Raw genomic sequence first — 144,179 nt, 5'->3', positions numbered from 1 at the left:
GCAACCAGATTCCATGCTGTGTATGGTACCTGTAGAATTTGGAAATAGATGCAGGAGAAGATGGTACACCTTATGGGATCTGGGAAAGTAAGGCTACCCTTAAACTTATTGAGGTATTGGAGGGTCATAACTTTCAAGAAAAGAGGAAGATGGAGAGAAATTTGGGGAAAAATACACTACTATATGGTGGCTATCCTCCTAATTAGAGTTTTAAAAAAACCCTGAAAGTGCTGTAAGTACACAGCAGGTCCATCAGCATCTCAAAAAAGAAAAGAACCTTTCGTTAGCTACCTACCCACAATGCCAGCGTCTTTTCTCTTTTCAGATGGACTTGCTGTGTATTGCCACCATTTTTTGCTTTTATTTCAGATTTCCAGCAGTTCTTTTCTTTTCATCTCTCTGACCTCATGTGGTCGGAGCTCTCCTCGTCCTTTCTGAGGTTTAGAAACTGCAACATGATGTTTCTATGTTCAGCCTTGGTTCCAGTGAAAGTAACGTGCACTTGGGACTGCTGAGAATCAAGGTTGAGCACAAAAATGTCATGTTTCAGTCTCACAACTTAACAAATAGCAAGAAGATGACAGCCCTTGTTAAGAGGGCTAAGGTTAAAGAAAAGTCATAGAATTTTGTTTATGGGTATTTTACCATGAGTACACCAGGATGCTAAGTTACCAATCTCAGCCCTGCTGTCATGGGCATACACCAAGTAGAGGCCAAAAAAACTTCCCCAAACAAAGAGAGAAAATGCATCACTCTCAAGCCCATCCCAATCGCCAATGATGGGCAGAATTGACGGAGACTTGGGATCTAATCACCCACCTTCTCAATTGGGGTTGGTCAACATCATCAGGAGGGAACCGTGGGGAGGACATTTAACACTGCAGTTATACAGCCACATTTTCAATAGTTTTAGGTGCAATGCAAAAGTGGCATAGTAACTCAGAAGATTACCAAATGCACTAAAGCCCTGACATGTGAGACACCACCCCACACCTCCCCCCCTCCAGTTTTAAGTTTGCACAAACCTAAAATATACTCTAAAGGGAATGCTGTCTCACCTTCAAAAGCAAATGAGTACACTAGCTGACTTAATATCCATACCCCCCCCCCTCCATCCTCCACCACTGGCATACTGTAGTTGCAGAACATACTATCTACAAGAAGAGCTGCAGCGACTCACCATGTTTGGTTCAATACCTCCCAGCTCCGCAAACACCAAGAAGGACAAGAGCAGCAAGATCATGAGAACACCATCACCTGCAAGTTCCCCTCCAAGTCACACACCATCCATAATTGGACATTTATCATCATTTTTCTTCATCGCTGGATCAAAATCCTGGAATTCCCTACCTAACACCTTAATGGGAGTAGCATCAGCAGTTTAAAGAGAAAACCCTCCACCACCTTCTCAGGTCAACCAGGGATGTGTAATAAAAATGTAGCTTTGCCAGAGTTGCCCACATCCTAAGGGCAATTTTTTTTTAAATTAAAATGATATACGCAGTATTTGTCAAAAATCAGTAGCAGCACCAGTAACTGATAACTGCTGATATTTCTTTATATTTGCTTGTCGGGTTTAGATAAGGCCAATGCAGTCTGGTCTGACTGGGATCGGTTGTTCTTTCCTAATTGTTTCTAACATTCACATACGTAAGGATCTGACTGTATCATGCTTTGACTCATCTTGTCTTTTTCCTGTTATTCCTATTGACAAAAGGCAGACCTGGCATGTGTCAGCAAGTCCAGCCTTCAACTGCACTGCAAATGTATCCGCCCTTTAGAGTTCAGCAGACTGATTTTTGCTTGTGTACAGAATGCATTAATCAAACAATATTATCTTGGGTTAACTTTACAGCAGTTACTGTGTGCCGTCAGAAACTTTATAGTTTCCTAGGTCAGCAAATAACACACTCCTTAAGGAGAAATGCTTAGCCTATGATTCCTAGATGAGTGGGAGAAGCTGAGACATATGTTTCACCTCAGAGTACTGAGTCACATTTTGGCATTCTGCTAACATGCTGTAGAATTATGTTTACTGACAAGTACATGTGACTAATACAAAATGGCTCTCTTCTGGTTAATAGCTACCCAGCCTCTGTTGTCATCCCATTTCAGCTGAAAGAAAGGGGTGTGAACTGTAGGTTCCTCTGCTGCTTCTGGAACATTTGTTGGTAGGATGTGCACATCCCTGAGATAAGACAGATGCTGCTGTTGATTTTGCCCAGTGGGATACCACAAATAATGTCATGGAATGTTCAAACACATCTACTGATTACTGCAATCATTTTTTTTCCGGACTCAGTCACTAGGGCAAGAGTTGCTACTGTACTGGTGCTAGCCTTTGAATAGGGCAGACTGCCAGCTGAGTTGGATCACTGGAGGTCATGACCTGTTTTCCAACTACAGGATACTGATACATAAGGGCTGAAAAATACAGGAACCTACATGATTAACTCATTATTACTGTTAAGATTTAAAGCAAACACATATTAATGATAGATAGTACTGGTAATGTGATGAAATACTTGATGCTTTTTTAATGTATTTTTTTTTAATTTTCACTCCTGCCCGCTTATTGCAATCTCCCCATTTCAACAACAACTTGCCTTTAACATAAAAAAAATCCTAAGACGCTTCATAGAGGCGTAAGGAAATAATGAATGCCAAGCCATAGAAAGAGATGTTAGGATGGGTGATCAAAAGCTTGGTCAAAGAGGTGGGTTTTCAAGAGGGTCTTAAAGGCGAAGAGGGTGGTGGAGGGGCAGACGGGTTTGGAAGGGAATTCCAAAGTGTGGAACCTAGTCAGTCGAAGGCACACCCACCAATGGTGGGGCGAGGGGTGCACCAGAGATCAGACTCCATGTTGACTACTATTTACTAAGTTATTATTATTATTTACTAGGTAATTATAGGGCTGAAGGAGGTCACTGAACTAGGGAGGAGTAAAGCCACAAAGGGATCTAAACACAAGGATAAGAATTTTAAATTAGAGCTCAGGGTCGAGTACGATGCCGAGGGTCAGTTTGAGACAATGGTCAGGGAGGTGGATGGAATCAGTGGCGAGGGTACAGGGATTGTGATGGGGGGCAGAAAAGAATTGGTTCAGTCTTACAAATATTTAGCTGGAGGAAATTGCAGCTGGATGTCGGACAACACAGAGGCAGTGTAGGGCTCGAGAGAATGGTAGAGGTACATCTCCCACCAAAAAAATGGGCTGCAAACCATCATTGATGCCCCTTTTCCCTAGGGTAATGATATTTGCATAATATATCAGTACGTTCTTTCTAGTTGCTGGAGTTCAATTGGTGACCATATACACATTATAAATAAACAATTGGATTGATTCTAAGACTCTAGGACAGGTTTGCTACTAGACAGGAGCACTGCATCCAAAGTTTGCTGCTCCTGTCCAACTCCAGGATTGCCTGTGTGGGCCATTTAAATGGCCCAGGGCAGCCTTGGCATAGGCTGTCCCAGGCAGGGCCTGGCACCAGCAATAGGGGCAGGAATATCAGGGTGACCATGGTGATTAAGACCTTCCTGCTTCCAAAGGTGATCAGCAGCCAGAAGGTCCAAGGCAATCTGAAGATCTTGAAGGGTGAACAAAATACACTACAGATGCAGACCAAGCTCTGGCCCCTCCCTGCCTCCACCGCCCCCCACCCCGCCCAGGAATGTGCTGGCAATCCTGGGGCTACGTTAAAGGTACGGAGACCCAGATCACCAGGTCTCCACCCCTTTATCTTGACCTTTGCCCTGGGGAAGAGTGAGGAAAATTATCTCTATTCTACTGAAGTTGTGTGTTTTGTGAAGTAGAAATAAAGAATTCACTGGGTAGAAAAGAAGCTATTGTGAATAGGACACCTCATTACAACCAACTTTTGCTCCGTCAAAAAACGGGTGCAACATTTTTTAAAAATGGCATACACATTCTTAATGAATACTTCCTTCCACGTATTCACAATGGAAAACATGAGCAACATGCCCTCCCCAAACCGAGATAGGTAAAGTTAATGAACTCAGTATAATGAGATGGAAATCCTAGACAGGCTAAAAAGGTTCAAAACCAATAAATCTCCAGGGATAAATATCATTTATCCCTGAATGGTGATAAAGACTGGGGAGCTGATTTGTAAAGCATTGATAATCAATATAAGGGAGTCACTGCATAGTTGAGATGTGCCAGTAAATCAGAAAAGGAAAATGTGGAGCTCATATTCAAAAAGGGTGAAAAACAGACACATTCAACAATAGACCTATTCGTGTCCGTCCCTTGTTGCTCTTACAATCCGTCAGCTTCATGGTCACTTGTACAGCTGTGGAGAGTCTGCGTCAGAGGGCGTACTCCTCTTCAAGTTCTGCTCAGCTGGACACAGATGCTGAACTCCAGGGGCCATCGTTGAGAATGAGAATGATTGAGGTACAGCTGCACCTCCACAATACCAGAGAGGATGGAGAAGTCGAAATCCAACATTAGTGGATTGATGTTGCAGATAAGTGCGAGAATGTCTGCAATGGAGGGAGTGGCCACCTTCATGGAGCTTCAAGCCCAGCTCTCAAATGAGTCTATGCAGGCCATGGCCACGGCTGTGCATACTTTGGAAGCCAGCACGTCTGTCGCCTTCAACAGGATGACAGATAACTTATCCGTGGCCTTACAACATGGCACATATGTTCACCAAGCAGCCTTGGCAAGCCTACTCCATCACATCATTCCTTACACCTACTTAAGTTTCAGCAACAACCATCCTTCACTTTCTAAGCACTTCCTCACCTCCCCATTTATCCACCCACCACTGCCAACTCACTCTAATCCTGATGCAATGTGATGCATCTGTCTGATAGTCACCCTCACCCAATGCACTGCATCCATCTAGTAAATACATGACCTTCAGTCACTCACAGTTCTGTTCTTTCGCCCCTTGCAGGAGAAGAGGGTGCAAAATGCAAGGGAGAGGGCGAGGACTGGAGGTGGCCATCCAAAATAGTCCAGCTGACAGATGCAGAGGAGGAGGCCATGGTGATAAGTGGGACAGCTGCATTCCTATCCGTCACAGGTGGGTTCAAAGATTCAGACTGGGAACCCGCAGATGCCTGGTAACAGAACTTAAACATCTTTCACATACATGACTTTATTTCATCAATGACTGAACTGTGAGAATCCTGGGTATGGTGATTGGCAAGATTGTTACTTTGCCATGACTAGTTCATATCGCTTTCTGTTTCCAGGGCCTTCACACGTAGAAGAAGAATGTGTCGAGATGGATGACATCAATTCCTCAGAGGACACAAACTGGAGATGTCACCGGTGGTACTCTGGAAGGACCCAGAGGCAAAGAAATTGAGGGCAGTGGTTATTTTTACTGCGATGGCCACCAGGTCCAGCAGGGAGCAGCTCTTCTTGAAGGAGGCTGCAGATGTCTGCGACCACCTGCCGATTCAATCTGAGCCTGCATAGGCCCTGCTCCTCAGAGAGGTCCAGGAAGCTCAGCCTCTGCCTGTATACCCTCTCACGTGGGTAGTGCCTCCTGTGACCTCGGCCTCTCAGATGCTCCCCTCTCTGCTGTTCTCCAGGTCTTTGTTGCGCACCGCTCTCTTGTGCACCTGCAGATCCCAACACAGCTCGACGTAGCTGTCGTGGATGGTCATTTTCCTCCTCCTCAGTTGTCCTCTGAAATACATCCATTGCGCCCCCCACCCCGATCTTGTCAGTTTGAAAAGTTCCAAAGTTTTGCTAAAGATGTCTCAACAAGGAACTCTCAGTCTGAACACAAGAACTCTCAGCCAGTTGTAATGTATCTGTCAGCCTGTTTAAGGCGGCAGAATGTTGCTCACCCTGAATCTGAACAGCCGTTGTCAGGGCCTGAATGGACTCATTGTTGAGCCGTGCTTGAAGCTCGATGGAGGCTAGCCTTTCCTCCATCGCAGACATTCCCGCACCTACCCGCGATACTATCTCAGAGATGCCTTCACGTCCCTGTGACATTATCTCAGAGATACCCTCCTGTACCTGTGCCACCATTCCACTCATGCAGGAGTTGGACTCCTCCATCCTCTGCGCGATTGTGGAGATTGCATGTGGCAACTGTTCCAGTACCTCGGCAATGTGCTGCTGGCCCTCAATGACTCTTCTTTTCATGGCTGGCCCCCAGGGTTCAGCATCTGGGTCCAGCTGAGCAGAGCCTGGAGAAAAGTGCTCCCACTGACGGGGACTCTCCACGGCTGCCCCTGCCACCAGGGTCTGCTCGTGCTCACATGTGCATGGTGACTCACCATGTGCAACCCCAACTAACTGAGGACGAGAACCCACCGAGGTGTGTGTATCTGCACTGGAGGATGGCTGGCTCAGGTGTGACGATGCACCCTCAGAGGTCGGCAGGTCCTCTGAGGAATCGCCCTCTGCAGTCACGGTGCTCGCAGATGGCCCTGCAAGGGAACAGGAAGCAATATTAAGCATGTGGACAGATGTTGAGGTGCTGCAGATGCCAAGTGATGCTAAGATCATTCGCTATCATGAGTGCTGAGTGTTAGATTTCTATCATCAGCCGCTTGTGCACTCCCAGTCTCGGCGTCCGTCACGGACAGGCACTCCAGCGTCCGGCTTATTTCGAGTGCCTGCTGCTCCGCGTCTGTTAAGAACACCTGGCATGGTGAGCCCCCTCTGGTCCTTGCCCTCTCCCGGGCATTCTGGCATCTCTTCTCCTATCAAGGCAAAACACAGAGGCGTGATTGAGTGATGGTTGCATGGTGACCCGCTGCATGCATTGGTGTGGGTGGGGGTGAGCGTGAGGGAGATGCATGGGAGGGTGCGTATGAGACATAGCCATGAGATTGTATGAGGATTGGATTGCGTGGTAGTGTTCGAATGGGAACTGGGGCGGTGAGTACGTGCAGGCAAGGTGAGGATGATGGTTGAGTGGATGTGAGGAGTGATGTGAAAGCGTTGAGATAGCAGTGCAGAAGGAATTGTGTGGTGGTGGAGGTGATGTGGAGACGGAGTGTGGGAGAATGCGTAAGTATACTCACTTTGGCTGACCTGGTTAGGTCATTAAATCGCTTCCTCTACTGGACCCAGGTTTGGCACACATTGCCGCTGCTGCTGACCTTCTCGGCCACCTCCAGCCAGGCCTTCTTGGTGGCGGAGGGAGGCCACCTCCTCCCATCCGATGGAAAATAGTTTCCCTCCTCCTCACCCCATCGAGCAGCACCTCGAGTGAGGAGTCAGAGAACCTTGGAGCAGCCTTGCTTCTGGCCTGCTCCATGATCCAAAATTGGTTCTTTGCTGCAGGAGGAGCATTGGAGGACTGCCCCTTTAAATAGGGCTCCTCCTGCTGACAGCCTGTGATGCGGGTGCGCAATGCGCAGGTCTAGAACGGGAAACCCGGAAGCACACTTCAATTAGGCTGCGATGGCGTGCGGAGCACCCCAAATTCACTGGGCATGTTACCCACGTGCCCAGTCGACCCCCTGCTGCCAACCCGCCTCCCTCCTAATATCGGGCCCATGCTATCTGATGCATTAAGTGGTATCATAATGAGTTAATTACAACAACTGCTGTTGACCCTCCCAGATGTTTATTACTTGGTTCTGATTAATCACATATACAGCACTGAACACATATAAATACATGATACACACCAAAAGCAGTGAATTATAAATAAAGCTTTGAATTTCAGGTCATGTTAACTGTGAGCACGACAGGCATGATTGAATTAGGTCAGTCATGTCATTAGTGATTCATCGTCCATAATTTCTTTTTCATAATATTCTACTATTTTAAGTGGTTCCTTTTAATGTATAATAATGCTCTTCACTACTAGGAAGGAAGAAATGGCTCACATTGATACTATTAGTGTTACTACCCCTCAGAGACCAATGATATTGAGGAATGAGGATCAGTTTATAGGTCCCACTGTTCACATCAGGAGCTCCATTAGCTAGAAAGCAAAGGAGAAGAGGAAACCAAGATAATGAAACAACATGATGAATGAAGTGACAGATCTGATGAAAGATAGTTGCACAGACGAGAGAAACAAACTGAGAGAAAAAGAAGAACAGTCTGGCAGATTTTAACAATCCACTGACGGGGATGTTTGAGTGTATACATTAACATTTAATGATAAAACAAGATTCTGTGATTAAGGCTCCCATTGGAAAGCAGCACTCGCATCTTGGGAAATCACAGGCATGTAGCCCATGGGTTAAATGTCCATTACACCACTAGGCAAACCAATATCATAAAGTTTTGCTTTATGCCTTTGTTACCTCTAGACTTGACTATGCCAATGCTCTCCTGGCCGGCTTCCTATTTTCCAACCTCCATAAACTTGAGCTCATTGAAAACTCTGCTATCTGTATCCTAACTTGCACCAAGTCCCGTTCACCCATCACCCCTGTGTTCGCTGAGCATAAGAACATAAGAAATAGGAACAGGAGTAGGCCATCCGGCCCCTCGAGCCTGCTCTGCCATTCAACAAGATCATGGCTGATCTTCTACCTCAACCTGCACCATCCCCATATCCCTTGATGCCTTTACTATCTAGAAATCTATCCATCTCTGTTTCGAATGTACTCAATGACTGAGCCTTCACAGTCCTCTGGGGTAGAGAATTCCAAAGATTCACCACCTTCTGAGCAAAGAAATTTCTCCTCATCTCAGTCCTAAATGGTCTACCCCTTATTCTGTGACTGTGACCCATGGTTCTAGACTCCTCAGCCAGGGGAAACATCTTCCTTCCATCTACCTTGTCGAGCCCTGTAAGAATTTTGTATGTTTCAATGAGATCACCTCTCATTCTTATAAACTCTAGAGAATACAGGCCTAGTCTACTCAATCTCTCCTCATGCGACAATCCCACCATCCCAGGAATTAATCTGGTGAAGCTTCGTTGCACTCCCAAAGTATATCCTTTCTTAGGTAAGGAGACCAAAATTGTACAAAATACTCCAGGTGCAGTCTCACCAAGACCCTATATAATTGCAGTAAGACTTCTTTACTCCTGTACTCAAATCCTCTTGTAATAAAGCCAACATACCATTTGCCTTTCTAATTGCTTGCTGCACCTGCATGTTAGCTTTCAGTGACACATTTGCAAGGGCACTCAAGTCCCTTTGAACATCAATATTTGCAATATCTTACCATTTAAAAAATACACTGCATTTCTGTTTTTCCTTTGCTGACTTACATTGGCTCCCAGTCCGGGAACGTCTCAATTTTAAAATTCTCATCCTTGTTTTCAAATCCCTCCATCCCTCTGATCCTCCAATTTTTGCCTCTTGTGCATCCCCAATTTTGATCGCTCCACCATTGGTGGCCGTATCTTCAGCTCTGGAATTCCCTCCCTAAACTTCACCACCTCTCTACCTCTCTCTCCTCCTTTAAGATGCTCCTTAAAACCTACCTTTTTGACCAAGCTTTTGGTCACCTGTCCTAATATCTTCTTATGTGGCTCAGTGTCAAATTTTGCTTGATAATGCTCCTGTGAAGCACCTTGCGTTAAAGGCGTTATATAAATGCATATTGTTGTTGTTGCACACATTTCATGACAGTCTGACACTTTGGGGGTTTCTTCTGCGATCCTGCCCAGAATCGGGCAGTTTAAATATCAGGAAAATGGGGTGATAAGGCCGACCATCACCTCACCACCCAGACTGGAATTTCCCACCCAACTCCTTCCCCATCTGCTGCAAGTAAATGACAGCGGGGGAGGGAGAGGGGCGGTTGGCTGGTGAATTTTCCTTCTTTCTGCTCGTGTAAGCATGGCTTTCCAGAACCACTATGGGGAAGGTTGTGGTGGGCCCCAGCAAATGGCAGTAACCGCCCTCAGGTGCCCTATGGAGGGAGAGGGCCTTGTAGGGATCACCTCTGTCTTCATTTACCTCTAACATTTACCAGTTGAAAGCCCAGGTCTCAGCTAATTTCTGATCTTCTGGCCCTTTAAGGTCATTCATTTGCTGGATCTTAAGTTGCTTCCGGAGTACATCCCATTCGTCTACTCGTTCAAAACTCTGCACTCCTGTCCCACCATTAGTGACTATGCCACCAGCTGCCTAGGCCCAATGCTGTGGAATTCCCTCAGTAAATCCCTCTGCCTCTTCATCTCACTCTCCTCGTTCGAGACCCACCTTAACGGATACCTCTTTTACCAACCTTTGGTCATCCGTCCTAATATCTCCTTCTTTGGCTTGGCTTCCATTTTTTCCTCACGTCTCTGTGAAGTGCATGGGATGTTTTTTCTATGTTAAAGGCTCTATGGTGTTAATTGTATCCATGTGATTTATATCAATTAGTGTTAATTGTATTCAGGTGGTGCGTATCAATTGGGGACTCTCTTGTGTCCATTTATAAGAGAGCTTATCCAGGGTGTGGGTTTGTGTTGAGCTCTGTGAATAAAGGCTTGGAAGCAACTGAAGACCAGGCTCTAGTATTCTATCCTTCACCACCTGGCAATCCAGTTTATAACATGTGGGAGTGCTTGTTTTTGTTGTTGTTGTTTTTCCTGGTTCCTCCTTGACGTCCATGAGCTATTTGTCTTCTGCATTTCGCTGTCCCATTGTCCTGTGCACAGTTACTCTGTTCCACATTAATAGGTTAGAGTTCAGGGTTCATGGGCTCTGGGGTAACAATGAGAGTGAGCATCCCCGCTACAACATCGGCAGGATTCTCCTTCTTTACACTGGCGGGCTCTCTTTTGACAGCGATAATCCAGCCGGGAGCCCACAGTGCATACTTAACCAGCCCTGACCCATGAAAATAGCTTGGGGCCAGGGGGGATACGGAAGGACCAGCGGAAGAATCACCCCTTACTTTCTGTAACACTTCATACTGTCACGATTTTTCTTTCACTCTGTGGCGATCATGCTATTTCTTTTCTTCAATTTTCCCAGCCACAGTCAGTATTGATTCAGGCCTCTTATCCTCCAAACTAAGTGACACTGTGGCGGTTCTATATTGCTAAATGTATCTATATTGAGCACTGATTGGCTGGAGGGGATCACATGACCATTTTGAATCAGGCTACCCACAATGTTTTTTTTCTTCGGCTTGCTTCCACGTTGAAATTTGACACCTGGTGTTGCTGGCTTATCTCTCCCCTACCTGCCTGCTCTGATTGTGGCTGTGTCAGACCATGGCTCCCCCACACCCAGTTAATTTTCAGGGCCCGCCCTATTTCAAACCTCAAGCCACAACCTAACTACTCCCTTTAGGGTTGCCAACTCTGGTTGGAGGCATTCTTGGAGGTTTATTTATGTGACATCGCATCACGTGACATCTGCAAATGTTAATACGTTTACCTTATAAGGTTAGTTCCCATGCCGTTGAGTATCTTTGCTCGTGGTTTCACGCCAGCAGCTGTTGTACAAGAAGTTCAGAGAAACAGGAAACCACTCACGAGCAGAAGAAGTCAAGAAACCGAGGGCGAAGAAGTGGGGAAGCCGAAGATGGGAGCGGGCTTTGCAGGGGGTAAACTAGAGGTGGGAGGAACTTTGATTTCACCAGTAACTAATAGTAACTCACTGAAATTGCACTGATAACTAATAGTAATATTGGTAACACTCAGATTCCCCTCATAACCAACAGTATTACAATAACTCACCAATAGTCTATATGTAACTGATAGTAATAGGTGTAACACCCCGATATCCTACCTGTAACTAGTAGTAATCCTATAACCCGATGATATTCACCCTGAAACTATAGCCAGAATCCTCCTGCAGTGCACAAGGTGCGGTCAGGCTCCCCAGTCGATGCAACTTTTAACAGGCCCCGTCTCTCTCCACATCGCCTTGGACTCTGGTTGGGACTCAGGTTCTATGTGAAGGTGACAACTCTGAACGAGAAACCTCAGTCAGAGCTGATCTGTACTTGGACTTCACAGGTCAAAACCGGCCAGTTCAGGCCAGCCTGAATCAAACCGAGACATTGCACAAAGGGCAGCGGGCTCGGGGTTTAAGGCACTTCTCACAGGGCACAACAACCTAAACTCAACTCAGCACCAATATTTCTAAACCACTCTATGGGCTCGGACTCAATAAAGGAGAGTTTTCATAGAATGATAGAAATGACAGCACATTTCCCCCTGATCCTTTTATATTCTTCCTTTTCAAATACCTATTTCATTCCCTTTTAAATGTTGTTCATTGGGGTGAAGCATCCCTTGGTCTAATAGCCCTGAGTGCAAAAGCCTTCCTCTTCCCATCCCCCTTGGTTCATCCAGTGAGAATCCTTGGTCTCTACCCCCACCCACAATACTGGGAAAATGTCTGGAAATTTTAGAACCTGGAGCGCATAAGGAGGAGGGAGTTTGGGGACATGGGAAGTTGGGTAAGAAGGATAGGAGTTATGCGGTGAGAGGCTAGGATTGAGAATGATGGGGGTAATATGTAGCAGTGACCTTCGGGTGAGGAAGGTACACAGGGAAGGCAATGACTTAAAATGGTTGATTTATCCCAACCCCGAAGTGTGTTGTGTCTGTCAAAGCCTCTCTGTGCCCAATCTTTATGTCCCAGGCCACTAGTATGGTTCAACTACACTCCTAGCGCATGGCCCTTCAGAGACCTGCAGCTGTGCTCTTGCCCGCTGGTTTCTGGGCCTTCTGACTGCTGTTGGGTGAAAGAAAACAAATGGTTGACCTAATGAGGTGCTCCTCTTCAGTTGCTTCCAGCCCCCATGGGAGATTTGCAAGTTTATCACTAAAAATTTTACAAAGTACTCACTTCATGTCCATCGAGTCATTGGGCTCGATTTTCAGACGTCTGAGACGGCGGGTTCGTGGTGGGGGGGCTCCGAAAATCGGGGATTCCCGGGGCGAGTCCAGAGCCCGGCTCCAACCCACCCACTTCCGGGTTCCCCAGTGACGCGCTTAGATGCGCGAGTAGCCCTCGCATGTGGGACTCCCGCTGGCAATATCCCACTTAAACCAATTAATTAGATAGTTCAGGTCCTTTGCAGACCTGATTTGTAAGATATTTCAGGAGGGGTGGGATTTTCAACTCAACTGAGCGTGTTTCCCGTACTGGGGGAAACACTCCCAATTGAAATGGATGTGTTGCAGCCACCAGCCTGTGGCAGCTGCAAAGTTCCATTTGACAGGTGGGGGGGAAGACCCTCACTCATTGCAGGAGGCCATTCTGTCACTCTGGACAAAGTTTGGCCTCCACCACCCTCCTCTTAACAATAAAATTCACAAACTTGCAACCTCAACCCCGGTGTGCAGACACATTTACCTACCTTGCGGACCCCCTCAAACGTACATCTTCCAGATGGGGGCCGCCATAGCTGCAGTCATGACCTCCTCGGAGGACGAACAGCATCACCAGCCTCGCCGGCCACGCAGTCCACCTCTGACACGTGGAGCTCTGGACCTCTCTAAGCAGCAGTGCGCACGGAGGCTCAGAGTCACTCGACATGTAGTCGTGGACATCTGCAGCCTCCTTCATGCCGAGCTGCTCCCGGCTGGCCCGAGCAGCATCTACTTACCTGTCGCTGTCAAAGTCACCACTGCCCTCAACAACTTCTCCTCCGCATCCTTCCAGGGTGTCACCGGGGATATCGTCGACATCTCTCAGTCGTCTGCACAAAAGAGCCCTGCAAATACACCTACATCCACTCTGCAGTGATACAATGGGTGGCATCAGGTGTGAGTCTTCATGGTGATCCTCAGGAAAGGGCATTATTGCACAAAACAGACAAGATCTGCAAAGACGTGGCAGTAGTGGTGACAATATAATATGTAATGTGAGTTGATCGGAAATCAAATATAAGTAAAAACCATGACAAACCCTCAAACACCCTTGTGCATCCCCTTCATGCTCACGACACATTTGCCTTATGCTTCCTACTACACACATGTGATGCATGCCCTGTGGCTGCAGCACAGGTAGTGGCAGGTTGGGTGAGGCTGATCATGAAAGAGATGCATGAGACGGTGAGTATGAGATAGAGCCATGAGATTGTATGAGGATTGGGTTGAGTGGTAGCGGTGGGATGAGTACTGGCGAGGTGAGTAAGTGCAGGTACGATGAGGATGAGCTTTGAGTGGGTGTGAGGAGTGATGTGATAGAGTAGTGTTGGCAGTGCAGAAGGAGATGTGGGGTGGGGGCGGTGATGTGGCAGACGGAGTGTAGGGGAACGAGTGAGTGTACTCACTTCGGCTGACCTACTTAGGTCATTGAAACGCCTCCAGCACTGTATGCAGGTGCGTGATATGTTGGTGGTGCAGGTGACCTCCTCTGCCACCTCGACCCTTCGTGGTGGCAGAGGCAGGCCACTTCCACCCGTCCGCCGGGGAGAAGATCTTTGTGCTCCTCCTCCTCACCTCATCCAGTAGGACCTGGAGTGAGGCATCATTAAACCTGGGAGCAGCCTTTCCCCTGGGCTGTTCCATGCTGTAATTTTGGCTCCTTTCTGCAGCATCAGTCCGTGGAGGACTGCCCCTTTAAATAGGGCTCCTCCAGCTGAGAGCCTATGATGTGGCTGCGCAGCTTTCCAGTGCGAAACCCGGAAGCCAAGGTAAGTGGCTTCAATTAGGCTGCGATCGCGTGCAGAACACCCCGAATTCACTGGGCGCGTTACCCACGCACCCAGTCGACCCCCCGCTGCCAACCCGCCTCCCTCCTAAAATCGAGCCCACTATTTTGCATTACACAATAAAAACCTCATAACTCTGTACCTATTAGGACTCAGGACAATCTACCAATAAAAGGCACACACTTAACCACTCAACTCTCAAAATAGTTTTTTGAAAAGTTTTTTTGTCCACCATTTTTGCCCTCAGCATGCCAATTACAAAAAATAAAATCATTAAGAAAATTCACATAGTTCACTAACATGGTTCAGGTTACCTTTAAAGTTGTCTATAGTGCCTTTGAGTGCCTTCATTAACATTTTTACTTGGAGGCCACAACTGCTCTCGAAAGCTGAACTTGAAGTTCATATTTTTCTCAGGACGAACACTCCTAAGCTGAAGAGAGTTTACCAACTACACCTGTAATTCCCAGGATGCCGCTGTGTGAGCATGTGCACTGTGCAAAATTTCCCAGCATACATTAGTCTGATTCTTCCAGTGTGCAACTGGAGACATGTGTTGAAGCAGGATTTCTGCATTTCTTTATTTTTCTAAGTGCTTTGAAAATAAGTTAGGAAGTTGATTTTTAATTATTTAATTTTTAATTATGTTTATGATTGCCCATTATGTTTATGATTGTTCATTATTTTTCACACTGCAAATGTCAAAGCATGCCTTTCCTCAATTTGTACCAGGATTCGAAAACTAACTGGAAATAATTTAAAAGCTTTATTGAGTAAAAGTTTCACATCCAACTAGTATCAAACTGACTTTTTTTTAGCTTTGGAGAGAAAAGCCTGGAATTTCCTGTTATTTCCTGCCCAACCGGAACTGAGGCAGTGTGAGAATAGTATCTGCCTGATCTGTACTGCACTGTCCCCGTACATATTTCCAGGTCAACATTATTTGAACAACATGGGTATCTTGAGACATGAAAAAGGACTGTGGTTGGGACCACACCCATTGATGGTGAGAAATCATGCACTAATGCAGGATTTAAAGTTTTACAGCGGCTTAAAGGGGCAGGCATTGTAGGTTGGCCAATTTGGAACACAGCAAGCTTGCTCAAAAAAAAACAATGTTTGTAAGAAGTACATGAGGCCAGAGAGTGCCCTGTTTCTTGGATGGGGTCATAGAAATCCTCCTGGCAGAAGTGAGGTGATGAGAAGGGCACTTTTATGCAGTGAGCTCTGCAGGACCCCAAGAACAGTAGTCCAGTGAGAATCTAAGATGCAGTCCATCACTGTGGATGCTATGAGAGACACCCTGTGCACCTGGAAGCATTAATGCAGTGTAGTGAGGATATACGAGCACTTACAATTACCTTCCCCTCACATTGTGTTAAAGTATCTTAGTATGCATTTCAATTATGCTGCAGGGTGTCTTTTGCACCCTCAGCCTTCACCTGAAAGTTTTCCTTTATTCATATCCTTACATGCACTCAGTCCAAAATAATCCTGCTGTCTAATGCAACTAACTGTTGCATGTGCATGTCACCACATCCACTGTAAGCTCAGATACATGCACTTCAGGGGATTTAGACAGTGAGTGGGGAGTGCACTGTGTGATGCACACAGTATTCGTGAACAAGAGCAACAGGTGGTGGGAAAGGAGGAGAAGGAAACTGCTGCATGCAGCTTGCATCTCACTTTGGGTGATGCGCCTGAAGATCTGGACCTCATAGAAACTCCTTTTAAAGGATGGATATTTTTTCAGCATCAGGTGTTGATGCAGTCATTGGGGATCATTTTTTTTATTATTCGTTCATGGGATGTGGGCGTCGCTGGCGAGGCCGGCATTTATTGCCCATCCCTAATTGCCCGTGAGCCGCCTTCTTGAACCGCTGCAGTCCGTGTGGTGAAGGTTCTCCCACAGTGCTGTTAGGAAGGGAGTTCCAGGATTTTGACTCAGCGACGATGAAGGAACGGCGATATATTTCCAAGTCGGGATGGTGTGTGACTTGGAGGGGAACGTGTAGGTGGTGTTGTTCCCATATACCTGCTGCTCTTGTCCTTCTAGGTGGTAGAGGTCGCGGGATTGGGAGGTGCTGTTGAAGAAGCCTTGGCGAGTTGCTGCAGTGCATCCTGTGGATGGTGCACACTGCAGCCACAGTGCGCCGGTGGTGAAGGGAGTGAATGTTTAGGGTGGTGGATGGGGTGCCAATCATGCGGACTGCTTTGTCCTAGATGGTGTTGAGCTTCTTGAGTGTTGTTGGAGCTGCACTCATCCAAGCAAGTGGAGAGTATTCCATCACACTCCTGACTTGTGCCTTGTAGATGGTGGAAAGGCTTTGGGGAGTCAGGAGGTGAGTCACTCGCCGCAGAATACCCAGCCTCTGACCTGCTCTTGTAGCCACAGTATTTATATGACTGGTCCAGTTAAGTTTCTGGTCAATGGTGACCCCCAGGATGTTGATGGTGGGGGATTCGGCGATGGTAATGCCGTTGAATGTTAAGGGGAGGTGGTTAGACTCTCTCTTGTTGGAGATGGTCATTGCCTGGCACATGTCTGGCGCGAATGTTACTTGCCAATTATCAGCCCAAGCCTGGATGTTGTCCAGGTCTTGCTGCATGCGGGCTCGGACTGCTTTATTATTTGAGGGGTTGCAAATGAAACTGAACACTGTGCAATTATCAGCGAACATCCCCATTTCTGACCTTATGATCGAGGGAAGGTCATTGATGAAGCAGCTGAAGATGGTTGAGCCTAGGACACTGCCCTGAGGAACTCCTGCAGCAATGCCCTGGGGCTGAGATGATTGGCCTCCAACAACCACTACCATCTTCCTTTGTGCTAGGTATGACTCCAGCCACTGGAGAGTTTTCCCGCTGATCCCCATTGACTTCAATTTTACTAGGGCTCCTTGGTGCCACACTCTGTCAAATGCGGCCTTGATGTCAAGGACAGTCACTCTCATCTCACTTCTGGAATTCAGCTCTTTTGTCCATGTTTGGACCAAGGCTGGAATGATGTCTGGAGCCGAGTGGTCCTGGCGGAACCCAAACTGAGCATCGGTGAGCAGGTTATTGGTGAGTAAGTGCCGCTTGATAGCACTGTCGGCGACACCTTCCATCACTTTGCTGATGATTGAGAGTAGACTGATGGGGCGGTAATTGGCCGGATTGGATTTGTCCTGCTTTTTGTGGACAGGACATACCTGGGCAAATTTACACATTGTTGGGTCGATGCCAGTGTTGTAGCTGTACTGGAACAGCTTGGCTAGAGGCGCAGGTAGTTCTGGGGCACAAGTCTTCAGCACTGCAGCCGGGATATTGACGGGGCCCATAGTCTTTGTTGTATCCAGTGCACTCAGCCGTTTCTTGATATCACGTGGAATGAATCAAATTGGCTGAAGACTGGCTTCTGTGATGGTGGGGATATCAGGAGGAGGCCGAGATGGATCATCCACTCGGCACTTCTGGCTGAAGATGGTTGCAAACGCTTCAGCCTTGTCTTTTGCACACACGTGCTGGACTCCGCCATTATTGAGGATGGGGATGTTTACAGAGCCTCCTCCTCCCGTTCGTTGTTTAATTGTCCACCACCATTCACGACTGGATGTGGCAGGACTGCAGAGCTTTGATCTGATCCATTGGTTGTGGAATCACTTAGCTCTGTCTATAGCATGTTGCTTCCGCTGTTTAGCATGCATGTAGTCCTGAGTTGTAGCTTCACCAGGTTGGCACCTCATTTTTAGGTACGCCTGGTGCTGCTCCTCATTGAACCGGGATTGATCCCCTGGCTTGTTGGTAATGGTAGAGTGAGGAATATGCCACACCATGAGGTTACAGATTGTGCTGGAATACAATTCTGCTGCTGCTAATGGCCCACCGCGCCTCATGGATGCCCAGCTTTGAGCTGCTAGATCTGTTCTGAATCTATCCCATTTAGCACAGTGGTAGTGCCATACAACACGTTGGATGGTGTCCTCAGTGCGAAGACGGGACTTCGTCTCCACGAGGACCGTGCGGTGGTCACTCCTACCATTACTGTCATGGACAGATGCATTTGCGACAGGTAGTTTGGTGAGGACGAGGTCAAGTAAGTTTTTCCCTCGTGTTGGTTTGCTCACCACCTTCCGCAGGCCCAGTCTGGCAGCTATGTCCTTCAGGACTCGGCCAGCTCGGTCAGTAGTGGTGCTACCGAGCCAGTCTTGATGATGGACATTGAAGTCCCCCACCCAGAGTACATTCTGTGTCCTTGCTACCCTCAGTGCTTCCTCCAAGTGGTGTTCGACATGGAGGAGGACTGATTCATCAGCTGAGGGAGGGCGGTAGGTGGTAATCAGCAGGAGGTTTCCTTGCCCATGTTTGACCTGATGCCATGAGATTTCATGGGGTCCGGAGTCAATGTTGAGGACTCCCAGAGCCACTCCCTCCTGACTGTATATCACTGTACCGCCACCTCTGGTCGGTCTGTCTGCCGGTGGGACAGGACATACCCAGGGATGGTGATGGAAGAGTCTGGGATGTTGGCTGAAAGGTGTGATTCTGTGAGTATGGCTATGTCAGGCTGTTGCTTGACTAGTGTGTGGGACAGCTCTCCCAATTTTGGCACAAGTCCTCAGATGTTAGTGAGGAGGACTTTGCAGGGTCAACTGGGCTTGGTTTGCCTTTGTTGTGTCCGGTGACTAGTGGTCCGATGCCGGGTGGTCCGTCCGGTTTTATTCTTATTATGACTTTTTTTTGCGAGATTTTACAATTGAGTGGCTTGCTAGGCCATTTCAGAGGGCAATTAAGAATCAACCACATTGCTGTGGGTCTGGAATCACATATAGGCCAGACCAGGTAAGGACAGCAGGTTTCCTTCCCTAAAGGATATGCCAAGCAGTGTGCTGCAGATTGCAGGTATGGTGGAGGAATCCATTAGTCACAAGTGTGAGACCTTCCATAATGGTTCTGCAACACTGCAGTCCACCAGGGAGATTTGGCAACTCCAGAGATATCTGTTGCACAGCCTCAATGCCACTGGCCGAGATCAGCCACCCTGAGACTTGCCTTTCTAGATCAAATATTGTTGGATGAAGACAACATGACAGTTGCCCAGTAAGTGAGCATTGGTAGGCTGTACATACAGAAGGTATAATCCTTTCCCATTCATGTAGGTCGTGGCATTGTGTAAGGGAGCCCATAGGACACAGAACTACATGGATGGAATCTATAATCTGCTGATGAAACATGCTCAGAAATTGTTGCCACTCTGCAAACTTGGATGTCCTTAAATGTTAACAGGCAACTCACAAATATTCCATTTTTGCTCCCTAATGAAACATGCTTGCAAATCTTGCCAGTCTAAAATTACACCACCTTCTCCGGCTGCGTTTGGTTATCTTGGAGGAGAGAAATTAAATTACTTGCTCCAGAAAACAGAGCATTGGTCACTTGCTTTAACATCCAGAGACAACTATTTGGCTTACCTTGTTGAAGTCCCCAGTGTTAATTTTGCATTACTGAGCGTAACACTTGAGATTAACAGCTTCAACCGCCAGTGTTGTTGAATCGGTGTCTCATAATAATTTTCATAAAACCTCTGACTCACTGTGAGCAACACCATGGATTTCACCATCACAGTCCAGGTATCACATTTTGTATAAAACAGAATAATCTTTAAAATGATGTTCATGGAAAGAGAAAGAAACCCAGTTATTTCCTCCTGTTTTTTCTGACCTTGAGATAACCTTGGGAGGTATAAAAATACTGAAGACTCATTCAGCTGTGAATCTAGAGAAAGTCTGACAATAATAATTAACCTCTAATTGACCTCAGGACCTTTTTAGGCCAAGGGCTCCGCGGCAAGTACCTGAGCGCTGGCCTTAAAGGGACAAAGCAAGTCAGCAACTAAACAATACAATAGTGCTCCAGACCCAGAGTACTCATGGGCAACACAACTGGAAATTAGCTATTAAATAATTAAAGTCCATAGAATCATAGAATCATAGAAGTTTACAACATGGAAACAGGCCCTTCGGCCCAACATGTCTATGTCGCCCAGTTTATACCACTAAGCTAGTCCCAATTGCCTGCACTTGGCCCATATCCCTCTATACCCATCTTACCCATGTAACTGTCCAAATACTTTTTAAAAGACAAAATTGTACCCGCCTCTACTACTGCCTCTGGCAGCTCGTTCCAGACACTCACCACCCTTTGAGTGAAAAAATTGCCCCTCTGGACCCTTTTGTATCTCTCCCCTCTCACCTTAAATCTATGCCCCCTCGTTATAGACTCCCCTACCTTTGGGAAAAGATTTTGACTATCTACCTTATCTATGCCCCTCATTATTTTATAGACTTCTATAAGATCACCCCTAAACCTCCTACTCTCCAGGGAAAAAAGTCTCAGTCTATCCAACCTCTCCCTATAAGTCAAACCATCAAGTCCCGGTAGCATCCATGTACTGGAGAAAACGAAATAGTAGGAAGTTTAAAATGACAGACACCAGGCAGCATGGCAACAGATATTAGAATACCAATGTGCTGTGCCACACAATCACTAATTGTAGGTGCAATCTTCTACTTTTCTAACTTACCAGTCTTATCCATATTTCCATCGGAGGATGAAGGGGGGAAATCAATTGCAAAGCCCTTGGCCTTGCTTACATCCCACCTAGGAACAGATCAGAGAGGCTTTGCCAGAGGTCTGGGAGTAGGTCACCCACCCGCCCTTTCGACTGCAGCAAGAAGGAGGAACCAGGGGAAAATAGAATGGGTGTACTCATATTAAAAGAAAAGAGGCACCAAAGGGTTGATTGTGGTATTCCATTCCACGATACCAACCGAATTTTCAGAAGAAATGTAACATGACTCTTTCCGCAACCACGAAAAGAATTTAGTCATGCAAGATCACAGAGATAAATACAGATGAGGAGGCCATCTGGTTCTTTAAGCCTATCCGTCCATAGAGATGTCCATTGTTATTCTGCCTCGTGACATGCCATGAGGTTCTTCTCTGTACTTCTTCCAGGACTTGCACATTTCCCCTCTGCCTTGGTTAGCCGAACTAAACCCAGTTTTCAAGTGATGGCCTGACTAGAGCACAGTGCAGTTTCAGCCTGATAGCCTCAGATTTATATTCTACTTTTTTTTTCAATATAACTCAACATTTTATTTACTTTGCTGATTATTGCTTTGCCATCACCCCTTTGCTCGCTGACCTGCACTGGGTCCTGGTCCAGCAACGCCTCAATTTTAAAGCTTTTTTCCTTGTGTTCAAATCCCTTGTGCCTCCATATCTCTGTAACTTCTTCCAGCCCTACAACCCTCTGAGATCTCTGCATTCCTCCAACTCTGGTCTCTTGTGCATCCCCCACTTCCTTCGCCCCACCATTGGCGACCGTGCCTTCAGCCATCTAGGCTCTAAGCTCTGGATATTCCCTCCATAAACCTCTCCGCCTCTCTCTCGTCTTTTAAGACGCTCCTTAAAACCTACCTCTTTGACCACCTGTCCTAATGTCTCCTTCCTTGGCTCGTGTCAATTTTTGTCTGATTACACTCCTGTAAAGCACCTTGGGACGTTTTACAACATTAAAGGTGCTATGTAAATGCAAGTTGTTGTTGCAATGAATGGATATGGTCATTGTAGAGTTTACTATTATTCCTAGATCTTTCAGACTCTCTGCTAACTAGTTCAAAACCATTCATTGAGTGAAAATGTTCTCCATTTTTCTTCCAATGTGAAACACCTTGCAGTTATCTGTATTGAAATTCATCCATCATAATTTGCCCATTTGCAAATCTAGTCTACATCCTTCTGTAACTGCAAGGCTGTTTCATCAAACTCTATTGCCTCCCCTGCTCCCAATTTGATATCATCAAATATGCCCAACCTAACATCTTTTATGTAAATCAGAAACAGCAAAAGCCCCAGGACTGATATCTGGGGCACTCAACTCAATCTATCTCCCCAGCCCAACACACTCCCCTAGCTAGTATCCACTGTTTCTTCTCTTCCAGCTGATTCCTTTCTCACCTCTATGTTTCACCTTGGTGCCCACTGCCCTAGCTTGTGTAGCAACCTATCATTTGGAACTTTATCAAAGTTTTTCTGGAATTCTAGGAATACTATATCATGCGGCTTTTCAATGTCCAGTTGGGACAGGATGGATGGACAGTAGTTTGTTTCTGTTTTATTTTTGTATATTTGTTTGTCACTTTCTCAGAAACATCGAGGAGATTGGACAGGTAAGATGTGCCCTTTCTGAGATTGTATTGTCTGCCACTTACGAGGTTAGGGAGAACTTTAAAAATATAGTGCAGAGTATATAGAAATTGAAATATAAAATTATTTCTTCATTCTGCCCAAGTATTCTGACAAACATGAATGAACAATGAACTCTAACCTCACCACCATATCTGATAAAGCAGCCTGGTGGATTTCTATGTCATGAATAGAGAGAGAGAGAAAGAAAACTAGCAGATTTCAGAATGTAAATATTTTTTAAAAATCATTTGGGTAATCACATTAATCATTTATAACATACACCCAATAATAAATGTGCAATTACAAATGTACAGTGCTATTACGCTTCATGTTTGACAGGCACTGTTCAACTCGGAGCAAAAGCCCATGCAAGTTAATATTCAATTCAAATATCTCAACAATAGTAGCATTAAGGAAAAGTTTCTTATTCAAGAGTTGGAATCTGCAGATACTTAAAAATGGTTCTTTATTTTATCACATGTGAGACAACATGAGACTACAGATTAATTGAGGGTGTGATTGCCAATGTTAAACAACATTTTCAACCAGCCTGACACATCCGCTGTCAACCAGAGAACAATCTATTGCCAAGATAACCCTTTCTTAGTTTTTGTTCAAATGAAAAACACAACTCCACCATTGCTGTTCCAAACTCTTGGCTGCTCTTGGTAATATATTTACATATTCAATTCCATTTGTACAGTGAATTAAGTGGGGGTAATTGTTAAATCCCACTTAATAAACAATTTACCGCACAAACTAAAGTATCATGTTTAAAAGATATATATAAAATCCTATAAAGGTACTTGAAGGTACTTAGCGACAAGTAGAGAATGCCTTTGCTTGACTCCTTCACATGCATGGGAGCTGGTTCTATAGTACAGGAGGTAATCATCTCCAAGTATTGCTGCAAAATTAAAGGTTGTTTTTTAACAAGGATCTATTTTTTGAATTGTCTGATTTCACTGTAATACTCCCTAGGGCTCTGTTCGATTGCATACAGCAGGATAAGTTCAACAATTATAGTATCCTTATAGCCCTCTGAACCCAGTTGAAATGGTACGTGTGAGTTTATCTCTGCAGAACAGTGACTGTAAATTGAAATCTCTATCTTAAACGTTTGCATTTATATCAAGTTACAGGGGTGGAGAAAAAAAAATATTCTGTGATTCTCTGCTTATAGTTCAGTAGCAAAAATAAAGACTTGCCTTTATATAGTGCCTTTCACAACCTCAGGACATCCCAAAGCACTTTACAGCCAATGAAGTACTTTTGAAGTGTAGTCACTGTTGTAATGTAGGAGACGCGGCAGCCAATCAGCACATAGCAAGGTTCCACAAACAGCAATGAGATAAATGATTAGATAACTTGTTTTTTTAGCGATGTTGGTTGAGGGATAAATACTGGCCAGAACACCGGGTGAACTGCCCTACACTTCTTCGAATAGTGCCATGGGATCTTTTACATCAACCTGAGAGAGCAGACGGAGCCTCGGTTTAACGTCTCATCCAAAAAGACAGCATCTCCAACAGTGCAGAACTCCTTCAGTACTGCACTGAAGTGTAGTCACTGTTGTAATGTAGGAGACGCGGCAGCCAATCTGCACATAGCAAGGTCCCACATACAGCAATGAGATAAACAATCAGATAACCTACAGTGTCTGCCTGGCTTACGTGTTCAAGTCTCTGGAGTGGGGCTTGAACCCACTACTTTCTGGCTCGGAGGCAACAGTGCTGCCTCAGCTGACACCTAGTAAAGGGCAGAGAAGATGCACGGCTCTGAGCAGTCAGGAACTAATATGTAAATAGTCATAGTACCCACAGCTGAATAATTAGTGTCACTTGTCATTGATCATTTTTTTCTGCATGGAAAGGATTTTGTGATCAAATTATGTTTAAGTTTTGTGTTTTAAAACAAAATGAATCCCACAGACTAAAAAACATCACAGGCTGCAGGCATTCAAAATGTGTATTAAATCCAGGCAAGCCAGTTTGTGGAATGCCACAGTTCACAGTCCATTCCAAACTGATTCAGTGAGGGCCCATCTTCTCATTCCAGGCTCATTGGCCAGGATGACTGCCATTTATTTTGGGAATGGCAGGACATGTTCTCTTTAGACTCACATTAAAATGGGTAGAAGTAGCCAATTTTATTGACAGGCCTACTGGCAAATCACTGACCAGGGAAGAAGTCAGCATCACAACCTTCTCCCTGGCTGGGAACACAGAAAAAAGGGACTAAGGGATACATGGACAATCATGTTTTAAACAGGAGATTGCGAGGAATAGGCTTGATGTCCAGAGCTGGAAGCTGAAATGCAGGAGGTCAGTTTTTGCAGTTAGGAGTTACCTAGAAAGAAAAGTAATGCCAAAAACAAGTAAGTCAGCCCATAAAAGGTTTTTTTTTTCCATGGGCATGATTTTAGCCTAGAAAAACGGGTGGGTTGGGGGCAGGGGGGGGCAGTAACAATTGCAAAAATCTAAAACCCGCCTCCAACCTGCCCATCCAGGATTCCCGGGCCTTCTCCTTCATGCCACGCGAGAGGAGGCGAGAAGGCCCGAAACTGCAGGTAAGTGCCATTATAGCACAGCTTGTGAGCCCGGAGGAGCAGGAGTGCTTCCCCCAGGCCTAACAAGCCTACCTGCAGCGACCTCCCCACCACGATCTCAAACTCTCCCACTACAATCTCCGACCCCACCCACTTCTCCATCCCCCCACGATCTCCGACCCCCCCCCCCAACGATCTCCGACCTCACTACGATCTCCGACCCCCCCCAGATGACTGACCCCCCCCCCCATAACTGAAACCACCCCCCCCCCACGCTAACAGCCCCCCGATGACTGACCGCACTCCAGTGGCCCCCGATCCCCCCTGATGAGTGACCCTCCGACCCCCTCCAATGACTGACTCCCCGGTGACCCCCAACCCCCCCCACTCCAGTGGCCCCCAACCCTTCCGATGACTGACCACCCCAATAATTGACCCCCCCAATGACCCCTGACCACACCCCCCCCCCGGGACCCCTGACCCCCCCCCCCCATATCTAACACTTACCTGATCACTTCCTCTTCCTGGTTCTTCTCCCGTCCGACTGAGAGCCAACCTGTCAATCAGGCTGGCCTGTTGGGCAGGAAACTGGCAAAAAGAAAAAATGGCAAACTTATGCCAAAATCGTACTTCCAGGTTTCCAGGCAGGAATTCCAACCCCCGCCCCCGGGCTAAAACCATGCCCTATGTTTTTGAGGAGAGAAATTATATTGAGTTAAGTAAGTGGAATATTTTTTGACTGTTTCTCTGTTTGTTCATCTGTCTATAAAACAAAGCAGTTTAACGATTTGTATCTAGCGTCACCTCACCAAGTGTGTCAGTCCACCTTTGAAAAGATTGGAGAAAAATACATGAGGGCACGTGTGAACGACATGGCTCCAATTCAGATCACGAGCGGGTGCTACTGTTACACCCACTGTTATTCTGTTGTATAATTACATATTAGGCAGCACAAGCACACTGCTGGATGGGAAGCTGCTCAGAACGCTTACGGAAGTGACCAGCACTACTGTATCTGAGAGAATGTCTAAAGCAGACCAAAACCTTATAACACACTGGTGTGGAGATATAACCAACATCAGGACACATATGCAGTGTAACACTAGATGTAATCCAATATTAAACTCCTATCTATCACCCCACCCCATTTAATTTTATTCCGTGGGTTTGCAATATTTTCTCTACCCACAGAATGAAATTAATTACAATAGGAAAACAATTTAGTTAGCTATGATTTAATGCTGTACATACTGCACTGACTTTAAAGATACTCGAAGAATAAGGACACTGAGCTATTGACTTTATGCTAGCTACATTTTTTCAGTTATGTATTACTTGTAATTTATGGGCCTTTTGGTTACACATAAAATCTACAAAAGATTTCTCAGATAGATCAAATCATTAACTGTAATACCACCATTCTCCCCTTCAGGTTAGGTACAAATATTTTAAATGTTCATTATAAACTAACAAATTTTAATTCACAATGATCCAATGGATCCAGTGGATCCAGCTAATGCAGTTTTCACAGCTAGTGACCCAATCACACAACGCATACTCATAGAATCATAGAAAGATTACACCACGGAAGGAGGCCATTCGGCCCATCGAGTCCACGCCGGCTCTATGCAAGAGCAATCCAGCGAGTCCCACTCCCCTGCCCTTTCCCCGTAGCCCTGCAAACTTTTTACTTTCAAGTACTTATCCAGTTCCCTTTGAAGACCATGATTGAATCTGCCCCCACCACTCCCTCTGGCAGTGCATTCCAGATCATAAACACTTGCTGTAACTCGTTCAAAAAATTTTTCCTCATGTCACCTTTGGTTCTTTTGCCAATCACCTTAAATCTATGCCCTCTGGCCCATGATTCTTCTGCCAATGGGAACAGTTCCTCTCTATCTACTCTGTCTAGATCCTTCATGATTTTGAAAACCTCTATCAAATCTCCTCTCAACCGTCTCTGTTCCAATGGGAACAACCCCAGCTTCTCCATTCGATCCACATAACTGAAGTCCCTCATCCCTGGAATAATTCTAGTAAATCTCTTCTGCATTCTCTCTAAGGCCTTCACATCTTTCCTAAAGTGCGGTGCCCAGAAATGGACACAATACTCCAGTTGTGGCAGAACCAGTGTTTTACAAAGGTTCATCATGACGTCCTTGCTTTTGTACTCTATGCCTCTATTTATAAAGCCTAGGATCCCGTATGCTTTTTTAACCGCTTTCCCAACCTGCCCTGCCACCTTCAACGATTTGTGTACATATATCCCTAGACTTCTCTGTTCCTGTACCCCTTATAGAATTGTGCCCTTTAGTTTATATTGCCTCTCCTCATTCTCCCTACCGAAATGTATCACCTCACATTTTTTTGGGTTAATTTTCATCTGCCACGTGTCCGCCCATGCCACCAACCTGTCTATATCCTCTTGAAGTGTATCACTATCCTCCTCACTGTTCAATACACTTCCAAGTTTTGTGTCATCTGCAAGTTTGGAAATTGGGCCCTGTACCCCAACTCCAAGTCATTGATATATATCAAGAAAAGTAGTGGTCCTAGTACCAACCCCTGGGGAACACCACTACTCTCTGCTTCCTGTTATTTAGCCAATTTTGTATCCATGCTGCTACTGCCCTTTTTGTTCCATGGTCTTCAATCTTGATGACAAGCCTATTATGCGGCACTTTATGAAACGCCTTTTGTAAGTCCATATTCACCAGATCAACTGCATTGCCCTCATCTACCCTTTATATTACCTCATCAAAAAACTCTTTCAAGTTAGTTGAACACATTTTGCCTTTAAGAAATCCATGCTGGCTTTCCCTAATCAATCCACTTTTGTCCCAGTGACTGTTAATTCTGTCCCGATTATCATTTCTAAAAGTTTCCCCACCACCGAGGTTAAACTGACTGTAGTTGCTGAGTTTATCCTCACACCCTTTTTTGAACAAGGGTGTAACATTTGCAATTCTCCAGTCCTCTGGCACCACCCCCCGTATCTAAGGATGTTTGGAAGATTATGGCCAGTACCTCCGCAATTTCTACCCTTCTTTCCCTCAGCAACCTAGGATGCATCCCATCCGGACTGGGTGACTTACCTACTTTAAGTACAGCTCGTCTTTCTAGTACCTCCTTTTTATCAACTTTTAGCCCATCCAGTATCTCAACTACACCTTCCTTTACTGACACTTCTTCCTTGGTAAAGACAGATGCAAAGTACTTTTTTAGTACCTTGGCCATGCCCTCTGCCTCCACAAGTAGATCTCCTTTTTGGTCCATAATTGGTCCCACCCCTCCTCTTACTACCCGTTCACTGTTTACATGCCTATAGAAGATTTTGGATTCCCTTTTATGATGGCCGCCAGTTTATTCTCATACTCTCTCTTTGCCCCTCATATTTCCTTTTTCACTTCCCCTCTGAACTTTCTATATTCAGCCTGGTTCTCACTTGTATTATCAACCTGACATCTGTTGTACGCCCCTTTTTTCTGCTTCATCTTACTCTCTATCCCTTTTGTCATCCAGGGAGTTCAGGCTTTGGTTGCCCTACGTTTCTCCCTTGTGGGAATGTACCCAGACTGTACCCAAACCATCTCCTCCTTAAAGGCTGCCCATTGTTCAATTACAGTGTACAGATACAATTAATATATCAAAGTTGCAAATATATAATACATTACTAGTTGTGAGAAAAATATCATTTGATATTTCACCTCTGCCTTCTTTTATAAATATATCAGTTATCTTATTTATACAAAGTCCTAAGATTTGCCAGCATTTTCCTGCTGGTTAACACCATTCTTTGTACAAATTGAAATAAAATAGTTTGTAGTTGTGGAGTTAAGGGGCGCAGTTGCTGTTTTTTTTAACCACGTACTTAATGTGATGCAGTTCAACTCAAGGCACAAAAGTGTCATTGTGATAGAACTGACATTTGGCTGTTTCAACCCTTCTCCCTCCCAGTGATAAAGACAATACCCCTTTAATTATGTTCTTATGTATTCAGGAGTCAAAATAGTAGCTGCCACAGTGCTATCATATGTTGAGATATTTGCTGTTGATAGGGTGTGACAGTAAGATTATAACCTCACAAATATGAAATTGTATTCCCACAGCATTGGTTTTTAGTACTTCAGTCCGTAGATGCAAGGTATTTTGCTGCTTTTCATCCAGAACCAAGGTCCATCAGAATTTCATTCAAACTGCAACAAGTAGGCATTTGAATACAGAGCAACACTGTATTAATAATTGCGAAAGAAGTCTACTCCCCCAAGTTTAAGGTTCTTTGTCAGGATGTCAAAGTCATCGAACCCGTTACCTCCCTTAATCTTCCCTTGCTCCCACAATCCACAACTTTCAAAAAACAAGCTTGCATTGCATAGCTTCTTGATTTACTTGGTCTTCTCTATATTCTTCTCAATGTTGATGTTTTCTTGCACTATGGACCTTGGCTCTTCAAGTAGTTTATTTCAATTTTTAAAAAGTTATAATTCCTTTCTTGAAGGCATTGACTTTTGCTATGGTCCAGTTCCATGAGCATTCATGCTGTACGTCACTCAAATACCTATTCTTCATATGTGATCCAAGAGGGTGTCAGCCGTGACTCTGGTACCACTCTTGCCTCTGAGTCAGAACATGTTACACCCTCGTTCAAAAAAGGGTGTATGGAGATACCCAGCAACTACAGGCCAGTCAGTTTATCCTCAGTGGTGGGGAAACTTTAAGAAACGATAATCCGGGACAGAATTAACAGTCAGTTGGACGAGGGAGGAATGATTAGGGAAAGCCGGCACAGATTTGTTAAAGACAAATCATGTTTAACTAACCTGATAGAGTTTTTTGATGAGGTAACAGAGAGGGTTGATGAGTGCAATGCAGTTGATGTGGTGTATATGGACTTTCAAAAGGTGTTTAATAAAGTGCCGCACGGTAGGCTTATCATCAATATTGTGGCTCATTGAATAAAGGGGGCAGCAGCAACATGGATACAGAATTGGCCAAGGGACAGGAAACAGAGAGTAGTGGTGAACGATTGTTTTTCGGACTGGAGGGAGGTGTACAGTGGTGTTTCCCAGGGGTCAGTGCTGCGACCACTGCTTTTCTTGATATATATTAATGACTTGGAATTGGGTGTACAGGGTACAATTTCCAAATCTGCAGATGACACAAAACTTGGAAAGGTAGTAGTAAACAACGAGGAGGATAGTGATAGACTTCAAGAGGATATAGACAGGCTGGTGGCATGGGCAGACAGAAGCAGATGAAATGTAACGCAGAAAAATGCGAAGCGATATATCTCAGTAGAAAGAACATGCAGAGGCAATATAAACTAGAGGGCACAATTCTAAAAGGGGTACAGGAACAGAGAAATCTGGGGGTTTATGTGCACAAATCGTTGACGGTGGCAGGGCAGGTTGAGAAAGCGGTTAAAAAAGCATACGGGATCCTGGGCTTTATAAATAGAGGCATAGAGTACAAAAGTATGGAAGTCATGATGAACTTTTATAAAACACTGGTTCCGCCACAACTGGAGTATTGTGTTCAGTTCTGTGCACCGCACTTCAGGAAAGATGTGAAGGCCTTAGAGAGGGTGCAGAAGAGATTTACTAGAATGACTGCAGGGATGAGGAACTTTAGTTATGTGGATAGACTGGAGAAGCTGGGGCTGTTCTCCTTGGAACAGAGAAGGTTGAGAGGAGATTTGATAGCCGTATTCAAAATCATGAAGGGTCTAGACAGAGTAGATAGAGAGAAACTGTTCCTATTGGTGGAAGGGTCAAGAACCAGAGGACATAAATTTAAGGTGATTGGCAAAAGAACCAAAGGTGACATGAGGAAAAACCTTTTTACACAGCGAGTGGTTAGGATCTGGAATGCACTGCCTGAGGGGGAGGTGGAGGCAGATTCAATCATGGCCTTCAAAAGGGAACTGGATAAGTACTTGAAATTACAAAATTTGCAGGGCTACGGGGAAGGGCGGGAGAGTGGGACTAGCTGGATTGCTCTTGCATAGAGCTGGCGTGGACTCGATGGGCCGAATGGCCTCCTTCCATGCTGTAACCTTTCTATGATTCTATCATGGGTTCGAACCCCATCCAGAGATTTGAGCACATAATCTAAGCTGACACTTTAGTGCAGTACGGAGTGTTGCACCGTTGCAGATGCTGTCTTTCAGATGAAACGTCAAACTGAGGCCCCATCTACCCTCCCAGGTGAACATAATATCTCATGGCAATATCTGAAGAAGAGCAGAGGAATTCTCCCCAGTGTCCTGGTCAACCTTTCACCCTTAGCCAACATCACCAAACACATTATCTGGTCACTTATCTCAATGCTGTTTCTGAGACCTTGCTGTGCTCAATTTGGCTGTGGTGTTTCTCTATGGTACAACAGTGACTACACTTCAAACATACTTAATCGGTTGTGAAGCACTTTGGAACGTCATGAGGATATGAAATGCATTGTGTAAATGCAAGTTCTCTCTTTAGTAGAGAGTGAATTTCAGAAAGCAACTCAACAATGGAAGGCATTAAAACCAAGTGTTCTCATCTAATGTCCGAGCATGTGAACTTTCCAGTAGGGCTCACTATATAGCAATCATAAAAAGAGTGGAATTGCATTTCCCCCTCCCTAACCTCGTGGGAGGAGGTGGGCGCTTTGAGGAAAATAGCAGCATCCAAAATGCTTCCTTCCTGAGATCAGCTCAGTACAGATAGGGGGTTAAAAATGTTAAAGTTACCCAAGGAAGTTTGTTAAAGAGGAAGTTTGCAGAATGCAACAGACTACCCTGATTCTGAACACTTTATTTTTCATTTAAAGCCCCATCTTACCTGCTTATGGTCAAATTAATAGAATTTATACCTCAGGGCATTGAACATTTGCTTTATGATAATGCATTATCTTGTTAGCCTGATTGTACTTTTTTCTACTGGCATCTGAGTTGCGCAATGGCATTATCAACCTATAATTCAAGCTATAAACCAAATCTCTCAATTGTGCATTCAACCGTCACCTTCAGAGTGCTGCAGCCAGCGATGGCTGGCTAAGAATAAAGGACTCGTATGATGATTCATGGTATCTTTCATTCAAATGCAAGTTCTTTCATGCATCAGAGATGTAGTTGGGAGTCTTTTAGTTGTGATCACCACATGTGAAACTGGTGATATCCAAGATATAGTAGACTCATGACTAAGGTCAGAGCATGTAGAGTCAGGGGTCAAGTAGCAGAATGGATAGCAAGCTGGCTGAAGAACAGAAATCTGAGAGTAGGGGTCAAGGGTAGCTACTCAGACTGCAAAAAGTGGCAAGTGGTGTTCCACAAGGATCACTGCTGGAACCACTGTTGTTCATAATTTACATAAACAATTTGGACTGAGGAATTAGAAATACAATTTCAAAATTTGCAGACGACACCAAATTGAGGGGTATAGTTAATACTGAGGAAGACTGCGCCCAAATACAAGAGGACATTAATAAATTTGCAGAATAGGTGTGTAATTGGCAAATGAATTTCAATATAGATAAGTGTGAGGTGTTACATTTTGGTAGGAAGAATAAGGAGGCCACATACTGCTTGGATAATAAGAGTCTAAATAAGGTCGGGGAGCAAAGAGATCTAGGGATACAGATACATAAATCACTAAAAGTAATGATGCCATAAGGCCATAAAAAAGCAAACAAAGCACTAGGGTTCATTTCTAGGGGGATAGAATTGAAAAGCTGAGCAGTCATGTTAAACTTGTATGGAACCTTGGTTAAACCACACTTGGAGTACTGTGCGCAGTTCTGGTCTCCATATTATAAAAAGAATATAGAGGCACTGGAGAAGATGCAAAAAGATTTACAAGGATGATACCAGAATTGAGAGGTTATACCTATCAGGAAATGCCAAACAGGCTGGAGCTCTTTTCTCTAGAAAAGAGAAGGCTAAGGGGTGACCTGATAGAGGTCTTTAAGATAATGAAAGGGTTTGATAGAGTAGACATAGAGAAGATGTTTTCACTTGTGGGGGAGACCAGAACTAGGAGCCATAAATATAAGATAGTCACTAATAAATTGAATAGGGAATTCAGAAAAAAACTTCTTTACCCAGAGAGTGGTTAGAATGTGAAACTCACTACCACAATGAGCAGTTGAGGCGAATAGCATAGATGCATTTCAGGAGAAGCTAGATAAACACATGAGGGAGAAAGGAATAGAAGTATATACTGAGAGGGTTAGATGAAGTGGGGGGAGGAGGCTCGTGAGGAGCATAAACACCGGCATGGATCTGTTGGGCCGAATGGCCTGTTTCTATACTGTACATTCTATGTAATTCTATGCACCACCTTCCTACACTAATAGGAAAGCAACCAGACCCTTCATTAGTCAAATGAATGATTCTTGACTGCCATTCAGCCCTTTTCCCATCTCCAATATTTGTATAACTATGCTTCTTCCACCCAAACCCATGACCACTACCTCCTAGAAGGAGGAGGGCAGCAGATACATGGGAACACCATCACTTCCAAGTTCTGCACACCATCCCAACTTGGAACTATATCGCAGTTCCTTCATCATTGCTGGATCAAAATCCAGGAATTCCCTACCTAATAGCGTTGTGAGAGTACCTTCACCATACAGATTGCAACGCTTCAAGAAGGCTGACCACCACCTTCTCAAAGGATAGGCAATAAATGCCAGCCTTACCAGAGACGCCCATATCCCGAGAATGAATTTTAAAAAAAGGAAAGTATTCAGAGAAAATGAAAAAAGAAACATTTCTTAATGCCTTTAGGACTTTTCTCCTTCGCAGCAGTGTCCGGAAGGGTGATCTTCAAGTGTCTGGAGACTTCAGGACAATCTTGGAGGGATGTCAACCCCAGATGTAAACCAAAAAAAAGTCAAATAAAGACCTAACATTTTGTCTTAAGCACCACATTCCACCACCCACCCACTCATTGACTCCCTCCCTCCCTCCCTCCATCCAAGGCTCAACAACCACACTCCTGCCAATGACATTACCCTTAACTCAGCGCGCCATGCCTAGGCAGTGACGTGATCAGCCTGGAATGCGTTTCCGGTGCAGCGGGCGGGGTAGGGCGGCTTAGCCGCTCGGCTGAACTCGGAAATATTCGGTAACGCTCGAGGGGGAAGAGAAAGACTGACTGACTCTGACTGACTGACTGAGAGAAGGGAGCCGCCGCGGCCGCTGGACGGAGCGACGTCCCGGAGACAAACCCGAGGAGCGCTGGGACCAAAGGGGGAAACAAAACGCCGTTTGAAGCCAGAGCGTTAAAAGCGGCGAGGAGTTGGGGGTTGGCGGGGGGGGAGGAGGAGGAGAGAGCGGGATACGTTGGGTGGATAACCGGCCGCCGCCGCCCCTCGGAGGAGACCCGCCGGGCGCTTCAGGGCCAGAGGAAATCTCAGCGGCTGTAAATATCGTTAGTCAAATAGACTTTGTTTAAAGGTAAGCGGGCCCGGGGTATTAACCTGCTCGGTGTCTCACTGCTCTTTACCGTCTCTTGTCTGCCCGAGTCTGGGGGGTGGGTGGGGGGGAGAGGGAGAGAGAGAGACATCCACAAAGTCGTCAACAGGAAGATTTTTTTTCTCTCTCCGTCTCTTGCCGCAGAAAGGGCAGGAATGTGATACATGTCCTATTTTTGGGTGGGGGAGATGCAACTAGTTTAAATATATATCTTTTAACACATGTACAGAGAGGGGGGGGGAGGGGATGGGCGCTAACGCTCCAAGTCTTGTCGAGTGCAGTCTGCTGCCTGTAAATGTTAAGAGACAACTGTTTTTTTTCGTGGACATTTTTAGTATCAGAATTTGGGCATTTCTTGTCAGCTGGATTCAGGCTTTATTTCTCTCTTTCCGCCCCCCCCCCCCCCCCCGCAAAACAAAACTTTCATTCCAATTTAAAAGAGGTTCTGTATCTCTCTTCTTTACCTTTAAATGTAACCTTGAATTTTCTTAGTGACAGTTAAACACCCAAAGAATTTGTTCTAAAGGAAGCTACATAGCTTTCTCTTAATGCCCTCAAGGCGTGTATGCCTTGCCTTTTGTTTAAAAGGTCATAGAAAGATGACTGCCGTTCGCTACTTTTTTTATTACAACCAGTCATCTCAGCTTTAGCCCAAAAAAAGTGGGTAAGAAAAGGATGTCGTTTTTGACAGTTTTAGGGACATTTACGTGTATTAAAAAAATTAACTAAGATTGTGACTACCCTATGCTGTAGGTATGTTTGATCTGATTTAACAGAAATGATTTAATGACCATGTCAGGCTTTGTACTAAATTGCAAATGATGGCCTGTGACCTGTTCTGTTTGTATTTCACATTCGCCTATGCACAAATAAGGAAGTAGGTTTCGGCAGACCTAAAGAGATTCTGAAGCATATTAGCCATTCTATTTGTTAATGTACCAATTTGAATTGAGGGAAAGGAAGACGCATTTTAGTTCAGTTTTCAAGCTTTGCTTTTATTTCAGTGAAGGGAAGTATAAAAGTATTTTCCAGAGTGTATCATAAGACTAATAAAGTTCAACATTAAGACTAATATAGCTATTCTGCTTTACTTGTGACTTTCTACCTACTAACCTAAGTTTAGATCTTTGACTGTTATAACTTGTAAACTCAAGAAAAAAATGGCACCAGGTTTTTAAAACTTTGTTTTACAATTATTCTGCAGATACAGTATGTTATCATTTATATTATCACTTGCGTATCATGTATCTCAATACTGTAATGTGAATTGATGAACGACAGTTGATATACTGAAGCTAGGTTCAATCCCTGATCTCTGCTTCATTAGTTGATCTTAACTGGAGTGGCTGTAAGGATACCATCACTGGCCTCACTGGCCCTGCGCTAGAAATGGGAAAGTCAGCCAGAGTTGCCACTAGCCAGTGATTCACGACTGGAAAGCATTTGCAAATGTATCGGATGATGAGATAGTCGGGCCTGGATATGATACCTTCTTTTTAATTAGCCTACTGCAACTCACCACCTCAATTTATATATGAACAATGACTGTTACCGCAAGGTGGTAGATAGTTCCTGTGAAACTGTCGTTCCATCATGAGTCAGTATTTTTCAGGAGAGGAGAAAATTGAGGAATAAAATCAGATTCATTGTGTAAATTTTGATTGTCTTCAAGGTGAAAGTATGATGTTGTCTTGGTTGGTGAATAATGTGGTACTTTATATTGCTCCATTGTACTCGTATACACTATAACAATGTACAGAATTAAAATTCAATGACTCCCACTCCATTTAAAACATTTAGATCAGAATATTAGCTGTATGCTCCAGTCATCTTGCTATGGCTGTTGACAATGTTTGCCATCAGTCAGATTTTTTTAGGGGTGTGTTTTGTAACATTTGCATGCTTTGATACTGTACTGTAATGTGCCATGTAAACATTCTCTTAAAGACATTTGTGCAATAACTAAGGAAAACTGGTTTAAGCCAAAGTAAATAGAACAAAGCCCAATGTAAAATTGAAAAAGGACAAAGTTAATGTAATGTTTAAAATATCAAAAATTGCATTCTGTTGTCTTTGCCAAGCAATATCGCTCGACTGGGTTTTCAGGTTACCTGTTGTCGATATTTGCTGGAGAAGGTGCCTAGTGTCTGATGTGCAATCTTTCAGATGCGACATTAAACTGACGCCCCATCTGACCCCTCGGGTGGACGTAAAAAAAAATCGTACTGTACTATTCGAAGAGGAGCAAGAGATTATTCCTGGTGTCCTGGCCAATATTTATCCTTTAGCTAACATCACTAGAAACAGATCATCTGGTCATTTGACGTGTCGCTGTTATGGTACTATGCTCTGTGCAAATTGGCTGCTGCATTTCCCTACTTTACAACAATGACTCCCCTTCAAAAAAAAGTACTTCATTGGCTTGAACCACTTCAGGATGTTCTCGGGTAATAATTGTAAATTGGTTCTTACGCTACCACTCCATGCCACAGCATGTTGGAGCTGCAATGCAGAATGCTCTATTTAAAGAAGGAAGAACTTGCATTTATAAAGTGCCTTTCATGTCCTCAGGATATCCCAAAGTTCTTTATAGGCAATTAATTGTTTTTTTAAGCGTGCTTGCTGTTTTGTAGGCAAACGCAGCAGCCAGTTTGCGTTCGGCAGGGTCCCACAAACAGCAATGAGATAAATGACCAGTTAGTTTGTTCTTGGTGTTGATTTGAGGGACAAATGTTGGTCATGACACCGGATCAACTCCCTAGCTGCTCTTCGAATAATACCATGGGAGCTTACCTGAACAGGCATATGGGCCTCTGTTTAGTGTCTCATCCAAAAGACAGCACCTCTGATTATGCTGCATTCCTTTAGTACAGCAATGACGTGTCAGCCGAGGTTATGTACTTAATTCTCTGGAGTGGGGCTTGAACCCATGCTCTTCTGACTCGGGTGAGAGTTTATTCCACAGTATTGGACACGGTAAACTCCCTACCTAACAGCACTGTGGGAGAACCTTCACCGCATGGACTGCAGCGGTTCAAGAAAGCGGCTCACCACCACCTTCTCTATTAGGGATGGGCAATAAATGCTGGCCTTGCCAGCGACGCCCACACCCATGAACGAATTAAAAAAAATTATAGAGAACTAAGTGGTAATATCTCTATAGAATATAATGCTGCTTTGCCAGAAGCTTTAATGTTACACACCACTGCTAGCCTTCCTAGCTCTACATTGGAAAAATTACAACTAGTCAAAAAATCTGCCACTCACGTCCACCCTGTCTTAAATTCCACTTCCCTATCCTGGATGGTCTCTTGGCTTTCTGTGTTCCATTACGTTGACTTCAAAATCCTCAACAAATCCTTACATAATCTTGCCCGGTCTCGTCCAGCCTTGTGTCTCATTCCGCGTCCTCTATTCTACTGTGCATCCTCTGTTCCTTTGCTCCATCATCAGTAGCAGAACAGTCAGCCATTATGTCTTGCACTTTGGAATTCTTTACCTAAATATCTCTGCCTTGCTTCATTTCTTCGCACCATCAAAAACCTCAGAAGCCTATCTCTTCATTCAGTCCTTTGGTCATTTGTCTTGACTCTTTTTCTTATCCTTGGGATGTGGGTGACATGTACAAGGCTGCATTTATTTGCCATTCTTAGTTGCTCTGAGAAGGTGGTTGGTGGGCTTTTTTCTTACACTGCTGCAGTCCTTGTGGTGATGGTGTTTCCATGATGGTGTTAAGTCGGGAATTCAAGGATTCTGACCAAGCAATGATGAAGGAAAGGCAGGATTCTGTGTAACTTGATTGAATCTTGTTCTTGTGCAGTGATCTATTTTTTCCTTTGCATCCCTAACTTCCTGGCCATATGGCCATGGTAAAGATGCTTTGTAAATGCATGTTATTTTTGAGCGAGATGAGTGCTACAGAAGGAAAGTAAAACTATGGAATTATTCAGTTGAGTGTTATAAGTAACATATATCCAACTTTTGAGTAAAACCAGTTCATTGCTCTCAAATCCTAGTCCTGATGCTACCGTTGCAATACAACACTGTCAACAATAGCAGCCTGGACTGGAGGGAACTATACAGTGATGTTTCCTCTGGGGACGGTACTAGGACCACTGCTTTTTTGATATATATATTAATGACTTGGATGTACAAGGCACAATTTCAAAATTTGCTGATGTCACAAAACTTGGAAGTGTAGTGAACAGTGAGGAGGATAGTAATAGACTTCAAGACGACATAAACAGGCTGATGGAATGGATGGACACGTGGCAGATGAAATTTAACGCAGAGAAGTGCGAAGTGATACATTTTGCCAGGAAGAATGAGGAGAGGCAATATAAACTAAATGGTACAAGTGTAAAGGGAGTGCAGGAACAGAGACGCTTCGGGGTATGTGTGCACAAATCTTTGAAGGTGGCTGGACAGGTTGAGAAAGCGGTTAAAAAGGCATACAGGATCCTGGGCTTTATAAATAGAGGCATAGAGTACAAAAGCAAGGAAGTTACGTTGCATCTTTATAAAACACTGGATCAGGCACAACTGGAGTATTGTGTCCAATTCTGGGTACCTTACTTTAGGAAAGATGTGAAGGCCTTAGAGAGGGTGCAGAAAAGATTTACTAGAATGGTTCCAGGGATGAGGGACTTCAGTTATGTGGATAGACTGGAGAAGCTGGGGTTAAGGACATAAATAGGAGCAGGGTTGTTCTCCTTAGAACAGAGAAGGTTAAGAGGCGATTTGATAGAAGTGTTCAAAATCATATGAAGGGTTTAGATAGAGTAAATAAAGAGAGACTGTTCCTAATGACAGAAGGGTCGAGAACCAGAGGGGACAGATTTAAGGTGATTGGCAAAAGAACTAAAGGCAACATGAGAAAAAACTTTTTTACGCAGCGAGTAGTTATGATCTGGAATGAGTTGTCTGAAAGGGTGGTGGAAGCAGATTCAGTTGTTGCTTTCAAAAAGGAATTGGATAAATATCTGAAGGGAAAAAATTTGCAAGGCTATGGGGAAAGAGCGGGGGAATGGGGCTAACTGGATTGTTCTTACAAAGAGCCGGCACGGGCTCGATGGGCCACATGGCCCCCTGCATTATAACCATTCTATGAAACATTTCTGGTTACACTGTAATATCAATAATTGTGATTTTTGCACTACTGTGTATGGATCTTTCCCTGACATCAGGCAATGTCCACAGCCAGATATTTGAAGTCACAGTCGCAATTTTCACTGCAAATGTGTTGATACTATTACTCTGAAATCAACTCAGCAATTTTCAAATGAATAACCGCCCGGCAGTATAAAGTGAGCGTTAAGTGAAATGTGAATGCTTATATAATATGAATTATTGTACTTCAGATGCGCTGTAATGTATTAGGTCTTACCAAAGTGTCAGTTAATTTTTTTGTGCGTAGGTGGTTAACTGTCCTTCAGTTGAGCGTAAAGATCGTAACTATTTATTTACTCGTTGCTGTTAAACTTCATTGTTCGTGTATTCACACATGTGTTCATATGGTCTCTGGAGCACTGAAATAAAAGAAATGGCCATAGATTGATTTCTCCCCCCGCCACTTTCTACACTATTTCCTGTTGGCCAGGAAAGTTATCACAGTTATCTCAGCCATGTTTTCTGTTAATTTCTTGCCGTTTATGTCATGGTTGTTCATGATTGATGCTGCTTTGTGTATCACTGTCTGTCACCTTTTAAATTTTTCATATAACATGTCTACTGAGTGGAGAATTGTCTTGCAATCTTACCTCTGTGTAGTTTTTCTTCTCCCATTTGATGTTCAAGGTAGATGATGAAGTAGGGCTATCAGGAATCTTTGGAACTTTGTGTCAAAATCCTCTGGCTCTGCTCCATAATTTGTGTTAATCCTTAAATGCCGGGGGGGTCAAATTAAACTCTTTTACTGCAGGCAAGTTTTGATTAATTTTATTGAAAGTGTTTATTGTATTTGCGGACCAGAAGAAGCCTCAAGTTATTCTTGATTAGAGTCTGGTATGCAGTAGAAACAAGTAGTCTAAGAATGTCGTCTTGCTTACACTTTGACTCACCTGACGAAGGAGCAAAGCTTCGAAAGCTTGTGATTTCAAATAAAGCTGTTGGACTATAACCTGGTGTTGTGCGACTCCTTACATTTGTCCACCCCAGTCCATCACCGCCATCTCCCCATCTTTGTTTTTGGCCAATGCAGAGCGAATTAGAAGCTGTTCTGTGTATTTCACCATGTAGAAAATTCTGTTCATAGCAACCACAAACCCTATCAAAATTGTTATCTTTATTTATTTATTTATTTAAAGCTCCGAGACTGTTAAACTGTAGTGTGGTTCATGTGGTCCACAAGCTCCTGTCCTACAACAATTGTGTGCGATCCAATTCAGTGTGGAGGCTGCAGTAAAATAGCTGACACGATGTGCCTATATACCACCTCAGAGTGGGAAGGCATCTTGATTCTCCATTTGTAACAAATGGTTGCTTTGTGCTGTGCATGAAAGCGCAGTCAATTATGTTTGCTGTGGTTGGACTGGATGAGAGCAATATGGCAGTAGCACCAGCAATATATTCCTCCAATGTCATTCAGGTCTTTAGGGTGCATTTTTGCATGATCTGAAGCATGGGTCTTATAGGGAGCAAGCCTGTACTTTGTATCTTCTGTATCTTCTCTCAATAGCACTTACGCTTTACAGGACTTGGTGATTTTTTGCAATAAGCCAATTAAAAATTAGCTGTTACTACTGGAAACACATTAAAAATTCAGTTTAATAACCTGCCTGCTCAAACCAAAAAGCTAAACAGAATAAAAACATGAGCCAGTGTCAGAAAAACATGGCAAGTAGAATTTTAAAAGGCTGGGGTGTGCTGTCAGGTGCCATTATAATAGAGCATACAGTTTTCAAAGAAGTCAAACCATCCATGGCAGGCTAAAACTAGTAACACAACATCAAAACAGTACTAAGATTGCTGTGATGCAAGAAGGTGCTACATGAATCCATTTGCCTGAAGTAGAAGGAGACTGATACATTCAGTGTTGGGTGTGCTTTTTTTTGGTAATCTCAGCATGCATGTTTGGCCACTCTACTAATTTGTTTGTGTGACTAGGTGATGTCTTCATTGTGAATTAAGGGTGCTCAGGCTTGCAGCAAACAAAAGCAAATTGTTGTTTGATATCAAGCACAAAATGTCCAATTTACAGGTTTTCTTTTTAATTTCCAAGACGAAATTGAAATATCCCACCTTTCCAAGGGAAATCTGCACTCCTAGATTTCTGGCCCTAAGTCACTTTTTTTTCTTGTATGTTGCTACATGTACAAAAAAGTACAGTGCAAGTGTGTTCTTAGATTGTAAAATTTTCACCTTTTTATATACACTGTATTTTTATAGGCATGAGGTTTTAGTTTATGCCATTTTTGGAAAGCCAAGCTCTACTTCCAATCAGAGGTAATTTTTAAAGAGTGCTTACTAAAGTGAGGGATGCTAATGTTGGAAAATGATTCACAGCATTTCTTCACCAAGACCATTTTAATGGCCTTTGATTGCACTTTTCCACTTTACATCGAATGTCAATGTCTTGTATTCCTGGTCATGTGCTATAATCAGACTAAAGGAAAGGACTTACATTTTTATACCAACTACAAGAGGTCGCAAAGTGCTTTACAGCCAATGAAATACTTTTTAAAGTCACTGTTGCAATGTGGGGAAACATGGCAGCCATTTTGCACACAGCAAGGTTCCACTAAACAGCAATGAGATACATGACCAGATAATTTTTTTTAGTGATGTTGGTTGAAGGATATGTGTTGACCAGGACACTGGGAGATCTCCGCGCTCTTCTTCCACCTGAGAGCGCAGACGTGGCCTTGGTTTAACATCTCATCTGAAAGACTGTGTCTCCCACAGTAAAGCACCCCCTCAGCACTACACTGAAGTGTCAGCCCGGATTATGTGCTGAAGTCTCTGGAATGGAACTTGAACCCACGACATGACTTTATTTTTAATTCCTTCATGGGATGTGGGTGTCGCTGGCAAGGCCAGCATTTATTGCCCATTCCTAATTGCCCTTGAGAAGGTGGTGGTGAGCCACCTTCTTGAACCACCGCAGTCCCTGTGGTGACGGTTCTCCCACAGTGCTGTTGGGAAGGGAGTTCCAGGATTTTGACCCAGCGACGATGAAGGAACGGCGATATATTTCCAAGTCGGGATGGTGTGTGACTTGGAGGGGAACGTGCAGGTGGTGGTGCTCCTATGTGCCTGCTTCCCTTGTCCTTCCAGGTGGTAGACGTTGCAGGTTTGGGAGGTGCTGTGGAAGAAGCCTTGGCGAGTTGCTGCAGTGCATCCTGTAGATGGTACACACTGCAGCCATGCTGCACTGGTGGTGAAGGGAGTGAATGTTTAGGATGGTGGATGGGGTGCCAATCAAGCAGGCTGCTTTGTCCTGGATGATGTCAAGCTTCTTGAGTGTTGTTGGAGCTGCATTCATCCAGGCAAGTGGAGGGTATTCTGTCACACTCCTGACTTGTGCCTTTATAGATGGTGGAATGGCTTTGGGGAGTCAGGAGGTGAGTCACTTGCTGCAGAATCCCCAGCCGCTGACCTGCTCTTGTCGCCACAGTATTTATATGGCTGGTCCGGTTAGGTTTCTGGTCAATGGTGACCCCCAGGATATTGATGGGGGATTCGGCGATGGTAATACCGTTGAATGTCAAGGGAAGGTGATTGGACTCTCTTTTTGGAGATGGTCATTGCCTTGCACTTATCTGGTGCGAATATTACTTGCCACATATCAGCCCAAGCCTGGATGTTGTCCAGGTCTTGCTGCATGCGGGCACGGACTTGGAGGCAAGAGTGTCACCACTGAGCTAAGGCTCACCCCTAAAGCTTCCTTGGCTGCTGGAACTGTACACCCACTTGAATTTCAACAGGTATAATACCAGACACGTAACATTTCTGCACTGTCTGCTTGAAGTGAAACACACCTATCAATGCAGTTGTATATTCAGTACTAACCCGTAGATTTGGGTTATTCTCGAGAATACTATTGAGCTGCATGCACTAGGGTGGTTTCAAGTCTATCACTGGCAGTGATGGTGGTGGAAACAATTTGAGATGATGAATTGAAAGTGACATTTGTGCTTCCCAATGGCTCAGCGAATTTATCCAGTCAATGCTTGAATCAGTTGTAGCCTAATCCAAGGTTGTCAGTATGGCTACTTCACTGGTGGTTTTGTTTTCCTATTGTGTTCCTTTGAAGGAGCTCTGTGAACATTTTGAAACATTTGTCATTGCCTTGGACTATCCAAAGTCTTTGACTGGGTTGACACCATATTCCAATGAATGGTTTACATCCAAAGTTAATCCGGCTTTTCTCTATATAGGTGCTGATAAGTTGACTGTATTTCTAGCATTTCTGTTTTTATTTTTGGCACCATGTAACAAGTTACCATGGCCTTCTATGGTTATCCAGTTTCCCCTGAAATTATTGCTCTGGCTTATCTTCTGACTGACTCTTATTTTCCATTAATCCAGTGGTTCATGAGTTCATCAAAGATAGTTTCCTCATGTGTCTCGTAAGTCTAACCAGCTATCATCACCTCTTATAGATGGCTCTATCTTATTTCTTGTCCATATCTCCTCAGACCTTAAATGGAACTCCCCTGGGAAACAGGATTAGAATAGATAGTTCCTGTTGAGCCTGTATCGTCCAATAGCCATTTTCTGTTCAGTAACTTCTACAATTCCACAGCCCCTCCAATTGCTAAATCTGTTTTTATGCTAAAAGCCACTTTTCTCCTCAAATTCATAATTCTCTATAAAGCCCCATTCCACTCGAGTGGAGCATTGCTGCCATATATGGAGAGGGTTTCTTCTTGCTGGTTGATTCTCTACTGGTGTTTGGATCTACGGGCACTGGATGCTCTGATTCATTGGCCAAGGGAGCAGTGATTGTGTTTGAGCCTTAAGTATTAGTGCACTATTCACTCTCCTAGTCTAACTGGTTCTTTCCCAGGATCTCAAACTTGTGGAACACAGTACATCTTCAGGCATTTAAAACCCAAGCTTGCTATTACCCATTTACAATTTCCAGATTAATTTCCTCTTCTTTTCGACATTCGGCACCTGTGTTAATGGGCTATGTCCATTCACTGTTTTATTCAAATAAGTACCAGGTTCAAATCGCTCAGTGGCTGAGTTAGCTGATCTCAGCTGGGCAGCATTGTGGTGCTGTAATTGGATTAGGGAGAGGAAAATCAGTCAGTATTCCTGCTCCGTATCACTATTCCGTGCTGGAAATGTTTGTATGTTGAGTGAGAACAGGGCTCCCTATGTTTAAATAATCTGATACTGGATGTCAAGGCACGCATGAGTAATTGCCATTTGGACAGGTACCAGAGGGCACTGGTGCCTGTGGAACTGTATCCCAACAAGGAGTCAGTACCTTCAGGAGAGAAAGAGGAGCATGCGGTATTAAAACATATTGGCTTAAGTGTAAATTTTCTGTTGCCTCGTGACAACATTAAAGAGCATATTTTAATCCCAACTTTAGAAAACCATCCCTGTGCCCAAGTAAATTGTACCATTTTTTTTGCCCAAGTCATTTTATCACACTTAAGATGGACAGTTATTGTTGAAATTTTTTTGTACACTATGGACACGTCTAATCAGGTATAAGGAAAGAGATTCAAAACCAGTTCCTAGATTTGAACAGATGGTGTGCTTAACTAGCTCTGCTGTTTAGTTTTTCCATTTATTCTCCCTAAGCATTCAGAATATTTGATTATTGTGGTGTCTTGGGCTTGCATTACTGCTGCAGTTTGGTTTTCATCTGTCATTCCACACATGGTGAGTTCTAAAAGATGGTTTTGAGAGCAAAAGTCAGCTATTATAAGGAGGAAAAGAAGAGTTATCTCTACTTGTCAGGCTCCAAATAGCTTACATTTGTTACAAGGCGTATTTGGCATTTGAGGATACAGGCTCCTCAACAGGAATTATCCATTCTAATTACATTTAAGGTCTGAGGAGATACGGGCAAGAATGAAGATGTTCCCAAATGCCTTGGAATATTTTTCTATGTTAAAGGTGCTATATAAATGCAATAACCTCCTGCATTTATATAGCACCTTTAACATAGAAAAACATCCCAAGGCATAAACAAAATGTGGGTGCCAAGCCACAGAAGAAGATATTAGAACGGGTGACCAAAAGCTTAGTCAAAATGTTGAGTTTTAAGGAGGGTATTGAAGGCGTGGAGAGGCAGAGTAGTTTAAGGGGGGAATTTCAAACTGAAGGCATGGCCGCCAAAGGCGTGCGAAGGTAGAGGGTTCACAAAAAAACAGAGTTGGAGGAATGGAGGGTTCGATTTTAGAGCCAGAGGAGGTTACAGATATTGGGAGGGATGAGGCCATAAGGGACTGAAACAAAAGGATGAGAATTTTAATCATTTGAGGGGGCTGAAGCCGATGTAGGTAAGCAAGCACAGGTGTGGGATAGGACACAGAGCAGAGTTTTGGCTGATCTGAAGTTTATCTTTGGTGGAGAATGGGAAGCTGGCCAGGAGAGCATTGGAATAGTCGAACGTGGCGGTGACAAAGGCACAGATGAGGGTTTCATGGATGGGCTGAGATCGGAGCAGAGGTGGAAGATGTTGATGGGGGTGGAAGTTGGCAGTTCTTGTGATGGAGAGGATATGGGGTTGAAAGCTCAACTCAGGGCTGAATAGGATACCAAGGTTGTGAACAGTTTGGTTCAGCCTGAGACACTGGTCGGAAGGTGGATGGAATCAATGGCAAGAGTATAGAGCTTATGACGAGGCCCAAAGATGATGGCTTTGGTTTTCCCAATGTTTACTTGGAAGAAATTGTGGCTCATCCAATACTGGATGTTGATCAAGCAGCCTGATAAAACAATCAGTGGAGGGGTTGAAAGGGGTGGTAGAGAGGTAGAACTGGGTGTTGTCAGCATGACACCATGTCTGCGAATGTTGTCTGTGGCCGCATGTTCCAGTCATGAATGGTGATGGACAATTAAACAACTAATGGGAGGAGGAGGTTCTGTAAATATCCCCATCCTCAATGATGGCAGAGTCCAGCACATGAGTGCAAAAGACAAGGCTGAAGGGTTTGCAACCATCTTCAGCCAGAAGTGCCGAGTGGATGATCCATCTCTACCTCCTCCTGATATCCCACCATCACAGAAGCCAGTCTTCAGCCAATTGGATTCACTCCACGTGATATCAAGAAACGGCTGAGTGCACTGGATACAACAAAGGCTATGGGCCCCGTCAATATCCCGTCTGTAGTGCTGAAGACTTGTGCTCCAGAACTAGCTGCGCCTCTAGCCAAGCTGTTCCAGTACAGCTACAACACTGGCATCTACCCGATAATGTGGAAAATTGCCCAGGTATGTCCTGTCCACAAAAAGCAGGACAAATCCAATCCAGCCAATTACCGCCCCATCAGTCTACTCTCAATCATCAGCAAAGTGATGGAAGGTGTCGTCGACAGTGCTGTCAAGCGGCAATTACTCGCCAATAACCTGCTCACCGATGCTCAGTTTGGGTTCTGCCAGGACCACTCGGCTCCAGACCTCATTACAGCCTTGGTCCAAACATGGACAAAAGAGCTGAATTCCAGAGGTGAAGTGAGTGACTGCCCTTGACATCAAGGCAGTATTTGACCGAGTGTGGCACCAAGGAGCCCTAGGAAAATTGAAGTCAATGGGAATCAAGGGGAAAACTCTCCAGTGGCTGGAGTCATACCTAGCACAAAGGAAGACAGGTAGTGGCTGTTGGAGGCCAATCATCTCAGCCCCAGGACATTGCTGCAGGAGTTCCTCAGGGCAATGTCCTAGGCCCAACCATCTTCAGCTGCTTCATCAATGACCTTCCCTCCATCATAAGGTCAGAAATGGGGCTGTTCGCTGATTGCCCAAGTTCAGTTCCATTCGCAACCCCTCAGATAATGAAGCAGTCCGTGCCTGCAGTCAGCAAGACCTGGACAACATACAGGCTTGGGCTGATAAGTGGCAAGTAACATTCATGCCAGGCAATGACCATCTCCAACAAGAGAGTGTCCAACCATCTCTCCTTATCATTCAACGGCATTACCATCCCCCACCATCAACATCCTGGGGGTCACCATTGACCAGAAACTTAACTGGACCAGCCACATAAGTACTGTGGCTACAAAAGCAGGTCAGAGGCTGGGTATTTTGTGGCGAGTAACTCACCACCTGACTGCCCAAAGCCTTTCCAACATCTACAAGGCACAAGTCAGGAGTGTGATGGAATATTCTCCACTTGCCTGGATGAGTGCAGCTCCAACAACACTCAAAAAGCTCGACACCATTCAGGACAAAGCAGCCCACTTGATTGGCACCCCATTCACCACCGGCGCTCTGTGGCTGCAGTGGGTACCATCCACATGATGCACTGCAGCAACTTGCCAAGGCTTCTTCGACAGCACCTCCCAAACCTGCGACCTCTACCACCTAGAAGGACAAGGGCAGCAGGCACATGCACGTTCCCCTCCAAGTCACACACCATCCCAACTTGGAAATATATCGCCGTTCCTTCATTGTCGCTGGGTCAAAATCCTAGAACTCCCTCCCTAACAGCACTGTGGGAGAACCTTCACCACATGGACTGCAGCGGTTCAAGAAGGCAGCTCACCACCACCTTTTCAAGGGCAATTAGGGATGGGCAATAAATGCTGGCCTTGCCAGTGACGCCCACATCCCATTGAATGAATTTTTTTTTAAAAGTTACTGCTTCAAGCCCCACTCCAGAGACTTGAGCGCCTTAATCTAGACTGGCATTTCAGTACTAATGGAGTACAGTACAAGTACAGTTCCTCCAGTACTAAGGGAGTGCTGTACTGTTGGAGGTGCCCTTTTTCTGATAAGATGTTAAACTGAGGCACAGTCCACTCCAGAGGTGGACATAAAAGATTCCAAAGCACTTTTCAAAGAGAAGAGGAGTTCTCAGTGTCCCGGCTAACATTTATCCCTCAATCGATTCCACTAAAAACAGATTAACTGGTCGTTTATCTCATTGCCGTTTGTAGTACCTTGCTGTGCTGTGCATGGCTTCAATACAATAATGATTACACTTTGAAAGCAGTTCATTGGCTGTGCAGTACTTTAGGATGTCCTGAGGACATAAAAGGCACTTTGTCAGAACAAAAGATCAGAAGTAGGCCATTCAGCCCCTCAAGCCTAATCCGCTATTAATTTAGATCCTGGCAGATTGTACCTCCACTCCATTTTACCTGCCTTTGATCCCGATCCCTTTATACTCTTACCTAATAAAAAAAAAAGTCTATCTCAGCCTTGAAAATTTCATTTGACCCAGCATTCACAGCCTTTTGTAGGAGAGAATTCCACATTTCCACTACCCTTTATAGGGCTCTGTGGTTTTACCCCTGAATGTCTTATCTCTAAGTGCAAGTTCTCTCTTTTCTCCTTCCTTCTCTCTCTCTCTCTCTCTCTCTCTCTCTCTCCCCCTTTGTCTGTGTCTGTGTCTCTCTCTCTCTCTCTCCCTTTGTCTGTGTCTGTCTCCTCTCCCTTTGTGTGTGTGTGTCTGTCTCTCTCTCCTCTCCCTTTGTCTGTGTGTGTCTGTCTCTCTCTCCTCTCCCTTTGTCTGTGTGTGTCTGTCTCTCTCTCTCCTCTCCCTTTGTCTGTGTGTGTCTCCTCTCCCTTTGTCTGTGTGTGTCTCCTCTCCCTTTGTCTGTGTGTGTCTCCTCTCCCTTTGTGTGTGTGTCTGTCTCTCTCTCCTCTCCCTTTGTCTGTGTGTGTCTGTCTGTCTCTCCTCTCCCTTTGTCTGTGTGTGTGTCTCTCTCTCCTCTCCCTTTGTCTGTGTGTGTCTGTCTGTCTCTCTCTCTCCTCTCCCTTTGTCTGTGTGTGTCTGTCTGTCTCTCTCTCTCCTCTCCCTTTGTCTGTGTGTGTCTGTCTGTCTCTCTCTCTCCTCTCCCTTTGTCTGTGTGTGTCTGTCTGTCTCTCTCTCTCCTCTCCCTTTGTCTGTGTGTGTCTGTCTGTCTCTCTCTCTCCTCTCCCTTTGTCTGTCTGTCTCTCTCTCTCTCCTCTCCCTTTGTCTGTCTGTCTCTCTCTCTCTCTCTCCTCTCCCTTTGTCTGTCTGTCTCTCTCTCTCTCTCTCCTCTCCCTTTGTCTGTCTGTCTCTCTCTCTCTCTCTCCTCTCCCTTTGTCTGTCTGTCTCTCTCTCTCTCCTCTCCCTTTGTCTGTGTGTCTGTCTGTCTCTCTCTCTCCTCTCCCTTTGTCTGTGTGTCTGTCTGTCTGTCTCTCTCTCTCTCCTCTCCCTTTGTCTGTGTGTGTCTGTCTGTCTCTCTCTCTCTCTCCTCTCCCTTTGTCTGTGTGTGTCTGTCTGTCTCTCTCTCTCTCCTCTCCCTTTGTCTGTGTGTGTCTGTCTGTCTCTCTCTCTCCATTGCAGCCACTCAACCCCATTTATGTTCTCCTTTACAGGGAAAGAATTGTTGTCTGTCTTCTGTCGCTGGAAGGCTGGATGTGAAGTTAGACTCGATAAATCTACATTTGACCTCATTGTAGATCTCTGCTTCCATTGGACACTGGGGCTTGTCTCAAAGTGTACCTGGTTGTGCTCTGGGCGTAGAGATAAGATTGCTATGCAGTGATTCAAAGATTTGCAGTGTTGTATTTGCCAAAGCCTGGAATGTTAAAATGTATCGCCATCGGCTATTTTTCCTCCTTCACCCAACACACCTCCAGGAGGAGTAATACCAACTTGCTCGTACTTGACAGATTTTCTGTCCAGTCAGGGATAGTTCGTTCATAATTTTATTTTTTTAGTATAAAAAATTGTGTGCAAGATTAGCTTCCCCTCGTGGACTGTACTGTTAGGAAAATTGAGCCGTCCACAGTTCCTGTTACCACTTGAAAACCAGTATCAAAATTATATCTCTTGGTTGTCTAAAGAATGTACGTCTTGTTTTCTTGCCAGTACAATTTTGGTCATTTTATTTTGCTGCTGTCAATTGTTGAATATTTAAATTTAGGCTGTCTTATTCTTGACAATTTGCATATTGAAATGCTCTCCCAAAAAAGCACGAAAACATGTATGTATTTAAGAATCTGAATGTTGATGATTCCAGGTCACTGCACTATTGGTTAAATGTGCTTCTTGCATACTTTTTGTGCTGCTATTTGTAGGATTGTTGTAATTACTTGTATACCGAATGAAGCTTTTTGACAATTGATTTGTTGCAAGTTATTTAGACAATTTCTTGAAATGTTCTTTATTGAAGATTAAACTAGGTCTTATGAGTGCTTAATAGTAGGTAAAGGGCTTGTGGTTTCTTTTGAAGTAAACAAACACCTTGAAAAATAGTTGTCTGCTTCTGTCTTAATACAGCATCGTTATGAATACCATGATATATTGCATAAACCAGCAAGAACTACCGCTTCCCCTTCCATGCAGGTATTCGATTGTTGAGGCAGCATTGTGGTTTAAAGTTGCACAACAATACTGCTCAACATTGAGGGTCAGCTAGTGGAGATATTAGAGAACACCCTCACCAAGCCACAAAGCTGCATTGTTGCTCTGGCCTCTTTCTCATGTGAGGGTGTTGCTCACCATCACAACAGTTTGTTAATGTTCAATTTGTAAAAGAGAATAAGAAAAGATGGCTCATGGCATCCTTGGAAGGAAAGTTAATATTTTGATTTTTGGAAAAGGTTAAATGTTTACTTCAGTTCTGATGGGTCATTGATCTGAAACGTTAACTCTGTTTCTTCCTTCACAGATGCTGCCTGACTTGCTGAGTATTTCCAGAATTTTCTGTTTTTATTTCAGATGTTTACTTCAAATGTTTTTAGAGCTGAATTAAAATAACATCCTATTTTCCTTCCTGAAAACAATCTGATTTAGATCCTGATTCGCCAGTAAACGAGAGTAAATACTGCACATTGTGTTCGTACACACTACTAAACCTGCTTACTAAGCATTTAAATTTGAAGTAACATTTAACTCCAATTTTGTTGAACATGTTTGTCATTTTAATTTAAATGTATAATGGAGTACTGAATTGCCTAAAAGTTAAGGTGGAAGTAAAAATAGTACCTGAAGAAATTAGGCTATATCAGTTTCTGTATTTGGAAAACTTAAGATTGGTGTGAGCGCATAAAGGCCTTTGGGAATTTCTGTAAAGAAAAGTCAGCATGGTGTTAACTGCAGACTGTATTGGCTGAGCTAGGTGTGTCCACCAAAGGTTGGAATTGTTATGCTACTGGAAAAAAAATGCTTAAAGAAAGTGAACTGCACCAGACCCTATAAAGTATTTTTCATTTTATTTGAAGTTGTACAGTGCAGTGACCCCTTATATCTTGGTGTCTATTTTCCTTTTGATGCAAACAGGATGTGGCTTGTGTAGACTTATTTTATTAAAGTGGCAAACAAGCATTGATGGGTGCACTTGATGTATACAGACAGTCTCTTGAGATGTAAAACTTTATAAGGCTGTCTTCAACTTTGTTTAATTTTTTAGGAGTATTTTAATCTGCTTAGGGGAGGAAAGTAATACAATCCTTCCAAAATTTGAGATTCAGTCATGTATGGTGACTTTTTTGTATTGTCTTTCCAGCTGACAAAAATGTAAAAGTGTGGAATCTGTAAGGGAAATGGTTTTAATGCTCAACTATTTCCTTCACTTTGTACATATGAGGGTCTGCAGTGTGGTCATTTTAGAGTGGATTGCTATAATTCCAGTTATTTTAACTGAGTTATTGCATTCCAGAGGAAGAGGCTAATTGCACTGTTCCTTGCTGTTTGGAAAATGTTACTCAAGATGAGTGTGAATCATTGTGAATCTGGCCTCCAATTCCCAGTCTGACATTTGTGAGGAAACTAGATTGGCATTCAGAAATAATGATGTGGAGATGCCGGTGATGGACTGGGGTTGACAATTGTAAACAATTTTACAACACCAAGTTATAGTCCAGCAATTTTAAAATAAATTGCTGGACTATAACTTGGTGTTGTAAAATTGTTTACAATTCAGAAATAAAACCAACCTACCTTATGCTATAGGAATAAATGGGAGGGTCACTGTTCTGAACTGATGCTATCAAACCAGGTTTTTATATTAAAAAAAAGTGGAATTGGAAATTGTTGGCTGCTTGACGAGCAGAAATTTCTAAAGTGTACCATAAACAAACTAAAGAAACTCCTAAGTGACCGTACCTAAAATGCGCATCTATTAAACCCAAGGTTATTGGTGAATGTCGGTGGACTAATTTATCATGAAGGGCATCAGCATGATCCTGTCTTCAGCTGATACACTGTAGATGCACTTTCCAACAGAGTCATTGGACACCAGGAGCTGGCACCTTAATTTCCCATCCTCCTTTTCTCTTTTCCTCTGCCCCTCCCCACTAAAAAATAAATTCCCAGGGGCTTAGATTGCTAAATTAATATAAACTTTTTTTGGGGTAAATGATCCTATTTATATAGTCAATGAAGGAATGAATGTATGTTACTAATGATGGAGGAGGTATCAATGCAGAGAGAGGAAACTGCCTTAATAGGTACCTGTCATGAGCATTATTGCAGTTGACAAACTGATGAGCATTCCTATTACTAGTAGCATACAGTTTAGTGCGAAGTATGAGTCTAAATAGGATGCTGATTTCAAAACTTGATCACTACAATTTTTCAACAAATAAAAGTTATGCAGTGTCTTGTCATGTGTGAGAAATGTTTATACCACAGCACCAGTAGGATGCGAGGTCATTCCTGCAGTTCTGAGATGAGCTGTCCTGGTGGGCTAACTGAGACTGGGGAATCATGAAGTCCCTGAAAGATGTGGGAGATGGTTAAAGGAAGTTAATGCATGCACCATCTAGACCAATATTGGTAGTTGGCCAACACCTTGATGTTGGAGTGTTGCAAAGGGACCTGAAAGACTTCAAAATAGCCAGAGGTAGAGATAACATCTACTTCATGACTGGTTCAGCAGTTTCAACTGATTAGGCATTGCAGCTGAGTGATTTTATTGTATATAGTTTAAGCAGGAAAAATAGATTTTTGATACAAGAGAAAATATTTGCTCCAAAACCACTATCCTTCACTCGGATCAGTTTTAATCTGATTCCAGTTTAGTTTTAATCTCTTCCAACAACTAGAAATTTTGTTTTATCTCTAGATAAATTTACCAAATTTTTCATGATTATTGTTTACATGACTACAGATCAAAATTAAATAATCTAAATCTGACTTTATAAATTCATTTTTTCCAGACTTGTAGAAAATTATACTTCCTTTATCTTTCCATTCCTCCTTCAAAAAGATTTAATATTACCACAAATGCAGTGTTTCGACAAACACAATTCCTTCAGAGTGGGAAGTTAATGCCAAGCATAATTGGAGTTCCCCCATATTCAAACCTTCCAGGCCCACTCTGACAATACTTTTCTAGCACAAAGTTGATCATCTTAAAATTTGGCATTTTAGTTTGGGTTTTAGTAACCTCTCCAATTCTTGCAATGTCAAATGTGCTCACATTACGATCACTGGTACTTTTTTAAAAAAAAAAGCCTCATCCAGCTTTGTGTTGGAAATTTGATCATCTCTATTACTCATAATCAAATCCAGGATGGTTTCTCCCCTTGGCTCTTTTACAAATTGAGTTATAAAGCAGTCTTCCATTAACTCTCAAAATCCCTTCCTTGTCTTATCAGTAGAGACATCATTCTTTATATAGATATAAAGAAAGAAATTGCATTAAATATTACCATATCATATTTCACAGTACTTCACAACCAATAAATTATTTTTTGAAGTCCAGTCATTATTGTGTAGGCAAACTTGCCAACCAGTTTGCATATAGCTCAGTCCCAGTAACAGCAAATGAATGAATGACCAGATAATCTTGTTTTTGGCAGTGTTGGTTGAGGGAGAATTTCTGATAAGTTAAGATCTCCAACTACTATAGTTGGCCCCTTACCAGTCACCTTCCTTACCTCATCCCACAGTTCCAGATTAAGGCTTTCACCCTGACCTAGGTCTATAGCATACCTCCAGTAATAGTTTACCTCTGTTACCATCTATTAATTCTACCCAAAGTGATTGTCTGCCCCTTCCTTTTTTATATTCTCTCACTTGTGCCTCAATACTAGAGTTTATATATACTGCCACACACCACCTCCTTTTCTGCCGATATGGTCCCTTCTAAACAGTTTATATCCTTCCAGATGTGTATTCCATTGATTAGAATCATTCCACCATGTTTCTGGGTCCGGTTTGCACAGAATTCGATCTAAACCAAATAAGCAAATCACCTAATACCACAATCATCTGCTGCTCTCTTTTCCCTCCTTCCCTGACAGGCTACTGGATTGCCTCAGTGCATGGCACATCCTCACCTGTCGCAGCCACTTCTTGAGTCTCCATCCCTTTCCAGAAGAGGGAAATTGTTGGGAGAGCATCAGGAATAACTGTTCCTGTCCCATTACCTGACCATGAATTCTGGATGCCTTTTTACAGAGACCCACCCACCTTCCTCTAGGTACCAGAGTCTCCTTAATACCTCATCTATAAAAATTTCTCTTCCTAACATTTGTGTGGTCAGTCACTCACCGAAGGCTGACCACTTCAGCCTTGAGTGCATCGACCAGCTTGTAGTTGTTGCAGAATCTCAGCCTGGAAGGCAAATATTTCACATCTTCTACAACACACAAAGTATTCCATCCTCATACAACTTCAAAGATTGAAGGTTGTTTTGAGTTTTTTTTTAAAAAAAGACCTTTTAGGGAGGGGAAAAAAGACAGACAGAAACCTCTTTCAATTAATTTCCTTGAATACCCCCTTTTTTTTGCTTTTTGTCCTGCGTTTCCCCCCCTCTTCCCTCCCTCCCTCTCCTCCCTCCCTCCCCCCCCCACTCCCTCTCCTCCCCCCCCCCACTCCCTCTCCTCCCCCCCCCCACTCCCTCTCCTCCCCCCCCCCACTCCCTCTCCTCCCCCCCCCCACTCCCTCTCCTCCCCCCCCCCACTCCCTCTCCTCCCCCCCCCCACTCCCTCTCCTCCCCCCCCCACTCCCTCTCCTCCCCCCCCCACTCCCTCTCCTCCCCCCCCCACTCCCTCTCCTCCCCCCCCCCACTCCCTCTCCTCCCCCCCCCCACTCCCTCTCCTCCCCCCCCCCACTCCCTCTCCTCCCCCCCCCACTCCCTCTCCTCCCCCCCCACTCCCTCTCCTCCCCCCCCACTCCCTCTCCTCCCCCCCCCCCACTCCCTCTCCTCCCCCCCCCCCACTCCCTCTTCCCCCCCCCCCCACTCCTTCTTCCCCCCCCCCCCCACTCCTTCTTCCCCCCCCCCCCCACTCCTTCTTCCCCCCCCCCCACTCCTTCTTCCCCCCCCCCCCCCACTCCTTCTTCCCCCCCCCCCCCCCACTCCTTCTTCCCCCCCCCCCCCCCACTCCTTCTTCCCCCCCCCCCCCACTCCTTCTTCCCCCCCCCCCACTCCTTCTTCCCCCCCCCCCCACTCCTTCTTCCCCCCCCCCCCACTCCTTCTTCCCCCCCCCCCCACTCCTTCTTCCCCCCCCCCCCACTCCTTCTTCCCCCCCCCCCCCACTCCTTCTTCCCCCCCCCCCCACTCCTTCTTCCCCCCCCCCACTCCTTCTTCCCCCCCCCCACTCCTTCTTCCCCCCCCCCCCCACTCCTTCTTCCCCCCCCCCCACTCCTTCTTCCCCCCCCCCCACTCCTTCTTCCCCCCCCCCCCACTCCTTCTTCCCCCCCCCCCCCCACTCCTTCTTCCCCCCCCCCCCCACTCCTTCTTCCCCCCCCCCCACTCCTTCTTCCCCCCCCCCCACTCCTTCTTCCCCCCCCCCCCACTCCTTCTTCCCCCCCCCCCCACTCCTTCTTCCCCCCCCCCCCCCACTCCTTCTTCCCCCCCCCCCCCACTCCTTCTTCCCCCCCCCCCCCCCCCCTTCTTCCCCCCCCCCCCTTCTTCCCCCCCCCCCTCTTTCTTTCTTCCCCCCCCCCCCCCCCCCTCTTTCTTTCTTCCCCCCCCCCCCCCCCAATTCCTAAAGTCCTCACTCCATTTCCTGCTTGCTCTGCTCTGCCCTTGCAGGTATTCCTTAGAAAAAATACATTTCAAGCACAAACCAGTTTGAACTGGTCAGTTCGCCCCTAGCTACACAGTATCTAATTAACACCTGGCCAGTGACGTACTTGCAGTTGACTGACTTAACTGCTAACTGACTTAGTTTTTTAAAGTTTAAAAAAAACAAAGCTTAAATTTCAATTTGAAAACACACTTTCTATACTACTAACCCCACTAATTACTGTATTCCCACTCACGTCCTTACTCTTCCCAGCTCACCCATTTACCAGCTCATTCTGTTGTGCTCTGCTCGAGCTCTGTTAGCATTTATTTCGCACTTTTAATGTCAAAAAACACCCCAAGGTGCTTCATAATTGGAAATAGGGGAACAGACACCAAGCACAAAGGAAGACAATAGGATGGATTACTGGAGGCTTGGACAAAAAGATGGGTTTTGAGAAGGGTTTTCGAGGTGGAGGAAGTTAGAGTGTAGGGCTGTGGCAGCTGAACGCTTTGTCACCAATGGTGGGTTTAAAAAATTGGGGAGGGGTATACACACAAGCCAACATTGAGTACCGATGAGTGTGAGAATTGATATTAGGTTAGAGAAAACATGGGTTGAGGCCATTGAGACATTTAAAATGAGAATTTTAAATTTATGTTGGAGGAGAGGGAGCCCTTAAAGATCAATGAGGATGGGGGTGATCAGTGAGCAAGATTTAGTGTGAGGCAGGATATGGGCTGCTGAGTTTTGGACAAGTTTGAGATTATAGAGATGGAGGATGGGAGTCTGGCAAGGATTGCATTGAAATCATGGGCTAGAGGTGACAGAAGCATAGTTAAGGGTTTTAGCTGTGGAGGTGGAAATAAGCAGACTCAGTGAAGGATAGGATGTCGGGTTCAAAGGTCGTCAGTTTTGCACCATCTAATTCAACTTAAGCGAGAAGGGTGGGGTCAGGTGACCAGGATGTGGAGTTGGTGGGGCTGAACCTGGTCTGCCCAATGTACAATTGAAGGAAATTGTGACTCATCATGACTTGGTGTCAGTCAGACAAGCCTGACAGTATGGAAGTGACATTAGTGTTTTGTTAAATCATATCCCCAAGTTTGTTTTATAAATGGGTTGTGAACAGCCAAACTCGTTACCAGATGAAGAAAAAAATATATATTTTGTGCCTTCTAATTTTGTTTTGGGTATGCCTTTGAAAGCTGTCTGAAGGACACAAGTTTTAAAAAGAAACTAGTAAATAGAGCCCCAAAAAAATTCCATACGAGTCATTGCAATAAAAGTTAGATTGAAGTATTTAAAGTACTTAGTATTTTTAAAGTTATCGGTGGCCAGAGTAGAGATAAACTACAAAGTTATTTTTGCTAGCACACAAGACGTTGTGCCCACCACAGAATTTCCCATTTAAAACCAAAGAATAGATAGAAAATAGAAACAAATATTGGTTTTGGGTGCTGAAGGCTGCTTCCTCTCGTAATTTTTTTTTGTGGCCAAAATAGTTCATATTTCTGTGGTGTCATTCTCCAGCTGTTAAATTTCAACTTTTTTTAAAAAAAATCAATTTTTATTGTACTGCTGTTTTCTACATATTGAAAGAAAGACTAAGTTATATGGTGCCTTTCATGACCTCCGGATGTCCCGAAGCGCATTACAGTTAATGAAATACCTTTTGAAGTATAGTGACTCTTGTAATGTAGGAAACGCGGCAACCAATTTTTCACAGCAAGGTCCCACAAACAGCAATGAGATAACCAGACAATCTGCTTTAGTGATGTTGGTTGATGGATGAATATTGGCTAGGACACCGGGGAGAACTCCCCTGCTCGTCTTTGAAATAATGCCATGGGATCCTTTATGTTCACCTAAGAGGGCCTCAGTTTAATGTTTTGTCCAAATGACTGCACCTTTGACAGTGTAGCACTCCCTTAGTACTCCACTAGAATGTCAGCCTAGATTTTGTGCTCAAGTCTCTGGAGTGGGACTTGAACCCTCAACCTGACTCAGAGGCGAGAGTGCTATCACTGAGCCACACCAAAAACACGCACTTAACATACTGACAAGACTAGTACAACATATTGTCTTGGTCACTTGTATGTAAGATTTTAAATTAATTTACCTTCACTTTCTCCCCTCCTTTCCGAGGGCATTGACATATTGGATGTGGTACTACGAATGCCTGAGACTCCCGTGCATCGTGGTCGTTCTTCATACATGAGCCTAGTCCAGGGGATTTCAAAGTGGTCTAATGGGGTAGGGGGAGAACTCTGTATGGATACTGATTACTCCTGGGGACTAATGTCCAAATGAGTGTCAGTTACCCAAAGGAAAATAGTACCATCATTGCAGAAAACATTTTTTATTAGTACATAGCAACAGAAAAAAGGTGCTAGTAAGTCAACAAAACAGAAATCTGATAATGGACAAACTTACTCTGAGGCTACCTGCTACCTCCCCCCTCCCAACTCCCCCAATGGAATTTCTAAGGAGATTTCTTAGAGTCTGAGGCCCCCAGTTTGAAAACCTGTCTTCTAGTCAGTGAGTGTCAGCAGGCTATTTAACTGAAAAAGGTATCTCAGCTGAGCCCAATTATGGCCTAACTTGACATCTACAATGCGCACATTGTCACTGGATAACAATTTGGAATGGATCCTCAATTTAACTTTCTTAATGTCAACTCTAGTGCCCTAATGCTGTTCTGGTTGAGATCACCTAATTTGGCACAGATCAGGGAACCATACTTTGACCTAATCTGTACAGAGTGCCACTGTAAGTGCTCCCAACTGCCTAGCTTTTGGCATCCATTTGCCACAATACCTCTGAAATTGTCAATTTGCTGACCACTCCCTCATTTCCACCTTTGATGCCCTACTCCCCAGCAAAAGCTTTGCTATCTCCGACCACGGTTGTTCTCCCTGGTGTGGCCCCAACTTTGCTGTCTTGAGTCCAAGAGGCGTAGACTTGAGCGCATCTGCCGCACAACTAGCTTCGTCATTCATCACCAGGTATGGCTGAAATACATCGAGTGCTATTGAGCCTTGCTCTCCGCTACCAAAGATACCCACTACTCTAGGATTATCCTGGAGACCAAAGATAACTCGTGGCTTTTTTTAATCCAATACCATCCATCTCCTTAAACTCATCTTTCCTGCCGCCTCCACCCTCCAACAAGTATGAAGACCTCACCAATTTTTTTTGTGACCAACTGCTTTCTCCACTTTCACTTGGCCACCAAGCTAAGGCTCCCCACATGTCTCCCTATGCCCTCTCTGAGCTCAGGTCCTGCTCCCTGGACCTATTCCCACTAACCTGACCACCCAGCTTCTTTTCCTGACCAAGTGCTAGCTGACATTGTAAATGGTTCCCTCTCCTAAGTCACTGTTCCCCTCTCTTTTAAAATCACCATCATCATCCCTTCTTCAAAAAACCCAACCTCAATTTCTCTGTTCTTGCACACTACTTCTCATCTGCAACCTTTTCATCCCACATCCACATCCATGTCCATCTGTCCATTCAGCCCCTCATCATATTTTTGTGACTCTTTCTATGGTGCATTCTCCCTCCTCAACCTCTCTGCAACCATTAACACGGTTGCCCACATCCTCCTCCTCCTCCTCCAACACCTTTCCTTCATTGTCGAGCTCAGTGGGACTGCCCTCGCTTGGTTCTGCTCTGACCTATCTGATTATAGCTTAGCATCATCAGTAATGGCTTCTCTTCCTGTCCCCCCGCCGCACCTCCAGAGTCCCTAAGGATCTATCTTCTGCCCCCTCTACTTCCTCATCTGCATGCCCCTTGCTGGTGTCATATACAAACATGGGTCAACTTCCACATATATGCTGCTGGCACTCACCCCTAACCCTCAACCACCCCTCCCAACCCCTCTACTGCCTCTGCCGTGAGACTGTTTACCTAACATCAGTCAAGCCACAATTTCCCCCAGCTGGGAAGACAAGCTATTGTCTTCAACTCCTGCCCCAAATTCTGTACCCTTGGCAACGACTCCTTCCCTTTCCTGGCCAATATCTCGGGCTGAACAAGACTGCTCACAATCCCTTATCCTCTCCTTTGCAAAGACTACATTGGCTTCTGGTTCCACTGCACCTCATTTAAAATTCCCATCCTTGTGTTTAAATCCCTTACTGGTCTCGCTCCTACCTATCTGTAAATACCTCCTGCCCAACAACCCCTCCCTCCTTCCCTCAAACTCTGTTTCTGTGACTCTGGACTCTTGTGTATCACCCCCATCCTGTCACCCTACCATTGACAGCCATGTCTTCGGCTGTCTATGTCCACACTCTGGCATTCCCTCACTTAAACCTCTCCACCTCTGCTGCCTCCTCCTTCAAACCCACCTTTTTTGACCACACCTTTGGTCACCCTCCTAACATCTCCTTTGGCTCACCTTCCATTTTTTTGATTGCTCGTGCAGTGCTTTGGGACATTTTTCTACCTTTAAAGGTGCTATATAAATACAAATTATTGATGCGATGTCAGTATAAATCTTGTCCTTGCTGAAGATATTTTTTATATTCTTGGGATGCTGGAGACACTGGCAAGGCCGCATTAATTGCCCATCCCTAGTTGACTTGAGAAGCTGGTGGTGGACCTCCTTGAACCGTTACCGTCCATGTGGTAATAGTGCACCAATAAGAGTACGGTAGCATAGTGGTTATGTTACTGGACTAGTAGTTCAGAGACATGGACTGAATCTGGAGACATGAGCTCAAATCCTGCCACGGCAGCTAGGGAATTTAAATTCAGTTGATTAAATAATTTTTTAAAAGTTAGTATCAGTAATGGTGACCATGAAACTACCAGATTGTTGTAAAAACCCATCTGGTTCACTAAGGTCCTTCAGGGAAGGAAACCCGTTGTCCTTACCCGATCTGGCCTATGTGACTCCAGATGCACATCAATGTGGTTGATTCTTAACTGCCCTTTGAAATGGCCCAGCAAGCCACTCAGTTGTACAAATCCCGCTACAAAAAGCCATGTGGAACTTTTTTTTTATTCGCTCATGGGATGTGGGTGTCGCTGGCAAGGCCAGCATTTATTGCCCTTCAGAAGGTGGTGGTGAGTCGTCGTCTTGAACTGCTGCAGTCCGTGTGGTGAAGGTTCTCCCACAGTGCTGTTAGGAAAGGGCATTCCAGGATTTTGACCCAGTGACGATGAAGGAATGGCGATATATTTCCAAATTGCGATGGCGTGTGACTTGTAGAGGAACGTGCAGGTGGTGGTGTTCCCATTTGCCTGCTGCCCTTGTCCTTCTAGGTGGTAGAGGTCGTGAGTTTGGGAGGTGCTGTCGAAGAAGCCTTGGCGAGTTGCTGTCGAAGAAGCCTTGGCGAGTTGCTGCAGTGCATCCTGTGGATGGTACACACTGTAGCCACTGTGCGACGGTGGTGAAGGGAGTGAATATTTAGGGTGGCGGATGGGATGCCAATCAAGCAGGCTGCTTTGTCCTGGATGATGTTGAGCTTCTTGAGCGTGGTTGGAGCTGTACTCATCCAGGCAAGTGGAGAGTATTCCATCACACTCCTGGATTGTGCCCTGTAGATGGTGGAAAGGCTTTGGGGAGTCTGGAGGTGAGTTACTTGCTGCAGAATACCCAGCCTCTGACCTGCTCTTGTAGCCACAGTATTTCTGTGGCTGGTCCAGTTAAGTTTCTGGTCAATGGTGACCTCCAGGATGTTGATGGTGGGGGATTCGACAATGGTAATGCTGTTGAATGTCAAGGGGAGGTGGTTAGACTCTCTCTTGTTGGAGATGATCATTGTCTGGCACGAATATTACTTGCCACTTATGAGCCCAAGCCTGGATGTTGTCCAGGTCTTGCTGCATGCGGGCATGGACTGCTTCATTATCTGAGGGGTTGCGAATGGAACTGAACACTCTGCAATCATCAGCGAACGTCCCCATTTCTAACCTTATGATGGAGGGAAGGTCACTGATGAAGCAGCTGACGGTGGTTGGGCCTAGGACACTGCCCTGAGGAACTCCTGCAGCAATGTCCTGGGGCTGAGATGATTGGCCTCCCACGACCACTACCACCTTCCTTCGTGCTAGGTATGACTCCAGCCACTGGAGAGTTTTCCCCCCTGATTCCCATTGACTTCAATTTTACTAGGGCTCCTTGGTGCCACACTCAATGACTGGAGAAGCTGGGCTTGTTCTCCTTAGAGCAGAGAAGGTTGAGAGGAGATTTGATAGAGGTATTCAAAATCATGAACAGTTTAGACAGAGTAGATGGAGAGAAACTGTTCCCATTGGTGGATGGATCAAGAACCAGATGACATAGATTTAAGGTGATTAGCAAAAGAACCAAAAGTGACATGAGGAAAAACTTTTTTACACAGCGAGTGGTTAGGATCTGGAATGCACTGCCCGAGGGATTGGTGGAGGCAGATTCAATCGTGGCCTTCAAAAGGGAACTGGTTAAGTACTTTTTTAAAAAAAATGTGCAAGGCTATGGGGTTAGGGCGGGGGAGTTGGACTAGCTGGATTGCTCGTGCAGACAGCGGGTGTGGACTCGATGGGCCGAATGGCCGCCTTCTGTGCTGTAACCTTTCTATGATGGCGAAGGAATGGCAGTACGTGTTCAAGTCAGGATGGTGTGTGACTTGGAGGGAAGCCTGAAGGTGATGGTGTTCCCACAGCATTGTTGCTCTTGTCCTTCTTGATGGTAGAGTTTACAGGGGAGGGCGATGCTGTTGAAATAACCTTGGTGAGTTGCTGCAGTGAATCCTGTAGTTCGTACATATTGTAGCCACAGTGTGGCCAGTGCTGGAGGGGGTGGATATAGAATCCAGTAGCAGGGGCACCAATCAAGCATCCTGTTCCGGTCTGACCTGGATGATGCTGAGCTTCGAGTGTTATTGCAGCTGAACCCATCCGGGCAGGGGTGATGACTATTCCATGGTACCCCTGACTTGACTTGTAGATGGCAGAGAGGCTTTGAGGGGTCAGGTGGTGAGCCACTGGTCACAGTGCTCTGCCTCTGTCCTGTTACAGACACAGTGTTGATATGGTTGGTCCAGTTCAGTTGCTGGTCAGTGATGACCCCAGAATGTTGATGGGGGACTCAGCAATGAAAGTGTCGTTGAAGGTCAAAAGGAGGTTGCTGGGTTTCTCTTGTTTGACATGGCCATTACCCGCCACTTATGTGGTGCAAATGTTACTTGTCACTTTTCAGCCCAAGTGAACTGCTGTATCCTAGATGGTGTTAAGCTTAAGTTTTGTAGCTGCACCCATTCGAGCAAGTGGTGAATATTTCATCACGCTCTTGACTAGAGTGTATAGATGATGGAGAGACTTTGCAACCAGTGGCTCACCACTTGATCCCTGAGTACCTCTGCTGTGCTCTTGCAGCCACGTTATGTCTGGCCTAGTTAGGCTTCTGGTGAGTGACCCCCATGATGCTTATGGTGACCCCCAGAATGATGACGGGAAATTCAGCAACGGTAGTGCTGTTGAAGGTTAGGGGGAGGTGGTTGGGCCTTTTTCTGTTAGCGATACCAACGGGTGACTTGAACTTTTTAAGATTTTTTTACTTATGGACTATAAGGCTTAAAGACCACCAAATTATAATAAATATCATTGGGTGTTTTGTGAAAACATTTTGGGTGTGCAGGTGTTGTCATAGCAACTGGATAAATCACCAGGGCCGGATGAAATGTATCCCAGGATGTTAAAAGAAACCAGGGAAGAGTTAGCGGAGGCTTCAATGATCATTTTCCAAACTTCACTGGATGCAGGCGTAGTGCCGGAAGATTGGAGGACTGCTAACATTGTATCGTTGTTTAAAAAGGGAGCGAAGGATAGACCGAGTAATTACAGGCCAGTCAGCCTAACCTTGGTGGTGGGCAAATTATTGGAATCAATTCTGAGGGACAGGATAAACTGTCACTTAGAAAGGCACGGACTAATCAAGGACAGTCAACACGGATTTGTTAAGGGGAGGTCGTGACTGACTAACTTGATTGAATTTTTCAAGGAGGTGACAAGGAGGATCGGTGAGGGTAACGCAAATGATGTAGTCTACATGGATTTTAGCAAGGCTTTTGACAAGGTCCCACACAGCAGATTGGTCAAAAAAGTAAAGGCCCATGGGATCCAAGGGAATGTGGCAAATTGGATTCAAAATTCGCTCAGTGGCAAGAAGCACAGGGTAATGGTCGACGGGTGTTTTTGCGACTAGGAAGCTGTTTCCAGTGGGGTGCCACAGGGCTCGGTACTAGGTCCTTTGCTTTTTGTGGTATACATTAACGATTTGGACTTAAACGTAGGGGGATGATTAAGAAATTTGTGGATGACACAAAGATAGGCCGTGTAGATGATAGTGAGGAGAGAAGCTGTAGACTGCAGGAAGATATCAGTGGGCTGGTCAGATGGGCAGAAAAGTGGCAAATGGAGTTCAATCCAAAGAAATGTGAGGTAATGCATTTGGGGAAAGCAAACGAGGCAAGGGCATACACAGTAAATGGGAGGGTACTGAGAGGTGTAGCGGAAGTGAGGGACCTTGGAGTGCATGTCCACAGATCCCTGAAGTTAGCAGGACAGGTAGATAAGGTGGTTAAGAAGGCATAGGGAATGCTTTCCTTAATAGCAGAAGCAGAATATAAAAACAGGGATGTTTTGCTAGAACTGTATAAAACACTAGTTAGGCCACTTGAGTACTGCGCACAGTTGTGGTCACATTACAGGAAGGGTGTAATTGCACTATAGAGGGTACAGAGGAGATTTACGAGGATGTTGCCAGGACTGGAGAATTTTAGCTATGATAGGTTGGATAAGCTGGGATTGTTTTCCTCGGAACAGAGGAGGCTGAGGGGTGATTTGATTGAGATGTACAAAATTATGAGGGGCCTAGGTAGAGTGGATAGGAAGGACCTATTTCCCTTAGCGGAGGGGTCGATAACTAGGGGCATAGATTTAAAGTGATTGGTAGAAGGATTAGAGCGGAAATGAGGAAAAGAAATTTCACCCAGAGGATGGTGGGGGTCTGGAACTCACTGCCTGAGAGGGTGGTAGAGGCAAAAACCCTCAACTCATTTAAAAAATACCTGGATGTGCACCTGAAGTGCCGTGACCTGCAGGGCTAAGGACCAAATGCGGGAAAGTGGGATTGGGCTAGGTGGCTCGTTTCTCAACCGGAGCGGACACGTTGGGCCGAATGGCCTCCTGTGCCATAAATTTTCGATGATTTCTCTGATTCTATGTGTTTACATCCGTAACTAAGATTAATGACTTGTATGCTCCAGCCGAAGTAGGTATAATTCTACAACCATAGATCGAGTTTTTAATCTAATGTGTATGGTGGATTCTATATAAGTTTTGACATGTTGCATTATTGGGCATGATACCCTGACTTGAGCAGAGGTGTGTCCAATTCTGTGTATGCCATCATATCCTGCTTACTTGTTATGTGTGTAAATTTCTACTGGCATGGCTAGTCACTGGTGAACAAGTTAATGCACCCTGAAGTCTATGTTGTGCAATCATTTCCCTATTTTTTTTCTTCCCTTTCACCCAGAAATGTTTCCCGATGTCAAATACAATATGGAATGGCAAAAGTCTAGACTGAAAATGAATGAGTAAATATTAAGTTTGCAGTGCTAACAGCGAACAACAATATCCCCCTCATCTGTTCCAAAACCAAAAAATAGGGGTAATCTGGCATATATAACATTAATTGCCCTAAATTGAAGTTAAGACTACAACCATTCCCTCCAAGCTTTGGCTGATAGTTGGATGCAGAATAGAGGAATATTTCAGTAAAAGGAATGAGCAAGAGATCTTTGAGTCCTAGTAAACTGCAGGTAATGTGAAAAAATAGCACTGCTGATCTTCACATAACAGGTGAGCTCAATCAATCTTCTGTATCTCCTCTTGCTGCCCTGGACCAAGATAAACTGTCCTGATTTATTTCACCTGCTGTGAGGTATTAAATTATCTGCCTGATGTGTGCACCAAGTTTTGATCAATTGGTAAAATCAATAGGAACTTCAAATTAGATGCTTAGTCTTAGTAACCGATCTCCTGCATTACGCTAACGTAACAAGTCTGCAGTGAAGATTAAATATGATTCTGATCACCTGATGAATTACTGCTTATCGTTGTGAATTCATGAGTACAATTGGAAATTTGAAGAAATCTATCTGTCCATTAACAGAAGCTTGTGTCCTATGCAGACATAGTGCGTCTTCGTATTTGAGACGCTAGCAAAATGAAAAGCCATTACAAATTGTTTGGCACCAAGTGAAACACTACTTACTGTCCTTTGTTCTCATTTCAAAGACACTGTTTAATATTCATGATTTGCTTTTTCATGACTTGAAAGCCGATTCATGTAAAATGGAATTTGGATTTCAGAAAGGCAGAATGCCATCCTGTGACAATAAAGCCACTTTAACACTAGCACTATTTTATCTTGGATTCCAGGATGCTGGCACCCATTTGAAAGCTCCTGCTTTTATGCATCTGTCTCCTTTACCCCAGCAGCAGGCTCACTGATCCACTAAAAACTGCATCTACAAGCTTGCTGCTGGGATAAGAAAGCTGGATTTAGCAGTGCAAACACTCGGATCCAGCTCATGGGGCTCCTGGAATGCAAACTAAAACAGTGCCAGTACAAGAGAGGCTTAACTCACTGAGCAATTGGTGTTACCATTTTATTTACAAATCCCAGTGAAAGATCATGAAAATGACACTGTGAATGTGATAATTCACCACCCTTCTGATAGAGAGATTAAAGGTATTTTTAAAACAGACTCCTTACAAAAAGAAGACATTTGCATGCTCAAAAAAGATTTTCAACCAAGTTTAGACTTTCTTCACTACCATTATATATTGTATAATCCCCACCATTATATATTGTATAATCCCCACCCCTATATATTGTAGTGGTGAGGATAATATATTAGCATGGAGAGAGGATTGGACAGGAAACAGTAGGCACAAATGGTTCATTCTCAGGTTGGCAGGCTGTAACTAGTGGGGTGCCGCAAGGATTGGTGCTTGGGCCTCAGCTATTTGCAATCTATGCTAATGACTTCGATAAAAGGACTGAGTGTAATGTATCCAAGTTTGTTGTTGATACAAAGCTAGTTGGGAAAGTAAGCTGAGAGAAGGACACAGTGTCTACAAAGGGCTATAGACAGGTTAAGCGAGTGGGCAAGGTGGCAGATGGAGTGGGGAAATGTGAGGTTATTCACTTTGGAAGGAAGAATAGAAAAAAGGAATATTTTTTAAATGGTGAGAAACTGTTAAATGTTGGTGTTCAGAGGGATTTGGGTGTCCTTATACACGAAACAGAAAGTTAACATGCAGGTACAGCAAGCAATTAGGAAGACAAATGGTATGTTTGCCTTTATTGCAAGGGAGTTGGAGTACAAATGTAAGGAAGTCTTGCTGCAATTGTACAGGGCTTTGGTGAGACCACAAGTGGAGTACTGTGTACAGTTTTGGTCTCCTTTCCTGAAGAAGGATATACTTGCCTTAGAGGTGATGCAATGAAGGTTCACTAGATTGATTCCTGGGATGAGAGGGTTGTCCTCTGAGGAGAGATTGAGTAGAATGGGCCAATAATCTGGGGGTTAGAAGAATGAGAGGTGAAACGTATAAGATTTCTGAGGGGGCTTGACAGGGTAGATGCTGAGAGGTTCCCCCCCCCCCCCCCCCCCCCCCCGGCTGGAGAGTCTAGAACTGGAGGGCATAGTCTTAGGATAAGGGGTGGGCCATTTAGGACTGAGATGGGGAGGAATTTCTTCACGCAGGGTTGTGAATCTTTGGAATTCTCTATCCCAGAGGGCTATGGGTGCTCAGTCGTTGTATACATTCAAGAATGAGAGAGAGATTTTTGGACTCTAAGGAAATCAAGGGATATGGGGATCGGGCTGGGGTTGTGGGAAAGTGGGGTTGAGGTAGATGATCAGCCATGATCTTATTGAATGGCGGAGCAGGCTCAAGGGACTGTATGACCTCCTCCTCTTATGTTCTTATATGCAGAACAAATTCTGTGGCTTTGCGGAACACTATTGCAAGCATCTACCTGAGCAACTAAACTAATTGAATAGAGTTTATTGATAATTCAAACTCAATTTTTGTGCTTAACTTTGAATTGAGAAACAAATTAGAATTTAGTACTTAAATTTGAATCATAATTCAAAGTTGCTCAATTGAAATTAAGAAACTGTGAATCAGACAACAAAAGGCCTAACTCTCCCATTTTGTCAGTGCCTAAAGCGTTTGCTGTACCGTAGAGTTTAAACTTCTTCAATTGGGATCAGCCTTGTTGCTTTTCTGAACTTGCTTCAATGTATTGTAGTTCAGTGACCAGAATTGAATACAATACTTCGTGTGGTCCAACCAGGGCAAAGTAGAGCTCCAGTAAATCCTTTGGAGACTTGTACAACTACTGTTCTGGGTATATATTCACAGCATTCAACTTCCTTTTGTAATTGCTTCACCACATTGTCTAGACATTGAGAATGATGAGTCGGCCATCATTGTCTGACTTTTTTTTCTGTCAATTGAATTCCATTCATTGTGTACTTGTGCCTACTTTTTGACAATTGTGTAATTCTTTAAGTTTCTGTTGAATTTCATTTATCTGCCCAATTATACAACAACAACTTGAATTTATATAGCACCTTTAACATAGTAAAACGTCCCAAGGCGCTTCACGAGCGTTTTCAAACAAAATTTGACACCGAGCCACATAAGGAGCTGTTAGGAGAGGTGACCAAAAGCTCAGAGGTAGGTTTTAAGGAGCCTCTTAAAGGAGGAGAGAAGGGTTTAGGAAGGGAATTTCAGAGCTTTGGGCCTAGGCGGCTGAAGGTATGGCTGCCAATGGTGGAGCGATTAAAATCAGATGCGCAAGAGACTAGAATTGGAGGAGCACAGAGATCTCGGAGGGTTGTCGGGCTGGAGGAGGTTAGAGATAGGGAGGGGCAAGGAGGTATTTGAAAACAAGGATGCGAATTTTAAAATAGAGACGTTGCTGGAACAGGAGCCAATCTAGGTCAACAAGCACAGGGGTAATGGGTGAACGGGACTTGGTGTGAGTTAGGATATGGGCAGCAGAATTTTGGATGAGCTCTAGTTTATGGAGGGTGGAAAATGGGAGGCCGGTCAGGAGAACATTGGAATAATCAAGCCTAGAGGTAACAAAGGCATAGATGAGGGTTTCAGCAGCAGATGGGTGATGTTACAGAGGTGGAAGTAGGTGGTCTTGGTGATGGAGTGGATATGTGGTTGGAAGCTCATCTCAGAGTTAAATAGGACTCCAAGGTTGCAAACGGCCTGGTTCAGCCTCACATAGCAGCCAGGGAGAGGGATGGAGTCAGTGGCTAAGGAATGGAGTTTGTGGTGGGGACCGAAGACAATGGCTTTGGTCTTCCCAATATTTAGTTGGAGAAAATTTCTGCTCATCCAGTACTGGATGTCGGTCAAGGAGCATGACAAATCAGAAACGATGGAGGGGTCGAGAGAGGTGGTGGTGAGGTAGAGCTGCGTGTCGCCAGTGTACGTGTGGAACCTGGAGTGTTTTCAGATGCTAACGCCGAGGGGCAGCATGCAGATGAGAAATAGGAGGGGGCCAAGGATTGATCTTTGGGGGGCTCTAGAGGTAATGGAGCAGGAAGAGAAGCCATTGCAGGTGATTCTCTAGCTAGGACTGGAACCAGGTGAAAGCAGTCCCACCCAGCTGGACGGCGGATGAGAGACGTTGGAGGATGGTGTGATCAACCGTGTCAAAGGCTGCAGACAGGTTGAGAAGGATAAGGAAGGATCGTTTACCATTGTCAGTCACATAGTATGTCATTTGTGACTTCGATAAGGGCCGTTTCAGTACTGTGGCACCTGATTGGAGGGGTTCAAACATGGAGTTGTGGGAAAGATGTGTACAGATTTGGGAGGTGACAACACATTCAACGACTTTGGAGAGGAAAGGGAGATGGAAGATAGGGTGGTAGTTTGCAAGGACAGAGGGGTCAAAGGTAGGTTTTTTGAGCTATATCTTTTGCTGTATCCTGTGTCTCCAGTTATTTCCTATTTTAGTCTCCGCAGCATTAAATAAGTTTAGGGTTGATTGACATCATTTCACAGCACACCCAATGCTAAAGTTATAATGTAAATTCAGTCTAAATCCAGCGTCAAGGCCTAATATGACTGAGCAAGACTGTCTGGAGGATGCACTTGGTTCTGGAGTCTCTGGTTTACCACTATAAAAATTGATGTCTGCTTTGCACAGCAACTAACTTAGTAAAGTAAGTAAACCCTTGTATTTAATTTTAACAGGCAGCTCATTTATTTAGATTACGAATGGTGGGTACAAATACATAATCAACACCTCCATTCTTTTGGACACTACACAATCTGTGAGCATGAGGGGAGGAGGACTTAGCAGCTGAGAGCATTGGGAGTGATTCTGGAACCCTCTCGCTCCCCCTCCACAGGCCTTGGCTTCAATCAAAGTGGAATTCACAGTTGTGGGGGGTTTTAAAGAGTCGAAGCATGGATTGCATTTGAGCAGTAAAGGCGGATGATGTGCTGGCAGGGGGCTGGGAAGAACGAGAGTGTGGGCAACTGGATAGGCTGGCCACATTAGTCGTGGGCGGGGAAGAAAGTGCAACCATTTAAAAGCCCACAAAGGGAGGCAAGGCTTAAAAATGTGTCTTTAAATGGATAGCTAGTCATAAAAACAAGCACAAATCTTAAAATCAGTAAGTTTAAGCAGTGTACTAACTTACAGCCCATTTTTGAAGGCGCTGTTGCAGATTTGTGGCTGGTACAGGTCAGTGTAAGGGAGTTGAAGAGGAGGTGCCACAGAGCCATCAGTGACATGAGGTCTGTAACTATAGAGCCACCTTGTACATAAGAATATATGAAATAGGAGCAGGAGTAGGCCATACGGCCCCTCGAGCCTGCTCCGCCATTCAATAAGATCATGGCTGATCTTCGACCTCAACTCCACTTTCCTGCCCAATCCCCATATCCCTTGATTCCCCTAGAGTCCAAAAATCTATCTCTCAGCTGTGAATATATTCAATGACTCAGCATCCACAGCCCTCTCGGGTAGAGAATCCCAAAGATTCACAATCCTCTGTGAGAAGAAATTCCTCCTCATCTCGGTCATAAATGGCCAACCCATTAACCTGCGACTCTGTCCCCTAGTTCTAGACTCTTCAGCCAGGGGAAACAACCTCTCTGCATCTACACTGTCAAGCCCCCTCATAATCTTATGTTTTAATGAGATCACCTCTCATTCCTCTAAACTTCAGAAAGTATAGGCCCATTCTACTCAATCTATCCTCATAGGACAACCCTCTCATCCCAGGAATTAATCTAGTGCATATTCATTGCACTGCCTCTAAGGAGACCAAAACTGTACACAGTGCTCCAGGTGTGATCTCACCAAAGCCCTGTACGATAGTAGTAAGACTTTCTTACTTTTGTACTCCAGCTCCCTTGCAATAAAGGCCAACATGCCATTTGCCTTCCTAATTGCTTACTTTACCTGCGTGCTAACTTTGTGTTTCTTGTACGAGGGCACCCAAGTCTTTCTGAACACCAACATTTAATAGTTTCTCACCATTTAAAAAAAATTCAGTTTTTCTATTCTTCCTACCAAAGTGAATAACCTCTCATTTCCTCACATTACACTCATCTCCCATCTTCTTGCCCACTCGCTTAACCTGTCTGTGTGCCTTTGCAGACTCTTAGTGTCCTCATCACGGCTTACTTTCCCACCTACCTTTGTATCGTCACCAAACTTGGATACATTACACTTGGTCCCTTCAACCAAGTTATTAATTTAGATTATAAATAGCTGAGGCCCAAGCATCGAACCTTGCAGTACCCCACTAGTTACAGCCTGCCAACCTGAAAATGACCCGCTTATCCCTACTCTCTTCTGTCCGTTAACCAATCTTCTATCCATGCTAATATTCCCCCCCATCCCATGAGCCCTAATCTTGGGAAATAACCATTTATGTGGCACCTTATCGAATGCCTTTTGAAAATCTAAATATAGTACACCCACTGGTTACCCATTATCTACCCTGCTAGTTACATCCTCAAAAAAACTCTAATAAATTTGACAAACACGATTTCCCTTTCATGAAACCATGTTGACTGTGCCTAATCATATTATGATTTTCTAAGTGCCCTGTTACCACTTCCTTAATAATGGATTCCAGCATTTTCCCGAGTGAGATGAGGCCTATAACTACATAGCCACCTAGTGACAGGCACGTGTTTATATAGATTTCTCATTTTAAATGTCTATAATGCAGTTTGAATTACAGATCGCCGTTGTAAACATTTATGTAAAAGCAGTTGTCATTGTAAATGTTGACACAAAATGTTACTCAAAAAGTGACACAGGAGCTGCATGCCATACACATGACTTTTAATACTATTTAGTTTCAGTGCCACTTTTATCTTTTGGAATTCTCACTTCCTTTTTAACTACTGGATACTGGAAGAATATTTTTAACTTTGGTATCCTCCTCTCTGACTGGCATCTCATCTTTTTTTTAAGCTTGTATCAGCAAATTTTTGTACTCCACCCATAGTTCTCCTTTTTCTTAAAAGCTTTGTATAGCCTGCCTCTATTTGGTGTCCTAGTTGTCCATTTTGGAGACTGCTTATTTAGTTTACAGTTTATTGGTTGCATGCTTGCAAATTCAAATTTTATATTGCTTGGGCTAAAAAGTGGCAGATGGAATTCAGTGTCCGTACAACATGAACAACTTGCATTTATATAGTGCCGTTATCGTAGTAAAACATCCCAAGGCGCTTCACAGGAGTGTTATCAGACAAAATTTGACACAGCCGCATAAGATAGTAGGACAGGTGACCAAAAGCTTGGTCAAAGAGGTAGGTTTTAAGGATCATAAAGGAGGAGGTGTGTAGAGAGGCGGAGAGGTTGACTGAGGGAATTCCAGAGCTTGGTGCCTGGACAGCTGAAGGCACGGCTGCCAATGGTGGGACAAAGGAAATCGGGCAAGTGTAAGGTGATTCATTTTGGTGTTTCAAAAAAAAAGCAGTAATTATATTTAATGGAAGTAGGCTCATTTCTGTGGAAAAGCAAAGGGATTTTAGGCTGTGGGTTCACAGGACATTAAAGGCTGCATCGCAAGTTCATAAGGCCAGTTTAAAAAAAAGCTAATGGAATTCCTGGTTTCATCATGAGGAATGGAATATAAAAGCCAAAAGGCAATATAAAACCTTAAGACCTCAGTCAGGGTACTGTGTGTGGTATTGAGCTCCACAATATAGGAAGGATAAACGTAAATTCACTAAAATGCTGCCAGGTATGAGGAAACACAAATATGAAGACAAACTTGAGGAAAATTGGGTCTTTTATGTTGGAACAATGCAGATTACGGGGCAATATAATAGAAATGTTTAAAATTATGACCGGTTAGGACAAGGTAGATAGACTGTTTACGATAGTTGAGAGGTCTAGAACAAGGAGTCATAGATACAAGATTAAATGTAAGAGATTTAAAACAGAGAGCAAGAGAAAACAGTGCAGAGAGTTGTGAGGCTGTGGAATTCACTTCCAGGGTTAGTGGTTGAGGCAGAAACTATGTCACCATTCAAGGTTAGTTTGGATAGGTAAACAAAGTTATTTTGGGAACAGGTTGGGTAAATGTGATTAGAACTGTTTGCTCACATGGAGAGTGGTTGGTCTTAATAGCCTGTATCGGTGTTGTACTTCTGTGTATTTCATGGACAGTTCTATCTTTCAGCAATACATCCCAATTCATTTCTTTAAGTTCAACCCTCATTTCATTAATGTTTACACTCTTTAAGTCATATACATTTGTCTTCATCCTTTTGATTGCCAAATTATCATAAATTGAATCAATTTGTGGTCCTTAGTCCCCAGTGCTTCCACCACTATGTTGTAAATGATGCCCTAATTGATCATTTCTAAGAACCGGGTCAAGATAAGAAGTGTCCCTAGTGGGTTCAGTTAATAGTGGATTAAATAAGTTATCTTATGCCACATTTGCTTCTTATTCTCTTAAGGCATTTGTAATTTATATTGGGTTGATCAAAGTCGTCCATTGTCACATTATCTTATTTCATGTAGTATGGTACAGCACAGGAGGAGGCCATTCGGCTCATTGTGCTTGTGCCAGCTCTTTGAAAGATTATCCAATTAGTCCCACTCCCCAGCTCTTTCCCTATAGCCCTGTAATTTTTTTTACCTTCAAATATTTATTCAGTTCCCTTTTGAAAGTTACTATTAAGCGCTTTGGAATGTTTTTCTGTGTGAAATCAACTAGTTATTGAATCTGCTTCCACCACCCTTTCAGGGGCAGTGCATTCCAAATCATAACAACTCGCTGTTTTTTAAAAAAAAAACACGTTTCCTCATGTCACCTCTAGTTCTTTTGCCGATCACCTTAAATCTGTGTCCTCTGGTTACTGACCCTTCTGCCACTAGAAACACTGTCTCCTTATTTACTCTATCAAAACCTTTCATGATTTTGAACACCTCTATCAAATCTCTCCTTAACTTCCCTGTTCTAAGGAGAACAACCCCATCTTCTCCAGTCTCTCCACATAACTTTAGTCCCTCATCCCTGGCACCATTCTAGTAAATCTCTTCTGCACCCTCTCTAAGGCCTTGACATCCTTCCTAAACTGTGGTGCCCAGAATTGGAGACAATTATCCAGCTGAGGCCTAACCAGTGTTTTATAAAGGTTCAGCATAACTTCCTTGCTTTTGTACACTATGCCTCTATTTATAAAGCCCAGGATCCCATATGCTTTTTACCAGCCTTCTCAACTTGTCCTGCCACATTCAAAGATTTGTGTACATACACCACTCCCAGTTATCTCTGTTCCTGCACTTCCTTTAAAATTGTACCATTTAGTTTATATTGCCCCTCATTCTTCCTACTAAGGTGTATCACTTCACACTTCTGTTAAATTTCATCTGCCATGTGTCTGCCTGTCCTCCTGAAGTCTATTACTATCCTCCTCACTGCTACATTTCCGAGTTTCGTGTCATCTGCAAACTTTTTGAAATTGAGTCCAGGTCAATAATATATATTAAAAAGAGCAGTGGTCTTGATTTTGGAGGATGTGATCTGCATGCACAACATTCGCTCAACAGTGGAGCAAGTACAGAGTCAGTCAATTTTAAGATGCTACCAGCCTCTCAAAATAATTCAGGCATGGTTCCTGCTTTGACTTTTCCTGCTGCATTTATGGTTGGGAACCCACCTACTAGAGGATGATTCATTTTTGTGGTGGAACAGCTGAGTTCAATATGCATGTCAAAGATCCAGAAAGAAACTCTCTGCTAATGACTCCTCACTCCTGGATTAACTGCACCCTCAAACACTGCAGTTTAAATGCTGCAGTCCACAGGTTGTGGCACTTGAGCTGAATGCTATGTGGCTATTGAGGCCAAAGGCAGTGACACTTTTTCTGGTTCTAGATGAAGCACTGCGGCTGTTGCAGCTGAGTAACTTCACAAAATTATCCGCTGGATACACATTGTGTTCTAGATATCACTCGCCCATAAGGCCACCAATTCCTTAACGTACTGATCTTAAGTTACTACTGCAAACCACCACGACTGTGCTCTGATTGCTTCGGCCGCAAAATGGGCTACCCACCTCCAGAGAGCACAAATCTAAGGAGCGTGAGCCCAGCCTTGTGTATTATGACGCAAAAACAGGCGTGACCTTTAATGTGGCTAGCAAAAAGCAAGTCGATGACAAATTGGTGTGGGTATAAAGATCACTGCAGTGAGGAACAGAAAGGAGCAAGAAAGGTTTACTTTCCTAACTTTTGTCTGGATTGCATATGGATGTAGCATTCGCTGTGATAAGCTCATCACTTCACGTGGACATAGAATGTCAAAGATAGATGCCTTAAGCAGGACCCAGTGGTACAACTTTGTGAATAGACTCCATTTAGTGATTCCACATATAGTCAAAAAGCAGTGCATCTTTTGGCAACATTTTTTTGCTTTGCTGCAGGCGCCCATATAGTAACCTGTCATTCTTTATTTTCTGTTGCATTCCTAAGCTGAGAGGTTTGTACCATGCTTGTATATCTTTTGTACATGACAGTCAAAAGGTTCTAACAGAGATGTTAAAATCCTTGTTCTATTTTGGTCAAGGAAGGGTATTTTTGAACCTGCTGGACTTTATGCTTAAAACTGTATCCAAATTTCTTGTTTCAGATGACTACTGAACTTTATCTGTTTGTTCATGTGTCCTCTAGAGAGAATGTCACTTTGTCAGACATATATTAGCAGATGTCCTCAGGTCCTATATAGACTTGCTAATTTTATTTTTGGCCAGATGGGTATTCGTGCACATAAACCCATCACATTGCTTAAGAGTCTACATCCAAATTAAGAAATTTCCAGTTAGAGCTCCTGTTTGCCCAATATGGATGCATACTGTCCTTGTGGGGACACACCCCATTTGCCAAAGTACACAGAGCCTAGGTGCAAGTTGGCAAGAGCAAAGATACTGCTGGGGTTTAACCAGCAAAAGGCATGCAGCCTACCGGTACAGAGCACTGCGGAGCTTCCCATGTCTACCAATTAGATTTTTAGGTAAGGGTACCCTGGGATATAGAACAAGGACTGGTAAATAGGATTGAGGTACAGATCAGCCATGATCTAATTGAATGGTGGCGAAACAGACTCCAGGGGCTGAAATGACATTCTCCTGTTTCTATATTCCTAGACCATTGGCTTGCAATGTTATCTGGAGCTATGTGCAAAAAATCCCAGTGATGGGTTTACCCCTTCAGGTTCTGTTAGTGAGCCAGGCTGGTTAACCAGTTTTCAATAGTGCCTTGGAGTACTGTAGACCTGCCCTGCTCAGGTATTACCAAGTCTGCCATGGAAGATTGACTTGGTTTGATTTTCCATCACCAGATGAGTCATCTTAGAGCCACCTCAACCCCAAAGAGACCCTGTTTACCTTTCTTTTCCCCTTTTCTTTCTCTTTCTCTTCCCCCCCTCCCCCCCCAAAACAAGAGAATAATTGGCCATTGCCTACCCATTTTTCAGTTGTCCATTCATAGAATTGCATAGAAATTTTAACACAGATATCGGCCATTTGGCCCAAACAGTCCATTTTGGTGTTTATGCTCCACAGTTGTCCTAATCCCATGCCTACTCTTTTCCCATATCCTTTTATTCTGTTTTCCTTCAACCAGCTAAACAATGTATTCTTATGTTGAAATGGCCTCTGATTCAATCTCAAACTCTGGTAGTGCATTTCACAGCCTCACAGTCCTCTGTTTTTTTAAAAAAAAATTCTCCCCTCCTAAATCTCTTGCATTTAAGCATGTATCTCTACCCCATAATCACTGGATGGTCTGTCTCCATCTACTCGGGCACATCCCTTCATTATTTTAAACACCTATTTTAAATTGCCCCTCAATCTCCTCTCTTCTAATGAAGACAGACCCAATTTTTCAAGTCTTTTTGTATTTGTATTTCTTCATACCAGGCAGCACCCTAATGAATCTGCACTGTACCAGTGTCTCAACAAAACTGCACATAGTACTCCAACTGTGGTATTACTAAGGTTTTATATAGATTCTCCATTACATTTCAACTTTTATATTCTATACCTGCCATTACACTCAGAATTCCATTAACTTTTAATGGCCTTATCTACAAAGTGCTGTTTTTAATGTCTTGTGTACCTGAACCCACAAATTCCTCTGCTCTAACATCTCTCAGATTTCTCCCATTTAAAGTGTAATTAATACTTTTTTCAACCTTATATTGAATTCCATCAGCCACTTCAAAAGTAAATAAAAGACTGTAAAGCTCGAGTATCCTGAGGATGTGGAAGGTGCTATATAAATACAAGTGTGTTCCATTTCTTCCTGTTTGTCCTTTCTTTCTGTGAACACATTTCTACCCAGCCTTCAGGTAATGCTTTCCAGCAGCTTTCTGTCCCAAGTCTGAGTTTATTCAGCTATATGACAGACATACAACTTCAGAACAGTTTGCAGCATGCTACTTGCCTTCATGTGCTAGATGTTGCAGTTCAATGCTGCGTATCAGCCTCGCTCATCAAGTCCTCATTTGAGAGTCTGTGGGGAAAATGATATTCCCGCTATGAGGCTAACTGCCCAGTCTTGGATGCTCGGTGACTGATGTTGGCTGGAGCCTTTCCTCCCTTCAACCACTTCCACTACTTTCCACAAAAATAAGTTACTAAAGTAGAGCGTATAGGAAGAGGAGTAGGCCATTCAGCCCTTCGAGCCTGCTCCGCCATTTGATAAGATCATGGCTGATCTGTGATCTAACTCCATATACCTGCCTTTGGCCCATATCCCTTAATACCTTTGATTGCCAAAAAGCTAGCTAATCTCAGATTTAAATTTAGCAATTGAGCTAGCATCAATTGCTGTTTGCGGAAGAGAGTTCCAAACTTCTACCACCCTTTGTGTGTGGAAATGTTTTCTAATCTCACTCCTGAAAGGTCTGGCTCTAATTTTTAGACTGTGCCCCGACTCCTAGAGTCCCCAACCAGCAGAAATAGTTTCTCTCTATCCACCCTATCTGTTCCCCTTAATATCTTATAAACCGCGATCAGATCACCCCTTAACCTTCTAAACTCCAGAGAATACAACCCTAATTTGCGTAATCTCTCCTTGTAACTTAACCCTTGAAGTCTGGGTATCATTCTAGTAAACCTACGCTGCACTCCCTCCAAGGCCAATATGTCCTTCCGAAGGTGCGGTGCCCAGAACTGCTCAGTGCTCCAGGTGCAGTCTAACCAGGGTTTTGTATAGCTGCAGCATAACTTCTTCCCCCTTGTACTCTAGTCCTCTAGATATGAAGGCCAACATTCCATTAGCCTTATTGATTATTTTCTGCACCTGTTCATGACACTTCAATGATCTATGTGCCTGAGCCCCTAAGTCCCTTTGGACATCTACTGTTTTTAACTTTTTACCATTTAGAAAGTACCCTGTTCTATCCTTTTTTGGTCCAAAGTGGATGACCTCACATTTGTCTACATTGAATTCCATTTGCCACAGTTTTGCCCATTCACCTAATCTATCAATATCGCTTTGTAATTTTGTGTTTTCATCTACACTGCTTACAATGCCACCAATCTTTGTGGCATCGGCAAACTTAGATATGTGACTTTCTATGCCTTCATCTAAGTCGTTAATAAATTTGATGCTAAGTGTGCAGATAGTCCATCTGGTACAGTTATGTGTGCAGGTGTATAAGCAGTAGTGGTAATATCTTATTTATATCTCTCAATTTCTTTCCATGGAAGTGATTTTGTAAAATAGACCAAATTTATCCTGTTATGCTGCAGGGTGATTTGGTGGCAGTACATTTATTAACATGGGTAATCTTAAGAGGCTCAGTTCTGAAAACAGTTTGTAAATGTTCGACCAATCCAGGAATGTACATTGTTGGTACAGACGAGTATTAACATCCCTCTGACTGTCGCCCAACAGACTTTAACTGTGATAGTTTGTGGAAGGAAATGGATTAAAGTGGGTGGGGAGGCTGATTGAACAGCAAGTCAGGATCTAACCTTGTATGGCAACAAATTTATTGTTATGCAGAATCTGTGGCCAGAATAGTTTTCTGAAAGTTGTATTCCTGGGAGAATGTTTGAAGTATCCAGAGCTGTTTGTTTAATGCCTCATTCCACTTGCGAGGGTGAGGTTTAGAAAAATTCTTCAGTGAACTGGACAGTGGTGCTATGATTTAACTCAGATTTAAATAGTGTAAGTGTGTCATTTCACAAAAGTCAAGTGTTCACTTTTTCTCCGGTAAATTGTTGCTGTTACAGAACTCTTTTAAACTAGCACAGAATGTACCAAAACTACAGAATTCCTACAGAAAAAATTACAGCAGAAGCCACCATAATCGGTATTGTAGTGGTTATGTTACTCGACTAGTAATCCAGAGGATTTGACTAATAAACCAGATGATGCAAGTTCACATCCCTCCATGGTTGTTTGAGAATTTGAATTCAGTTCAAAATAAATCTGGAAATAAAAAGATGGTATCAATAAAAGTGACCATAAAGTTGTTGGATTATCGTAAAAACCCAACTAGTTCGCTAATGTCCTTTTAGACAATGAAACTTGCCGTACTGATCTGGCCTATACGTGACTCCAATGATTGACTCCTAGCTGCCCTCAAGTGGCCTAGCAAGCCACTGTACAAGCTACAAGCATCAAACGGTTCAAGAAGGCGGGCCCACCACCACCTCAGGGCAGCTAAGGATGAGCAATAAATGTAGGCCATGCCAGTGATGGCCACATCCTGAGAATTTTTTTAAAAACACATCGTCAATAAAATTTCAAATTTATCATCATCTTTAGCACATGCTTCAGCTTTTTAAGATGTGGAGATGCCGGTGATGGACTGGGGTTGACAATTGTAAACAATTTTACAACACCAAGTTATAGTCCAGCAATTTTATTTTAAATTCACAAGCTTTCGGAGATTTTCTCCTTCCTCAGGTAAATGTTTCAAGATCTCCTTGAAGCCTACGCATTTATACATATTGAATAATACATGGTGTTTACAGACTGCCCCTGCAACTGCCCGTTGCCAAGGCAATCACCGTGTTCAGACAGAGAGGTGTCATCTGCAGAACCCCCGAATACACATTCAACAAAAAAACAAACAGGGAAAAAAAACAGAGAAAAAAAACACAGAGAGAGGCAGAAACATCCGGAAGGCAGAGAGAGCCAGCAAATGACCCATTATATTAAAAACAGATAACATTTGTTCGCTGGTGGGGTAACGTGTAGCGTGACATGAACCCAAGATCCCGGTTGAGGCCGTCCTCATGGGTGCGGAACTTGGCTATCAATTTCTGCTCGACGATTTTGCGTTGTCGTGTGTCTCGAAGGCCGCCTTGGAGTACGCTTACCCGAAGGTCGGTGGATGAATGTCCATGACTGCTGAAGTGTTCCCCGACTGGGAGGGAACCCTCCTGTTTGGCGATTGTTGCGCGGTGTCCGTTCATCCGTTGTCGCAGCGTCTGCATGGTCTCGCCAATGTACCATGCTCTGGGGCATCCTTTCCTGCAACGTATGAGGTAGACAACGTTGGCCGAGTCACAGGAGTATGAACCATGCACCTGGTGGGTGGTGTCATCTCGTGTGATGGTGGTATCTGTGTCGATGATCTGGCATGTCTTGCAGAGGTTACCGTGGCAGGGTTGTGTGGCGTCGTGGACGCTGTTCTCTTGAAAGCTGGGTAGTTTGCTGCGAACGATGGTCTGTTTGAGGTTGGGTGGCTGTTTAAAGGCGAGTAGTGGAGGTGTGGGGATGGCCATAGCGAGGTGTTTGTCCTCATTGATGACATGTTGAAGGCTGCGGAGAACATGACGTAGTTTCTCCGCTCCGGGGAAGTACTGGACGACAAAGGGTACTCTGTTGATTGCGTCCCGTGTTAGTCTCCTGAGGAGGTCTATGCGATTTTTTGCTGTGGCCCGTCGGAACTGTCGATCGATGAGTCGAGCGTCATATCCCGTTCTTACTAGGGCGTCTTTCAGCGTCTGTAGGTGTCCATCGCGTTCCTCCTCGTCTGAGCAGACCCTGTGTATTCGCAGGGCCTGTCCATAGGGGATGGCCTCTTTGACGTGGTTAGGGTGGAAGCTGGAAAAGTGGAGCATCGTGAGGTTGTCCGTGGGCTTGCGGTAGAGTGAGGTGCTGAGGTGCCCGTCTTTGATGGAGATTCGTGTGTCCAAGAAAGAAACTGATTCTGAGGAGTAGTCCATGGTGAGCTTGATGGTGGGATGGAACTTGTTGATGTTATCGTGTAGTCTCTTTAGTGATTCCTTGCCGTGGGTCCATAGAAAGAAAATGTCGTCGATGTATCTGGTGTATAGTGTTGGTTGGAGGTCTTGTGCAGTGAAGAAGTCCTGCTCGAACTTGTGCATGAAAATGTTGGCGTATTGGGGTGCGAATTTGGTCCCCATGGCTGTTCCGTGTGTTTGGGTAAAGAACTGGTTATCGAAGGTGAAGACATTGTGATCCAGGATGAAGCGGATGAGTTGTAGGATGGCTTCCGGAGATTGGCTGTTGTTGGTGTTGAGTATTGATGCTGTCGCAGCGATGCCGTCATCGTGGGGGATACTGGTGTATAGTGCCGAGACGTCCATCGTGGTGAGAAGTGTTCCTGGTTCAACTGGTCCGTGGGTACTGAGTTTTTGTAGGAAGTCTGTAGTGTCGCGACAGAAGCTGGGGGTTCCCTGTACGATGGGTTTCAGGATGCCCTCGATGTATCCAGAGAGGTTCTCACACAGGGTTCCGTTGCCTGATACGATGGGACGTCCGGGTGTGTTGGCTTTGTGTATCTTTGGGAGGCAGTAGAAGTCTCCCACGCGGGGATTACGTGGGATGAGAATGCGTAGGATGCTTTGAAGGTCTGGATCGAAGGTCTTGATCAGTTTGTTGAGCTGGTGGGTGTGTTCTTTGGTCGGATCTGCGGGTAACCGTCTGTAGTGTTCCTGGTTGTCCAGTTGTCGGTATGCTTCTTTGCAATAGTCTGTTCTGTTCTGTATGACTATGGCTCCTCCTTTGTCCGCTGGTTTGATGACGATGTTGCGGTTGGTCTTGAGAGCGTTGATGGCGTTGCGTTGTGCTCGGGTGACATTCTGGACTGTCTTCTGAGTGCGGCTGATGAATCTGGCATTGACGCATTTCCTGACAGCTTGAGCATACATGTCCAGCTGAGGGCAGCGACCCTCCGGAGGAGTCCAGTTTGACTCTTTCCTCTTCGGTTGCTGTACCGCGGATCCCTCTGTCTGCTGTTCCGGATCGTCGATTGTCTCATTGGGTTCGCTGCTGAAATCTTGGGGTTTGTGGTAGAATTCCCGGAGCCTCATTCTCCTGATGAATTCCTCTGTGTCCGCCGCGAGACTAGTGGGGTCCATTTTGGTAGTGGGGCAGAAATTGAGCCCTCGGCTGAGAACTTCGATTTCGTCTGGTTGAAGGGTGTGGTCGGATAAATTGACAATAGACTTCCCTGTGGTTGCAACCGTGGTACCAGGGGAAGCTTGGTCGTTGCTGGTGGTGATGCCGAGTTTCTCAAGCTTCCTGCTCTTGGTTTTCATGTAGGCAGCGTAGTTCCGTTGCCTCGTCTGTTTGGCGGTATAACGTAGCTGGTCTGCTGTGTCCTGAGTACAGGTTGAGAGTATGGACTCTATCTTGGTTTCGAGGTTGTGGCGTCTGCTGTAGAGTTGGTGTATGAGATGGTTGCGGAGTGTGCGAGAGGTACGGCGGCAGAGTCTCTCAGCGTAATCCGAGTTGTATGTGGACTTGAGTGGGTTCGTGATCTGGAGTCCTTTCGGGATCTTGTCTGCTTTCATCAGATTCATCAGCCGCACTCAGAAGACAGTCCAGAATGTCACCCGAGCACAACGCAACGCCATCAACGCTCTCAAGACCAACCGCAACATCGTCATCAAACCAGCGGACAAAGGAGGAGCCATAGTCATACAGAACAGAACAGACTATTGCAAAGAAGCATACCGACAACTGGACAACCAGGAACACTACAGACGGTTACCCGCAGATCCGACCAAAGAACACACCCACCAGCTCAACAAACTGATCAAGACCTTCGATCCAGACCTTCAAAGCATCCTACGCATTCTCATCCCACGTAATCCCCGCGTGGGAGACTTCTACTGCCTCCCAAAGATACACAAAGCCAACACACCCGGACGTCCCATCGTATCAGGCAACGGAACCCTGTGTGAGAACCTCTCTGGATACATCGAGGGCATCCTGAAACCCATCGTACAGGGAACCCCCAGCTTCTGTCGCGACACTACAGACTTCCTACAAAAACTCAGTACCCACGGACCAGTTGAACCAGGAACACTTCTCACCACGATGGACGTCTCGGCACTATACACCAGTATCCCCCACGATGACGGCATCGCTGCGACAGCATCAATACTCAACACCAACAACAGCCAATCTCCGGAAGCCATCCTACAACTCATCCGCTTCATCCTGGATCACAATGTCTTCACCTTCGATAACCAGTTCTTTACCCAAACACACGGAACAGCCATGGGGACCAAATTCGCACCCCAATACGCCAACATTTTCATGCACAAGTTCGAGCAGGACTTCTTCACTGCACAAGACCTCCAACCAACACTATACACCAGATACATCGACGACATTTTCTTTCTATGGACCCACGGCAAGGAATCACTAAAGAGACTACACGATAACATCAACAAGTTCCATCCCACCATCAAGCTCACCATGGACTACTCCTCAGAATCAGTTTCTTTCTTGGACACACGAATCTCCATCAAAGACGGGCACCTCAGCACCTCACTCTACCGCAAGCCCACGGACAACCTCACGATGCTCCACTTTTCCAGCTTCCACCCTAACCACGTCAAAGAGGCCATCCCCTATGGACAGGCCCTGCGAATACACAGGGTCTGCTCAGACGAGGAGGAACGCGATGGACACCTACAGACGCTGAAAGACGCCCTAGTAAGAACGGGATATGACGCTCGACTCATCGATCGACAGTTCCGACGGGCCACAGCAAAAAATCGCATAGACCTCCTCAGGAGACTAACACGGGACGCAATCAACAGAGTACCCTTTGTCGTCCAGTACTTCCCCGGAGCGGAGAAACTACGTCATGTTCTCCGCAGCCTTCAACATGTCATCAATGAGGACAAACACCTCGCTATGGCCATCCCCACACCTCCACTACTCGCCTTTAAACAGCCACCCAACCTCAAACAGACCATCGTTCGCAGCAAACTACCCAGCTTTCAAGAGAACAGCGTCCACGACGCCACACAACCCTGCCACGGTAACCTCTGCAAGACATGCCAGATCATCGACACAGATACCACCATCACACGAGATGACACCACCCACCAGGTGCATGGTTCATACTCCTGTGACTCGGCCAACGTTGTCTACCTCATACGTTGCAGGAAAGGATGCCCCAGAGCATGGTACATTGGCGAGACCATGCAGACGCTGCGACAACGGATGAACGGACACCGCGCAACAATCGCCAAACAGGAGGGTTCCCTCCCAGTCGGGGAACACTTCAGCAGTCATGGACATTCATCCACCGACCTTCGGGTAAGCGTACTCCAAGGCGGCCTTCGAGACACACGACAACGCAAAATCGTCGAGCAGAAATTGATAGCCAAGTTCCGCACCCATGAGGACGGCCTCAACCGGGATCTTGGGTTCATGTCACGCTACACGTTACCCCACCAGCGAACAAATGTTATCTGTTTTTAATATAATGGGTCATTTGCTGGCTCTCTCTGCCTTCCGGATGTTTCTGCCTCTCTCTGTGTTTTTTTTCTCTGTTTTTTTTCCCTGTTTGTTTTTTTGTTGAATGTGTATTCGGGGGTTCTGCAGATGACACCTCTCTGTCTGAACACGGTGATTGCCTTGGCAACGGGCAGTTGCAGGGGCAGTCTGTAAACACCATGTATTATTCAATATGTATAAATGCGTAGGCTTCAAGGAGATCTTGAAACATTTACCTGAGGAAGGAGAAAATCTCCGAAAGCTTGTGAATTTAAAATAAAATTGCTGGACTATAACTTGGTGTTGTAAAATTGTTTACAATTGTCAGCTTTTTAATACATAGTAACGACCATACTCAGTCAAGGTCAGCAGCTGTGTCATTCAGTGATTGCTGATGCATTCTTTAAAAAAGTAGCTAGATACAAAAGCATGAGGAATACATTTCAAGATTGAAGCTGGATTGTCTGTTTAAAAGCTTTTACAATGTGCTTTGACTTGCTCTAGATCAGAATCTGCATGCTGGAACAATGTCTTGGAAAGACTTGATGGCACGCAAAAGTACTATGATAAGTGCATGTTTCGGACGTTTTTGGGCGGGCGGACCTTAATTCTTGAGCTCAATGTCTGGAAAATCAGCTTTGGATTAACTACAGTAGAGACAAGCGGATCTTGGTGTTGGACTTTCTTAAAGTACCATAATGTAATATTGACACAATTTTGAGACCATGCAAGCATAAAGTTAGATATACTGCTAACTTTAAAGATCCTGCTGTGCACAAAATGGCTGCTACCTTTGCCTACATAAATGACTGCTCTTGAATGTAATTTATGTAGACTGTGCTGGGACATGAGCTATAGTAAAGTGCTCTATAAATACAGATCTTTTCATTGCTGTGGAGCATGGGAAGGCTAGAGTTCAATGTGTAATGAATACTGCTTACTGACTTTTTAGCTGATGAGGTTGTCGGCTTTTTTCAAATTAAATGGAAGTACATAAGGTTGCGAGGGTGTTGAAGCAAAGTTAGAAAAGTATATTTTGCACTGTCTGCAGTTATATACTACAAGAAATTCAAAAGAAACCCAAAAGATGATCTATCTTAGCGCATACTTGTAGAATTATATTACCCATTCCTAAAAAAGTGTAATTGATTCCAAATGTAGTCTGCTTGATTGGCACACCTGCCACTGGACTGTAGCAACTCGGCAAGTTTACTAAAACAGCACCTCTCGCCTCTGCAGCAGTTCAAGACCCACCACCACTCCACAAACTCCGTTCCCTAGCCACCGATTCCATCCCTCTCCTTGACTACTAGCTCAATTACTAAATTTAAATGAGATAGATAGCTTTTTGGGAACCAAAGGTATTAAGGGATATGGGCCAAAGGCAGGTATATGGAGCTAGATCACAGATCAGCCATGATCTTATCAAATGGCGGAGCAGGCACGAGGGGCTGAATGGCCTACTCATGTTCCTATGAACCAGACCGCTCGCAACCTTGGCGTCCTAATTGACCCTGAGATGAGTTTCTGACCACATCCGCTCCATCACCAAGACCGCCTACTTCCATCTCAGTGACATCGCCTGTCTCCGCCCCTCAGCTTATTTGCTGAAACCCTCATCCATGCCTTTTGTTACCTCCAGACTCAACTATTCCAATGCTCTCCTGGCTGGCTTCCCATCTTCCACCCTCCATAAACTTGAGCTCATCCAAAACTCTGCTGCCCCTATCCTAACTCTCACCAAATGCCATTCACCATCACCCCTGTACTCGCTGACCTTCATTGGCTCCCGGTCTGGGAACGCCTCGATTTTAAAATTTTCATCCTTGTTTTCAAATCCCTCCATGGCCTCGCCCCTCCCTATCTCTGTAACCCCCTTCAACCCTCTGAGATCTCTGCGGTCCTCCAACTCTTGCCTCTTGCACATCCCCAATTTTTAATCGCTCCACCACTGGTGGCCATGCCTTCAGATGCCTAGGCCCTAAGCTCTGGAATTTCCTCCCTAAACCCCTCTGTCTCTCTACCTCTCTCCTTTAAGATGCTCCTTAAAACATACCTCTTTGACCAAGCTTTTGGTCAGCTGTCCTAATATCACCTTATGTTGGTGTCAAATTTTGTTTGAAAATGTTCTTGTGAAGTGCCTTGGGACACTACGTTAAAGGTGCTATATAAATGCAAATTGTTGGTAATAGATATGGTCTTTCCCGCGTCTGCTCAATCCCATGAGCAAATAATTTGAAAAAGCAAAACTAAATTTCAAGTCATTTGAGTTGGATCTACCATTTTGGGGTCTTGCTGCTTAAAAATTTCCTTCTGGAAGTGTAATGATTACATTTAATTCAGTTTTACTGAAATGCCTGGGCATTAAATGTATAAAATATATGATCATTTCACAGTGTGAATGGCTACGGTTTTTTCCCGTTCTCTCTTCACCACCACCACCCCCCCCCCCCCCCCCAACACCAGCTCCCGAACACCCCAAATTTTAAATTCTCATCCTTGTTTTGAAATCCTGCCATGGTCTCACCCTCTCTATGTAATCTCCACCAGGTCTGCATCCTCCCCCTTCCTTCACCCACACCTCAAACTCTCCATTCCTCTGACTATGGCATCTTGTGCACCCCTTTTCCTTCGCCTATCCTTGGTAGCTGAGCCTTCAGCTGCCCTATGCCCTATTCTGGAGTTCTATACCTAAACCCCTTTGCCTCGTGTCAGTCTTAGCTCGATGGTGGCACTCTCACCTCTGAGTCAGAAGGACATGGGTACAAGTCACAATTCAGAGACTCGAGCACATAATCTAAGGTGACATTTCAATACAGTACCAAGGGTGTGCTGCACTGTTGGAGGTGTCTTCTTTCGGATAAGACGATAAACTGAGGCCCTGTCTGCCCCCTCAGGTGGGTGCAAAAGATCCCATGGCACTATTTTGATGACGAGCAGGGGAGTTCTTCCTGCTGTCCTGGCCAATATTTATCCCAATATCATGAAAACAGATTATCTGATCATTATCACATTGTTGTTTGTGGGACCTTGCTGTGCACAAATTGGCTGCTGTGTTTATCTACATTACAACAGATGACTACACTTCATAAGTACTTAATTGTCTGTAAAGCACTTTGGGATGACCTGAGGTTGTGAAAGGTGTTATATACATGCAAATTCATTCTTTCTTGCCCTTCCACCTCCCTCTCCATTTAAGATAAAATTGACCTCTTGTGCTGTTAGTGTTTGGAAGCTGTGACAGTTTGTGTTTCTTTCAAATTGTTAAAATTGTAGTGGCAGCTGTACTATAATTGGTGCCACACTCTTTGGTTCTGTAAATAATTTAATAGCTAGTTTTAATAAGATGCTTCCTCTGTTAGGCAAACAGGAACTGCCTTGATAAGGTAGCTAACTGAGTGAGTAATATATACTTCATAATGATCCCCTTTTTAACAAAAAATGTTTTTTATACTTGTGTATAGGCTTTTTTAAAAATCTGAGGAATGCGGAATAAAAATGCATAAGTGGAAACGTAATCAACTCATTCTTTAAGGTTAAAAGCTGTGGATATATTTTACATGAAAATCTTTGGGTTCTTGTTTTCTTGACAGGGAAGTACCATTGAGCCTGGGGAGTAAGTGGAGCTTTAACCAAAGATTGGCACCTAGTCATATGAGCAACCAAGCAAGGTTAAATAAGAGCCTTTTTAAAGATCCACTTCTTTGAGGAGAAAAAAGTTTGGGGAGTCACAATCCAATTTCTACTGGGCATGGATCCACAAGTGAGACTATTTTGGCACTAATTGGCAATTTCACTCCGAAGCTGTAAGGAGATGCTGTTCTGAGGTTGGCCTGGGTAACATTGTTGAAGCAGAAAAAAGGGAGCTTTACTCTGCAGTTTGCAGTTCCATACCTGACCCGGCAGTGCTCGATGGATGTTATTACAAAATTGCATATTGTCCTCAATTATATAATTATGAATATTCAAGTAGGATACTACTTGTTAAACCTACACTATTTCTGAAACTGGAGTGTGGTGTGCTTTAACAAATACTAGCCAATCTCCCGTACTGATGCTCATAGTGAGTTGGAGGTTTTAGAACTACTTTTATTGCAAGGTCAGTGTTCCTGATAACACTACTATCAGCATAGGGATGGCACTGAGACCTCGGGGTCCAGGATCATTGCAGAGTGAGGTTCTGGAAATACTGGGATGGGAATTAGGAGCATTGGAGGTAATTCTGGGAGCAGGGAACACAGAGGAATCTGAGATCTAGGAATGGTCCCTTCAGTGCAGGATTGGAGAGAGAGAGGTTTGGAGCCCTGAAGAGCATGAAGTTAATTTCCAAGTTAAATAACTTGTTCTATGTTAAATGTATAATATAAATACAATATCCCAAGATGCTTCACAGAAGTGTAATCAAAAAAATTGGATGCTAAGCCAATGAAGGAGATATTGTGAAGGGTGACCACAAGCTTGGTCACAGTGGTGGGTTTTAAGGAGGGTCATAAAGGAGGAGAGACAGAGGGTTCAAGGATGGAATTCCAGACGCTTCCAGAAAAGAGGGTGGTCAGGAGCAGTGTTGGCCCCTTAAAAACTGAAAGTGGGGATATTGTCATTGACGATGGGGAAATGGCAGACATGTTGAATAATAACTTTGCGTCGGTATTTACAGTAGGAAAAGAGGATAGCATGCCGGAAATACCAAGAAAACTAAAATTGAATCGGGGACAGGGACTCGATAAAATTAACATAAGTTAAACAACAGTAATGAAGAAAATAATAGCACTAAAGAGTGACAAATCCCCAGGACCAGATGGTTTCTGTCCCAGGGTTTTAAGGGAAATAGGTGAGCACATTGCAGAAGCCCTAACTATAATCTTTCAAAGTTCTCTAAATTCAGGAACTGTCCTTCTAGATTGGAAAATTGCACATGTCACTCCACTTTTTAAGAAAGGAGAGAGAGGTAATTATAGACCAGTTAGCCTAACATCTGTTGTGGGGAAAATGCTGGAGTCTATAATTAAGGATAGGGTGACTGAACACCTCGAGAATTTTCAGTTAATCAGAGAGAGCCAGCATGGATTTGTGAAAGGTAGGTCGTGCCTGACAAACCTGATTGAATTTTTTGAAGAGGTGACTAAAGTAGTGGACAGGGGAATGTCAATGCATGTTATTTATATGGACTTCCAGAAGGCATTTGATAAGGTCCCACGAAGGAGGAAGCCTCCGAAAGCTTGTGAATTTAAAATAAAATTGCTGGACTATAACTTGGTGTTGTAAAATTGTTTACAATTGTCAACCCCAGTCCATCACCAGCATCTCCACATCATAAGATACTGTTAGCTAAGATAGAAGCCCGTGGAATCGAGGGAAAAGTACGGACTTGGTTAGGAAGTTGGTTGAGCGAAAGGCGACAGAGAGTACGGATAATGGGTAGGTACTCACATTGGCAAGATGTGAGTAGTGGAGTCCCACAGGGATCTGTCTTGGGGCCTCAATTATTCACTTTATTTATTAACGACTTAGATGAAGGCATAGAAAGTCTCTTATCTAAGTTTGCCGATGACACAAAGACTGGTGGCATTGAAAGCAGTGTAGGTGAAAACATAAAATTACAAAGCGATATTGATAGATTAGGTGAATGAGCAAAACTGTGGCAAATGGAATTCATTGTAGGCAAATGTGAGGTCATCCACTTTGGACCAAAAAAGGATAGAACAGGGTACTTTCTAAATGGTAAAAAGTTAAAAACAGTGGATGTCCAAAGGGACCTAGGGGGTTCAGGTACATAGATCATCAAAGTGTCATGAACAGGTGCAGAAAATAATGATTAAGGCTAATGGAATGCTGGCCTTTATATCTAGAGGACTAGAGTACAAGGGGGCAGAAGTTATGCTGCAGCTATACAAAACCCTGGTTAGACCGCACCTGGAGTACTGTGAGCAGTTCTGGGCACCGCACCTTCAGAAGGACATATTGGCCTTGGAGGGAGTGCAGTGTAGGTTTACTAGAATGATACCCAGACTTCAAGGATTAAGTTACAAGGAGAGATTACACAAATTGGGGTTGTATTCTCTGGAGTTTCGAAGGTTAATGGGTGATCTGATCGAAGTTTATAAGATATTAAGGGGAACAGATAGGGTGGATGAAGAGAAACTATTTCCGCTGGTTAGGGATTCTAGGACTAGAGGGCACAGTCTAAAAATTAGAGCCAGATCTTTCAGGAGTGAGATGAGAAAACACTTCTACATACAAAAGGTGGTAGAAGTTTGGAACACTCTTCCGCAAACAGCAATTGTGCTAGCTCATTTTAAATCTCAGATGGATAGCTTTTTGGGAACCAAAGGTATTAAGGGATACAGGCCAAAGGCAGGTATATGCTGTTAGATCACAGATCAGCCATGATCTTATCAAATGGCGGAGCGGGCTCGAGTGGCTGAATGGCCTACTCCTGTTCCTATATTCCAGAGCATGGGACTGAGCCAGGTGAAGGCACAGGCAGCAGTGAGGCTGTGAGGGGATTTAAATGCTAAGATGAGAATTTTAAATTGGAGCTGTTGGGACCAGCAGCTATTGTAGATCAGTGAGAACAGGGGTGATGGAGCAGGACTTGGTGTGGGATAGAATACAGACAGCAGAGTTGTGGATGAGCTGAAGTTTATAGAGTCATAGAGTCATACAGCACGGATAGAGGCCCTTCGGCCCATCGTGTCCGCGCCGGCCATCAAGCCCTGTCTAATCTAATCCCATATTCCAGCATTTGGTCCGTAGCCTTGTATGCTATGGCATTTCAAGTGCTCATCCAAATGCTTCTTGAATGTTGTGAGGGTTCCTGCCTCCACAACCCTTTCAGGCAGTGAGTTCCAGACTCCAACCACCCTCTGGGTGAAAAAGTTCTTTCTCAAATCCCCTCTAAACCTCCCGCCTTTTACCTTGAATCTATGTCCCCTTGTTATAGAACCCTCAACGAAGGGAAAAAGCTCCTTAATATCCATCCTATCTGTGCCCCTCATAATTTTGTACACCTCAATCATGTCCCCCCTCAGCCTCCTCTGCTCCAAGGAAAACAAACCCAATCTTCCCAGTCTCTCTTCATAGCTGAAGCGCTCCAGCCCTGGTAACATCCTGGTGAATCTCCTCTGCACCCTCTCCAAAGCGATCACATCCTTCCTGTAGTGTGGCGACCAGAACTGCACACAGTACTCCAGCTGTGGCCTAACCAGTGTTTTATACAGCTCCATCATAACCTCCTTGCTCTTATATTCTATGCCTCGGCTAATAAAGGCAAGTATCCCATATGCCTTCTTTACCACCTTATCTACCTGTTCCGCCGCCTTCAGGGATCTGTGAACTTACACACCAAGATCCCTCTGACCCTCTGTCTTGCCTAGGGTCCTCCCATTCATTGTGTATTCCCTTGCCTTGTTAGTCCCTCCAAAGTGCATCACCTCGCACTTTTCCGGGTTAAATTCCATTTGCCACTGTTCCGCCCATCTGACCAACCCATCTATATCGTCCTGCAGACTGAGGCTATCCTCCTCGCTATTTACCACCCTACCAATTTTTGTATCATCAGCGAACTTACTGATCATACCTTTTACATTCATATCCAAGTCGTTAATGTAGGGTGGAGGATGGGAGGCAGGCCAAGTATAGTTGGAATAGTATAGTCCGAAGGTGACGGACACAGATGAGGTTTAAGTGACAGGCTGAGCATGGAATGATGTTAGAGGTGGAAGTAGGCAGTCTTCTAAAATCTTGTAGAAATGAAAATAAGCTGTCACTCATAGGATGAAGGGACAGACTAACCTTCATGGGAAATTCTGCAAATTGCACAATCTCAAACTGCACACATGCAGTTGAAAGCTCTGGAGAACTGTTGAGGTAACAATATCCAATCAAAGCCCAGGGATTTGAAACAGGCTGAGGCCTTAAATTAAAAACTTTAAATGAAGATATTAAAAGACACGAGAATTCAGTGGGTGAACTTAATTGTTATGAGATGTATTTTTCTTAATTTTTTTATCTTGCTTGAAACCTTATTTTGGACATTAGAAATTTCAGTTACTGATGGGGAAAGATGGCAGATAAAAATGTTCTCAAAAAGCACTTTGCTTGATTCATTTGGAACGGCGAAAGATTGTAACAAGCTATTATTTACATAGTTAAATGCCATCATAAGATGTTTACGTAGGCTGTTTCAATTTTAGATGTTAACAAAAGCATCACCAAAAATGGTGACAACCGGTAGTAAAGTTTATGGGCAGGAAGTGTGTGATATAAGCAAGAATTTGAATATGTATCTTTGATTCTGTGTTCTTCATTGCTTTATTTTTTATTTTTCTTCCTTTTAGATGGATTTGAAGTATATCCTTTGTACTGCACTGATTTCCTGCTGCATGTGGCACGGACTTGTTCAATCAGGTAACGTGATTCACTTATACAGTATATCACTGAACATTTAAGGTGCTCTTAAGAGATTCAAACTTACATCAAGAATATTCCCTATGAATGCCACTATTTTCCTGATAACTCAATCACATGAGAATGTTGAGTTCAGGATGCATCAGTCACTTGAACTCACTCACCTCAGTTCAAGGTGTTCAATGGCTTCTCTTCTCATCCTTCGCCGTTACTTCAAGTCCCCCAAGGATCTATCCTTGGCCCCTTCCTCTTCATCTGAATGCTGCCTTTGGCAACATCATCTGCAGACAGGATTCACCTTTCACACGTACTCTGATGACACTCAACTCTACCCCTCCACCACCTCTCTTAGCCGTTCTACTGCACCTGTGTTGTCAGACTGCTTGTCTGATAGAGTCTTGGATGAGCCGCAGTTTCCTCCAGTTAAATGTTAGGAAGACTGACAGCATTGTCTTCAGCCCCTACTACAAACCCTCTACTCACCACTGCTTCCATCACTGTCCCCATCTATTGTCTCAGGGTGAACCAAACTATTTGCAGCCATGGCATTTTATTCGCCCCTGAGCTGAGTTTCTGAACTTGTGTTGTCTCTATCTCAAATTGCATGCTTCCACCTCTGTAACATCACCCGACTCTGCCCCTACCTCACCCCATCTGCTGCTGAAACTCTCCCTTTATCCCCTCATGACTTATTTGTTTCAATGCTTTCATTCAAAACTCTGCTCTCTGCTCTCTGTTTCCTATCCCTTACCAAGTCCTGCTCACCTTTCACCCTTGTCTTTACTGATCTACAGTGGCTCATGAACCCCAATGCCACCAATTTAAAATGTTTAAATCACTTGGCATTGCCCCGCCCTAACTCTAACCTGCTCCAGCCCTACAAGCCCCCACCCTCCAAACTCCGTTCCTCTGACTCTGGCCTTTTGTGCATTCTCGTCTCACCATTGGCAGCTGTGCCTTTAGCCATCTTGGCTCCACGCTCTGGAATTCCATGCCTAAACTGTTCCATATCGCCACCTCCCTCTCCATTAAGAACCTTTTTCAAACCCACCTCTTTGACCAAACTTTTGGACAACCCCACCCCACACCACCACTCCCCTCCAATATCTCTGGCTTGATGTCCATTTATTAATTAGACCTCTGCAAAGCTTCTTGGTACAGTTTTCTACATGAAAGGTGCTATTTTAATGAAGCTTGTTATTTTACCAATTACTCTGCTGCCAAAATAGGTGGAATATCACGTCATTCATGACTGAGAGCAGTAAACCAGTCTGGCTTGTCCTGTTGGCATTGTGCTTTCTGATGGAGCAAAATTGCTATTACTTTGTGCATAAGGTTGCGGTACTCTGTGATTATCCGGATCAGAGATCAGTAGCTACAGGATCCGATTTGCAGGCAGTGGCATCTGACTACTGCTGTGAGCTATGTATTGTACTCTGGGTGCCAGGAGAGAGCTTAGTGTGTGCCTGTTTACAGGTATGCAGAGAGCTTTCTTGCTGGACGGTGAATTTTGTTTTGCACACATAGCGTCTGCTTTCCCAAGTAATTTTTTTTAAAACTCCCCAAACTTCCTGAACAACTCTTAAAACCTGGCTTGGTTTAAAACCTAGACACTTTGAAGTATGACTAAAGGATACAAATTATTTCACTCCTTTACCCGTCAAGTCAAAACAATTTTGTATCCATTTTTGCTGAACACCTTTTCATTTAACGGTTTTGTCCTTTTTGTGATGATTTGATTTGACTTATTTTAAAAATTCAGTTGACAAAACAAGAACAATTACAACTGTATTATATTTAATACGGTAATCACATCTTGTGATTACCATATTAATGCTTAAAAATATAACATGTATTTTTGAGATGTACGGCAGCTGAATTGTTAGTGAAGTTCATGTATATCAAGTTTTGCATTTTGGTCTGTCAAAAGCATGAAATTATCAAACTACATTTTTTAAAAAAAGCTTTGCCTTAATTTGCTACGTTATGCAATATTCCAATTTAATTAAAATTGTTTTAATCTATACATTTTCATGGTATTCAGATTGTATTACAGACAGCAATTGGTCTTTCCTGCTTTTTGTAGCACGAGTTTCATTTGAGACAGCATTGCCAAATGGTGCGATTGCTGAAAAAATGTCAGTTTAGTGATAGAGCGGGGTTAGTCGGGGTTAAATTCATCTATTCTATTAATGGTTTGAATAATATCTTGCATGAGCCTTCTCGTCACAATAAGCAATTCCACCGTCTTAATCTCTCCTCATAACTGATGCCTTAAGCTAGGTATCTGTTTGGTTACTTTTTTTTTGCATAGCCTCCAATGCAAAAATATCCTTGCTGTAGTATGGCGACCAGTATTGTACACAGTACTCCAGGTGTGGCCATACCAGTGTCTAGTGCATACTGAATCACCTCCTGAGATTTGTGCTCTGCCCTCTGGCTATACATTTTGGTTGGCTTTCTTTACTACTGCCGCATACTGCTTTGATTTCCAATGACTATCTACCACTAAACCCAGATCGCACTGTTGTTTTGTAGTCTTCCATTAAATTTATATCCTCCCATTTCTTTCCCTCCTCTACTCCCATTACATTGCATTTGCTCACATTAAGTGCTATTTAAATAGGGATGCACTGGGTCAAGATGAAAAACCAAATGATTTATGGGTCCAGTTATGGGAGTCTTTAAAAATTAGTTCAGGGGTACATAAAGTCACCTAAAATGCTGATGAAATACTGGGCTTCACCATGAGGTATGTATAATCTAAAGAATTACTACTGCGGACAGAATTTTGGTCAGAACTCATCTGGGATATTGCATTCATTCTGGGGCATCTCAGTTTAGGAAGGATATACTAGGAGTCTAGTGATTCACCAGGATAATAACTGGGATGAAAGGACTTGCTGCATTAAGGGAGTTAAGGGGTGAACTAATGTGTATAAAATAGTGAAAGAAATTGACATGGCAGCTAGGGAAAAACTTGTTCATCTAGTAGGAGAATCTGGAACAAGGAGCCAAAAATTTAGAATTGGAGTTAGCATTGAACCAGAAAAAATCTCCACACAAAGGGTTACAAGAATGTGGAATGCATTGTCCCAGAAGGCCATAGAGATGCTTAAAAGGAAGATTAAACAGTTGAGAAATAAGGATATTAAGGGATAAGGACTGGGAATTACGATTTTTTTTAAAAAGAGCTGCCACGGCTAACAAATTGAAGTAGCCTACTCCTGTTCCTGTGTTCCTAATGTTTAACGTGTACAGTTTAATTCATGATTGTATCCGATTTTAATCAGTATACAGATTTAATCTGGTTTAAATGGCTACTTTTGAGGACTTCTGAAATGCTTACATACAGCTTTCAGTATAAATTTAGTACTTTTTTGTACCTATTAATGTAAATGACTAGACATGTTACAGTGGTCTTAATTTGCCTTTTCATATTACAGATCCCAGTGAGTGTTTAAAAGCCAATGCAAAATCATGTGGGGATTGTATACAAGCTGGTAGAAATTGTGGATGGTGCACAGAAAACGTAAGTTATCAATTGTAAAAGTGGAAAATGGTTCCATTTGTTGTCTTTGTCTTTTGTCTTTTCAAATCTAAAGTGCTTTGTAATAGTGCATTATGAAAAGGCTATGCTATGGCAAATGTGAATGACTTGTAAGTTAGAAGTTCACAGGCACAAGTGAATTGAGCCTAAAAATTATTGACAATATTAAAGTGGCTAAGTGCTTAACACACTTCTGACATTCTTTGGTCTGGTATTTTACCAAAGACATTAACCCATTTAAAAATGTTTTGCATACTTATCAATCATTTGTAATTTATATGAAGTTGAAATACTACCTTTTTAACACAGTATAACACAATTTATGAAATCTCCTAATAGGAGGTTTGAACCAGAATTGCTTTGAATGAACTAATTGTAAAGTTTGTTTGGACAAAGCAAAGATATGCATTTGAAATGCAAGGTGGTCAGCAAGACCAGAGCGACTACCATGGATTCACTAGGAATTCCAGCAGGGGAATGGGGAATTCTGGTGGTTGCCATCATGCAGGTATCAGAGATTATAATAAAAATAACAATTATCATTTGTAACTTTTATATTTTTATGTTCTGGAGAGGAGGGAGAATGCTGCAGATTACCTGGGACACCATCTTTATGTACAACTAAGCAGTGTACAGACACACACTGTAACACGCAAACAAGTTGGCAAGCTTTTCAATTTAGGCTGAAAATTACTTTTTTAAAACTAAAAAGTGGAACTTTATTGGGGAAAATATTAAACTAAAATCAAAAGCATATATGGTGTACTTTGTAATACATTCTGTATAGTGCATGTTAACTTATCTGTGCAACAGATGCTGCTTTTTGACATCAAAATTACTATTGTGTGTATATATAGTAATGTAATGAAATAAAAACAAAAATTGCTGGAAATACTTAGCAGGTCAGTCAGCATCTCTAAAGAGAAATTCAGGTGATAATTTCTTTGAGTTCTGATGAAGGGTACACACCCAAAATGTCGTCATCTGTCATTGCTTTTTACAGATGCTAACTGACCTGAGCATTTCCAGCATTCCTTTTTTATTTGCAATTTTAACATTTCATTTTAATAATGTATTGTACTATATTTAGAGCAGGTTCAACAAGATCTAAAATTGTCATTGACTTATCCACTGGATATATTTACTCAGCAGTTCAAATTTAGAACTAATTACATGAACTTTGTATATCCCATGCATAACAAGCTATTGTTTCCACTAAGTCATTGTCATAGACTTGAATTAACATTGGCTTGATTATGTTGTGATGTGGAGATGCCGGTGATGGACTGGGGTTGACAATTGTTAACAATTTTACAACACCAAGTTATAGTCCAGCAATTTTATTTTAAATTCACAAGCTTTCGGAGGCTACCTCCTTCCTCAGGTGAACGATGTGGAAACGATTATGTTGTGGTTAGAATACTAGCAAACCTCCTGTGGTGTTGCTGACCAAAAGGATACGTCTTTCAGAAGGAAGTAGATTTGGTGTGGTATTGATTACTGAAGATGAGACAATGTAGTTTGTGGGAATGGGATATTTAACTTAAAAGGATTTGGTACGGGTGTAGAATAAATTAAGTGGTTTGAGGAAGTCATGAGTATTAAGGGTTTAAGATAGTTGAGAACAGCTGTACAGGAACAAAAAAAGAGATGGTGTGGAGCAGGTGCTGGAGGGTAAGCAGGGGGAAGGAGAAAAATGTACATGGGTTTTTTTAAAAAGGAAAGTGTAGAAAAGGATTTAATAAATGTAGCATGATTGGAAATGGGGATGGGGGATGGGGAGACAAGTAAGAGACACAATGGGTGTTGAGTGGAGCTGGAAATTCAAAAAAAAGCCACAATTGAGGGGAGGGAAAGAGGCAAAAGTGGGGCCTGGAATCCAAAAAAAAGAGCAACAACAAAGAACAAACCAGAAATTCAAAAGAAAGACAGAGGTGATTAAGAACTGGTAGAAAATGAAGAGCCAAAAAAAGGTGGGGTTGTTCAATGAATTGAAAAAAGAGGCACAAAGGTAGGGAGTTAAAAATGGAGATGGCAAATGGGAGAGGCGTGTATACTAATGCTGTTTGTGGGACCTTGCTGTGCGCTTCTCTAGTTTACAACAGTGACTACACTTCTAAAGTACTTGATTGGCTGTAATGCGCTTTGAGACATATCGAGGCCATGAAAGGCGCCTTCAGGTGAAAGGGAGTTAGAGGGCTGATAATTAGACCAGCGTGCAGATTAATTCAATCCCCATTTTAAAGTACTGCATTCTTTCCTTTTATATAATACTTTAACAAATCTTGCAGCGATTTGGGATGTAAAGTTAGTTGCGAGCACAGGAATTTCCCTGCAGTGCCGACCGAAGAACTGGGAGATGTAAACTTGAGGTGCTACAGTAAGACCACTGGCGGAGGGTGAAATTGCAGCATGATATGTTTTCATAGAATCATGCAGCACAGAAGGAGTCCACTCAGCCCATCTGTACCGACTCTGAAGAGCGATCCATTTAATCCCATCTCCTGCTTTTTCCCATAGCCCTGCAATTTTTTTCCTCATAGGAACAGGAGTAGGCCATTCAGCCCCTCAAGCCTGCTCCGCCATTTGATAAAATCATGGTTGATCTGTGATCTAGCTCCATATACCTGCCTTTGGCCTATACCTTAATACCTTTGGTTGCCAAAAAGCTATCTATCTCGCATTTAAATTTAGCAATTGAGCTAGCATCAATTGCCATTTGCGGAAGAGAGTTCCAAACTTCTACCACCCTTTGTGTGTAGAAATGTTTTCTAATCTCACTCCTGAAAGTTCTAGCTCTAATTTTTAGACTCCTAAAATCCCCAACCAGCAGAAATAGTTTCTCTCTATCCACCCTATCCGTTCCCCTTAATATCTTATAAACTTCGATCAGATCACCCCTTAACCTACGAAACTCCAGAGAATACAACCCCAATTTGTGTAATCTCTCCTCGTAACTTAACCCTTGAAGTCCGGGTATCAGTCTAGTAAACCTACGCTGCATTCCCTCCAAGGCCAGTATGTCCTTCCGAAGGTGCGATGCCCAGAACTGCTCACGGTACTCCAGGTGCAGTCTAACCAGGGTTTTATAAAGCTGCAGCATAACTTCTGCCCCCTTGTACTCTAGTCCTCTAGATATAAAGGCCAACATTCCATTAGCCGTATTGATTATTTTCTGCACCTGTTCATGACACTTCAATGATCTATGTACCTGAACCCCGAAGTCCCTTTGGACATCCACTGTTTTTAACTTTTTACCATTTAGAAAGTACGCTGTTCTATCCTTTATTGATCCAAAGTGGATGACATCACATTTGCCTACATTGAATTCCATTTGCCACAGTTTTGCCCATTCACCTAATCTATCAATATCCCTTTGTAATTTTGTGTTTTCATCTACACTGCTTACAATGCCACCAACCTTTGTGTCATCGGCAAACTTAGATATGAGACTTTCTACGCCTTCATTTAAGTCGTTAATAAATATTGTGAATAATTGAGGCCCCAAGACAGATCCCTACGGGACTCCACTAGTCACATCCTGCCAATGTGAGTACCTACCCATTATCCCTACTCTGTCGCCTTTCGCTCAGCCAACTTCCTAACCAAGTCCATACTTTTCCCTCGATTCCATGTGCTTCTATCTTAGCTAACAGTCTCTTATGTGGGTCTTTTATCAAATGCCTTCTGGAAGTCCATATAAATAACATCCATTGATATTCCCCTATCCACTACTTTAGTCACTTTCAAAAAAATTCAATCAGGTTTGTCAGGCACGACCTACCTTTCACAAATCCATGCTGGCTCTCTCTGATTAACTGAAAATTCTCAGTGTTCAGTCACCCTATCCTTAATTATAGACTCCAGCATTTTCCCCACAACTGATGTTAGGCTAATAATTCCCTGGTTTCCCCCTCTCCTTTCTTAAAAAGCGGAATGACGTGCAATTTTCCAATCTAGAGGGACAGTTCCTGAATCTAGGGAACTTTGAATGATTATAGTAAGGGCATCTGTATTGTGCTCACCTACTTCCTTTAAAACCCTTAGATGGAAACCATCTGGTCCTGGGGATTTGTCACCCTTTTGTTCTATTATTTTCTTCATTACTGTTGTTTTACTCATGTTAATTTTATTGAGTCCATGTTCCCAATTCAATATTAATTTTCTTGGGATTTCTAGCATGCTATCCTCTCTTTCTACTGTAAATATTGACGCAAAGTAACTATTGAACATGTCTGCCATTTCCCCATTGTCAATGACAATATCCCCACTTTCAGTTTTTAAGGGGCCAACACTGCTCCTGACCACCCTCTTTTTCCTAATATAACTATAAAAGTTCTTCGTGTCGGTTTTGATATCCCTTGCAAGTTTCTTTCCATACTCTTTTTGTAGCTCTTACTATCTGTTTTGTGACCCTTTGTTGATCTTTGTATCTTTCCCATTCGCCAGGATCTGTGCCATTTTTCGCCTTTTTGTGTGCCCTTTCCTTATGTCTTATACTGTCCCTTACCTCTTTAGTTGTCCATGGCTGTTTTTTTTGGCAAGTGGAGTTCTTGCCCCTCTGGTATAAACCGATTCTGTATCACGTTAAATGTTTCTTTAAACATTACCTACTGATCATCAGTCGTTTTACCCATTAACAGATTTGCCCAGTTTACTGTGGACAGCCTCTGTCTCATCCCATTGAAGTCTGCCTTACCCAAGTCTAGAATCTTAGCAGCTGATTCACTTTTTTCCCTTTCAAACACTACCTTGAACTCGATCATGTTACGATCGCTATTGGATAGATGTTCACGCACAGTTAAGCTGTTAACTAAATCTGGTTCGTTACTCATTATTAAATCTAGTCTGGCTTGCCCCCTTGTTGCCTCTAGGACATACTGCTGTAGAAAACTATCCCGGACACACTCAAGAAATTCACTACCTTTCTGGCAGTTGCTAGTCTGCTTTTCCCAATCCCAATAGACAGTTTCCTAGAAGTAAAGGGAATTAGGGGTTACGGGGAGCGGGCAGAAAATTGGACATGAATTTAGATTTGAGGTTAGGATCAGATCAGCCATGATCTTATTGAATGGCGGAGCAGGCTTGAGGGGCCGATTGGCCTACTCATGCTCCTATTTCTTATGTTCTTATGTGAAGGTTAAAGTCCCCCATTAAGACCACTATGCCTTTCTTACACGCTTGTCTCATCTCTGCATTTATACAATCTAGCACTTCAGAGCTGCTGCCAGGGTCCTATATACAACTCCCACTATAGTCTTAGATCCTTTCCTATTTCTCAATTCAACCCATAAGGTCTCTGTTGGCTGCTTACCCCTCGTTATATCTTCCTTTATCATTGAAGTGATTTCATCTCTAATCGCTCAGGCTACTCCTCCCCCTCTTCCATTTTCCCTATCTCTCCTGTAGACCTTATAACCCGGTATATTTAGTCTCCAATCCTGACCATCCTGCAGCCATGTCTCAGTAATAGCTATCATGTCATACCCTCCAATTTGAATTTGTGCCAGTAGTTCATTTACTTTATTCCTTATACTCCGTGCGTTTGTATATAGAACTCTTAGTTGGGCCACACACCCTAGCCTGACCTTCAGCTTTGATGCTGGGTTAATCGCTTTACTACACCTAGTTTTCACTTTATCTGTAGTGCCTAAAGTACACTTTCTTTCTGCTGCTCTACGCTTTTCCCTTTCACTTGTTCTTGAACTACTGTTTGTATTGTAAATTTCCCCTGGGTCTTCCCCTATTTTGCTTCTCTCAACTTTACTCTCTTCTGACTCCCCACTCAGGTTCCCATCCCCCTGCCACTCTAGTTTAAACCCTCCCCAACAGCAGTAGCAAACCCCCCTGCAAGATATTAGTTCTGGATCTGTTGAGGTGCAACCTGTATGGCTTGTACAGGTCCCACCTTCCCCAGAATCGTTCCCAATTCCTCAGGAATCTAAATCCCTCCCTCTTGCACCAACCCTCCAGCCACGCATTATCTGATCTATTCTCCTATTCCTATACTCGCTAGCACGTGGCACTGGGAGTAATCCTGAGATTACTACCCTTGAGGTCCTGCTTTTTAACTTATTTCCTAACTCCTTATAGTCTGCTTGCAGGACCTCATCCCTCTTTTTACCTATGCCGTTGGTACCGATATGGACCACAACCTCTGGCTGTTCACCCTCCCCCTTCAGAATGTCCTGCTGCCGCTCAGTGACATCCATGACCCTGGCACCAGGGAGGCAATATACCATCCTGGAATCACGTTTGTGGCTGCAGAAACACCTGTCTGCTCCCCTAACTATAGAATCCCCTATCACTATTGTCCTCTCAACCTTTCTCCTCCCCCTCTGCTGCACCAGCTGCCTGGTCGTCCTTGTCTGTCTGGCGGTCACCCAGTCCCCCTCTGCCTGTGCACTCTTAATCTGCGGGGTGACCACATCCTGAAACATGCTAGACACGGAACCCTCAGCCTCGCGGATGCACTGCAGTGACGTCAACTGCTGCTCAAGGTCCGAAACCTGGAGCTCGAGCTCCACCAGCTGACAACACTTCCTGCACATGTGGTTGTCCAGGACACGGGAAGCGTCCTGGAGTTCCCACATGGCACAGGTCGTGCATTCGACGGGTCTGAGCTGCCCTGCCATGCCTTAATTTATTAGATTAACTTAAAACAAATTAAGCCTTAAATACGGTTATTTTTGGTTCTATTACTCTAGTTAGGTAGTTTAAGCTTTCATTTTAATGAGCTACCAGTAGTTTTATGCTTCTAGCTTTTAATTCAATTTTATCCAATTCCCTAACTCAGAAAAAAACTAATACTCACCAGCCAATCACCGACCTGCTGCCCTGTGAAGTCACTACTTGTTTTTTCACCGATTGCCTCTCTTCGAGTGCGGGTAGGCCTTCGAGCCTGGGCCTTTAGTAGTCTCCGAGTCCTGCGCTCTCTCCCAGGTCCGCTTCCGCCTGTAGCTCCGTTCCGAGTATTTCAAGTATTTATCCAGTTCCCTTTTGAAAGTTACTATTGAATCTGCTTGTACTACCCTTTCAGGCAGTGCGTTCTAGATCATAACTCGTACATAAAAAAAATTCTCCAACTCCCCTCTGCTTTTGCCAATTATCTTAATACAAGATTCTTGTTTTATATAAGCAGTTTCTATTATAAATGTGGATTTAGGCATTTATAATGGAAAAAGTTACCTCAGGAAATGTTCAGACATTTTTTGTAAATAATTGTAGCTCATTAGAATCTATATTTTGTTCATAAGGTATATAACTAGTGCTTGCAGTCAATTTTTTATATGTAGTATGTAGAAGTTATGGAAGGCTTTGAGAGAGTAAACCATGAACGATTGCTTCTGCTGGTTGGTGAATGGTGCAGATGCTAAAGTGACTGGCATTCCAGTGGAACAGAACCCCAGCCAGAAACTCGGCTACGTGACTTGCTCAGATTTAAAATGGGCAGTCTTGATCGGAAAATCCACGCAGGTAGCTCCAGATGAAGTAACTGCCTCCTGTGCGACAATTTCTATGACTCAACATGGTAATGACATCGAATGGCAGGAAATGATTGGCACTAAATGTGGTCAAAAGTCTACAGATGTGATTAATTCATTTTAATCTTAATCTCAAGCATATAAACTTGCATCACATTCCTTTTTTTGTAGGAATTCTTGCAACAGGGGGAACCAAACTCTGCACGGTGTGATGATATAGAATCATTAAAAGAGAGAGGATGTACAGTGAAAGATATTGAAAATCCCACAGGGTCACAACATGTAGATGCCAATAAAGAACTTACTGGCCGTACAAGCGGAGAGAAGGTAAAGCTGGAAGACATTACACAGATTCGACCACAGAAGCTAACCCTGAAATTGAGATCAGGTATTTCCATAATCAGCTTTGAAAATAATACTTTGGGTTTTGTTACTTGCTATAAAGTGGAATGTGATTTTAGATTAGTATGCACTGCTGAAAATAATAGTCTCTGCACCATTCAAATATATGCCTAAAACAAATCATGGCAGGGAAGAGTGTTTAAGTACTAGGTTTCACTGGGATGTTCAGAACTGATTTTACGCACATCAGAAAATCCATCACCTTCAAGCATACAGTCAGAATGGCACTTTATTGTGTGAACCAAGCCATAGAACTATTGACATGTAAACTGCCTAGTTGTCTGGATAGCATTTTCAAGGAATACGTTTGCAGCAAATTGGTAAACACCTCAACTGTATCATAGGCATAAGTTATATTTTTTTAAAAAGTCAATTCTGCCTTTTCCATCTCAGCACTATCCACATCATTTTGCTCAACACCTTGATATTCCAAACATCCTGATTCAATAGGGTACAGTCCAGCCTTGTGACCTAGATGGTCCATGGGATAGCCCAATTCTACTTTGACAAGTGGAGTCTGGCTGCAGCTGTATTTTACCTGAGCAAGAGTCCCCCTTCCTTCCCTTTTCAGTATTTTCCCCCCTCCTTCCCTGTATTTTCAGTATTTTCCCCCCTCCTTCCCTGTATTTTCATTACAGGGAAGGAAGGGGGAATTCTTGTAATTCACAGTGGACTGAAGAGCCAAGTTTTTACACTTTATACTCATTGCCATTTTATGGCAAAACGGGTCTCCGCCCCCTTTTCCTGGTCTTGGCACATGGGAAAATGTCCGTTTCCAGTTGACAAAAGTCAGGAAAATCAGCTCCATAGACTAAATAGTAAAACTTTAAAAGGAGTAGAAGAGCAGAGAGATTTCGTTTTCCATTATGAGATGAGACTTGAGAAACTGCGGACCTTCACGAGAATTGAATATGCGAAGAGGAGATCTGATGGTGATCAGAATTATGGTTTTTGATAAAGTAAATAGGAAAAAAAACTATTCCCACTGGTCGGTGAGTCCGTAACTAGAGGGAATAAATTTAAGATCATAAGAACTAAGGGAGACGTTTGGAGAATTTCTTTCACTTAGATGGTTTTTAGGTCGTTGAGTAACTTATTAGTGGTGGAAGCAGAATACTTAATGGCCTTTAAAATGGAAGTGGATAAATATTTGAAAAGGAAAAATGGGAAACGACAGGGGAATGGACAAAATGTTTAGCTTCTATAGAGAGCAGATATAATGGGCTGAATGGCCTCCACCTGTGTGTAAAGCTTCTGTGATTCAATGTCAACCATTGATGTTATGACCAGTAATTTCTAATTGCAATATGAATATCCAGCCATCTTGTAGCTGCAGATATTTAGATCGTTTATTAAGGGTTTATGTAGTAAATAGATTATCATGCTGTACAGTGTTGACAGAAAATGTGGTTGGGGAATTCCCTGCAAGGTTAAGCTATTCATTTGTCTGCTAATCTGTTTATTTGAGAGAGCTGGTGTTTGATCTGTTTGAATCTATAGGCTTGAGGAGCCTTAAGTTTCTTGCATGTCAAAATTTTCTTTCGTTGCTAGTCCTTATTTTGGCACCTGGGATCCACTTACTTGGAATGGAATAGGGTAGTTATTAGATCGCATTCATTATTTTTTGCCAATTTAAATTTTTCTCATTTTAGTAAATCCGTACTAAAATTTATCCACCACCTTCCTTTGAAAGAAAAAAAGGAACTTTTGTTACTATAGTGATTTATGTGCTCAGATGTCCCAAAGCATTTCACAGCCAATTAATTATTTTTTAAGTTTTATAGGCAATCGCAGCAACCAATTTGTGTACTGCAAGGTCCCATAAACAACAAATGAGATAAATGATCTGTTTTGGTGGTGGTGACTGAGGGAGGATACAGGGAGAACTTGCCAGCTTCTCTTTGTATAGCGTCATAAAATTTTCTACACCCGCTGGAACAGGCAGGCAGGACCTTGATTTTAATACTTGATTCAAAAGACAGTACTACCTCAGAGCTGCACCACATTTTCAACCTAGATCGTGCTGATGTCCTGAGGTGGGATTTCAAAGCATCACTTTGTTGTGCATAGAACTTTAGCTTTTTGAGGCTAAGAGTTTGACACAGGAAGCAAGATTAGGTGATGACCTCACTAAGTTATTTGAGGAACTGGGTAGTAAAATGTCTCTTTGTTGTTTCACATCAAGGCAAAAGCCACCAGTGTTGAGTTCAGTATGCTTGTGAAGCAGCCACTTTGTGGGTAATGTCTTGAGGGTTTCTCAACACTGTTCACAAGCCATCTCTTCTCCACTTTCCACCCATTTTACTGCTCTAATCCTTCTGAGGTTATGCTATTAGGAGCTGTTGAGTTTAATATTTTTGAGACATTTTGTGCATTGTCACTGTCTCGGTGCTGTCTTTCTGATCCAAGAATAAAGATGCAGTTCAGAACTGTATGTATTGTAATGATTAAAGATTACTTAAAAGTGCCAGTGCAAGGGTATAAATATCTTGGACATAGTGTTAACCTGCATGACACTCTCTTCCTGTGGACCACTTTCAAAGCTTGAAGGCAGCCATATTTGTGGCATTCACAATGTGCATTGTGGTACAAAACTTAGTGCTATTTAGTGAGATTAGCACCTCAGAGAAATCTTCCTAAAGCATATCAAGCTTGTGGATTTGCATTTCATATGCCCATTTCTAACACTTCTTGGAACTTTTTTTCAGGAGAGCCACAAACCTTCCCACTGTATTTTAAGAGAGCTGAAGACTACCCCATTGATCTCTATTATCTTATGGACCTCTCTTTTTCTATGAAGGATGACTTGGAAAATGTGAAGAAGTTGGGAACGGAATTGAAAAATGAAATGCAGAAGATAACTTCTGATTTCAGAATTGGTAAAAATGATATTTTATCCTAGTTCCTATTCTGCTGCTTTACATTTAACAGATGCTTCATCTTGTGAAAAACCTGTTCCTATTTAGGGTTTGGTTCTTTTGTGGATAAGACTGTGATGCCTTACATCAGCACAACCCCGGCCAAGAGGAAAAATCCGTGCACAAATGGTGAAATATGTACAAGTCCATTCAGTTACAAAAATGTGCTACCGTTGACCAATGATGGATCAAAGTTCAATGAACTCGTAAGCAACCAGACTATTTCTGGAAACTTGGACTCTCCAGAAGGTGGTTTTGATGCCATAATGCAGGTTGCTGTCTGTGGGGTAAGTGGAAATAATGGTGGTATCTTTGTATTTTGAATAATCTCAATATTTTGTGTCTCTTGACTTGCTTCATAGATTATTCCAAAGTTTTTACTCAATAACTCTACTGAATTATTTTCACTCACTACTTTTTATTTCTTTTAGTGCTGCTTTCATAGTGGTAATCTGGATTTACCTCCTCCTATAATATTTAATATATACTTCAGTGGATCGCCCCTTGACTCCCTCCTTTCTATACTCAAACTTAAACTTGTCCAGTATTTCATCAGTGCTCTCCTTTACATTTAGAGTGCCCTTGTTGCTTTATTCTGTACCAATTGCTTCTCTTTCCCAAATAAACCTATTAAGATAGAACCATAGAAGTTTATGGCCCATTGTAGCTGTGCTAGATTTATAAATAGAGACACTATTTAATTATTCTCTACTTCACAGGATAAAATTGGCTGGAGAAATGTCACTCGATTGCTCGTGTTCTCTACAGATGCGGGATTTCATTTTGCTGGAGATGGTAAACTGGGTGGCATTGTTCTACCAAATGATGGGAATTGCCATCTCAGTACTCAGGGTCTGTACACCATGAGTGATTATTATGTAAGTTTGTTATTTGATTTTGGCAGTATGGATCTTGGGAATGTTTGTAGCTTAAACTTAATTCTTCAGCCTACCTTTAGAATACTTCATGTAAAATATCGAAAGTTGTGCTGTAAAGTGTCAAGTCATCTGAAATTCTGAAATTTTGTCTACAGGATTATCCATCCATTGCTCATTTGGTACAAAAACTTAGTGACAATAATATTCAGCCTATTTTTGCTGTTACAGAAGAGTTCAAGGGTGTATACAAGGTAAGTGCTTCCAAATATGCAAGAAATTTCAGACTATATTTTGTATGAGTCAGTACAGAATTCTAATTCATCCAGAATCTGATGTAAAAATTACAGTCTAAAAGCCCGTTCATTATTGACATTTGACCACAGGGTGTACTTGGTGGTAGGAGTTAACGCTTAAATAACTTACCGGATGGTTTTGGGGGAGAACTAATAAATAACAATGTACAGCACAGAAACAGGCCATTCGGCCCAACAAGTCCGTGCTGGTGTTTGTGCTCCATGTGAGCCTCCTCCCACCCTTCATCTAAGCCTATCAATCTATCCTTTTATTCCCTTCTCCCTCATGTGTTTATCTAGCTTCCCCTTAAATGCTTGAATGTTAGTTGCCTCAGCTACTCCTTGTGATAGCGACTTCCACGTTCTTACCACTGTTTGGGTGAAGAAGTTTCTCCTGAATTCCCTATTAGATTTATTAGTGACTCTTTTATATTTATGGCCTCTAGTTCTGATCTCCCCCACAAGTGGAAAAATCATCTCTGTCTACCCTATCAAACCCTTTAATAACCTTAAAGACCTCTATCTGGTCACCCGTCAGTCTTTTGTCTAGAGAAAAGAGCCCCAGCCTATTCAGTCTTTCCTGGTATAACCTCTCATTTCTGGTATCATCCTAGTAAATCTTTTTTGCACCTTCTCCAGTACCTCTATATCCTTTTTATAGTGTGGAGACCAGAACTGTTTGCAATACTCCAAGTGTGGTCTAACCAAGGTTCTGTATAAGTTTAGCATAACTTCTCTGCTTTTCAATTTTATCCCTCCAGAAATGTACCCCAGTGCTTGGTTTGCTGCTTTTTTAATGTTAATAACCTGCTTCGCTACTTTGTGATTTGTGTATCTGTACCCCTAAATCCCTCTGCTCCTCTACCCTGTTTAGACTCGTATTTTCCAAGGAGTATGTGGTCCCATTTTTCCTACCAAAATGTAACACCTCACACTTATCTATATTGAAATTCATTTACCAATTACATGCCATTCTGCAAGTTCATTAATGCCTTCCTGTATTTTGTCGCAGTCTTCCTCAGTATTAACTATACCCCCCAATTTGGGGTCATCTGCAAATTTTAAAATTGTACTTCTGATTCCTGAGTCCTAATCGTTTATGTATATGGTGAACAACAGTGGTCCCAGCACTGATCCTTGTGGAACATCACTTCCCACCTTTTGCCAGTTTGAGTAACAACAATTAACCCCTACTCTGTTTTGTAGCCAGCTTGCTATCCATTCTGCTACTTGCCCCCTGACTCCACATGCTCTGACCTTAGTCATGAGCCTATTATGTGGTACCTTATTCCATACTGTTTTGGAAGAAACGCTTGCATTTACATAGCACCTTATCGCATTTTTCAGGGTGTTGTAAAGCACTCCAGAACCAATGAATTACTTTTCTTGAAGTATGGTTATTAATGCGTAAGCAATTTGCACACCACGTTCCACTAATAACAAATGAGATGAATAACAGGTTAATCCTTTTGATGGTTGGTTGATGCAGGAATGTTGGCTTGGTCATCGGGAGAACTCCCTACTATTCAAGTAGTGTCATAGGGTGTTCTCCATTCATCCAAACCACTGGAAAAGGCAGACAGAATCTCTGTTTAATGACTTATTTAAAGGGCAGTGCATTTGGCAAAGTCACACTCACGAGCTTAGCAATACCAGTAGGTCGTTCAACCCCTCAATTCAGTCCAATCATGGTTGATCTGTACCTCAACTCCATTTACCCGCCTTTGCTCCATATCCCTTGATACCCTTACCAAACAAAAAAAAAATCTATTGATCTCGGTCCTCAAAATTTCACTTGTACCCTCGTCAACAGCCTTTTGGGGGAGAGAGTTCCAGATTTCCACTACCTTTTATGTGAAAAAGTGCTTGTTGATCTCATTTCTAAATAGCCTAGCTATAATTTTAAGATGATGCCCTCTTGTTCTGGATTCCCCACCAGAGGAAATAGTTTTTCTGCATCTATCCTATTGACTCCCTTAATCATTTTAAATACTTCGATTAGATCACCCCTCAACCTTGTAAACTCGGGGGAATACAAACCAAGTTTATGCAACCTGTCGTCGTAATTTAATCCTTTAAATTCTGGTAAATCTGCGCTATACCCCCTCCAAAGCCAATATATCCTTCCTGTGGTTCTGTACCCAGAACTGAACGCACAACTCCTTTAGTGTTGCCCTGATGTTAAACTAGATTGCGTTCAAGTGCTGGAATGGGGTTTGACTAGAAAGCATTATGAAATGGCGTAATTAGATTTCCTGAAAGCATTTGAGAAACTTCTACATAAAGGCAATGACATCTGCTTTAAAGTGGTTGAAATTCAAGGTAAAATCTAAAAATGAATAGAAAATTGACAAAGAAACAACAGCTGCTTGTTAGGGCTTGTCAGCACTGCAGAAAGTAGTGGGCTGTTGTGCTTACCTCAGCTTGGATTTAATGCAGTCTCTTCCTTTTTTGTTGATATTTTCCATTCACCCAAACCAGTGGAAAAGGCAGACTGGGCGTCCATTCAATGCAAGTTAGCCCAAGTTAGCCAGATTCATAGACAATACTAAAAGAAGTAGAGGTAGAGTCTGATGCAGCCAAGGACCTACAACATATGCAATATAAAGTCTGTGGGCAGAACTGTGGCAGATAAAATTCAATATAGTTGCAAGTCGTGTACATTGGTGGGGGGAAAAAAAAGTTCTATATCAAAGACACTTGAAATTTCCAAATGTTGTGAAATTGCAACAAATGGAACGCTGAACTATATTGCTAAATTAAAGTATAAATCACGATGTACTGATAATGGGAGATTTTTGATTTTGTATGCTTTAGTCAAATCTTCATTAATTTTGCAAGCGCTCAGCTTAGTGCAGTTATGATTTAATAAATATTCAGTTCCTGGTATCGTTCACTGATGACCCTTCTGATTTTGCTCAAATGTTTTCCACGTCTTAACCCCACAGTTACATTCAAGATTATAAAATTTGGATTAGGTTTTCAACTTAGAGAATGGAACTTAGCACCCTTAGCTCTTCTAAATCCTAGTTGTTATTTCAGAGTTGATGCAATTCCTTTTTTTTGTCTCCCCTTGAGGGTGTTTTCCATTCATCCGAACCAATGGAAAAAGCAGAAATGGCCTCAGATTAATGCCTTATTTAAAGTGAAAACATTTGGTAACTTGACAAGTATTGCCATTTCATAACTGGAATTTAACATTGTTGCTCTATTTATAATAGGCACTCCATGACCTCATTCCAAAATCTGAAGTGGGTGTTCTGTCATCAAACTCCAGTAATGTAATCAAGCTAATTCTTGATGCTTATCACGTAAGTACTGACCATTAAGGTGACCCTTGCATCAAAATTTATTCAACTTACAAATACAGTGATGGTTACTCTTCCATCTTTTTTTACAGGCTTTATCTTCTGAGGTTATCCTGGAGAACAGCAAATTACCAGAAGGAGTGTCAATACATTATACAGCCTTCTGTAAGAATAATACCGTTTACACAGGGGAAAATGGCAGGAAGTGTTTAGGCATTCAAATTGGCGATGAGGTAAGATCCAGTCAATCCATTGCCCACAGTAACATTTTCTGAAAGGTTTGATCAATGGCAATGCAAATGAAATATGCACTTGCTATGGTACTGAACTTGGGAGCCAGGAAGATAGCTCACTATCAGCTTTTTTGCATATCGTGGTTTAGACTGAAGTTGACACTTCAAATTTAGAGGTTACCCTTCTCGTCTCCCTCCACCCCTTCATGACTGATCATAATGCTTGGGTCTTCCTCCTGCATAATGTGTAGATATATGCAACCACTCTATACCTAGGTTCTCTCTTGTCTATTTTTGGTACCTGTGAAGTGTTGGTGACTATCAAGATATGTTGCTGCTCCCAAAGGATCTGATGCAGTCATGCTGTCTTTCTTACTGTGTAAGGATCCAAAAATGGTCATTCATGATCTTAGCCCAAGTCAATGTTGTCCCTTCTCTGTCCTTGCATGTTACTACCTCCATGTCCATGATCAAGTAAAATGACAAGATACCTCCAATTGAATCTAGTAGAGGTCTTGTAAATTGAATCTCTTTGACCTCCACTTTTGGTCTGTGTAGTTTAGTGCTATATTCAAGGCTGAGATAGGTAGATTTTTGGACTCTAGGGGAATTAAGGAATATGGGGATCGGGCGGGAAAGTGGAGTTGAGGTCGAAGATCAGCCATGATCTGATTGAATGGCGGAGCAGGCTTGAGGGGTCGTATGGCCTACTCCAGCTCCTATTTCTTGCGTTCTTACATCGGGCATTCCCTTTTTGCACTAGGCTATTGGGGCAGCATGTTATGCATGTATTTTTATTTTTTTGCTGCATCTGCTATAGCAGTACTGTTAAATTAGAAAAGTTTCTTTGGTTTTACAAATTTGCCAGAAATTTGTTATGGAGGTCTTGTTGCTGCACTTCTAATTTGGGACAGAATGAGAGAAATGGTGTAGTAAGGAATAAGAAATCGAGAGATTTGATGATAGACCAGCATTTCTGGAGGACTGGTTGGTGCAGTGGGTTAGACACTGGCATTTCATCTCTAGGATTTAGTTACAAATCCAGACAAGAACAATGGGATGAAAATCTCCGTTGCTGGTCGTGAAGTTCTCTCTGCTGGCTGTAAAGGTCCTAAGTGCAATGAATTTGGCCAGTTTCTAACCAGTTCCTATTGATCTGGGCCCAAGCATAAAAATGACCCTAATTTGGCACTAAATTTATATCTTGCCAGGAAGCTACAGGGTGGCTGATATGGACAATTAGGTTGAAGTTAGGACTGAGGTCTTTTTCAGGCAAAGTTAAGGGAGCTTTATTCTGCATCTGACTGCTATATCTTACCTTGAAATGTTGACTGTTGAAATGGAAAGTTTACATTCCCTTCTACTGACATTCCTCACTTTACAAAATATAGAAATTGACAAATTAAATTAAAAAGAGCACACGTTGGTAGGAATATAAAGGTTGATGTCAAAATTATTTAAAATTTGGTCAGTACATGAATTTAAACTCTTTGTAATAAGTGCTTCTGTCCTAATACATTGAGCGGGTCAATAGTTTGTTGTGAAGGTGGACCTGATTTTAATAGCATTGTGCAGTGGAACTGTGCAGCATAGGGAAAATATTGAACACAACTTTGTAATTTTAATACAGAAATTAAATTAGTCTTGCTGCAATGCAAACTGTACTAATTTCATCCTTAAAGTTCTACTTTTTCTCATTTCTTTCTCCTCCCCAGTCAGCACATGCCATGCACTTTACTCTGCTGGCTCTTAGAACTCTGTGAACACGCTAACTAGAAAATACATGAACAGACTGCAGTGAATAATCCTTTCACCCTTGCTTCTCTTCTCTCTCTCCCACCCCCACTTTCCAAGCCCTATGACTTGGTATCCCCCACTGTGGCAACATGGGTGAAATCAGGAGTTCATTACGTCAGAAACTGGTGCAAATGTTTTTTTCCGTTGAACCAATCCTTTAAGCGACAGCATCTGATTTGGAAGTATCTAAAGAATGAAAATACATTTTCTTCATATGTAAAAGTTACTTTACTTTTAGGTGAACTTCAACATAAGTATCACAGCAAACAAATGCCCAAATAATGGAGAGAAGACAACTATTCAAATCAAACCTCTGGGATTTACTGAGAAGGTAGAAGTTGCACTGGAGTTTGTTTGTGAATGCGATTGCCATAAAAAGGGATTCCCCAATAGCCCAGATTGTCACCAGGGTAATGGAACATTTGAGTGTGGAGCCTGCAGGTAGGTGATCAGTTTGTTCAGGGGTTAATTAATAAGAGTGTGCATGCTTGGGGAAAGGGAAAGTAATGGATTAAAAACTGAACAAAATGGACATTTTTAATGTTTCTCTTGTCGCCGTTGTTATTTAAGGTCGAGGATGTTTTGATTTCTTGGCAAAAGTTACTGTTACAAAGGATGGATTTAATGGTAAAATACGTTCATTGTGGCAGCTTGTCTTTATGGGAGATTTTTCTTGAGAATTTTTTTGTTCAAAGTGAGGAATATTGGTGCTTCAGAATTGAACACAATTAGATTGTATAAATGCAGAGATTAGACAAGCGTGTAAGAAAGGCATAGTGGTCTTAATGGGGGACTTTAACCTTCACATAGATGGGGAAAAGCAGACTAGCAACTGTCAGAAAGGTAGTGAATTTCTTGTGTGTCCGGGATAGTTTTCTACAGCAGTATGTCCTAGAGGCAACAAGGGGGCAAGCCAGACTAGATTTAGTAATGAGTAATGAACCAGATTCAGTTGACAGCTTAACTGTCCGTGAACATCTATCCAATAGCGATCATAACATAATCGAGTTCAAGGCAGTGTTTGAAAGGGAAAAAAGTGAGTCAGCTGCTAAGATTCTAGACTTGGGTAAGGCCGACTTCAATGGGATGAGACAGAGACTGTCCACAGTAAACTGGGCAAATCTGTTAATGGGTAAAACGACTGATGATCAGTGGGAAATGTTTAAAGAAACATTTAACGAAATACAGAATCGGTTTATACCCCTGAGGGGCAAGAACTCTACTTGCCAAAAAAAACAGCCATGGACAACTAAAGAGGTATGGGACAGTATAAGACATAAGGAAAGGACATACAAAAAGGCAAAAAATGGCACAGATCCTGATGAATGGGAAAGATACAAAGATCAACAAAGGGTCACAAAACAGATAGTAAGGGCTACAAAAAGAGAGTATGAAAAGAAACTCGCAAGGGATATCAAAACCAATACGCAGAACTTTTATAGTTACATTAGGAAAAAGAGGGTGGTCAGGAGCAGTGTTGGCCCCTTAAAAACTGAAAGTGGGGATATTGTCGTTGACAATGGGGAAATGGCAGACATGTTGAACAATTACTTTGCATCAGTGTTTACAGTGGAAAAAGAGGATAGCATGCCGGAAATCCCAAGAAAACTAATATTGAATCGGGGGCAGGGACTCGATAAAATTAACATAAGTAAAGCAACAGTAATGAAGAAAATAATAGCACTAAAGAGTGACAAATCCCCAGGACCAGATGGTTTCCATCCCAGGGTTTTAAAGGAAGTAGGTGAGCACATTGCGGAAGCCCTAACTATAATCTTTCAAAGTTCTCTCGATTCAGGAACTGTCCCTGTGGATTGGAAAATTGCAGTCACTCCGCTTTTTAAGAAAGGAGAGAGGGGGAAACCGGGGAATTATAGACCAGTTAGCCTAACATCTGTTGTGGGGAAAATGCTGGAGTCTATAATTAAGGATAGGGTGACTGAACACCTCGAGAATTTTCAGTTAATCAGAGAGAGCCAGCATGGATTTGTGAAAGGTAGGTCGTGCTTGACAAACCTGATTGATTTTTTTTTTGATGAGGTGACTAAAGTAGTGGACATTCGACAGGGGAATGTCAATGCATGTTATTTACATGGACTTCCAGAAGGCATTTGATAAGGTCCCACATAAGAGACTGTTAGCTAAGATAGAAGCCCATGGAATCGAGGGAAAAGTACGGACTTGGTTGGGAAGTTGGCTGAGCGAAAGGCGACAGAGTAGGGATAATGGGTAGGTACTCACATTGGCAGGATGTGACTAGTGGAGTCCCGCAGGGATCTGTCTTGGGGCCTCAATTATTCACAATATTTATTAACGACTTAGATGAAGGCATAGAAAGTCTCATATCTAAGTTTTCCGATGACACACAGATTGGTGGCATTGTAAGCAGTGTAGGTGAAAACATAAATTTACAAAGCGATATTGATAGATCAGGTGAATGGGCAAAACTGGCAAATGGAATTCAATGCAGACAAATGTGAGGTCATCCACTTTGGATCAAAAAAGGATAGAACAGGGTACTTTCTAAATGGTAAAAAGTTAAAAACAGTAGATGTCCAAAGGGACCTTCGGGGTTCAGGTACATAGATCATTGAAGTGTCATGAACAGGTGCAGAAAATAATCAATAAGGCTAATGGAATGCTGGCCTTTATATCTATAGGACTAGAGTACAAGGGGGCGGAAGTTAAGCTGCAGCTATACAAAACCCTGGTTAGACCGCACCTGGAGTACTGTGAGCAGTTCTGGGCACCGCACCTTCGGAAGGACATATTGGCCTTGGAGGGAGTGCAGCGTAGGTTTACTAGAATGATACCCGGACTTCAAGGGTTAAGTTATGAGGAGAGATTACACAAATTGGGGTTGCATTCTCTAGAGTTTAGAAGGTTAAGGGGTGATCTGATCGAAGTTTATAAGATATTAATGGGAACAGATAGGGTGGATAGAGAGAAACTATTTCTGCTGGTTGGGGATTTTAGGAGTAGGGGGCACAGTCTAAAAATTAGAGCCAGACCTTTCAGGAGTGAGATTAGAAAACATTTCTACACACAAAGGGTTGTAGAAGTTTGGAACTCTCTTCTGCAAACGGCAATTGATACTAGCTCAATTGCTAAATTTAATTGTGGGATAGATAGCTTTTTGGCAACCAAAGGTATTAATGGATATGGGCCAAAGGCAGGTATATGGAGTTAGATCACAGATCAGCCATGATCTTATCAAATGGCAGAGCAGGCACGAGGGGCTGAATGGCCTACTCCTGTTCCTATAAAAGTTAATACTGTGTTTTTACTCTTAGTTCTAGTACAGTGGGGCAATGTCCAGTAGTTAAACCTTTGGCGTACACTGGCACTCTGTATACTGCAGAATATTGTGCACAAGAGGCTTGGGCCTGTAATGTGCCTGAGGCACCCAACGCACTCCAATGTGGGTGGCCTGCACAAGGGGACAAGCTAGGTGCAGCCCTAATTGGAAAATGATTCAAATGGTACCACCATTATACTTATAGCCACCATAAATCACAGCCCTGGTGCATTGAGTGGCGTGCCCAAAAATTATTCAAATGAGCTGGCCTTGCATTGTTGGGTGAGGTCAGCTCCTTCCCATGCAGAATGACTAAATAGCACCAGTGCAGCAAGGGATCTGAATTATTGACTATTAGACTTGCTGGTCTCTGAGAAAGTTGCCCATTTGTTACCAGTGCCACCAGATAAGAGCACTGTGCAACTGCAGGGCTGTTTTTATAAGGTGGGATGGGGGGAGGAGGAGAAGAGAAAATAGACAAGAACAACATTGCTTGCTTTTTTAAATTAAAATCTGTTGGCACTGTATTTTTCAGTCACTAATTTAAAGATGTGGACTGCTTCATTTTCAGATGTAATAAAGGACGTATTGGTCGATTTTGTGAATGCAGCACTGATGAAGTAAACAGTGAGGACATGGATGCTTCATGTAGAAAAGATAATACATCTTTAATCTGTAGTGACAATGGAGATTGTATCTGTGGAGAATGTGTCTGCAAAAAGAGGGAAAATCCCAATGAAATCATCTCTGGCAAATATTGTGAATGTGATAACTTCAATTGTGACCGATCCAGTGGTTTGATTTGTGGAGGCAAGTGTACAGCACAATGAATAACCTGGCAAAATATACTTTTCCATATGCTGGTTCCTGGTAATTTGTCTTCATGGTGTACATTTCTTTTCAACTTACTTGACAACACCCTTTTGTTATGGCAAGATACTCGGCCATTTTCACAACACACGTAGCTAGGTTCAGTCCCCCAGGTGAACGATTACAACAACTTTAACATCTCTGACGTGTTTAAGTTCAGTTTTCATTTTGGAAATAAAAAGATAAATACATGTATGTGTGTACATATAGTGCACATATACACAATTTTTTTTAAACTTTCCAATTCATTAGAATATTACTCAATTCTGTTGTGCTTTGGTGTTGCCTAATCTCTGAATTTGACACTTAACTGTATTAAACTCGCTGTGGCCAATTCTGCCAGCACCTTGGATGGAAATTGTCAGCCTGGAGCCTTGTTTACCTTGTGCTTCCTTAACTTAGCATAAGTACTGGAAACTCTTAGCACTCTCCCTTGTGCTAAGAGTTTCCAGTACTGTTCAAGGAATTATTTTTGCACCCTGCATTGATTAGAAACATAATAAATGTGTATAACCTTCATATTTAAAAACTGAACTGCAAAAATGTGTTAAGTACTTTAAAGTGGACTTCTAAATCCATTGTTTTAGAAAAATATACTAAGGCAATGAAGCCCATTTTAAACTGAAATGGATAAAGTGAGCGTACGTCTTTGCACCCTCATCCTCATCAAACTTGCGACTGTGACCGTATCTCCATGTACCCTCTTGTCACTCTTCTAACATTGTAATAAATATTCCAATACACTACAGCAAAGAATATGAAGACCTGAGTTTGTACCCATAATTTCCCACATGGCAAATTCCCAATATCTACTCTTACCAATCTCTCAACTACTCTGGATAAATGCTGCATTTCCCAGTGTGTGTCTTAACCAATGGAACCAAGTACTACCCTATTTTCCAAGCTTTACAAGTATAATTTAACAGGGGGAAGAGGGGTTTGAAAAACAAAAACATGGAGATAAACTTAAACATTTCTGAATCATCATCTTTTGCAGGAAATGGTGTTTGTAAGTGTAGGGTGTGTGAATGCTACCCCAACTTTACTGGCAATGCCTGTGATTGCTCCCTGGACAATTCAACATGTATTTCAAAGAATGGACAGATGTGTAATGGGAGAGGTACATGTGACTGTGGTCGCTGCAAATGCACTGATCCTAAATTCCAGGGACCTGCCTGTGAAATGTGCCCAACCTGCCCTGGAGTCTGTACAGAACACAAGTAGGTATTTGGGTGATTGAAAGGTATATAATCCAATTCTTAAGCAAATTTTGCTGCCTGTTTTGAAAATGGTGGATAATCCTCTTGAAGAGTTCAATATTAAGTTTAAGAGGGGAAGGAAAATCTAGGGGAAGTACTCGGAGTACCCCCACCCCTTCTTTCCAGGTGTTTCTTCAGTGTTTTTTGGAGGATCAGGTAAGGTCTCGCTCCCTAGTAGGTTGCACTGATGACCTTGATTAGAGAATCTCCTTTAAGCGGCTCTATTGCAAGCATCAAGGGGTGCCTTAAGACAAAAAATGGTAAATTCCACACAGTCAAAATGTTATGGCTAAAATTAAGAATTATTTACAAGTAAGATACAGAAGTCAAAATACTCACCATTTGAGTATCTTTACCAATAAAGATCAAATCATTCTACATTGGGTCAAATATCTTCAGAATATGTTTTAAGAACATAAGAAATAGGAGCAGGAGTAGGCCATACGGCCACTCGAGCTTGTTCGCCATTCAAAAAGATCATGGCTGATCTTCGACCTCAATTCCACTTTCCTGCCCGATCCCTGTATCCCTTTTATACATGATCTTTGAGGGAGAAGTCTTTTATAGACTTCCCAGTGTGATGTTTATAGCTGCGGTTGTTATCCCTCCACACTACTGAATCTAGCTCACCACAGAAAGCTGAATTGAAGTTGAACTGTTATACCACATGAAGCCTTTCATGTCACAGATAGCTAATGTTGCATCAGTAACAACTATCAGGAAAGGTGATATGATTGGTCAGTTATTAAATGTAATGAATTTGTCGACTTCTCCTCCCAATTTGCACAGTCGTGCACATTAACATTTAAAGTCGAGTTTCTTTTGTTCTTTGAAATTTCTGAATGCAAACAGTGAGACCAACAAAGGAAACCAGCTGAATGTCAATGAAAAGGTGAATATATCAGGACAGTTTTGCGTATTAAAACAGAAAATGCTGGAAATACTCAGCAGGTCAGGCAGAAAGAAACAGTTAACGTTTCAGGTCGATGACCCTTTATCAGAACAGTTTTGTGTATTGGTCAGTCCCCTGACAGAAAATAACTTTTGATGGTAGATATTTGGCACCAATTCTTAATGTTATAATTTAAAGTTATGTAAATTCAGAATTCTTAACCCATTTGCCATAGGACAAAAGCTCTTGTCAATTGTCTTGGAGTAAGTAACGTGAGTTTTCAAGACACAAATTTGCAGCTGTTCAGTTGGGCACACATGATTTTGTAGAAACTATTCAGATTATGGAGTTATTTTTATACAGAAAGAACAAAGTAAACCCAGGTAGAGTTTGTTTTGATCATCTTTACTTGTGCAGTCTGTAGCATATATTTGAAGAAGTGGATTTTATTTTTAAAACTTGAATCTTAATAGCGTCCTGTTTGACCCTGAGCTGAATTTCTGACCCCATGCCTTTCCATCAGAAAGACCATCATCTACTTCCACCTCCGTGACGTTGTCTTCCTCCAATCCTACCTCAGCTAATCTGCTGCTGATATCCTCTTGTATGCCATTATTCCCTCCATATTCCTACTCCAGTGTTGTCCTTGCTGACTGGTCAGTTTATCTAAAACTCTGCTGCTGTAACCCTGCCCTGCCCCAACCCCAGCTCGCCCATCCCTCCTGTCCTCACTGACATATGTTGGCTATCTGTCCACCGATGTCTCAAATTTAAAATTCTTTCCTTGTCTTTAAATCATTACGTGATCTCTCTGCCCCATCTCTGTAATCTTGTCCAGTCACACAATATCCTCCAACTCCTGAACTCTCCATTCCTTTGACTTCAGCCTCCTGTGCATTTTCCCTTCCTTTGCCCCATCATTGGCAGCTGCTTAGGTCTCACTTTCTAGAATACCTTCGCTCAACCTACCACCTTATCCTTTTAAAATCCTCCATAAAACCTACCTCTTCAATCAAGCTTTTGGTCACCCTCTTAATCACACTTTTTCTGGTTCACTGTCTGTTTTCCTCAGGCATCTTGTGTTTAACCTTGAGACGTATTTCTACATTAACGGCGCTATAAAAATACAAGTTTGTGTTTACAGATAGTTGTGGTTTCTCTTCTATTTTCTATTTGGCTGTTTTCGGGTTGAATGTTTATGTAATTACTGGTAACTATGTAATTATGGACTGGCTTACTGTTTGACAGTCTCTTGGATTAATGCATGTTAGAATGCAGCTTACTATTTTAACTGGTTGCATTCTGGTCCGAGAAAGCAAATTTGTATCATAGCTATTGAGATTTTGAGACTAAGGTGAAGCCATTTAATCTCCAAAATAAGGCCCACCAAATTCCCTTTTTTTGCCAAGCAAAAGAATTATGAAGTCAGTCTCATCTGTATTTTTTCATTTATTATTGAAACTAATGTTCATAAAAATGTTTTCATATTCAAATCACACATGAACTACGGAAAGTGATTTGAGCAATCTTCGTGAGCTTTAAGTATAACATAACATAAGAAATAGGAGCAGGAGTAGGCCATACGGCCGAGCCTGCTCCGCCATTCAGTAAGATCATAGCTGATCTTTGGCCTCAGCTCCGCTTTCCTGCCTGATCCCCATATCCCTTGATTCCCCTAGAGTCCAAAAATCTATCTATCTCAGCCTTGAATATACTCAAGTAGAGAATTCCAAAGGTTCACAACCCTCTGAGTGAAGAAATTCCTCATCTCAGTCTTAAATGGCCAACCGCTTATCCTGAGACTATGCCCCCTAGTTCTAGACTCACCAGCCGGGGAAACAGCCTCTCAGCATCTACCCTGTGAAGCCCTCTCAGAATCTTGTATGTTTCAATGAGATCACCTCTCCTTCTTAACTCGAGTGTATAGGCCCATTCTACTTAATCTCTCGTCATAGGTCAACCCTCTCATCCCAGGATTCAATCTAGTGAACCTTTGTTGCACTGCCTCAAGGCAAGTATATCCTTCCTTAGATAAGGAGACCAAAACTCTGTGCAGTAGTCCTGGTGAGGTCTCACCAAAGTCCTGAAACCTAAGTCATCCTGTCTGTAAATGAGTCTTCGAAGTGCTGTAGTTGAAAAGTTTGTACGCATTAACTTTTTTTCAATACTTTTGTGTTTTATAGGGATTGTGTTCAGTGTAAAGCCTTTAAAAAAGGACCCAAGAAAGATACCTGTGATCAGTGTGAGTTTGAAGTGAATTTGGTGGAAAGGCAGGATCAGTTGCCACAACCAGGCCAAGTTGCATCAATTGCTCATTGTAAGGAAAAGGATGAGGATGACTGTTGGTTCTACTTTTCCTATTCTGTTAATGACCAGAATGTTCCAGAAGTTCATGTTACCAAAATCCCAGGTGAGAGTGGTGTGTTCTAAGCAGAGTGATAAATCATGTTTGCCCCAAAGGCATACTCAACTGTTAATGTCTGTTATTCAAATGGAGTGTTACAAATTTTAAATAGAAATACACAGCAAGTCAGTCATCTGAAATCAGTTAGTTTGTTTGTTTGAATATTGGTATGCCTGCCACCTTAAGACTACATTAAATTGACCAGTCATGGATCTTTTCTAACCAAACAAAGTTTTGGTTGGAAATCCTCCATCAGAATTGGAAAGAGAGAGGCAGCCCCTTTATAAGACTGGCCAAAACGGAAGAGAAGGGAGAAGAACATAGGATGTGTCAATCATTCTGTCAACAGTTTTTTTTAAAAAAACACTGATGGTGTGTTAGTTTACAAAGGTCATCTCAGTCAAGCTATGAAAAGTTATTAAAAAAAAACAGGCGAGCAAAACAGCACAAAACTGGTAGGAAACTACCAGCAAAGAGTTTGTCCCTTTTTTTAAAAAAAAAGGGAAACTGCAAATGTTGGATATCTGAAATCAAAATTTCAAGTGGTGGAAACGCACAGTAGGCCAGTCAGCATTTCTAAGTAGAAAAGACAAATTGACATGTCGGTTGAGTACCCTTCATCAGAACAGACTTGTCAAGATCACAACTGCTGTAACTCCTAATGAACAGGCAATATAATCTGAAGGGCCACAGTATGTGGAAGAAAATGTGGAAAGGGAGATTATTTCCCATTGGTATAGATAGCAGTTTAAAATGAAAGGTATTTTTATGACTACATTTCATATATTTATGGATCAAGATAAAAGTGTTCCAGTATGTGATTATTTTAATATGCTAATCTACATGTTTGTACGGTTAACTAATCTTCATTCTAACAAAAACTGGTTTGCTTCAATGTTAATTGAATTACTTGAGAAGCATTAAAGTACTTTAGTTTTTTGTATTGTGCAAGTAGGGTTATAGCTGTCCTAGATGAGAATAGAATACTTACTAAGTCTCTATAAGAAAAGTTGCATGACTGGTCAATTTAATGTACTCTTAAGGCAGGCATACCAATATTCACCCATATGCTTTGTTGGCTTGAGTGCATCCTCCAGGGATGTGGAATATTTCAACAATTGGAACTAAGTAACAATTAGTGGTAAACATCCAGAATTTAACAGCTGGTAGGGTTGCATTCACTGTGGATTGACCTTCATGCATTTTGAAGGGTTCCATCTTTCCCAGTGCATCTAATTTCATTGGAGGTGCCAACAAAATAATGATTGGAGGACTCTGGTCTGATTCAGAATATCCATATTTCCTGCAACACAGTCTGTAAAACAGATTGTATGGGCTTTGGGTTTTATTTGTTAGTCTGATTAAAATGATTCAGTAGTCAAAAGTTGTTCATATTTTTGTTTTTAATGTTTTCCTCTAGAATGTCCTCAAGCACCTGACATAATTCCAATTGTAGCTGGTGTGGTTGCTGGTATTGTCTTGATAGGCCTCGCCTTGTTGCTGATATGGAAATTGCTGATGATCATTCATGACCGAAGGGAGTTTGCAAAATTTGAAAAAGAGAAGATGAATGCCAAATGGGATACAGTAAGTCCATTGTTCATATTTAGAAAACAATTGTCTGTTCAAAAACTGTTCAGTCACAGGCTTAACAAAATAATTTTAAAAAACAAGGAATCTTGTCCATAAAGATGAGGGACTTTCTACCTTTTTTACAATGTAAAACTATGATCTCGGTACCAGATTTTTGAGATCACATTTATGAATGATGCCTCATTTATTGCTCCAAGCTGTTGATTTAGTAATGAGCTATCAGAAGCAAGTCATCAGGTGACATATCTGATTAAGAAATGTCATGGTAATCTTCTGTTTCTGGGAAAAACACTTTATGTAACCCATATGAGAAGGTTATGAAGTGTTGAATTGTATGTCCTAAGAGAGCATTATGTGAATTACAGTTATGAAATAACCGTTGCAGCACCAATCTATACATGAGCACTTCTGATATGTGGAATTTTTCTTCTTTGGTCAGCTGGGTCTGACACAAACTGTAACCATCTTGAGTCTCTATGAAAAATCCACATTGTAGAGTTGTTTGGCCAACCTGGAACATACACTTCTCTGTCCCATTTACCTGAATACAGAAAGCTTAGGTGCAGGTTGGCAGATCATAGGCTTCAACCAGCTAAAACCATGCTGCCTTCCAACATACAGCATTTGTAAGGTTCTGTCTGTCTAACCAGGAGCACCCTGCCCAATGAGTCATTGGCCTATCGGGGTTATTGGGAGCAGGGTAGAAGAATCCCAGACCCCAATGATGGGACTGCCCTTGCAGGTTTCCATTAGTAAGCAAGGCTAGCTGGTCAATCCACAACATTGCCCTAAAGTATTGTGGACCTTCCTGGCTCCGGTATTGGATTAGAGTCTGCTACAGAAGGTTGGCTTGGTTCCAAGCTTCCATTACCAGAAAGCCTTGGAGCTATGTTGACCCCAAAGAGACCCATTTATCTCTCTCCTTCCCTCCTCCTCCCAGGAATCACTAGTTTGTCATTGAGCTACTGACGAGCAGGAGTTTGATTCCTTAGTAGGTGGATAGCAGGTAGCAGGAACTCGAGCAGCATTGTGAGCACCACAACTCACCATAAAGTGCATACAGGCATTGCTACCATCCTCCTGACCATAGCATATACATACAACATACCCCATTGAATGGTGGAACAACCAGTTGAAGATGTGAAGCATAACCAGCAGCTGTTTGCGTCTCTGCAACCCAGTCATGGTCAGCACCAAGCCGTGAATATATGAGCATGTGTTCTTAATCCTGGCTTCAGGTAATGTCTCCCCAGCAGTAATCACACCAAATATCAGGAGCGTCCTCATCAGTTATATGATGGACATCTATCTTCAGCATGATAGTAAGACCTACACAAGGCAGCTTCCATTAGTCTTGCTCATCATAAATCTGTTTTATTTAGGTGGTCATGGCAAAAAGGCCTGCCCACTGCAAAGCTGACTCTCCCTCTAAATGCACTCGATGACCGGTCTGGGTAGTCAGGAGCCTATCCTCCTCCCTGGGATAGTTTTCCCTTTTTGTAGTAATCAATCTTGCTGCTTGGTCCTGGATCTTGCACATAAGCGGGGGAAGGCGTAGAAATCCTAACCCATGGAGGAGACATGTTTGGACATATTTTATACAGAAGTTTAATCTCCACTGGGACTTTGCTATCATTGAAGAAAGACCAAAGTGCCCCTTGTGATTTCTCAATTCTGTCCCAAAGGACTGTCTAGACTGAAATTGGCTTCTATCGGGACCTTCCAGCACCAGTACAATTAAGACCAATGCTCCTTTTATCCCCCAATCAATATCATCAAAACTCTGTCATGCAAAGTTAGACCCAACACCATACCCCATTGGTAAGATGTGTGGATGAAAAGTTGAACCTCTCTGACCGAGAAATTTAGTTATCTAAAACCATGATCAATTTCATCCATTTTCAGATTGACTTGCAGCTGCTTTTCCTCAAACTAAGCTTATTAGTAATTGAGGTATCACTCCTGTATGAAAATAAATTCTTAGTGTTATGCAACTCCTGTATAGTAAAGTCCATTCCACATGTAGATGAGATGAGTCTACTTAACACTATTTAAAATGGTGACTCCTTTGTACAAATAATCCTCTCCTCCAAATACAGAACTTTCTGCCACTGTATTAGAGATGAATTCAGCTTATAAAATTTCATCCTTTCTGACTTTGAGTAACTTGAAGCTAATTGAGAACAGTAAAAATAGTAATAGAAAAGATTATCCAAAATACTGAGCTACAATCAAAATACTTCAAATGAATCTCACATGGGGCATCTTTGTAGTGAAACCTGCATTCCCTTTCCTTTCCTTTCCTCCTTTGCCTGCAATGTAGAATGCTGAAGTCAGCAGGAAGAAGGTGTAGTGTCAACACCTGTGTGGTTGGAAGCACAAAAGTGGAAATTACAGTAGATGTTCCCATCATAGTCCACATTTTTCAATGCAAGCAGATAGTATTGACCATTTAGGTTTGCATATATCTGTCGGGTTATCGGATATTTTGGCAAACTTGGGAAATCAAAATATGAGCAACAATGAGGCCACTCCTGTCTCAAATAATTACAGTGCACTAACCTAATCCAGCATTACTGCAAATGCATGTTTACTGGGTTCCATGGAAGAACTCTCCCAACAATGGAAATAAGTTCTTGAAACTGTTTGTTTTTTCAGGTCGAATTTTAAACTACATAATTCACAATTAGCACAGAGTTGACTATCAAACAAATACTTGTGTGTGCATATAGCCCCATTAGTGTAAAGGAATTACTGCAGCAATTGTTTAAGTTTACTAAATCTGCCTCATCAGTTTAAAATTTTAGTTGCAGAGAAAATAGGATCATATAAGGCACAAGGGTAAAAGTTCAGATCTCTACTGATCATTTTTCTTCGAATTTTTGTTAATTCTCCATGTTTATATTTCTTTTTTCTGTAGCAAGAAAATCCTATTTACAAGAGTCCTATACACAAATTCAAGAATCCAAATTATGGGCGTAAAGTTGCTTCTCTCTAAATCTGTTTGTATTTCCCTTCTCTTGCATGTTTTTCTCATCTTTGCTTTTCTGCTTGTGCCTATTAACAAGTTATGGTAACTGAAGACTTGCCCTTTAAACAGCTGCAAATCTTTACAATGGAAAATTAAATGCAATTTACTGTACTTTATATTTTGAGTTGGTGCTGTATAAATGGGAGCATTAGAAAGATTCAAATTGCATCAGGCATGCACGCAAGCATCAAATGCATTAGTCAGCAAAATAGTGTAATTTCTGCAAGTTTCACCCTTATGTATTCACAATATAGGAATAAATATACTCTCTTAAAAACATGATTATTGCATTTTCCTCTTGGAAATGGCAGGGCTTCGGTTAGAAATCCTTGTGTGCCTGAGAGCATGGTCTGTGTTCATTACTAACTCTGAAGCACTTGTATGGCTTTTAAACAAAATTTCATGGCTCAAGTTATTTTAAAATTTTGCCCTTTTGGTAATGTCCCTATCTGTATTTTGTATTTTAATTAGAGTACGTTTGATAATTACTTGAATGGCCAATCTCAGGATATCTTCAATAACATATGACACCTTCAGCCAACAAACAGAAAAGATTTTTATCACGTTGGTCTAGGTGGATTTGAACCCATCCTAGAATGAAAGGCCAGTCAAGTACACCATCCAATATTCTATGATTCCATTTTAATATCTGGAACATACAGCAATAAAATTGGTTTACACTGGAATGTGCTGTGTTGAGCATCACCCATACATTGCTACAGTGAGTAGGGAGGCTGGTTTGAGCCCCTGCTCGAGTTCAGTCTAGGCCATTCGGGATACACGAGAAAAAAATTGGACAAAGTATCCTCACCTGGCTACTGCTTTCCAACCAGCCACCTGAGTGCAATATTGGTGGACTTGGGGGGCAGGCTACTTGTTCTGTCGTCATTATCACAGTGGCACAGGGCTTGGACCTACCAAAACTGAAAGGGGAGGGTAAGGGCAATTTTCAATTCCCTCAAAGTGCATGCATTAAGGTCTTGACTTGTGTACTGTTTAAAGGTACAACTTGTTCACCAGATTTTACAGTAGTATGAATCTAGGCATTGACGTACTATTCAAAGGTGAGCAGTTTGATTGCGAGTAGGTTGGCAAGCTTCAGTTTGCCTGTGTTTCTACTCATGCCTATGTTTTCTTAATTCGCAGGACATGGGTGATGCTAGAAAGGCCCATTTATTACCCTTACCTAGTTTCCCTGAGAAAGTTGTGGGGCTTCTTGAACTGCAATCCCTGTAGTGATGGTGCTCCCACAGTGGTGTTAGATAGGTAATTCTAGGATATTGACTCAGCCACAGTGAAAGAATGGCAATATGTACAAGTCAGGATGTTGTGTGACTTGGCGGTGATGGTTTTCCCATGACATTGCTGCTCTTTGTCCTTTCTGGTGATGCAGGTCACAGGGGAGGGAGGTAATTAATGAATAGCTGCAAAAGCTAAATGAAAATAACTTTAAATCTTGAGCACTGCAAATTTTATTTTTCACAGTTAATCAATGAAGAGCTTCAAAATTCTATGAGATTGTGGAATTGTGTAATTTACTTCCTTTTATTAAGCACTGCACTGCAATTTAAACTGGTCTGTTTGCATTCACTCTGCTGAAGTGTTTTTAGTCTTCCAACGTACAATTGCCCACACAAGTGGCTTTACAAAAATCTCATTACCTTCAACTATCCAAGCCTGTCCTCTCCCTTCCTCCCTCCATCCTGTAAATGAGGACTTGCAGGCGAGCAAAAAGACATGGGTGATGATTTTTACTCACTTCTTTTCCAGTAAAGGCTGGCTGCAGAAATGTATTTATGCATGTTTTCAAGTTAAGATGTTGAGATTAAGTTAAGAAAACCTCAATTACCAGCATTCTCCTTAACCCCACCTCCCCAGCCCCCTCCAATCTCACATCTAACAAGTGCATAGAACTTTTGGACGACTTTGTTCCCAAGATAGTGACCATCTGTTCAGCTGCCTCCCATTGCTTTCCTCCTCTTCCCCTTGCTCATTAAACTAAAGCTCACACAGATCCATCCCCTGAACCCTATTCTCTCTTGTTTCTCTCCCACCTTCTCTCATGTGCTCACCTCGTCCATGATAGGGGCATTGTAAATGGCTCCTTCTCCCCTGGCACAGTCCCCCTTCCTTTCAAAACCAATGTCATCACCCCATTTTCAAAAAAAACCTCTGTCCTTGCCAACCACCACTTTCTCCACATTCTTTCCTTTCTGAAGACCTCGAGCATGTCACCATCTCTCCTGCAACTCCCTCTTTGAATTTCCCCAATCAGGCTTTTGCCCTTCCACAACACTAAAATGGCCCTAACAAAAGCCACAAACAATATCCTCCTCCAGCTTCTTTCCTCCATTGTCCAACTCGGTTGGACTGCCCTTGCTTGGTTCCACTCTTGCCTATCCGATCATAGCCAAAGCATTTCTAGCAATGGCTTCTCTTCCAGCTCTCGCATCGTTACGTCCACAGTCCCCCAAGACTATATACTTGGCGCCCCTCCCCTTCCTCATCCACGTTACCACTTGCCGACATAATCTGCAGACATAATATCAACTTCCACACGTTGCTAACACCTTGCCCTATCTCTCCACCCTGCTCGACCTCTCTGCTGCCTCTGTGCTGTCAGGCTGCTTGTTCGACATCCAGTATAGGATCAGTCACAATTTCCTCTAACTAAAGATTGGGAAGACCAAAGCCCTTGTCTTCATCCTGAACCACAACTCCATAACCTTACCAACAACTCCATCCCCTTCACCAGCCACTATTGCAGGCTGATCTAGACATTTCGCAACCTCAGCATTCTGTTCAATCCTGAGCAGTGTTTCCAACTCCCTGTCCCCTCCTTCGCAAAGATTGCCTGCTTCCACCTTTGATCCTACCTCAGCCCATCTGCCTCTAAAACCTTCATCCATACCGTTGTCACCTCCAGATTTGACTGTTCCCATGCTGTACTGGCTGGCCTCCCATCCTCCACAAACTTTAATTCATACAAAGCTCTGTTCAAGAAAGAAAGACTTGCATTTATATAGTGCCTTACATACGCATTACAGCCAATGAAGTGTAGTCACTGTTGCCCATCAATCCTTGCCCATTACCTCATTGTTCGCTGACCTACATTGCCTTCAGCAATGTAGAATGCTCGAGAGTTCCCTCCCTAAACCTTTCCACCTTCCTCTTCCTTTGACCCTCCTTAAAACCCATTTCTTTGATCAAGCTTTTGGTCACCCCTCCTAATACCTTCTTTGGCTCGACATCCTTTTGTTTTGTTGATTATACCTCTGAATTGCTTTGAAATATCTTTCTACATTAAAGGTGCTTTATAGATGCAAGCTGTTTTCCTGCAAGCTGATAGTATTTGCTGCCAATACAAGCTTTCTATAATAGCCATTTTGTCTCTTGCTGCTTTTATGAAACTCAGATTTGAGATCCTGCATTTAATTCCTGGCTCGAGTGTGCTTTTAAAATTTAGGAATTTACATAACACTGATAAGTTAGTTTTCTGAATTGAAATTAATTCAGTTGTATGAAGTATTCAAAGTGTGTATCTAATTTTGTTTGAAAACTTATATCTCGTGTGTGTATATATATATATATATATATATATATATATTTTGGGTTTGAAATGTTACTTTTAGAAATTGGATTGCTATATGAGAACATAATCTGTATCTTTGGAAATCTGTTTTGAATTTAGCTTATTTGACATGAATGTGTACAATATTCAGTAGTTATTACTGGGACAAAATGACTAAGTTGCCAAGAATTTTTATCAGTCTAGCAAATCTTGCTGCTGGAAGCCACACAATAAAAACTATATACTGTCACAGGGGAGGTTGGGCAAGGAAAGAATTTCATTCTTGAGAAGTTAAGCTGCTCTGAAATGGATTATTCATTCTTCTTAAATTGGTGGTCCTGCAGGCATCACCTATACAAGTGGGATTAATGTGTGTTAGTATTTGCTCATCTTAACATTCCAGAAAACACACAGACAAAGCAATACCAGTCATCAGCCTGCTCTAAATGAGTATGTATGACATGCAAGTAATTGAGAGCAGCACTCGTGTCTCATTTATTCATAAATGTGTGACCTTGTCTGCAAAGTGATTTCTGGGGACTGGAATGTTAAAAGGAATTGAAGAAATTGTACCACGATTCCTTCTCGCCAAACTAGCTGGGTTTCCTTTAAAGCTAATAGCATACATTGAATTTCAGATTCATAATGAGTTAAAAGTTAATAAGTAATTCTGTGGTTTGTACTTAAAAGCCAGCTCTAAGGTGCAAAAAACACACACAGGCTGGAGATGCTATGCTTCATAGATTTAGAATATAGGAGCAAGGAAGTAAAACTACAATTATAGAAAGAGTTGGTAACAACCTCATCACTTTTGGGCACCCCGCCTTAGAAAGGAAATAGTGGCCTTGGAGAAGGTCCAGTGACCGTTCACTGGGTGATATCTGGGATGAAGGGACTGAGTTGTGATGAAAGTGGGTAACTTTTGATATTCCATGGAAGTGAGGTTAAGAGGCAATATAGAATCATGCAGCACAGAAGGAAGCCATTCGGCCCATCGTGTCTGTGCCGGCTCTTTGTAAGAGCTGTCCAATTAGTCCCACTCCCCTGCTCTTTTCCCCATAGCCCTGCAATGATGATTCCTCATATGATTGAGATGTTTACAATAATGAAGGAAATCGACAGGGTAAATGAAGAAAAATTCCCTCTGCTAGGAGGATCTAGAACAAGTGGACCTAATCTTACAATTTGAACTAAACCAGTTTAATCCAGGAAATCACCTTCAAACAAAGGAATATGAGACCATGAAAGGCCTTAGATGCAAAGTAAGTTGAAGTAGATGCTTGGGAAATAAGGATATTAGAGAATTTGGAGGAAAGGCAGGGAATTGGGATTAAAACAATGTGGCTGCCATGCCTATAACGAATGGTAAGCAGACTTAATCAGCTAAATGGCCTATTCCTGTTCCTACGTTGCTATGAAATGTAATTTGGTCTACAATTCTCAGCAAAATGCAAGGAAGGGGAAGTACTGTCCTGTTGATGCTTGAAGAAACCTTTTTACCCCCATTAAAGATTATCGCACTTTGCTGGTTCCCCAGTTATTTGAGTTTGAGCCTTCTCCCTACCAAGTTTTCTACAGATCTTGTAGGCCTAGAAAATTAAAGGACTACTTATGAGTAGCTTTAATACAGGCACTCCTTTAGTTTAGATTCTGGGAGATTGCTGTCTCAGTTAGCCCAGTACAGTAGAACTAGTTTTTCTCCCCCCAGGATAAGCCTTGGTTGTTGCATAAATGCAGGAAGCTAGCTGACTGATGCCGGTTTCCACAGAATCCAAATGAAACAAGCGGCAGTGTAAAAGTGGCTATGATGTGCCATAGGCACAAACAGGGAGCTGTGAGGGAAGGAGTAGCATTAGTACGTGTCTAACCTTTTTTTATTTCATAAACTTAAACTTCCAAGACTTGCCTTTGCAAAACCAGGAAGGATTTTGTGCCAAGAGAATAACTGTGCAAATGAATTGTATTTACATATATAAATTGATAAACATTCCTCTATGATTCAGTACAGGATACAATGAAAGTACTATGTCATTACTGGTTTATCTGGTATGGTAATAATAAAATGTGGGCTCTTTCATCGAAAACAATAATAGAGCACTAAAAGATATGAGTAAATCTTCTAATGATGTGGAGTATTGTTATGATAAGCTTGTTTCGTACCATTTCAAAATCCAAGATTCATTTTACACTTTTTTTCCCTCCCCAGGGTGAAAATCCAATCTACAAGAGTGCTGTGACGACTATTGTCAACCCAAAATATGAGGGAAAATGATGGAGTTTGTGCATTTTTGTGAGGGTCCCTTTTTATTTTATTAAAACTATGGATAATGGGGTTTGGGTTTTTTTTCTAGTCACAAATTAGCTTTAGATCACATTGCAGTGATTTACTAACCAATAATGTAAGTTTTTCTATGCCGATTTTGAAATGTGTACAGTATGTGTAAACAAAGATTGGTTGCTTTTTTTTAAGTTTTAATTTGAAGAGGGTGCGAAGACCAACTTTAGAATGGAATATGATTGTTTCAATGATATGCAGCTTTTTCTAATTTTTAAAATTTTTTTCCAGAATTTTGGCTTTCCAAAGTTCCTATGTAAATTGTCTCAACAATATTTTAAAACCGGTAAATCGTTTGAAAATAACAAAAGAATCGCCCTCAATTAATGTGCCAAAAGGAATGATTTGGAATAAATTCTACAGTCATTTACACACGTGCCTGTGAGATTTCTGCAGAAGTCCAAAATAAATCTTAGTATTTTTCAGTAGTCAGTAGAAATTGTGCATTTGTCTGACAGTCATATTGACACTTGTAAAACCCATACCTGCATTCTCTTCACTGTCTGTTGAGCACCCTTTCGATTAGCGCAATTGAGCAAAAACACATGCTGTTTATTTTTAAAACATTATGCAGTTGTGTTAAACATGTAGCAGAAATATATTTGACATTATGCATACACTACTCTGCCAAATGTGGACAACTTTATTTAATTGTAAATGGCTTTGCCAAATCATGACAGATCAAACTGTTTGTTTTTTTCAAAATAGATACAAGTAAGTCATTGTTATGTCATTTTGCAGTTTTTTTTTAATGTAAGTATTTTGTAGCAACCACTAGTCCTCAATTTTTGTATCAGCACACATAGCCATCATTTCCATCTCTAAGCAGGTTCTCTTAGACCTGTGCACAAACTCAAAGTTCCCTTCTGTTTAGTGGCTATTAGTACTAATGTGCAAGCAAATGGCAACTTGAATACATGCTAGATACAGCTGATCGCATTTCTTCTGAGCTGAGTTGTGACCTACTTCACTCGGATCACGTTCTTGATTTAAAGTGCCTTTTTATTTTGTGTTTTCACTTGCTGAACACTTTACTTGAGTTATTTATTAAATAAATGACTTTATAAAAATGTTAATGCTTGTCTTTGAATCTACATTTTACTGCCATATTTATTTTGTTGTTTCCATGCCTCACTATACCATCGCCCCTGTTCTGGACATGTGTGCACTTAGCAAAAATGTGGGGAAAAATGGTCTTGTGACTTAGAAATTGGAGAACTTGGGTCTGATTGTCATCCATCGCTGACCAGTGTGTTATTGTTGTTGTGTACATTGCAATTCAAGTAGACCCGTTACTAAAATGAAATTTCAAGGATATACAGTCCTGTTTTCATACACAATTCTACCTAGTTGTGTGAACGAGTGACTCCTGCTTTCTTTATCGGCAACATAAGAAATAGGAGCAGGAGTATGCCAATCGGCCCCTCGAGCCTGCTCCGCCATTCAATAAGATCATGGCTGATCTGATCCTAACCTCAAATCTAAATTTATGTCCCATTTCCTGCCCGCTCCCCGTAACCCCTAATTCCCTTTACTTCTAGGAAATTGTCTATCTCTGTTTTAAATTTATTTAATGATGTCGCTTCCACAGCTTCCTGGGGCAGCAAATTCCACAGACCTACTACCCTCTGAGTGAAGAAGTTTCTCCTCATCTCAGTTTTGAAAGAGCAGCCCCTTATTCTAAGATTATGCCCCCTAGTTCTAGTTTCACCCATCCTTGGGAACATCCTGACCGCATCCACCCGATCAAGCCCCTTCACAATCTTATATGTTTCAATAAGATCACCTCTCATTCTTCTGAACTCCAATGAGTAGAGTCCCAATCTACTCAACCTCTCCTCATATGTCCACCCCCTCGTCCCCGGGACTAGCCGAGTGAACCTTCTTTGTACTGCCTCGAGAGCAAGTATGTCTTTTCTAAAGTATGGACACCAAAACTGTACGCAGTATTCCAGGTGTGGTCTCACCAATACCTTATATAACTGCAGCAATACCTCCCTGTTTTTAAATTCTATCCCCCGAGCAATAAAAGCCAACATTCCGTTGGTCTTCTTGATCACCTGCTGCACCTGCATACTAACTTTTTGATTTTCTTGCACTAGGACCCCCAGATCCCTTTGCACTGCAGTACTTTCCAGTTTCTCGCCATTAAGATAATAACTTGCTCTGTGATTTTTTTTTTTCCTGCCAAAGTGCATAACCTCACATTTTCCAATATTGTATTGCATCTGCCAAATCTCCACCCACTCACCCAGCCTGTCTATATCCCCCTGTAGGTTTTTTTATGTCCTCACTCTCTACTTTCCCTCCCATCTTTGTATCATCTGCAAACTTTGATATGTTACACTCGGTCCCCTCCTCCAAATCGTTAATATAGATTGTAAAGAGTTGGGGACCCAGCACCGACCCCTGCGGAACACCACTTGCTACAGGTTGCCAGTCCGAGAATGTACCATTTATCCCAACTCTCTGCTTCCTGTTAGATAACCAATCCTCCACCCATGCCAGAATATTACCCCCAATCCAGTGATTCTTTATCTTGAGCAATAATCTTTTATGTGGCACCTTGTTGAATGCCTTCTGGAAGTCTAAATACACTACGTCCACTGATTCCCCTTTATCCACCCTGTACGTTATGTCCTCAAAGAACTCAAGCAAATTTGTCAGACGTGACTTCCCCTTTGTAAAGCCATGCTGACTTTGTCATATTAAATTATGTTTATCCAAATGCTCCGCTACTGTCTCCTTAATAATAGACTCCAAAATTTTACCCACCACAGATGTTAGGCTAACTGGTCTATAATTTCCAGCCTTCTGCCTACTACCCTTTTTAAATAAGGGTGTTACATTAGCAGTTTTCCAATCTGTCGGGACCTTTGCCGAGTCCAGAGAATTTTGGAAAATTATTACTAAAGCATCCACAATCCCCACTGCCACTTCCCTCAAGACCCTAGGATCTAAGTCATCAGGTCCAGGGGATTTATCCGCCTTGAGTCCCATTAATTTACTGAGTACCAATTCCTTAGTGATTTTAATCGTGTTTAGCTCCTCCCCCCCCCGCCCGCCCGGAGCCCCCTGTTTGTCCAGTGTTGGGATATTCTTAGTGTCCTCTACCGTAAAGACTGAAACAAAATATTTGTTCAGCATTTTTGCCATTTCCATGTTTCCCACCATTAATTTCCCGGTCTCATCCTCTAAGGGACTTACGTTTGCCTTAGCCACCCTTTTTCTTTTTATATAACTGTAGAAACTCTTGCTATCTGTTTTTATATTTTTTGCTAATTTATTTTCATAATCTATCTTCCCTTTCTTAATCAATCCCTTAGTTACTTTTTGCTGTCTTTTGAAGACTTCCCAATCTTCTATCCTCCCACTAAGTTTGGCTACCTTATATGTCCTTGTTTTTAATTGGATACTATGCTTAATTTCTTTACTTAGCCACAGATGGCTGTCATTTCTATTACACCCTTTTTTCCTCTGGAATATATTCTTTTTGAAAGTTGTAAAATAACTCCTTGAATGAACACCACTGCTCATGTACCGTCTTATCCTTTAATCTATTTTTCCAGTCCACTTTAATCAATTCCGCTCTCATACCATCATAGTCTCCTTTATTCAAGCTCAGTACTCTTGTTTGAGAACCAACCTTCTCACCCTCTAATTGGATATGGAATGTAACCATGTTATGGTCACTCATTCCAAGGGTAACTAGGACATTATTAATTAATCCTGGTTCATTACACAGGACCAGGTCCAAGGTTGCTTGCCCCCTTGCAGGATCAGTTACATACTGCTCAAGAAATCCATCCCTAATACACTCAATAAACTCTTCCTCAAGGCTGCCCTGCCCAATTTGATTTGTCCAGTTAATATGATAGTTAAAATCCCCCATAATTATAGCTGTTCCCTTATTACATGCCCTGACTATTTCCTGATTAATACTTCTTCCAGCAGAGTTGCAACTATTAGGAGGCCTATATACTACGCCCACAAGTGTTTTTTTCCCCTTATTATTCCTTATCTCTACCCAAACTGTTTCATTATCCTGATCCTTTGTCCCAATATCATTTCTCTGTATTAGTGATTCCTTCCTTTATTAACATAGCCACCCCACCTCCCCTTCTTTCCTGCCTGTCCTTCCTGATTGTTAAATACCCTGGCATATTTAATTCCCAGTTGTTGTCACCCTGCAGCCATGTTTCGGTAATGGCCACAAGATCATACCCATACGCAGTTATTTGTCCCGTTAACTCGTCCATTTTGTTACGAATGCTATGTGCATTCAGATAAAGAACTTTCAAATATGTTTTGTGACATTTAGTTCCTGCTTTTTCCTTTTTTAACACTTCACCTTTTACTCCACACCTTCTGTCCCTTCCTGACATGCTTTCCTCTGTCTCCCTGCTCAGGTTCCCAGCCCCCTGCCACAGCTTTGATGCTGGGTTAATCGCCTTTCGCCTTCTAGTTTTTATTTTATCTGTCGTGCCTAAAGTACACTTTCTTTCCGCTGCTCTACGCTTTTCCCTTTCACTTGTTCTTGAACAACTATTTGTATTGTAGATTTCCCCTGGGTCTTCCCCTCTCTTGCTGCTCTCAACTTTATTCTCTTCTGACTCCCCACTCAGGTTCCCATCCCCCTGCCACTCTAGTTTGAACCTTCCCCAACAGCACTAGCAAACACCCCCGCGAGGACATCGGTCCCGGTCCTGCTCTGGTGTAACCCGTCACGCTTGTACAGGTCCCACCTTCCCCAGAACGGGTCCTAATGTCCCAGGAATCTAAATCCCTCCCTCCTACACCATCCCTGCAGCCACGCATTCATCCTGTCTATTCTCCTGTTCCTATACTCACTAGCACGTGGCACCGGTAGTAATCCTGAGATCACTACCTTTGAAGTCCTGCTTTTTAATTTATCTCCTAACTCCTTAAATTCACCTTGCAGGACCTCATCCCTTTTTTTTTAACCTATGTCGTTGGTACCAATATGGACCACGACTACTGGCTGTTCACCCTCTCCCTCCAGAATGCCCTGCAGCCGCTCCGTGACATCCTTGACCCTAGCACCAGGGAGGCAACATATCATCCTGGAGTCACGTTTGTGGCCGCAGAAACGCCTATCTGTTCCCCTTACAATTGAATCCCCTATCACTGTAGCCCTGCTACTCCTCTTCCTCCCCTCCTGTGCAGCAGAGCCACCCGTGGTGCCCCAAACCTGGCTCTTGCTGCTTTCCCCTGATAAGCCATCTCCCCCAACAGTATCTAAAGCAGAATATCTGTTTGAGAGGGAGATGGCCCCAGGGGACTCCTGCTCTACCTGCCTCGTCCTTTTACTCTGCCTGGCGGTCACCCATTTCCTTTCTGCCTGCGTAATCTTTACCTGCGGTGTGACCACCTCACTGAACGTGCTGTCCACGATAGTCTCAGCATCGCGGATGCTCCACAGTGAATCCACCCGCAGCTCCAGCTCCGAAAGACGGTTAGCTAGTAGCTGCAGCTGGACACATTTCCTGCACACATGGTCGCCAGGGACACCGGTAGTGTCCATGACTTCCCACATAGTGCAGGAGGAGCATATCACTGGTGCGAGCTGTGCTGCCATGACTTGCCTTGGACTCTCAGACTCTCCTCCCGCTCTAGGGGTCTCTCTTTTTATACAGTGCTCACCTCTCGGACTCTCCTGCCTCACCTGTGACGTCGCACAGTAGTTGTCTCTTTTTGCAGGTCTCCTGCTGCTTTTATTCCCCAATCTCAGTCTTCTACTCTCAGGTCCACGGCCGCTCTGGGGAAAAAGTTAGGAAAAGCAAGGCAAAGCAGCCCCTCCTTCCCCCACATCACCGAACTCCCACACTTACCAAACTCTCCGTTCACACTGTGTTGTCCGCACACCGTGCTGTTCGCACTGACAGGCCCCTGTATTTCTATAGTTTGTGACTCAGATGAGTCAGGCCTGCCCCACCTTCAAGTACCAGTTTAATCTAGCTAACCAATTAACTTGCTACAGCAGCTCTCTCTGCTGAAGCCTGACAGAAACAGGCATTTTAACTGTCAAGCTGGTAAATTGTATCATTGGCAGCTCTGTAGATCACATGATATTCCTCACACACAGACCAACTGTAGCAGATCTCTTTTCCAGGGCAAGAGCCCAGTACTCAAGAGACTGCAATAAATTGGATGTCTTCAGAAAATAGTGGGTGTCTGCACACTGGTTGTACAGCCACCAACCGTATTTGTATTGCAGTTACACGACAGGAAGCTACAATAATATTTGTCGCTCCTGTAGAAATGGGCACATCTATACAGCTATGTGATTTCTAAGCAGTCAGATCGGCATGAACATTTGTCTTAAAGCTTTCTATTATCATTTGTTTGGGGTTGCTACCTTCCCCAGTGGCTACAGAGACTGGCAACAGCAAAATCCCTTTGTTATGTACAGGGTGGGTTTGAGTGGTTCAACCCAGTGATGGCAGGAAATGGTAGATGCATTTGATACCAAGCCATTTAAGTCGGCAGCTCAGGCCAAAATTTACTTCTGTCATTGGTGCTAGCACTTCAGGACTGCTGTCAGTGACAAAGTCGAGACACCAGGATTGAACTGTAGTCAGTTTTGTTATGGATCACACAGCCAGAAATGTGCATTAATGTCAAATGTCTGCACATTCTTTCCTTCTGTAGTCATAGCGTGATTTAATTTGGGTGGTTCACAGTTTTTTTTTCCTGTACAGTCAGTTCTATTATTCATTCAAATATGGGTGTTTTTATAGCTGTTCATCCTATGGGAAGAGAAAAAAGGGATTTAAAAAAAAAAAAATTAGTTACAGTACTGTTCCATTACACTGTACAGTGTCGAAACACAAACAGACTAGGACTGGAGAATGCAAATCCCTGCAGATATTTATTGTTAGGACTGGCAGAACTGAACTCTTGTTGGAGTCGTTCAATATACCTAACAGGCCAGAGGTTAACTTTGAGACTGTTTGGGAGAGGTCACCTGGTGTCACATTTATACTTTGGAACTGCATTTACTTGCCAAGTGCTGAGGCTCCCACTGCCTTGGAATTTGCCCTAATGTTGCCTTACTTGTATTACAGTTTTGCAGTCCTGGTCTGAACTGACTGCAGTGGCAATGCTATAATGTAAATGGAGCATCAAACTCGGGGGGCAAATGGCAACAGCATAACCCCTTTGATGTTATGTACAGGGTGGGTTTGAGTGGTTCAGGCAAATGGCCCCCCGAGTTTGATGCTCCATTTACATTGTAGCTTTTTTTTACTTTACACCTGTTCAAATCCCCATATCAGTAATTTAGAAAAATTGAGTAAAATAGATCATTTGCGACTGAATCTTAATGTGTCTAATTTGGTTCATGTGCAGTTTCTTATGTGGTATTTTGATTTAGATAAGTCAGTGTAAATACGATACACATCTTTAAAAGGTGTGAAACTTCAAGGTGTGAAACTTCAACATGTACTTTGCCCATAGCCTCTCCCTTTGTTGTTTGGGTAGCTAGCAAGCAGCTTTAAAATTACTGAGGTAAGGATGTCACGGTTACACCCAAACAACTGAAGGATGGCAGGTCATCTTTTTTAAATAGTGTGTATTGTGGTTGTTGCTTAAACCACATGGAATGATCTTGTATTACCATCTGTATGGTTACTCAAATTAATAAAGGCTGCAGGTGTTGCCACGGGAACTATTTTGAATATAAAATAAATTCTGAAATTTCCCAATCTCTACAAGTCTAGGAATTGTTCAGCACACTTCAGAGTATCATGATTGCACTTGTTTAGCTCAAATAACTACCGTCTTAAGCTGATCATGATGATTTGTTCAGAATTAGACAAACAAAAACATACGATTTACAAACCACCAACCCACACAAAACCAACCAATCAATTCACTTAATTTTTCTCAAACTTGCTGATCTGGAACCAGCAACTGTAGCAAAGTGAACCAAATGAACCAATGTTTTTTTCAGATTCCTTTTGACAGCCATCTGATGTACAATTTTAAAAATATGCAAAAACTTAAATCATTTTCAGAACATAATTAAATTTACCCATAAAGTTGCCCAAGTCCTGTTGGAAATCAGTACTCATAGAATCATAGCTCTTTTTTGACCGTAAATTTCTATCATGTCTAATCCCACTTTCCAACACTTAGTCCGTAGCCTTGTAGGTTACGGCACTTCAAGTGTATATCCAAGTACTTTTTAAATGTGATGAGAGTTTCTGCCACTACCACCCTTCCGTTCAGGCAGTGAGTTCCAGATCTCTACCACCCTCTGGGTGAAAAATTTTCTCCTTAGCTCCCCTCTAATCCTTCTACCAATTACTTTAAATTACCGTCTTAAAAATCTTTGAGGCTTCCCCTCTATATTAAGAGCACGATGTCTGAGTTTTTCTTCGGCTTGGAGCTTGCATTCTTCATTGGTTTGCCGCCATCTGTTCTCCCAGGCCAGCTGTCTGACCTCCTGATGTGGTCATTAGTTATACTGATGCAGCCACAGTCAAGATTCACATTCCTGGACTCCAACCGTGTGCCTCTCTGAAACTGCCTAATCCCAATGCTGACAAATTTCCTTCAACACCCAACATTTGTGGAAATGAATAAAAAATATACTATTTGCAGGAGCTTGAATATCCTGTGGTTCAACCCCACCAATTTCTCCCCTTTAAGAGTTGTGCCACCTATGACAATCCCATAGTATAAAAAACTGACATTTTTTGCCAGTGGAGGAACAGAGGTTTTATTTGATGCCTCTGACCAAAAATGCTGGGCTATTTGCATTGGGTCACCATGTTGGATCTGTGTGTGGGTAAGCTAACATCTCAGGTCCCCCATCCTTCCCCCTTACATTACAAGCCAACACTTGAGGGTAGACAGACAATGTTAACATAATTTGATTATAAAGGAGATCAGAACTAAATTCAATCCTGTACCACACATACAGATTTCCCAGCAGGAATCACTGGATAACAATCAGAATTGGGAACCCTTTTGAATTTTTTTATACCTTTTTTAAAGTTTGTCTAGCTTCCTTGCTTTTAGAAATTAATTTGTTGAGGTGGAACCTTACAAAATGGATGCATCTAAAGTGTTTTGACGGTCATTTTTTAATGACTTGCTGGCCAACCGCCGCCGCCTTCATCCCCATGCAGCTGGACTTCATATGATTTTTCTGATCCCATCAGAAGGACAGGATTTACTAATCAGTCATGATCTGCAAGCTGTCAATAGCGCCCAGACATTATCAATGGCATTTTATCCTATTGTACCTCTTTGTCAAATAGCCCATTGTCTGTTGATTTACTTAGATGGTATCATGCTTTTACTTATCAAAGGCCGTTGCTATCTTCTGACAGCGATGGGGTTTGATATTTTATCCAAGGATGTTGCCAGGACTGGAGAATTTTAGTTGTGGGAAAGATTGGATAGGATGGGGTTGTTTTCTTTGGAACAAAGGAGGCTGAAGGGAGATTTAATTGAGGTGTGTAAAATTA

General features: G+C 42.9%; 1 protein-coding gene and 1 long non-coding RNA gene across 3 annotated transcripts; one reads left to right on the top strand and one right to left on the bottom strand.

Annotated features, from left to right (window-relative positions):
- Positions 1-23,027: 23,027 nt before the first annotated feature.
- On the bottom strand, positions 23,028-34,347 carry LOC137344511 (uncharacterized). Its single transcript, XR_010968370.1, has 3 exons — positions 34,311-34,347; positions 25,821-25,901; positions 23,028-25,114 (listed from the first exon to the last, which is right to left on the bottom strand). It is a non-coding gene; the product is annotated as an uncharacterized lncRNA (long non-coding RNA).
- A 57-nt stretch (positions 34,348-34,404) lies between these two features.
- On the top strand, positions 34,405-135,755 carry LOC137344497 (integrin beta-1-like). 2 transcript variants are annotated; one of them, XM_068007539.1, is made up of 17 exons: positions 34,405-34,755; positions 94,494-94,563; positions 98,010-98,095; positions 105,769-105,985; positions 108,708-108,878; positions 108,966-109,204; positions 109,637-109,795; positions 109,951-110,046; positions 113,310-113,399; positions 113,489-113,629; positions 115,665-115,867; positions 119,296-119,534; positions 120,592-120,814; positions 123,929-124,155; positions 125,570-125,736; positions 128,663-128,744; positions 134,551-135,755. In XM_068007539.1, the coding sequence occupies exons 2-16, from the start codon at positions 94,494-94,496 to the stop codon at positions 128,738-128,740; spliced, it is 2,406 nt and encodes an 801-aa protein (XP_067863640.1). In that variant the 5' UTR covers positions 34,405-34,755; the 3' UTR covers positions 128,741-128,744; positions 134,551-135,755. The 2 variants fall into 2 exon arrangements, with proteins under 2 accessions (XP_067863640.1, XP_067863632.1); XM_068007531.1 differs by lacking the exon at positions 128,663-128,744 and having other exon boundaries at positions 34,411-34,755.
- The last annotated feature ends 8,424 nt before the right edge of the window (positions 135,756-144,179 follow it).

The sequence above is a fragment of the Heptranchias perlo genome, chromosome 2 (genome assembly GCF_035084215.1).
Source record: "Heptranchias perlo isolate sHepPer1 chromosome 2, sHepPer1.hap1, whole genome shotgun sequence".
NCBI lineage: Eukaryota > Metazoa > Chordata > Chondrichthyes > Hexanchiformes > Hexanchidae > Heptranchias > Heptranchias perlo.
The sequence above is the reverse complement of the archived record's forward strand: the minus strand, read 5'-3'. Positions and strand labels throughout refer to the sequence as shown.

Bases quoted from the DNA above. Each gene is read 5' to 3' on its own strand.
- LOC137344497 (XM_068007539.1), top strand. From the start codon at position 94,494: ATGGATTTGAAGTATATCCTTTGTACTGCACTGATTTCCTGCTGCATG. The intron at 94,564-98,009 runs GTAACGTGATTC...TTCATATTACAG, and splicing joins GCACGGACTTGTTCAATCAG to ATCCCAGTGAGTGTTTAAAA. The intron at 115,868-119,295 runs GTAGGTGATCAG...CTTCATTTTCAG, and splicing joins TTTGAGTGTGGAGCCTGCAG to ATGTAATAAAGGACGTATTG.